The following is a 121896-nucleotide window of genomic DNA, read 5'->3' as shown; positions in this document are numbered from 1 at the left end:
TGTCTCGCTGTCTGTCTGTGCTCACACGTCTGTGTGTCAAGAGAGACGTTCTTATACATGCCCGAAATCACTCTCCCCCCCTTCTTCCCCTCCCACCATCAGCCCTTCCCCTCCAATTTCAGTCTCTTCTGGTGCTTGGAGAGTTAACCTCCGGTGACGCTGCTACCTCCACACACCGCCCACCTCCCTTGCTGGTTGAATCCTTTCCAGTACTGTAGAGGTTAACCTTCTCTCTCTCTCTCTCTCTCTCTCTCTCTCTCTCCTCCCTCCCTTCCTTTTTTCTCTTTGTGCCCCCTTCTCTTCCACCCCCCCCACTGTGGGTGCTCCATATTCCTCATCCCTTTTCCCCTCCCTCTGATGGGGAACAGCCAGAGGCTTCTGCCTCTCTCCACCAATTCCCTTCCCAGATCTTAGAAGGCAAACCTCTTCCTGGCCTCCCCCCACCCAGCCTCCCAGCCTCTCCCCCCTCTCTCCCCCACCCCTCTTCTCCACCTCTGCACCTCTCCCCGGCTGCCCATCTTGGAGGGAGGAAGGATTCTCGGGAGCCGCCTGCCCTCCTCTCCACCATCACACCCCTCCCCTTCCTTTTCCACATTCTGTCACTTCCCCCCCACTCACCGCAAGCCTCTCTCTCTCTCTTCCCCCCTCCTTCCCCTTCCTTCTCTCCTTTCACACACGCTGCCTTCCCTCCTTGCACACTCGCACAGCCTGCAACAGCCTTCTCCCCCCCCCCGCTCAAATGTCAGTTTCTGCACCCTCAGGGAGCACCAAAGGGTAGTTGGGGGGGGGGAACGCAAGGGCAACGGCACCCCTCCTCTGCATCAAGCCGAGGCTACCCACGAGCAATTGTAAGGGGGCGAGCAGTAACCCTGAACCCCGGAATATCTGATGTTCTACAGACCTTTCCCAGCTAGGTGCTTGAGTCAAGGAAGGAATGGACTGCCTGTGTATAGTCACTACCAAGGTAAGATTGCCACGTTTGGGGAGGAGGGGGTGGTGGTGGATTTGTGTCCGTGTGCCTCCTAACTGTGGGCAGTTTTGCCCACCTCTGCAAAGAGCGTGGGGTGGGGGGAAGAAAGCTGTACGGAGTGAGGTGTGTGTGCACGGAGGGTGGGGGGGCAGACAGAGAGAGATGCTGTTGCTGACTTGGGTGGAGTGAGACGGCTCGGCACGGCCAGGGGGCCGAGGTGGTCCATTGGTGATGCGTGAGGGGGGAGAGATGGGAGACCGCTGTCGCTAGAAGTGGGAGGAAGACTTCAGAAGCCACCCCCCCCCCATTTAGTGAACAGTTTCCATGGAGCTGGTGATTGCGTGGGTTAAGGCTGTTTAGGGTGATATGGGGGAGTTATGGGGCTGGCGGCGCTTTGGCTGGGGGTAGCATCCGTCCCTATAGATCTGGGGGAGCCGGAACTGTCCGGGGTGCTGGAGCACGGGAGCTGGCCCTGGTGCTGAAGCCCCGGCGCTGTCCGGGGTGCTGAAGGCAGATGCCGGAGGGTTTGCGTTCTGTAGAGCTTGCGGTGGCGGTCGATGTGTTCATGATGGTGCGGGAGCAGTGGGCACAGCACCACAAGGTGCAGGTTTCTGTGTGTGTGAATGTCACATTACAGAGATCCAGGGGTTCGTGGGACTGGGACTGAAAGGCACCCCCCACTCCTTCCTACTTGGCAATAGAGGGGTCCCTGCCACCGAGGTCTCAGGAGAAAGAAGCACACTCCATGATGAGGGGAAAGAAGGGCTGAGGACCCTTTGCATTTGACTGTTTTCCTAGCAAGCAGATCAAGTGCTCTGCTGAAGAAGGGAGAAGACTGGAGGGGGGGGCAGGGAGGGATGCTTTTGCACTGTGGTCTTGGTGAGGCGATGGCCAAGAAATCTTGGTGTTGATCCAAGTGCTATGGGGAGGTGGGTGGACCGTGCTAATAACCGGGGGGCGTTTGGTTGTGAAGATAGTGTATAGGCAGGGCTGAGGAGGGCTGCATGGTAGATTTGGGCCTTGGTGGACTTGCCAGGGTCTCTCTGGAGTTGGGTGGGGGCTGCTTCCTTCTGTCCAAGTGGCAAGGGTACCAGGAACAACAGGGAAGGAGGCCCTGCTTTTCTGCTGTAGGTCTCTTTGAAATGGGATAGCTCAGACTGCTGTCTGCATTCCCTACTGCCTCCCAAGGCCTCTTCCAGATGTTCTCTCCAGCTTTCCCCTGGCTTCCTTTTTGGGTGGGTGTCATGGAGATCTTCAGGCCTCATTTGGGGCCTGGTTGGATAGGGTAGTGTTGGACTGGACTCTTCTTCCACCACCACGGCCATGCAGGTGCCCTTTCTCTTGGGCACTGTGCTAAGAAGCCCTCCCGTAGGCGCCTAGCAATGGCAAGTGAGTGATTCAGTGGGGTGAATGGGAGAGGGATCAGGGGCCTGTCTGCGCCAAGATGGGTGGGAGAAAGAGGTTGATTTTGAACACCCCAGGGACAGCCAGGAGATGGGGCATCTGCCGAGAGGCCCCCTGCTCATTTCTAGGTGTTCAGCTGTTCACAAACTTTCATTACTTCCAAGGACAGGAGATGAGAGAAGCAAAGAGCATCACCCAGGGCAAGTGTGGAATGCAGGGGCTTAGAGAAAGCAGGGTGAGAAATTGTCTCCTTTTTAAAAAAACAAAAAGAAAATCTCTGCATTTGGTTGCTGTCTGCTCCATGGAAACCTAGAGCAATTCCACATCCCATCGGGCCTTTGGAAACAGAATGATTCAATCCTGATTAATCAGGGTGAGGCGAATGCTTAATTATGAAAGAAGGCGAGGGGGAGGGAGTGCGTGTGGGTTTCCAGGGGTGCCCAGCGAACAGGTGTTTGCTTCAGACTGGGCAGGCTTAAATGGTAGCTGTTCTGTGGGGTTCTTGGGAGAAGAAGGGGGGGTTGGGAGCACATCACAGAGGTGTGTGTGTGGGGAGAAAGGGAGCCAGAAATAGCACAGAAAGGAGCCATTCCGTTCCGCCCGTCAAACACACGCAGTGCGTGCTAAATACCACACTCAAACTGTACATGAATGCTGATTTCAGTGGGGTGGGGGTTGCCTTGTGTGCCTGGTAGGAACTGGTGGTAGAAACTGCAGTGGTTGTCAGCTTCCAATTGGTTGGAGAATTGGGGGGGGTGTTAGAGAGGTCTAAATGGGAGTGTCGGGTGAGGAATAGGTTTTCCCCCATAGACTCTTGCTTGGAGAGAGTCAAGTAGCAGGGTATGGAACTGAATTGGTACAGTACAAATTGAGAGGGGGGTAGAATGGGGTGGAGGAGTTTGAATTTTGCTGTGAAACATTAGATGATGTGTAAATTGTTACAGGACTTTGTGCAAGGGGGAGTTTGCTATTGGGGACTGTGTTTCAGTTGGGGTGGCTTTCCAAACTGATGGGGGGGGGAGTCAGCAGGGTCAGGATTTGGCAGAGGCCTGAGGTGCCCCACATTTAATTTGGCAGAGGCCTGAGGTGCCCCACATGTGCCTACAATCCCTGTTAGGTGAGAATGGAATGCATTTTTAAAAAAGTATATTTGAGGTGGAGTCGAGAGAGAGAGCAAGAGCGGTGTGCATTAGGACTTGTGCTATGAGCACTAATTAATTTGGGGATGCCGAAGCACGGCTTGCGGCTCAGCAGCAGACCCTTCGTGGAAGGAAGTCGTTGGCAGGGGGCTGCCGTCCACTGCAGAGAGCCTCCCCCCTTTCCATAAATTGCCCAAACCCGTTAATAATGGATGTGGGCTGCGAATGATTGATCGGAGGCCTTTTCCTGCAGCGAATCCGCCTTGGCTTTTACCGGATCTTCTCAGGACTGGCCTTGAATTGGTTGCTGGATGGGTTGGGGGGGGGGATAGAGGAAGGTTCCCCATGAGGTTTATTGAATGGCTGTTGGCTTCCTTCTTTCCTGAGATCCAGGCCAAGGAGGTGACCGCAAGGCTACCTCTTTGGTACCCGCTTGTCATCAGGTACCTGAAAGATCTTGGCTCTTCTGGAGAGCAAAAATCCTTCCTTCAGCATTTAGCACAGAGAACTGTCTCCAGCGAGGGGCACGTGGAGGGCCAGAGAGGACTCTGGGGGCGTTTTCATTCATAGATTTTTGGTCCATGGTGTTGAGGTGTGAAGAGCAGGTGATGTGGGTGGGATTGGGGGTGGTTCCTCCTGGAAGGTGCTTCCTGCTCTCAGTTCAGGATGCATTCAGAGCAGCATCTGGATATATTTTTTCTGGTCATTGAGTCTGTTAGAGGGAAAGGGAAAGTTCTTTAGTGGCCAGAGTGGATTTTTGCCAGTGTGCCCCGAAGCCTGGAGATGGCAGTTTGGAAAAATCTAGACCGTGTATTTTATTTTTGATGAGCTTCTGTATTGCTTTATAATTTTGATAGATTTCCCCCAAAAGTGGTTTGTGGCCAAGTTAACAATAATTGTTAAACCATTAAGGCAAACAAATCACAATGCAAGTATAATAGGAAGGCCGTACAATGCATATCTAGGGGATCAGGGACACAAAATATTTTGAAACCTAAGAGCTGAGGTGGAGGAGATTGTGTTGAGCCTGTGAACAGGCCTTATATATCCTGGCAGTGTGGCCTGGCAGGGGCTGCCCAAGATCTCCGGAAGAGAGAGGTTTTCCCCATCACTTGCTGCCTGAGAGATCCTTGAATGACAGGTGCCAGGAATTATACCTGGGCCTTCTGCCACTGAACCAGGGTCCATGTCTCCCCACAAAACCATACCAAGCCGCCCGACACCGAGTTAGCCCGTCCATCTCAGTCTGGCCTACTCTGGCTGTCAGCCGTTCTTCAAGGTCACAGCAAGAGAAGGGTGGGGTCTTTCCCAGCACTTGGGACTGTTTTAGTGGAGGCTGCCCTCGGGACCCTCTGGTGCCAAGCAAGTGTCCTGCTACTGAGCCAGGCCTTGTCTGTCTCCCTCAGGCTTGTCCCTTGAGGTTGGCAGTGGCTCTCTAGGGTCTCCCACAGGGAGGGGTCTGCATTGCTGTCTTCTGCTATCCGGGATCCTCTAAGTGGAGACCACCGCTGTTGAGCCAGAGTTCTGCCTGCCAAGACTGTGCTCTGCCGCTGAACTGCAGTCCCTCCCTGACTAGGCCTGACGCTCCAGGTGCCCGTGGCTACAGGTGGCCTGGATTTCCCCCTCTCTCTTGAAAGCTTATCGTGGTTAGGTGGCTTTCTTGGGCCAGGTGAAACAGTTACGGTGTGGGGGGGAATGGTCCCCACAGTCCACTTTGTTTTCTCCAGGGCTCTGAATGTAATGCACCCAAAGGGGCTCACCTCTGCTGCCTGAGGGAGGGGGCCTCGAACTGACATGGCTGCTTCAGAGGCGGTCACTAGAGTGTTTTTAGAGGTGCATTTTGAACCTTTTTTTTCTGGAGCAACATAGGAAACGGTTGCCAGGTATTGTGTGTGTACAGGTAGGAATGGTGTGTTTACTTTTAAATCCTCACAGTGGGTCAGTATTTTCAGTAGTACAGCTAAGGACTCAAAAGACATTTTCCGCAGTTGGGGAGGAGGGTGTCTCCCCAAAAGATTCTGGGCGGTAATTTCTACATAGACCTCTAGAGGCTTCTTCTGAGAAAGCCGACAGAGGCATAGCAATTTCCAGAGAGGCTCTAGAAGACCCAGGCCGGCTCTAGATATTCTGGTACCCGAGGCAGAAAATCCCAAACTCCCCTTGTCTTCCGCTTTTGAAGATGGGACACAATCCACCGGGAAACGTAGGGGAGGGGCCGTGGCTCAGTGGTAGAGTAGCTGCTTGGCATGCAGAAGGTCCCAGGTTCAATCCCCGGCATCTCCAGTTAAAGGGACTAGGCAAGTAGGTCATGTGAAAGACCTCTTCCTGAGACCCTGGAGAGCTGCTCCCGGTCTGAGTAGACAAGACTGATGTTGATGGACCAAGGCATCAGTATAATGCAGCTTCATGTGTTCATGTGATATTCACCTCTGTGAACCCTACTGAAATGTAGAGAGCTGCACACCTGTAAGGCAATGAGGGTATGTTGCAGTTTTGGAGTTTGGGACCAATATAGAAGAAGGATGACTCTCCCCCCCCACCACCACCACCACCACCATGCTGCCCACAGGCATGTATTCCTTGAAAGAGCTGGCAGTCCTTTTGTAGCAGTGGGAGGGGGGAGGCTGACATCTGGTTGGTGGGCGTCACTTCCGTGTGTGTGTGTGTGTGTGCATGTGAGTGTGTGCGCGTGTGGGACACGCCTGTGTGGCTCCTGCCATTGATAAGCCGGGATGGGAATGAGTCATCGGTGGTGGTAATGGTGGTGGCATGGTGTGTGTGTGAGAGAGAAACTAAATATAGGAGAGACATTGTGAACCAGGAAAATGCTTCCGTGATGCTGTGAGCAAACGGGGGTTGGCCTTTGGCTGCCCCCACACAATGGGTGGGTGGCCGGGAAATGTGTTAGACCCAAGAGTGGCTGGGGGGGAGGGCTTTTTGTGAGGTTGGGAGGGGTAGAGGGGAGGCTACAACAAACATTACCTGAAGAAGAAGAAGAAGAGCTGGTTTTTATATGCTGACTTTCTCTACCACTTAAGGGAGACTCAAACCGGCTTACAATCACCTTCCCTTCCCCTCCCCACAACAGACACCCTGTGAGGTTGGTGGGGCTGAGAGAGCTCTAAGAGAGCTGGCCAAGGTCACCCAGCTGGCTTCGTGTGCAGGAGTGGGGAAACAAATCCAGTTCACCAGATTTGCCTCCGCAGCTCATGTGGAGGAGTGGGGAATCAAACCCAGTTCTCCAGAGCAGAGTCCACTGCTCCAACCACCACTCTTAACCCCTACACCATGCTGGCTGGGGGCATTTCCTTGGAGGCTGGGGTTCTGGCTCATTTTTTGATCCCAGGCACATCATTTTAGACCATAGCACCATTCTTTATTTGTTTGCTTCATTATACCAAGACTTTCTCCCTAATGGTGACCCAAGATGCGCTCCTCTCCTCTGTTTATCATCATAGACTCATAGAGTTGGAAGGGACCACCAGGGTCATCTAGTCCAACCCCTGCACAATGCAGGAAATTCCAAACTACCTCCCCCCCACACCACCAGTGACCCCTACTCCATGCCCAGAAGATGGCCAAGATGCCCTCTCTCTCATGATCTGCCTAAGTTCATAGAATCAGCATTGCTGACAGATGGCCATCTAGCCTCTGCTTAAAAACCTCCAGGGAAGGAGAGCTCACCACCTCCCGAAAAAGCCTGTTCCACTGGGGAACCACACTAACTGTTAGAAAATCCTTCCTAATGTCTAGATGGAACACTCTGTGGTAGTTTATGCTGAGCGTGTTTGACCTGCCCAAGGTCACCCAGCGAGCTTCCATGTCAGAGTGGGGATTCGAACCTGGGTCTCCCAGATCCTAGTTTGACACCCGAGCCACTGCGCCACACTGTTTGGCCTGCACCCTGCACCTGGGAAGCCAACCCCACAGGTATGGAAGCATACAAGTAATTAGGTTTGCATTTATTGGATTTATTTATATTCTTTGTTGGAAACTTCTGTGGCCTGCTTTTCCTGTTGGGTCCCAAAGCTGGGTTGCCGCAAGACCTTACCATGTAGAACATATAACACAATATTTAAAATAGCAGACCAATTCAAACCAAAGCTACCCCGTGGAAACGTCAAACCAGCAATCTCCAATGCACTGAAATATTAACCGGTATTATAAGCTTTTTACTAAGAGCAACTCCGACATTCAGTGGCAGGGGGAAAAATCTTTTAAAAGGCCTCCAAATTAAAAGGCTATCTTCCACAGCTGTGGAACAGCTGGGGGGGGAGAGAACTGAGCCCACACAGCCCTCCCTGAGGAGCACGTTCCAGGGAACATAGATAATGGCCCTCCTCTCTATCCGAGCTCTGTGCCAAGAAAAAACTGGACCCGTATAGATTATAGGAAGCAAACAAATCTATACTCTCTTCACTGCGTAATATTATTTTGCTTTAGCTAGTGCATGGGGAAGGGGGAGTAGAGGGTTTCGGAGTGTGTGGAAGCTCCCAGCATTCAGTTATAAATGCACCCTTCCCATTTCCCCAGCGTGCACTGGCTCCCCATTCCCAGACTCTGCTTGTGCCCTTTTGAGCCACTCTGGGCTCCAGAGGACTAGCAGCTTGGCTTCCAGAAAGTCCTGAGAAACTGCCCTTGGGTGGGGTGTTGAATGAGCCTGCAGCTCTTCTCCCATCTTCCTCAAAGGAATGAAGGGGGTCTTCACCCTCTTCCTCTGCCCCCTGACCCTCGCATTAAACCCTGTGAGGCAGGTCAGGTTGAAAGTGACTGGCCCAAGGTCACCCAGTTATCTTAATGGAGAGTAGGGATTTGAACCCGCATCTCCGCAGTCCTAAGCCATCAGTATAACTGCTACACTATGCTCAGAATATTATGAAAAATAGCTTGCAAAATTGTAAAAATACAAACTGCAGTTTAAAAAAAAATTAACACTAAAAGCAAACTGTGACCAGTGATTTCTCTCTACTTTTCTGCTTTCCCCCTTCTTTACAATATATTTTAATGTGTAACATTTACACACTAAAACAGTTAGATTTGAGTCCGTATCACCTTAGAGACCAATGAAATTTTCAGGATATCTGGCGAAGGTAACTTTGACTCTTGAAAGCTCTTGCTGCCAACCAAGACAGCTGCCTTCTGAGACACATGAACATAGCAGGCAAATAGTTCCAGTGTGCTTTTATTATCGTGTCTGAAGGCATCTGGAGTCCAGGAGGCCTGCTGATGAGAAAAGCCAAAGCCAGCCGGAAGGGAGAGACCCCAATCCACAGGTAGCGGAAGATCACCCCAGGAATGATGCCCAGGGCATCTCCAGTTACCATTGCCTCAGTTCTACCTGTCTCTGCTCAACACCCCGCTGCCGATCAGCGTAGACCAGCAGTCTTCATTCCTTCCAGACCTAGGGCCTACTGAGCTACAATCCTAGGACATCACAGTCATGTGTCAGGAAGAAGGGGCTCCAGAGTTATGGCCCACAGGGATGTCAAAGCTGTAGTCGGGGGCAGTGCAGAGAGAAGCCAGAGGGCCCCACAGTCCAGCAGCAGTTGAAAACCCCTGGGGCAGGCACATAGATCAGTGGCCTGGCTCTCTGGCTCAGGTGGCTTCATATACTTGGGAGAGGCTGCGGCTCAATGGTGGGGTGCCTGCTTTGCATGCCGAAGGTTCAGACCCTCCCTGGCAGCACTTCCAGTTACAGGTTTTGGGGTACCAAGGGGAGAACTCTTCTGTGCCAGAGGCCTCACATTCAGGGAGCCCAGGGAAGGTACAACCCAGCTGTTGTGGGTCATGGCAGGGTTCTTTAGTGGTGCTTGCGTGGTTGGTGGATTGTATAATTATGAACATGTGCTTAAAAACGTAAGTCTGGGGACCACATTGGCTCCAGAAGATATATACAGCGTGGTGTAAAGGTTTATGTTGGACTAGGATCTGGGAAACTCAGGTTCACATCTGTACTCTGCCCCGGAAGCTTGCTGGGTGACCTTGAGCTAGTCACATATTCTCAGCCTAACCTACCCCACAGGGTTGTTGTGAGGATAAAATGGAGGAGAGAATGATGAAAGGCCCTTGGGTCACCACTGGGAAGAAAGGTGGGGAGTAAATAATGTAAATAAATACATCTGCTCATTGAGATGACACACGTGATTGGCTCCAGCCCCAGAGGTTGGATCCCAAGGATTCATTACACTAATTTGGGCGCCTCCCCCTGCATCAAGGGAAGGAGTTGCCCTCACCTGGTCTGTGGGACCCAGCTCAAGGGCTAAGACGTGGCTTTTCTTAGACTGACACAGGTCCAGAGAGGGCAATGCTTTGAGTGGTTCAGGCATCTTTGCTCCATTTTATGTGCTTCGGAGCGCAAGTTTTGGCGTTGCTCAGATCTCCTCTTCAGCCAGTTGCCTGTTAGTTTTATGCAGCAGCCACTGTCTGAGCTGAAGGGGGTCATTTGATCATCTCCGCGGGCTTGGGTGGCAAGCTTTTGAGGAACAAGAATGAGCAGGGGGCTTCCAATGTTGCTGGACACCACCTGGGCTAAGAAGTGTGGTTTTTACGTTGCCGGGGTTCCAGTCCCCCACACCCAAAAAAGGAACGCCCCAAATTAAGTCTGATATGAAATAGTCCAAGGTTCTCTACTTGGAATTAAAATATGCAAACATAGCAAATAGGTGCACCTTTAGAGGGCCGAATAATTCATTTTTGTTGCAGTCGTCAGCCGTTCAAAGAATGTGGGATTTGCCTGGAGAGGGAGTGGTGGGGCAGAAATACGGGTCTGTGTCCGGGACTGGAGTGGGAAGGGTTGTTGGGGTGGGGGAGACAGTGTGCTCCCTGGGCTCCAAGCCCCAAACAAACATTTTCTTTCCAATCTAATGGACACACTTTGTGTGCCTGACCGCTTCTGTGCCGGGCTCAAATCAACAGGCAGAGCTTTGCAGGGACGGGAGCACTTCACCTGTTGGGCTTGTTGTTCAGCAACTCGGGCTAGGTCCCCCGCAACTCAGACAAAAGGTGTCGGGCTCTTCAGGATGGGACCCCCTTCCTGCTCCACTTGGATGCCTGTACTTGGATTCCCAGAAGTATGCCCTTCCTTACTCCCCACAGGCACATGACAATTCTTGGTTCTGAAGTCACAGAGGAAAACACTCTTCACATGTTCAGAGAAAAGTACAGGGGATCTATGGTCTCTGTGAAGAACATTTCTGATAGGGTAGGCATGTTGGTCTGCAGCGGAAGAGCTGGATTCAAGTCCAGGGGCACCTCAGATTTTCAGGGTACGAGCTTTCGAGGGTCAAAGCTCCCTTGGTCAGGTACCTCTCTGGTCTCTGTGGCAGCCGCAGGGCATGGGGGACGGCCGTGGGCTCTACTCAGGCTGTGTGGCTTTGCTGCCCCTGCAGGGCAGAGAGGGGGTACCTTCCTGGTGGGGGTGGGTCCCTCAGGGAAATGAGAGATTTGCCCAGGTGCCATCCCTTGGTGTGGCTGGCATCGCAGTAGCCGTCTCCTCTCCAGCCCATGCCACCTTTATTGGTGCCCTCAGGGCCTGGCGGTAAGCCCGTCTCTCCAGTAGCCTCATTCCTTCTTATGCAGTGCCCAAGGTGGTAAAACCGTGGCCTCTTTCTGCCTACAAGGGACTCAATCCAAAAGTCTCCCTATACTAAGCCTTGCAGACCTCCTCTTGTGGAACCCTTATGGAAAGGCAAATCCACCACAGTGGGCTCCCCCCACCCCACCCTCGGCTTTGGTGTGCAGAAAGAAGAAGAAGAGATGGTTTTTATATGCCAAGTTTCTCTACCACTTAAGGAAGAATCAAACCAGCTTACAATCACCTTCCCTTCCCCTCCCCACAACAGACACCCTGTGAGGTAGGTGGGGCTGAGAGAACTGTGACTAGCCCAAGGTCACCCATCTGGCTTCATGTGGAGGAGTGGGGAAACCAGCCCGGTTCACCAGATTAGCCTCCACCGCTCATGTGGAGGAGGAGTAGGGAATCAAACCCAGTTCTCCAGATCAGACTCCACTGCTCCAAACCACCACTCTTAACCATGACACCACGCTGGCTCCTCAAAGAGCTTACCTCAAAGACTTCAGGCTGAAGTGGGATTGGGGCCCCTTGCCAAAGTCCCTCCCAGAGGTCTCCAGGGTCTGCTTTCCCCACCGGTTTGTCCATCTTCCTGCCCCCCACCCCATCTTCCTCCTTTCTTCCTCCTCAACAACCCCCCATTCTCTCTCCCCTCAGTCCTCAAGCACCGTGTCCCCGCTGAACCCCACGCCGCCTCCACCTCCCCATCAATCTCTGCTGCCATCTGGATGCCATGGCAACCAGGAGTAACAAGAGTGCAAATGTGTGTGTGTGGGGGGGGGGAGATTATTTCAGCACCAGACCCCTCTGTTCCACTCTGTAGTCCTTTCAGCCCCACTGTTCCTTCCTCCAGAGCCCCACACCAGGTGTGTGGGGGTGGGCCCTTGCCATCCGGTGGTGCTGAGCTCGGGACCGAAGTCCTGCCAGGCCTCACGCCTTGGTGTCAGCTTCTTCACAGGCAAAGGATCCATCTTGGGTAGGGTTGCCAAGTCCCTCTTCACCTCCGGCAGGAGGTTTTTGGGGCAGAGCCTGAGGAGGGCAGGGTTTGGGGAGGGGCTACGATGCCATAGAGTCCAATGGCCAAAGCGGCCATTTCTTCCAGGTGAACTGATCTCTATCAGCTGGAGGTCAGTTGCAATAGCAGGAGATTTCCAGCTAGTGCCTGGAGGTTGGCAACCCTAGTCGGAATTCAACACCTTGAATGGCAAGGTTCACTCTTTGGAAAAGTTTCTAGTCCCTGTGCGTCACAGAAAAAGTTGCAGGCGTCTCCATGTCTTCACTGTGCTTTGGAACTCTTGAGTTTGGGGAGGGGGTGTAAGTTTGATCACACTGTATGCTAATCCTGCCCAGTGGCTTCTGGGATGTTTCAGCCTTGTCTAACTGTGCTGGCGGGGTAGTGGAGGCCCCGGAGGACCGAGTCTGCCACGGGCTGTGCCTCTACCTGGCATGGCTGCATCCCCTCCCTCTGGCCGAGTGCCATGCAAAGCTCCTCTCTGCTTGCCCCCGAGCCCCACGCTGGCTTCTCAGTGAGCGCTTCCGGGGGTGAAGGAGAAGACGATGGACTCTCAAAGATCATGCTTTGCCTCAGGGCTGCAATCTTAAACTGCAGTTATTATTTTGGGAGATCCTTTTGTGACCGTTCCCTGTAGCAATAAACCAGTGGAGGGGGTTATTTTTACACCTGCCAGTAGGGGATAGTCTGTCTCCTGTTAGTGATCTTAATCTAAATTAATGGAATAACTGGCGCTTCAAGGAAGTGTTTGACATTATCTGGTTATCCTTACACAACAACCCAGTGAGGTAGGATATTATATATTGCAGATGGGTGAGAGGAGGCTTAGGTTGAGAGAGCATCTTTCCCAAGTAACTCATAGCAAAGTTGAGGGCTTCCAGGTACGCAGATGAATCTTCAGTTACATTTATCCAATTATCCTTTAAAAGTGAGATAATCGGCTCCATAGTAAGTGGGCAAAAACGCATGGTCGCTTTATCATCCTTTAATCCCTGTTTTAGCCAGGATCAAACACACATTAGGCGAAACGCATGCGTTCAATCCTGGCTGAATCCTGGCTGAAACAGGGATTAAAGGAGGATAAAGCGACCATGCATTTTCTCCCAGTGTTTGTGTTTGTAAAAATACAGACCTGTTTGCAGTAGGGTTGCCAACCTCCAGGTACTAGCTGGGGATCTCCTGCTATTACGACTGATCTCCAGCCGATAGAGATCAGTTGCCCTGGAGAAAATGGCCGCTTTGGCAATTGGATTCTATGGCATTGAAGTCCCTCCCCAAACCCCCCCTCCTCAGGCTCTGCCCCCAAAACCTCCCACCGATAGCAAAGAGGGACCTGGCCACCCTAGTTTGCAGGGTCTGCTCAACCATACAGGCCATCCAAGTGCAGCGTTTAAATGTATTTATTTATTTTACATATTGCATTTATCAACTGCCTTTCTTATTGAGACTCAAGGCAGATTACAATATTATAAGAGTGTTTGGACGCTACAGTGGGTACAAAATGCTGTAGCCAGAATGCTGAACGGCACAAGAACTCCGGCTATGTCAAAATCAGCCCCTTTGTCTTGGGCAGAAAAAAGTCTGCTCTCTACGTCCACTCTACCCCTCGGCCTGTGCCCCCCTTGGGTTGCCAACCCCAGGTTGGGGGATCCCTGGAGATTTGGGGGTGGAGCCTGGGGAAGGCAGGGTCTGGGAGGGAAGGGACCCTAGCAGGGTGTAATGCCATACCGTCCACCCTCCAAACCAGCCATTTTCTCCAGGGGAGTGTGGAGATCAGTTGTAATTCCAGGACATCTCCTGGCCATTCCTGGCCATCTGAGCCCCTCTGACCCAACTGCCTGCAGCCCTGTGGCCTCCGCAAGTGGCAAACTCTCTGGGGCCCCTGAACCCCAAAAGCCCCCGTAGCTCCTGGGAAGTAATGACATTCAATTTCCCCTGATGGCATCTGTCCTTTGGCCTTAAATGGAGCTTGGAAACCCCTCCAGGCAGGGGGCCAGGCCTGATGCCTCTTCATCCCTGTGTGGGAGGGACTGTGGCTCAGTTTGTAGAGTGTCTGCTTGGCATGCAGAAGCTCCCAAGTTCAATCCCCGGTATCTCCAGTTAAAGGGAACAGGCAAGTAGGGGATGTGAAAGACCCCTGCCTGAGACCCTGGAGAGCCACTGCCGGTCTGAGTAGACAATACTGACTTGGATGGACCGAGGGTCTGATTCAGTATAAGTATAAGGCAGCTTCATGTGTTCATGTGACCCTTCTGCTCAGAGCTCTTGCCAGTTAAAGAAGTCCTGGTCAGTCAATGGAATGACTTTATCTATGAATAGAGTGGAATCGATTTCAGCCTGCCCAGGAATAAAACCAAACCATCCTTCTGTTGGGGTGGGTGGAGATACTTGTTCCTTATTTTCTAAATGATGTGCATATGTATGGCTGCAGGCACCATTATGGAGGGGGGTTTGCCTCCGTTAGAAGGGCACCAACCTGTCATCCACAGCAGGCTATTTCCTGAAAGTTCTGCATTAAAGATCTCCTGCCTGATCAGTTGCAGAGGAGCACCTAAGTCGATCGGAAGGGTTTTAAAAAAAAGATCTAATAAATCCTGAGGCTTTGTGGCTCACTTAGGGTTGCCAACTCTGAGTTGGGAAATTCCTGGAGATTTGGGGGTGAAGTGTGGGGAAGAGGGGTTGGGAAGGAGGGACCTCAATGGGGTATAATGCTGTGGAGTCCACCGTCCAAAGCAGCCATTTTCTCGGGGGGAATTGATCTCTGTAGTCTGGAGATCAGTTATACTTTCAGGAGATCGCCAGGCCCTGCCTGGAGGTTGGCAAGCCTACTCAGCACCCCTTTCTAGATTCGGTAGCCTGTGCCTCACAGGTGTGTTCCCTGCCTGTAGTCAAGGGCTGAAAGAGCAAATGACATTTACAAAGTTAATGAAGCTGAAAGATAAAGAAAATTCAATCTAATGTTTACCTTTAGATGGCAAAATCTCTTGGGACAGGGTCTTCTGCTGCCCTCCGTCACGGCTTGGGCACTTTAATGGCGCCTTTGCTAAATAATAATAGTAATCTATCACACAAAAGAACACCGATCTTGGTTTTAATTTTCATACGCTATTTCCATGCAGATGTTTTGCTGCACTTCCTTACAGTTTTCAGGAGAATCCATGTAATGTCCTCTATTTGCCCTACTTCCATGTTTTCCCCAATTTACTGTGATCTTTCCCAAACCTGGTTTGGGATGATCTTTATGGGTAGATCACAGATCAAAGCACCTTTTGACACTGTGTGGATGGGAGCGTGTGACTTTTTGCTGGTTTTGCCCACATTGACACCATATTCCTTGCCTTAGCATGTGCAGTGGCCATTTTTACCACATACACCCCAGAGGAATTATTTTCATGTTTTTTGGGGGGAGGGGGGAGTATCAGGAATTGTTAGATCACTTCAGCATTGTGGCAATCTATTGCCACAATCTCCTGTTTCCTAGCTTTTATTTTTAAGTGTTTCTAGTCCTTTTTTGGTTAAGGTTGCCAACCTCCAGGTAGTAGCTGGAGATTTCCTGCTATTATAACTGATCTCCAGCCGATAGAGATCAGTTCACCTGGAGAAAATGGCCGCTTTGGCAATTGGACTCTATGGCATTGAAGTCCCTCCCCTTCCTAAACCCTGCCCTCCTCAGGCTCCACCCCCAAAACCTCCTGCCGGTGGCGAAGAGGGACCTGGCAACCCTATTTGTTGTGGAGTTATAAGGAGAAAGGTGGAGGTTACTAATTTCCCCTTCTATCTCCACAATGAGAAATACAGTGAGGAGCTGACTGGGCTTTTCATGTCTCTTGACAATGAGGTTCCTCTGAAAGCCCCAAGAGATGAACCACCATGCAACTCTATGTGCAATTGCTCATGTAAAAGATGTTGCTTATTTGTGGTTTCTGAAATGCGTAGTGCAGCTGACTTCCAGGGATCCCCTAGGGTTTGTTTGTTTGTTTGTTTTATTTATAATATCAAAATACATAAAACCTCAGTCCTCAACAGGAAGGTCATTCATGGCATAGGAGCATAAGAGCATCCTTGTTCCCAACTGACTCTTCCTTCCTTGTGCAGCTGCAGGGGAGGTGTGGGTGTCCTTGATTCTCACAGGGTGAGTTCTGAGGGGGCTGGACTCCTGATGCGTCCTGGGAACGTGCCCCCTTGTTTAAAACCCTCCCAAAAGGCTCTGCTCAGAGTTCCATCTTGAGGGGAACAAGTCTGGCACCTGGCCAGAGCAGAGCTTTATCAGTGGTGGCCCCAGCATCGCAGAATCCCGCCTATCTCTCATGCTTGCTATGTTTTAGAGGCCACTGAAAACACAGGTGTCTGTGGGTGGTGCTTTATTTATCAACAGGTTTTTGTGGTTGGGGATTCTGCCACTGAAAGGCAGGCAATGGATTTGTGGTAGATGGGAGGGGCTGTGGCTCAGTGGTAGAGCCTCTGCTTGGCATTCAGAAGGTCCCAGGTTCAATCCCCAGTGTCTCCAGTTAAGGGGCTAGGCAAGTAGGTGATGTGAAAGACTCCTGCCTGAGACCTTGGGGAACCATGAAGAGGGGCTGTGGCTCAGCAGTAGAGCATCTGCTTGGCATGCAGAAGGTCCCAGGTTCAATCCTCCAGCATCTCTAGTTAAAGGGACCAGGCAAGTAGGTGAGGTGAAAGACCTCTGCCTGAGACCCTGGAGAGCTGCTGCTGGTCTTAGACAATACTGACTTTGATGGACCGAGGGTCTGATTGAGTATAAGGCAGCTTCATTGTGTGTGTGTGTATATATATATTATGTCCTTTTTGATTTGATTAGTTTTTGAATGTGTTTTTTGTCTGATTTCCTTGTGAATAACTTTGGGAACTAGCAAATGAAAGGGGGTATCAAAATGTTGCATACTGAGGTGTTTTCCTGAAACAATTATGTTTGTGTGTGTGTGTGTGTCGTTTTAAACATGCAAATTATATTTTGGGATTTGATTCCCTTAAAACCTATCTTTTAAATTCACCTCTTTAGACATCCTTTTTAAATTCGTGGTGACAACTTCAACAATAACCTGTGCCTTTTTTATTTCTTAAATGACAGCCCAGCGAAAATTATCTCTTTGAGAATTTACATGTTAATGAATAGGAAATGCCAGTATAAGAGTTTGGGGAAGCAGACAACACCAGTCTCACAAACACCCTAATGAACTTTTAATGCCAAATTCGTTACTGTCAGAGAGAAAGACAAGAGCGTGTGCCTCTGGCATGTTCAACATCTGGGGTGTTTGGTGAACAGGTGTCTTGAGAGAGGGGATCCTCTCGCAAGTGTTTTCCAGAGCTGTGCTTCTCCTTCTAAATGAGACCTTCAGGTAGGGTTGCCAACCTCCAGGTGGGACCTGGAGACCTCTCAGAATTACAACTGGTCTCCAAGTGATAGAGAACACTTCCCCTGAAGAAAATGGCTACTTTGGAGGCTGGACTCTAGGGCATTATACCTTGCTAAGGTCCCTCTCGGCTCTGCTAGGGTTGCCAACTCTGGGTTGGGAAATTCCTGGAGATTTGGGGGTACAGTGCCTTAGAGTCCATCCTCCAAAGGGTAACATCTCTCTGTCATCGGGAGGTCAGTTGTAATTCTGGGAAATCTCCAGCCAGCATCTGGAGGCTGACAACTCTACAACCCCCCAGGCTCCATCCCTCAGATCCCCATGAGTTGGCAACCCTAATGCTCATGCAGGCTCAAAAGCACCTGCCGTCCCCCTGGCCTGGCCTCAGTGGACAGAACTCCAATGGAGCACAAGGGCTCTGTTCTCGGCTATCCTGGCTAATTCTACGGGCAGGCTTTTGGCAAGTCCACTGGTGAGTCACACTTGCATCTACAGACAAGTTACGTTCTTGTGAGATCTTGATTTTTGTGCTGCTTTAACATTTTGATAAGAGCCACGTGGCACAGAGTGGTCAGCTGCAGTACTGCAGTCACAGCTCTGCTCACGACCTGAGTTTGATCCCGACGGAAGTCAGTTTCATGTAGTTGGCTCAAGGTTCATCCTTCCAAGGTTGGTAAAATGAGTACCCAGCTTGCTGGGGGTAAAGACGACTGGGGAAGGCAATGGCAAACCACCCCTTAAACTGCCTAGTAAATGACATGTTGTGACATGACTCCATGGGCCAGTAATGACCCGGTGCTTTTTTAACGTTTTGATGCCAAACTTCCTGCGTTGTCCTGTTGTAACCATTTTCTCCAAACTGTCCTTATTCTTGGGACCAATGTGCATGGGAGTCAAGCTGCCTTAGTACTCTACTACATGATTCCAGACCTTTTGTATGCAATTGTCATCTTTGTTCCTGAAGCTATAATAGAAATGTATGTGTTTATACAGTCCAAAGACTCCAAAATCCATGATTCAGGGCAATTATAAATTATAAGGTTGATGGAAGGGAAGTACAAGCAAAACCAGTTTAAAGCTGAAATAGGCAGGAAGATCTTGCAGGGAAGAGCCAGTTCTCAGGGCTGGGGAAATGCAGCAGATAAAGGAAATGTTCCATACATGCTTGCTTACTCGCAATGCAAATATGCTCCCATGTGGGCCTTCTTCACTTCAAAGGATCACCTTCCACGCCTCTGCCTCATCTTGTTCATGCGATGCATTCAATGCAGAGGTTTGAAAGAGTCTTTTTGGAAATTAATTGCCAGCTGCCTTAAGTTTTCGCCCATCCAGAGAAACATGGCTTTGTGATGGTGCTTCCTAATCCTTTCTTTATATGCCCAGGTGCGCTGAGTCTCGCAACACTCAGTGGTTAGATTGGGAAAGACAGAATAGAATTGTCACCCTTCTGTGTCCGTTGGGGCGTGTGTGTTAAGTGTCGATAAGTTGCTTCTGACTTAATGAGAACCCTATGAATGAATAACCTCCAAGACATCCTATTGTTAACAGCCCTACTTAGGTCTTGCAAACTAAGGCTGTGGCTTCCTTGATGGAGTAAGCGTGGTTTAGTGGTTAAGAGTGATGGACTCTAATCTGGAGAACCGGGTTCGATTCCTCACTCCTCCACATGCAGCCTGCTGGATGACTTTGAGCCAGTCACAGCTCTCTCCGAACTCTCTCAGCCCCACCTACCTCACAAGCTGTCTGCTGTGGGTAGAGGAAGGAAATGCAATTGTAAGTCGCTTTGAGATTCCTTAAGGAAGAGAAAAGTGGGGCCTTCTTCCTCTTTCTCTTTTCCTGCTGCCTTCAACTTTTCCTAGCATTATTATCTTTTCCAGTGACTCATGTCTTCTCATAATGTGACCAAAATACGACAACCTCAGTTTAGTCATTTTAGCTTCTAGGGTAGGGGTTAAAATTAAATCAAAAGAGTTTCCATCTAGACATTAGGAACAATTTTCTAACAGAGCGGTTCTTCAGTGGAACAGGCTTCCTCAGGAGGTGGTGAGCGCTCCTTCCCTGGAGGTTTTTAAGCAGAGGCTAGATGGCCATCTGTCAGCAATGCTGATTCTATTACCTTAGGCAGTTCAGGAGAGGGAGGGCACCTTGGCCATCTTCTAGGCATGAAGTAGAGGTCTCTGGAGGTGTGTGGGGGAGGTAGTTGTGAATTTCCTGCATTGTGCAGGGGGTTGGACTAGATGACCCTGGTGGTCCCTTCCAACTCTATGATTCTATGATTCCTCAACCTTTTTAAGCCTGCAAGCACATTTGGAATTCTGACACGGCATAGTGGGTGTGGCAGCAAAATGGCTGCCACAAAATAGCTGCTGCAGGAGGTGGAGCCGGCCACAAAACGAGGGCCGCAGGTTCACTTTAGTCACACCATGCAGATCTTTGTGCTGTGGCGGCAGCTGCTGCCAAAGCAACATTTTCTCCTGAAATTCTCTTGTCTGGGGCATGTTCTGGGCTAAATTTAAAGCCAGACTTCTCTCTAGATGCCTTGGAATGTTTTGAAGTAAACAAGTACCTCTGAGCATGTGTAGAGCATCACCCTTCTCCACTGAGCTACTGCAGTCCCTCTGGCATCCAGAGGAGGCGGTCTCTAAGCTTGTTTGTGCTCCAGCAGAAATTAACCATGATAGGAACAGATCCTTTACTTTCTCAGCTGGGTAACACAGCCATTCTGGTGCTGGATTCAGTTTTCAGACTTGCGAGTCAAATTCTGATCTCCCTGTTGTGTGCAAATGCTGCTGCTGTTCCTATGAAACAGTTCCTTTCAGTCTCAAACTGGTCCTGCTTGTGTTTGGGGGACAAAATAGTGGTGGCAGACAGTGAGATTCTGTTAAGTTGAAGTTGGGTTTCTGTCTGCAGATGGCTGTGGTCAAGTAGTTCCGTGTTAGTCCGTTGCAGCCAAAAAAACCCACAATGTCTTGTGATCCCTTAAAGGCTACTGAACTTTCCGTGGCAGAAGGATGATGTGAGTCCGTTTGCATTGGATATCTTTAAGGTGCCACAGGAGTCCTGGAGAAAATGACCGCTTTGGCAATTGGACTCTATGGCATTGAAGTCCCTCCCCAAACCCCGCCCTCCTCAGGCTCTGCCCTAAAAACCTCCTGCCGGTAGTAAAGAGGGACCTCGCCACCCTACTCCCCTTTGGTCCCAGGTTTGGCTGGGTTCATTCATTCATTCATTTGAAACATGTATTTGTTGTCTTTCTTTCTCACAGAGCTCTAGGCGGCTTACAACAGAGGTAAAATGCATAAAGTAAAATACATTAAAAACATAAAAGCCAACATTTAAAATCACACTTCAGGGCTACTAGTAAAATTAATCAAATGCAGTCCTAAATAAAACCATCTTTGATTGCCTGCTAAAGATTGAAAGGGAGGGGGTAGGTGCATCTCCCTGGGGGGTTGTTTTGATACCTACACTGATTTAGGCCTCACTCTGTGTGTGTGTGTGTGTGTGTGTGTGTGTGTGTGTGGCTTGAAGCCTGTTTCAAAACCGTAGAGAACCATGCTAATCCATTGCTCTAAAAACAAGAATCTTGTGGCACTTCAACAACTTGCCCATTTATTGTGGAGTCTGGCCAGACGCCGGAGGGGATGAGCTTACAGCATTATAAATAATGGGCTGGACCTGTGCAAAACTGCATGGTGGAGTGGTTAGAGTCTTGGACTAGGATCTGGGAGTACCAGGTTAGAATCCCCACTCTGCTGCGAAAGCGTACTGGGTGACCTTTGGCCAGTCACACACTCTCAGCCTAGCCTACCTTACAGGGTTATGGTGAGGATAAAATGGAGGAGCGGAGAATGATGTAAACCGCTTTGGGTCCCCATTGCATAGAAAGGTGGGGTACAAATGAAGCAAATGAATTCTACTAGAGCTCTTGCACAAGAGGAAATACAAGAAAAAGATGTCCGCTAAGACAGACATACCACGTTTCTACTTGCATTTCTGTTTGTGCAAACAATTTCTGGGCACTGTAGTGTCTAGGACATGGGAGCTCTGGTTGTTGCACAGGAACTTTGTGGAAGCAGACCGGTGCTAAGTCTGTTTATGTTTCTGATTGCGCATGGCTGGATCCAAGCAAGAGTTTGGCACTGATATTTTTTAAATGTTTGTAAAATATGAATTTCTGCATTTGATGGATGGAACTAGATTCCTTATACAGCATAAACCAAAAAATCTACAATCTCGTGACCTTAAATAGCATGACAATAATTTTGGAAATATAGTCAAAAGATTTTTATTGGCTGTTATTGCAATATAAGCCACCAGTTCAAATATGTGATTTTAAAATAAAATAAAATACAAAAGTCAACATTTTTATTCCAGGGGATCCTGGAGCAAAAAAGCATTGGTGAGTGTATAAAACTTGCCTTCTGATTGGTGGAGTGAAGGGGGCATTCTTCTGTAACATGTGAATTCATGACTGTGTGTGTGTGTTTGGAGCTGTGACACTCAGGAAAACTTGCTTGATTCGAGTCCAGGAGCATCTTAGAGACCAACAAGATGCACCTCGTTTTTTTTTTGTCCATACATGCTTGGGTTTTTTCCTTCCTTTTCAGTGTATTTCACATAATGTATATGTATATAATAAAAGAAAGATTTGTTTTATATCTATTTTATGTTGTTATAACATAAAAGTGGCATCATTTTAATTAATTTAATTCTAGCATATTAAAAAATGTTATTCTTCTATTATATTTGTAAGCTGTAGTTATTTATATAAGTCAGTAGAAAATAGTCCTGTCTAACTTAAACTGAACAAAGCAGGTGATTTTTCGTATCTAAAACAGGGTGGTATAAAAAAAACAACATGTGACCACGAAAATAAGATCATAACTGAAATGGACTTAGAAGGAAGAGATATTATAATGGCTCTTAAAATTTGAGGAGACAAAGAGATTCTAAAACGTATAAATATGAGAAATAGGCGGAGCTTGTTAGAGGAAAGTTTCATTTTGTGGCCTTTTGGCTAACATCTTTCCTCTCACTATTTTTTGCTGCAAAAAATAATTAAAAATCTCTTGCTTTCAATCCTGAGGTTAGGTTTCTTTTTATTCAAAATTTAAATCTGTTTAAAAAAATAAATATTTTTATTTCCAACATCTATATTATAAGTGTTTTCTTTTTTTGGTTGAACTGTTTTACTTCTGGGTTTTTATACATGTATACTGAAGTTTTCTAACTTGTGTTTGGAGAAATTTGTTTGCTTTTCTCTCCCCCCCCCCCCTTTTGGTTTTTGCCTGTTGTACCCTTCTTTCCGGTGTTGTTGTGAGAGGCTACACATCTGTGTGAGGCTACACATCTGTGTGAGGCAAAAATTGTCTTGTCTCTGTGATTAGGTGGTGGATCTGGCTGTGAGCTGGCACACTTTTGATACAGCTGGGCGGTTATCTCTTGCCCAGTGGAGTTCCTTATGCCACAGATCCACCTCTTGGCATTAATCCTCTGTTAGTGGTACAAATCAGTACAAATCAGTTCTCATGTTACATTTGTGGCGGAGATGGTGATAATGACGTCCCCCTCATAAAATCTTGTGGTTTCTGGTTATATTTTTAACATCTTGGTGGTTTCTGAGCTCGCTGCTAAAAAATTCTTATGGCCCTGCGAGGACTGTCAACAGAGACAGGTGTTTTCTAGGAGAGAGACAGCTGGTTTGTGTAGACAGTCACCATGTGGTCTTGCCTGAACCACGTCAGGTGCACGGTTGGGGTGGGGTCAGTTGGGAGCCTCCTGATCTGAAATTGCAGGGGACAACTTTTGATAGGGCAGCTTGACAAGGAAAAACCTTCTGCAGGCCGCAGCTTGGAAAACTTTGAGACAATTGGAAAATCACACTCTGCCCCTGCCCTTAGTGGCCTCTTTTATTTTTGAAGCCTGCAACTTTTGTGAACTCACTGGCAAGGTTCTGATAAGGTCCAGACCAGTTCAGAGTTTGAATAGAGCTGGACCCCTTCAGTCCCAGAACCTATTTCCTGGTGCATAGTCCAGTCCTAGGACATGTGAAATAATTGCAAAGAGTGCCCCCCTGTAAAGCCTAATCCAGGATCAGAAATTCAGCTCTTGTTCCAATGGCATTGTCAGTTTCAGAACAGAATTTCTTGTAGGAAAGTCAACTTTACATTTGCACAGAACACTTAAGAACATAAGAAAAGCCCTGCTGGATCAGACCAAGGCCCATCAAGTCCAGCAGTCTGTTCACACAGTGGCCAACCAGATGCCTCTTCTTTGGGCAATTCTCTGTACTGCATCAAACTTGTTCTTCTTTGGAGGGGGGGGCTCATTGTGTGTGCGTGTGTGTGTGTGTTTTATTTCAGTAATGATGATGTATTTCAGCACCTGACCTCTGGAGCATTTCTAAACTCTGGAATTATAAACAATGTGAAAATTCCTTTTGAAACAAATTGGAACCTTTGGCAGGATGCAGAGCTGTGGGCCAGTAGCATATTTTTTAGATATGTGGCGTGTCACTTGGGTACAAACTCTGCTGTCCAACCAAACCAGTCCACTGAGGCTCAGAAAAGTGCTGCTTCAGCCCAGGATTCCAGGGCTGACACTTTTGTGTGCTGCAATAGGAACAAACCAACCCAAAAGAGTTTGGTGGCACCTTAAAAACTAACAACTATCAGCACACCATTTTAAGCAACACAGATAAAGGGTAGAATTAGGGGTGACGTTGGCCAGAGAGCAGGGCAGCAAAACTGCTCCTGATAACCCTGCAAGAAGAGAGAATATCTCTCTTTAGGATAGTTCCCAAGGGCAGCCGTGTTAGTCTGCAGTAGAACAGCTCCATTCGAGTCCAGGAGCACTTTAGAGACATTGGTTTTTGGGGCAAGAGTTTTGGGGGCAAGAGTTTTTGAGAGTCAAAGCTTTGTACCTGAAGAAGGGAGCGTGGTGGACTCTCGAAAAGTTAATACCCCCCAAAAATCTTGTCAGTCTCTAAGGTGCTCCTGGACTCGAATCAATATGTATCCTTTTGCCTTCATATCCTGTGTGTGTGTATACTTGTCCGGTCCATCCTTTGCAGCAAAACAGAGGAAGTCTTCCTTTGGCACCTTCAAGATTTAAGGTGGCTGACACTTTTGTGCGCCCAGTTCCTCCTGGGCTGACTGGCAGGCTACCTGGGGTGCCACATCACAGATGGGGGGGGCTCCTTTCCCTCCCTCCCTCCCTCCCTCTCTCCTCAGGCTCTCAAATGCAGCTGCTTCTGGGGTGGGACCACAACTCTGCAGCTTCATAAGGAGCACAGAGACTTGATGAGCGAGATGCAGGAAAGGGCCCCTGGAAACCCACCCACCCCCTGCCGCCCTGTTCTCCCTTCGCCCCTACCACCCCCTTGGCTTCTCTCTCTTTTAAAAAATCTCCCCTCCCTCCAACCTTTGGCCCCCAATGTTTTTTAAATAGCAAACCCTTTCTCTTTATTTTTTAAACTGCATGCCACCCCCCAGCCCTGCTCCATGCAGGAGCCTGTCGCCATGACAACCCCAGAGCCCTAGTGGCTTGGTTGCTAAGCAACCAAGAGACAGCAAGGCCAGGATGGATGGAGGAAATGCATCAATGCGGATGGAGGAGGGAGAACAAGGGTGGATCCCACCCCCTTTGTGTGGGGAGGGGAGACGGCAGGGGGTATTCCTGGTCACCCTGCAATCTGCTTTTAAGGCCTCTTTGGGTGGGGTATGAAAATGGCTTTTCCAGGACTGAGGGAGAGGTGGAGGGGGAAAGTCCCCCTTGGGGCTGAAAGAGGGGAGGGGCCATGGCTCAGTGGCAGAGCATCTGTGTAACATGCAGAAGGTCCCAGGTTCAATCCCCAGCAGCATCTCCAGTTAAGGATCAGGCAGTAGACAATGGGAAAGACTCTTTCTGCCTGAGACCCAGGAGAGCTGCTGCCAGCCTGAGTAGGCAATACTGACTGTGATGGACCAAGATCCTGATTCAGTACAAGGCAGCTTCACAAGTGTTCAAACAGGAGATGTGTATTTTGGCTCTTCATAGAGAAGCATTGTTGGCATGGATGGGGAGGGCGGACCCTTGAAAATGGTGGCGGGGAGGCTCTGGTTCTTGTAGGAAAGAAAGTGAGGTTGGGGAGGCAGGTAGCCCAGGTAAGAGAGAAACCTTCCCTGGGCCATCGGTTTTCCTGAACTTATGATTCTCTCTGGTATCAGAGGAGCAGGCCTATTATAGTAGGTGCTGTGGAATACAGGCAGGACGGTGCTGCTGCAGTCGTCTTGCTTGTGGGCTTCCTGGAGGCCCCTGGTTGGCCACTGTATAAACAGACTGCTGGACTTGCTGGACTTTGGTCTGATCCAGCATGGCCTTTCTTATGTTCCCCTCATAAATGAACACATAAACATCTGTGCACATGTTGCAGAGACACAAGCACTGGCTTATAACCCCCTGGCTTTCTCTGCCTCTGTCAAACACAGGACACACAGATATTTCTTTGGGCAGGTAATCCAAAGATGTCATGGGAGGTTATAATATTCATTCATTCATTCATTCGAAATATTTATTAGCCACCTTTCTCCCTTGTGAAACTCAAGGTGGCTTACAATGTTGAGCAGCTCTACTTCCTGCTACTTGAACACATGAAGACATGAAGCTGCCTTATACTTGGTCCATCAAAGTCAGTATTGTCTACTCAGACCGGCAGCGGCTCTCCAGGGTCTCTGGCAGAGGTCTTTAACTTCACCTCCTCGCCTGGTCCCTTTAACTGAAGATGCCGGGGATTGAACCTGGGAACTTCTGCATGCCAAGCAGAGGCTCTGCCACTGAGCCACGACCCCTCACACATTTCTCCCCTCACACAATGAAGCCTTGTGAGGTCGGTCGGTACTTGAGTACCTGGAGGGTGGGGTAGAGTAGAGCCGGAGGCTGGGGGAAGGTGGCTGGCGCAACACCACCTCATGAGTTGAAGAAGAGATGGTTTTTATATGCAGACTTTCTCTACCACTTAAGGGAGACTCAAACCAACTTACAATCACCTTTCCTTCCCCTCCCCACGACAGACACCCTGGGAGGTAGGTGGGGCTGAGAGAGCTGTAACTATCCAACTGGCTTCATGTGGAGGAGCAGGAAACAAATCCAGTTCACCAGATTAGCCTCCGCCGCTCATGTGGAGGAGTGGGGAATCAAACCCAGTTCTCCAGAGCAGACTCCACTGCTCCAAACCACTGATGTTAACCACTACACCACGCTGGATAGAATAGTTTACATAAAATAATCCTGAAGGAGGAAGACTGTTCTCCTTTATTAAGTGGCCAATAATGTGCCCTGAATAATTAAGAAGAAGAAGAGTTGGTTTTTATATCCGGGGAAGGCCTCAGCCTCTAGGCCCTGTGGTTGGACCTCCAGAGGAACTGATTGGCCACTGAGTGAGAAGACTGGATGCTGGACTAGACGGGCCACTGGTCTGATCCAGCAGGGCTGTTCTGCTGTTCTCCTGACACCCCCGCCCCTTGTGGCATTGCTGGCCTGTGGCTGGTGTGGGCTGGCTGAAGTTCCCGCTGCCTGGATGGTGGTGCAGGGCTGGCTGGGCCTGGACCAGCCAAGGACCTCTGTGGCTGCTGCCTCCTGCTCCCGGAGGGGCCGGCGGCAACGGATTGTCCTGAGCCCGTGATGAGCACAGGCCAGGCCTGAGCAGAACCTCTGGCTCCCATGGCTCTCCTGTGCCAGGGGAGCCACGCCGCTCACCTTGCTTCTGATGGTGCACCTGGTGGGCCAAATGGGCCTCTTCGGGGGCTATGGGATGTGCTGGCCTCGAGGAGCGGTTTCCTCCTGTGAGAGATGTTGGGGGGGGGGGTTGTTCTGTGGTCAGAGGAAAGCCCGGAACGAAGGTATGCACATGTCCTAGACTCATGCTTGTTATGTACACTCTGCAGTGTGACACCCACCCACGCGTGCACCGAGGCCTTTTTCTTCCTTGCACACTGGCGCATGAGGCTTTCCGCTTGGCTGTTGCATCAGGGTTGTGCGGCGTCGGCGCCTCTATGCGCATGTGTTCTCTTGCGCTCCCTTTCCGCGAGGGAGCGTTCCCACGAGCGTGTTGGTCACGCCGCGACTGCAACACCCAGGGAGAACTTCCCGATGGCGAAGGGGTCGCGGCGCACCGGGGCCGGAGGCAGCCCCGCCTGCTTGGCCAGCGGAGGCGCGCCGGTCGGCACGGAGCTGCAGCCCGCCCGCCCGCCCGCCGAGCCCCCTCCGGCCCAGGGCGCCGCACCGCTGCGGCGGGTTCCGCCCCCCCTCTCCCCCATGCGCTTCCCACACTGTTCCAGCCATACAAACTTCTGCATCGGAGGCGTGTTTCGCCCCCCCCCCCGAACAGGCGAACCATCCGCAAAGTCTGTGCGCGCAAGAGCATCGCCCCCCCCCCCCCGCCGCACCGGGCACCCAGAGCCGTGCGCCCCACAGCCGCTGCGGGAGCGAACCCCCGCGGGCACGGGCTTTGGAGAGGCGCCCTCTCCCACCCAGGGGTCCCCCGCCCCGCAGGCGCCTCTCCCGCCGCCGCCTCCTCCCCAAAGCACTGCAACGCCCCCCCCGTCCTTCCCCGGGTGCCCCCCCCGTGTCCTCCGCCCCCCACCCCGCTTCTCCTCTTGCATCAAGCGGGAGGCGCCGCTGCGGAGGAGCCCCTGCGCGCCAACGCCGCCGCGTCCCGGCTCGGCTGGCCGGCCCCGCAGCCCCGCGCCTGGCGCGCACCCACCCCGCAGCCCGCCCGCCCGCCCGCCGCAGCGCGCCCGCCGCAGCCGTCCCGCCCGCCTCTCCCCTCCCGCCGTCGCCCTTTCACGTCCCCGCCGTCTGGTCGTGACGGGCGAGCCCCCCCTCCAGCCGCCCCCCCGCCTCCGCCCCCCACCCCCCCATGAAGACGAAGAACAGGCTCTCGTCCATGTGTCTCTGCGTGGTAGGTGTCGCCTCTTCTATCTTTCTCCCCATCCCCCCGCAAGCCCAGCCCCCCCCCCGCGGCAGCGACCACCCCTTTCTGCCACCCCTCTCTCCCCCGCAGCAACAGGTCCGGGGAGGGGAGGGCCCCGGGGGACACACACAGGTGTCACTCTGGGTGATCTGTTGGGAGAGACTCCCCCCACCCCCATACATCACCTCTGGGCCTCAACGTGGAAAAGGTGTGTGCGTGGATGTATGTGTGCTGGGGAGGGTCGCTGAATGCTCCACCGTCCCCCAATATTCAAAGCATCTTGTATAGGGCATCTGGTACCAGGCATATTTAAGCATAAAGATATATCTCCCAATATCTATGTTTTAAATTGTGTTGGCTTATTATTGTCAATAAATAATAACAACATGGTATGCTAATTCAGGAGGAATCCCAACCCCCCCTTCCTTTCCTGGACAGGCCAACGCCAAAGACTGCCTTTCTGAGCTCACCCCTCCCCAAAGGTTCCACCCCCACCCAGCAATTCCTGCTGCCAGAATCCAGGGCCCCTGATCTCCCCGGGCCCATTGGCACAACCACACCTCATGCCATGGTTCTGTGTCTGTCCCCGTAGGAAGGCTGGCATCCAGGAACCACCCCCCCCCAGACAGGAAGTGGTGGTGTCATCCTCAGCAAAATGTGGTCTGCACCCCCACATCCCACATATGCCCATTCCCAAGAAATGTTCTTTCACATTTCTCCTTCTCCAATTGAGTCAGTTCTACCCCCCAACTCAGTTTTCCCGCCCAAGTTGTTGAAAGCCCCCCAGTTCAGAGGTACTGTTCTACCTCCCAGTTCTAAACATCCTCACGGCCAGCAGGATTGACTTCCTGTCCCCCCCGAGGACACCCCCCAAACAAGACTCCTCTTTCTTATAATAAAATCAGAGACCTTGAGAACATCAAGAATCACCTTCAACTCCTCCCCCCCCACACACAAATTCCTGTGCCAAAGCCACCCCAAAAACCCGTAACTGACCCCTGGGACGGGATGTGCCTCGGTTTCCCTGCTGCTATCAAACTGGTGGCTCCCCACCCCCCAAAGGACTGGCCTTGCAGCTTGAAATTTGGAAACTGCTGTGGCTTGCGGGGTCGTGCCAGTGAAACCAGGCAAGTCTTGCTGTTTGTGGAATGTGTTGCGCCGAGAAGCATCAGTGTGCTCTCCATTTGATCAGTTAGCTCTGGTGGCCTCAGAGTGGCAATGAATGGCTAGGAACTTTGGCAGGGCGGGGTGAAGGTGGCATTTTTCTTATCCCTCTCCTTCACCCTCCGACTGAACCCTCTTGCATGCTGCCGTTCGCTACTCTGGTTTGTAAGGTCTGAGCAGGCGATGCCACCCAGTAGGGCTGCCCGACCTCCAGATGGGGCTTGGAGATGTCCCGCAATCTAGTCTCCAGATGACATTGAGGAGAAAAGGGCTGCTTTGGAGGGTGGAGGTCTGTCCCCTCCCCAGGCTCCACCCCAAAATCTCCAGGAATTTTCCAGCCCAGAGTTGGCAACCCTTCTGCCCAGGTGCCTGCCCCCCCACACACACACACATCCCTGGCACAGGGCTGGGCATAGAGGCTCTCAGACAGATGAAAGAGTGCCGCTTCTCTTCCGTCTGCCATGTTTGCAAAGTTGTTGATAGGAAAATCTGACCTCAACTTCTGTTGCAAGATCCTCCCCTTGTTCAGCAAATCCTTTTTTTGTTTCTTTTTTAATGTTTTCATTTCTTATTACTGAACAGGAAATTAAGAGTCTTCTGAGGCTTCTGTATATTATCTGAACTTTCTCCAGATGAATGATAAATTTATGTTTCTGGCTGAAACAAAAAAAAATTCGAATGGCCATGTACTCATTGCATGTACTCATCATATAAATGGATGTGGGAAGCAGAAGGGGGGTCTGTACTTTTTAAAAAAGCTTTTCAACTTCTGTTTGTGAGAAAGACGGATTATTGAACATGTTTGCGCAGCAGTGATTTCATCGGAAGTACAACCAGGTCCATATTGTGAGATGGCTTCTTTTTTTTTTTCTTCTTCTTTTTTTAAGGCAGGAGTTGTGGTCAGTTTGTTTGGCATGTCCAGGCTCAGAATCGAAGTGAGGTAGTTGCTTCAGGAAGCAGTGTTTTTGGTACCCAAAGAGGAAGGAGAAACATTTGGTCTTTCAGAGAGTTCACCTCCACTAGTCTCCCCCGCACCCCAGCGTACTACCTTCATTTTCAAATCTGTCAAGGTTTGCCTCTGATTCTGGGTTGTTTCCCTTCCATGCAGATTAAACTCTGTTTTCTGTTCTCAGGTTAATCCCAAATCCACTCCCAAGGACAATTGAGCTTAAGTAGACTCTTTTGCAGAGAGGGGGAGATGAAACCAACCCAGTTTACTCCCCCCCCCATCATTCTGCCCCGACCAATCACATTTGGCTCACCTCAGGTCAAGGAGGCAAGCAGAGAGGATGCAGCCCTTAAATGCTGCCCTGTAGACTTGCAGCGTCTGTGTCTGGGAGTATACTTCATAATGGCTTGGCCCGAGGCCTAGTGGTTAGAGGTGTTCCAAGGTGTTTATATGTAATCTGTTGGTGTGCCTAGGGTTGCCAACCTACAGGTAGGATCCGGAGATCCCCTGGAATTACAACTGATCTCCAGGCCACAGTGGTCAGTTCCCTTTGAGAAAATGGCTGCTTTGGCCATTGGAGTCTATAGCGTTATACCCTGCCCTCCTCAGGCTCCACCCCCACATGAACACATGGGCCATTTCTGCATGGGAGGTTTTGCCTTGAATTTGCCACTCTCTAAATGCACATTTTCCCCATCCGAATTCTTAAAACTCCAAAATAAGCCCCCATTCAGAGTTCTGAGAATTCAGATGGGGGAAATGTGCATTTAGAGAGCAGCAAATCCAAGGCAAAACCTCCCATGCAGAAATGGCCATGAACACACATGAAGCTGCCTTCTACTGAATCAGACCTTTGGTCCATCAAAGTTAGTCTTGTCTACTCAGACCGGCAGCTGCTCTCCGGGGTCTCAGGCAGAGGTCTTTCACGTCACCTACTCGCCTATTCCCTTTAACCGGAGATGCCACTGGGGATTGAACCTGGGACCTTCTGCATGCCAAGCAGATGCTCTCCCACTGAGCCACTGCCCTCCCCAAATAATATTGAACGCACAAAGCTGCCTTCTACTGAATCAGACCCTTGGTTCATCAAAGTCAGTATTGTCTACTCAGACCGGCGGTGGCTCTCCAGGGTCTCAGGCAGGGGTCTTTCACATTGCCTACTTGCCTGGATCCTTTAAATGGAGATGCTGCCGGGGACCGAACCTGGGACCTTCTGCATACCAAGCAGATGCTCTACCACTGAGCCACGGCCCCTCCCCAATATCTCCAGGAATTTTCCATCACAGAGTTGGCAACCCTAGACTCTTTATGCAAGTCATTCAACAACACTTGACAGCGAGCAGCGGATGTGTGAACGAACCTCCTCAAGATGTATTACCTCCGAAGTGAGGTGAGGTGACTTGAATGTTCTGAGGCACCACATTCGCTCGCCCCCATGCTGGTCGCTGAAGAGAAGCACCGCCCCACTTCGGCTCTCTGCTTGGTGCAGACGACTGTACCATGTCAGCTGTCTGCAACTGTTACGCCGTTGGTCTCTGCGCATGTGCACCTCAGGGTGTAAAGGTTGTTCTTTGGTGGTGCCGCGGCACCTGGGACTCACGGCTGTGTGGTTCCTTGTGACAGGAACGTGGCCTGCTGCTGCGGCACTGTGTTTTGCAGGTGTGTCGCTGCGTGGGGGGATCCAGCTGCATCTCTGGGGCCCGTTCCGCTGGAGGAGGGGGGTGTTGCTGCCTCTCCTCTCCATGGGGGGGGGGGAGAATTGCTGATTAACATCAGGGATTAATGAGCTCAGATTAGCCCACGCAGACCAGGCCTGGCGGACATGGTTGTGGGAAGGAAGGACGCGGTGAGGAGGAGAGAAGTTTGCTGACTCATCTCTTCCCTTCGATGATTGATTTTTTTTGGGGGGGGAGTCTCAGGGGGAAAGGCAGCCTTCTGGTTCAAACACACCGTCCCGCTAATCCCATAGTTGGGGGGTGTCTATCCTTTAATGAGCAAAAGGCACTCTGCACATGTTCAGGCTCTTTTCTCTCCAGCAGGTTCAAAGGAGATAAAAAGCTCCCAAAATAAAATGGGGAACCGATGCTCGAGTAGCAAGAGGGAGATTGTGGCCCTTGAAATCAAGTGGAGCTGGGGTGTCCCTTCCCTGCCCCCCTTACTTAAGAATCTATTTTGGCCCTCAGTTGTGGAATCTAAGAGGCAGTTTTATTATGTTCTTTTTAGTCCGCCTTTCTCACAGGGACTCAAGGCAGATCATACAGACTGTGTACAAGCAACAAAATGGGACATTCAAGAAACAATGCAGTAGGATTTTGATTGTAGAAGTCTGGGGCCAGCCAGAATTCTAAAAGATAGAAACTGAAGTGTAGCATAAGTATTAATATGACATATTGGTGGTAGTAGAAAGTGCTGTCAAGTCAAATCTTATTTATGGCAACCCCTGGTGGGGTTTTTAAGGCCAGAGATTATCACACACACAAAACGCCTTTGCAAAAAAAAAGAAGTAAGATGTGTTATCTGCTCTGACTGGTACCAGAAAGAAGTGTAGAGTTTGCATTACATCGGTGTCCAGTAGAGGGTGCAGTACACCCAGGAATAATTGCCTCCCCCCCCCCACCATATTTACAGGCTGACCCCTTAGCATAGCGCCCTCTGGGGTACAGCATAGTTATGTACCTTGGAAGGGCAAACTGACCTGGAAGTGTGAACATTTGTGTACCTCTCAGGAATCCTGCCGATAGGTTTGCAAGGAGTTTTTCTCTTGCATGCAAAAGCCATTTATGGGGGGAGGAGGGTATAGCTAATTGTTGTGCCCTCCCCTCTCATGATCTGCCTAAGTTCACAGAATCAGCATAGCTGACAGATGGCCATCTAGCCTCTGCTTAAGAGCCTCCAAAGAAAGAGAGCCCACCACCTCCCGAGGAAGCCTGTTCCGCAACCGCTCTTAACGGTTAGAAAGTTCTTCTTAACATTTAGCCGGAAACTCTTTTGATTTAATTTCAACCCGTTGGCTCTGGTCTGACCTTGGACAACAGAAAACAACTCGGCACCATCCTCTATAGGACAGCCCTTCAAGTGACATACCCGATTTGGAAGGGAATTGTCTTTATTTTTATTTTTTTATTTATAGCCTGCCTTTCTCACTGAGACTAAAGACAGGTTGCAGATATGAAAAATAAAGTCAAACAATGGGCAGGACGAGGACCAAAGAGTCGGCAGGCAAAGAAGGCAAATGATAAAAAGCTGTCTAAGGCCACAAGCCAAACAGTCTAAGGTTTGACGTGCCCTGCTGAAGAGAGGGTCTCAAAGAAGGTTGCTTTGAACTGTAGTAAAAGGGAGCAGCAGGAGAATGCAAGTCATCTTGTTTGGGGGCTTCCTAGAGGCACCTGGTTGGCCACTGTGTGTGAACAGACTGCTGGACTTGATGGGCCTCCTGGGTCTGACCCAGCAGGGCCTTTCTTATGTTCTTATAGATATTGGTCCTGATGCATACCTATTATCTCCAGTATTTGGGGAGCATGCCTATCATATTAGGTGCTGTGGAACACGGGTAGGATAATGTGCTGCAGTCATCTTGTTTGGGGGCTTCCTAGAGGCACCTGCTTGGCCACTGTGTGAACAGACAGTTGGACTTGATGGGCCTGGGTCTGATCCAGCAGGGCCTTTCTTATGTTCTTATGAATACTAGTCATGATGCATAGCTATTCTCTCCAGGATCAGAGGAGCATGCCGAATATATGAGGTGCTGTGGAACACGGGCAGCATAATGCTGCTGCAGTCGTCTTGTTTGTGGGCTTCCTTGAGGCACCTGGTTGGCCACTGTGTGAACAGACTGCTGGGCCTTGGTCTGCTCCAGCAGGGCTTTCCTTATGTTATGTTCTTATGATGTGTGGAGGAGACATTTCAACAGACTACAGAACTATCCCTTATAGAAGCAACCTCATAGACTAACATAATTATACCAGTGTTTTTACCCCTGAACATTTCTGTTTTTCACTTTTTGTGTAATGATAGATCCTGAGCGTAACGTCTAACCCCAGATAAACACTTTACTCTGCTCTGGTTAGACCTCAGCTAGAGTACTGTGTACAGTTTTGGGCACCGCAGTTTAAGAAAGATATAGAGAAGCTGGATCGTGTCCAGAGGAGGGCAACAAAGATGGTGAGGGGTCTGGAGACCAAGTCCTATAAGGAAAGGTTGAAGGAGCTGGGTATGTTTAGCCTGAAGAGGAGAAGACTGAGAGGGGATATGATAACCATCTTCAAGTACTTGAAGAGCTGTCATATTGAGGATGGTGCCAAATTGTTTTCTGTTGCCCCAGTAGGTTGGACCAGAACCAACAGGTTGAAACTAAATCAAAAGAGTTTTCGTCTAGACATTAGGAAGAATTTTCTAACAGTTAGAGTGGTTCCTCAGTGGAACAGACTTCCTCGAGAGGTGGGAAGTGCTCCTTCCCTGGAGGTTTTTAAGAAGAGGCTATATGGCCATCTGTCAGCAGTGCTGATTCTATGACCTTAGGCAGTTCATGGGAGGGAGGGCATCTTGGCCATCTTCTGGGCATGTAGTAGAAGTCACTGGGGGTGTGGGGGGGAGGTAGTTGTGAAATTCCTGCATTGTGCCGGGTATTGGACTAGATGACCCTGGTGGTCCCTTCCAACTCTATGATTCTAAATGGGGTGCGGGGACATCATGTCTGCCCTTGGCTTTCACCCAGCCGGAGTGGAGTTCTGGGGCTTTTCCTTCCCTCGCTCCCTCCCCATTTTCACTCTGTGTCTCTGCTTTGGCATCTGCTCTGGTAATCCTATTGTGGCCACAAACATTCCTGATTAAACTGCCAAGGCGTTGTCTACAAGGTTTTATCTGCAGGCAAAGCCAGCTGGCTAGGGCAGGGGCATGTTCTTGCACATTGGGAAGGAGCAAAGGGAGGGGGGAAATGAATGTTTCATGTGCTTCTTGTTAGGAAATCTTTCAAAATTTCTTTCCCACCTCCGAGCATCACTGAATTTGCAAAGTAGTACCCACAATAAAATTAATGGTCAGACAAAGAACCCACAAGACAATTTGCATCCATCAATCCATTGTCAATGCTGTTCAAAATGGTCAGCTATCTGCAAGCTGCCAAGGTCTTCCCTTGGTAAAATGGTCTTGGTAAAAGGTCTTCCCTTGGTAAAATGCTCCATGTGGAGGGGGCCACTGGTAAGAAGGCCCCACAACTAGTAACCCTCTCAATAAGCCCTCATCCCAAAAATCGTTCAAGCAGGCATGGCTGCTGGGTGCAGAGCTTCTTTGGGTATTGTTACAATCTTCCCTCTCTGAAGAAAAAAAAAATCCAGTATATTGAGGGTCTGACTGTCACCCTCCGCCAACTACACTAGACTAGGTTGCAGTCTGTGTTTTATGCCCCTTGCCACCCTGACGCCCTCCCAAGTTCAGCGTGGCGGTCTTGTGGAACTTCATATTGGGCTGATTCCCAACACACCTGCCAGGCGGGCCAGGAGGAGTCCCGTAGCTGAGGACAGCTACTGAAAAACGTGCAACCCAAGTGGGAGGGCCCGCGTGGCAGATGGCAAGCCGAGGGGGCTCTTGTATCTCTTGTGGAATGGGTTAGAGGGAAGGGGCATGGTTAACAATCTGACTGGATGCTCCTCGGGGCAGAGACTTGCTACCTGCGTTGTGCGGCAAAGCACAACCTGTCCATCACTGGGATGGATGTTGGCTCTGCAGTGGGGGACAGGAAGGCTGCCTTGGGGGCATCTACAGAGGGGAGATAGAGGGTGAGTTGGGAATGGAGATGGCATAGAACTGGGGGGACAGAATTTGTGAGGCACGCCGCTCGAGGCCCTGGGCCGGGTGAATTTCTGTCCCACTGACTCCCGATGCACAGGGCGTGTCTTGGATCCCCACCACTTCTCCACAAACTAGCGCCAGGTTCATACTTTTACCCTAAGTGTCAAACTCAATTGTTACGAGGGCTGGATATGACATAAATGCCATTTATGCCATTTGGCATAAATGCCATTTGGTCAGGCCCAGATCCTAGTCTAACCCTGTCACTGCTACACCATGCGGGCTCTCACAACAACCCTGTGAGGTAGATTAAGTGTCTGAGGGAGTACGATTGGCCCAGGGTTGCTCAGCGAAGTTAATGGCAAAGTGAAGATTTGAACCCGGCTCTCCAGACACACTGTACTGCCTCACAGGGCTCTCCTGCATGTGTGAACTAGGCCTGAATGAATGCAGGGGAGTACAAAGGGAGACTTGAGAGGGGTTTGTGCCAGGGGAGTGGGGAGAATCTGGGAACAGCGGAGCCCAGCCACCTCAGGCCAAGGAGTCCAGGGCCTCATTTCCTACACGAGGCTTTCTGGAGATCCACAAGCAAAAGGGGGAAGACTATTTTAACAAGTAAAATATTTTATATACGTGTGTGTGAACATGATGGGTGTGCATAAGGGTGGAATCTGTGGCTTGTTCTGAGTATTAATGGAAGGGGTGGCCACCTTTTTAGGGATTGGGCAGGTTGTCAGCCGATGTTCCTAGAGCGAAGCATGCTGGACCAGGATGAGGGGTGCTAGAAGAAAGTGTTAAGTCTAGGCAGGGAGATGCTCTGAATCTCTTGCAACTGCTCTGCAAGAAGCCGCACTCCAGGGGCTGCTTCTGGGGATCCAGTTCCCCTCTGAAGGTCAGCCCTGCCAGTACACAAAAGATACTGCAAAATACATCAAGCACCTTCAAGACCTCATTTGTGGTTGCCCCTGACATGGTGGCCTCGATGGTACAAAGGATGATAAGGGGAGGGGCAGTGGCATCTTAGGCAGGGCACCTTGGCCATCTTCTGGGCATGGAGTAGAGGTCGCTGGGGGTGCGGGTGGGGGGAGGTAGTTTGGAATTTCCCTTAGTTTCTTGAAAAAAATGCAACTGACAATTAACTTTAAGATAAGTACCACAACAGTGCTATGGAATATAATTAATTCTAACATCTTATAACAAGTTTTGCGCTTTTATTTTTTCTACAAGACATCTGTTTTTGAAAACTGGTTTGCAACGGGGGGCACGAGTCGTTAGCCTTGCCCAGGGCGCAAAAAGGACGGCCCCGGCCCTGCTCCGGCCTCCCTCTGCCCTGTGTGAAAGGGTGCTTCCCTGGTCTCTCCGACCCCCCCCCCGTTTCTACGAGGGGAGGGGGCTTCCGCCCCTTTCCTCTGCGCACGTCGCCCAAGGACTCTGCCAACAGGTAGCTGAACAAAGCCTCCCCGTCCAGAGGCGGTGTACCCCGGCAGGGCGCGCGGCCCTCTCGGAAGCGCCGGGCTGTCCCACGCAGGCTGGACGGAGCCTGGGCGCGCAGGGGACGCGGCCCCCGCGGGGAGGGAGGGAGGAGGGAGGGAGGCCGGCCCGGGCGGGGCGAGGCGGGGCGGGCGGAGGCAGGGAGGGAGGGAGCAAAGGCGGGCGGGCAGGTGCGGGGCCCATGGCGGGCCGGCGGGGCGAGGGCGATGGGCCTGAACGGCGTCTCGCCGCCCTTCCGCAAGCTGGGCTGCTTCTCGCCCGTGCTGTGCCAGTGCAAGGTCACCTGCAGCAACCGCACCCTCTCGCTCGTCTTCGGCTGCAAGGTAGGCGGGCGGGCGGGCGGAGGCGCGGGGCGGACCCCGGCCCGGCCTAGCCGCCGGTGCGGAGCCAGCCGGCCGCCCGCCCGGGCTGGCGTCGCCTGGCCCCTCCGGGGCGGAGGGCGCGGGATGCCGGCGCGCGCTCCGGGGCTGGAGCCCCGGAGCGCGCGCCGGCATCCCGCGCCCTCCGCCCCGGAGGGGCCAGGCGACGCCAGCCCGGGCGGGGCTTGGGCAGGACCCGGGCGGGGGTCGCGCCGGGCAGCCCCCCTCCCGAGCCGCCCTGATCTTCTCCAGGGGGGGCTGCGCTCTGGAGACGCGGTTGCGATGCCCGCCGCTCTGCAGGCTGCTCCTGGGGGAAGCGGAGCCCTGGAAAGGGCCCTGGGGCGCTCCGTGCGCGCGCGGGGGTGTGTGTGTGTGTGTGTGCCTGCCTGGGCTTGCCAACTCCAGGTTGGGAATTTCCTGGAGATTTGGGGGTTTAGGGAGGGGCTTCAGCGGGGCCGGTTGCCCCAGCGTGCGCTCTCCAGAGCAGCCTGTTTCTCCAGCGGGGCTGATCTCCGTCCCGGAGAGCAGTCGTCGTGCCGGGAGGATTCCAGGCCCCAGGTGGAGGTTGGCTGCTCTTGGGGCCCTTCCCCTTGGCACCCCACCTCGAGCTCGGAGCCTGGGCGCACCGGATGGGTTCCCTACCCTGGACTTGGAGTGGTGTTGCCTATGGAGGGGGAATCTTTAGTTTTGCGGCCAGCAAGGAGCTTGGGTGTGCGCCTGGTGTGTGGGGGGGTGGGGGATCTCTGAGCTGACTTTAATCTTCCCTAGGCTGGTTCTTGTCCTTGCAAAATCCTGGCGAGTTTGTGAACCTGGGATTAGGCGCTGTAATCTGCTGACACGGAGCGAAGGAGGGGCGCGATCCGGCACCCACGACAAGCCAGGGAGGGAGGGAGGCTGGAAGTGACCGAGGGATGGGGAGCCTGCAGCCAGGCCGCTCCCCGGCATCCCATCCCTGCCGCTAAACCTCTGTTCTGAGTCTGAACCCTATGCATGCGCGCACACACACACGCAGCCCCAGCCTGCCCCCCACCGCCCTGGCTTTCCTTCCCTTTTAAGCTTCCTTATCAAAGCTGGAGAGAGAAGATCAAAGAAGGGAGCCCGGAGGCGGAGTCCCCAAGTGTGGAAGAACATGGGGGCGGGGGCGGCTGGCAGGCAGCAGATGGGAGAGCCCAGGTAGAAGTGGGGGGATTTTCTGGGGATTTGGGGGGGGGAGGCTCCTTTGGTAAACCTCTTCTACAGCTGCTGGAGAGAGGGAATTACAGGAGCCGGGAGTGGAAATGTGGGGGGGGGGGGCTTCCTCCTTACGCTGAGGTGACCCAGGGAGAAGGGAGGCCTCCAGTTTCTTCCCCCGCGGTGGGCACTGGCACTTTCCGGGGTTCCAGGCAAGGCGGGGCCACCCCCAAGGCCGGCTCCTGCAGGTGACAGGCCGAGCGGGAAAAGCCCTCTCTGCCCTGCTGCTGCTGCCCCTCCAGAGGAACTGGTTGGCTGTTGTGTGAGACGGGATGCTAGACTGGGTGGACCCTCACCGGTCTGGTCTGGTCTGGTCCAGTAGGGCTCTTCTGGTGCTCTGATCAGGGGAAGGCCTCTGCCTCTCTGCCCTCTTGTTGGACCTCTAGAGGAAGTGGTTGGCCACTGTGTGGAACAGGATGCTGGACTGGATGGGCCCTCACTGGTCTGATCCAGCAGGCTCTTCTGATGCTCTAATAGTGTCATTCGGTCTAGTATATAGGTGCTAGGTGAAAATTAGTGCTCCGTGACAAATTTCTCTCCTGAAAAGTGCTCCGTGACTCAAAAAGTTTGGGAACCGCTGGCCTAGGCTGATCCTGCATTGACCAGGGGTTGGACTAAATGGCCTCTATGGACACTTCCAACTCTTTGATTCTACGTGATGAGCAAATGCTGGTTTGCCCTGAGACTCAGCTGGTGCACAGTGAAGTGTGAACATTTCCTGAACTGGAAGAAACTGCTGTTTGTTTGGCGAGTGTAGGGACTTTAACAAATTGTGGTTTGTTCCTTGCCTCAAACATAGTGTTTTAACCAAGACACATGAAGCTGCTTTATCCTGAGTCAGACCCTCGGTCCATCAAGGTCAGTCTTGTCAACTCAGCCCTGCAGCAGCTCTCCAGGGTTTCAGGCTGAGGTCCTTCCCATCACCTACTGCTGGTCCTTTTAACTGCAGATGGCAGGGATTGAACCCGGGACATTGAACACATGAAGCTGCCATATACTGAATCAGACCCATGGTCCATCGCAGTATTGTCTACTCAGACCAGCAGCGGCTCTCCAGGGTCTCAGGTAGCGGTCTTTCACATCACCTACTTGCCTGGTCCTTTTAACTGGTGATGCCAGGGATTGAACCTGGGACTTCCTGCGTGCCAAGAAGATGCTCTAAAAACTGAGCCACGGCCCTTCCCAAATTCTGCATGCCAAGCAGATGCTCCTCCCCTGAGCTATGCCCCTCCCAAGAGTGGAGTGCCAGAATTCAGACGTGGCAGGAAAGCCTCATTTTCTTTAAATCTTGGGAAGTCTTCAGCCTGAGTGCCAGGAAGAGAGGGAGAGAGTTTGAGAATCAACCTGGCTTCATCTTGTTGCAGATAAACTGGGCTTGGTTTGTGGTGTCAGCGGGGTCTTCCAAGAGGGCCCCGTTTTAGTTCTGCTGCGTGTCTCTCGGAGGGACGCAGACATTATGGGATGGTTCTGTGTGTGCCATAGCCAAACACATTTTGCATGGAGCAGATGCCTTTGGGCCAATGGTTCTGTCTGCCTCCTCACTTCAGAATATCTGTGTTCTCCAAAGCATCGAATGGGGTTGGCCTGCTCCAGCCAGTGAGGCCCCTGGCCTTGGGCAGGGCTGGTTCAAGGTGTCTTGTGCCCTCCAGCAAGGTATGCCCCCTGGCCCCTCTTGTGTGACTGCTTGTCAGGTCTGAGCCAACACCACAGGGGGCATGACCCAACCAGTGGCAACGAAACAGGCTTCCTCGGGAGGTGGTGAGCTCTCCTATTTTGGAGGTTTTTAAGCAGAGGCTAGATGGCCATCTGTCAGCAATGCTGATTCTATGACCTTAGGCAGTTCATGACAGGGGAGGGGCATCTTGGCCATCTTCTGGGCATGGAGTAAGGGTCACTGGGGGTGTGGAGGGGGAGGTAGTTGTTAATTTCCTGCATTGTGCAGGGGGATGAACTCGATGACCCTGGTGGTCCCTTCCAACTCTGTGATTCTGTGAAAGGTGCAGCTGATGGGCAGGGATGAACCCAGGCATTGCTACTCAGAGCTCCCCCCCCCCGGCTTTGGGGTCTGTTTGTGGGCAGATCGCGTTGGCTTCTGGCACTATGGTGTAGTGGTCTGACAGTAGCCGGGGGGTGGTGGTTAGGGGGTGTGACTTGCAGGGCCCCTTCCTGGGGCTCCGCTGCTGCTTCCCTGCTGACAGAGTGTCAAAGGCAGGGGCCGCAACAGGCACCTTTGTGGGGAGTGGGGGCGGGCGGTGATTTTGCATCCTGTTTCTCGATGCACGTTCAGGTACCACTGGTATTGGGCAGCGCTTCTTTTGTGTTTCTGGCGCTGCTCCTTGGAGGCCCTGGGCGGCCTGGGCTGGCCTGATCTTGTCAGATTTTGGAAGCTAAGCAGAGTCAGCCTTGGTTAGTACTTGGATTCTCCTCTGCCTAAGGGCCACTTCTTGCGAGATTTGGTATGCAGGACTTTAAAATAAATGTCAAAGAAGAAGAGTTGGTTTTTTATACCTGCTTTTCTCCACCTCAAAGTGGCTTACGTTCGCCTCCAACCCCCCCCCCCCCTCCACAACAGACACCTTGTGAGGAAGGTGAGGCAGAGAGAGTTTGGGGTGAACTGTGACTGGCTCAAGATCACCCAGCAGGCTTTGTGTGGAGAAGTGGGGAATCGAATCTGATTCTCCAGATTAGAGCCCGCCGCTCTTAATCACTACACCACGCTTTAAAGAAAGATGTAGACAAGCTGGAACATGTCCAGAGGAGGGCAACAAAGGAAGGCAACAAAGATGGTGAGGGGTCTGGAGACCAAGTCCTATGAGAAAAGGTTGAAGGAGCCAAGCAGATGCTCTACCACTGAGCCACAGTCCCTCCCCATGGCTCTCCAAGGTCTCCGGCAGGGGTCTTTCACATCACCTACTGCCTGGTCCCTTTAACTGGAGATCCCGGGGATTGAACCTGGGGCCCTCTGCATGCCAAGCAGATGCTCCACCACTGAGCTACAGCCCCTCAGTAGAAGGCAGCTTCATGTGTTCACATGAATGTGCAGACGTACAACAGACGCTCCGGAACCACTTCACCAGAAGTCTCGCACACTGTATGGCTTTGTGGGAACACAGCCTCCATAAGATTCAGCGATCCTGGGATCCTTTGGAGAGGAAAAAGGTCAGGTTTTGGTGATTCTTGGGGAGGTGTTTACGTGTGCTCTTTGTGGAGAAGGAAGAAGGCTTTTGTGTGTGTGTGTCGGCCTGACGGGCACGTATTTCTGCTGGCGTTGGCTTCCTATGGCAGGTTTGAAATAAAATATTTCTGTGCTCAGCATTTCTCAGTCCTGGATGTTGTGTGCCCTGTCGAATCTGCTGTTCCATCTCTTGTGTGTGCGTTTTCCTTCCCTCCAGTACAGCGTCTGCATTCTACTAGAGGACCATCCTGTTCCCACGAGCACACTTTTATAGGGTGAACCACGGGCCTGTTTCTTGCTTGGTTTTTGTTTTGTTTTTTTGTAAGTAAACGTGATTGCAGCCTAACTCTGGAGAGGGGCCTCCTGGTACGTGCAGAGATTCTGGCTGTACACGAAACCGTTTCTACTTGGCAGAAAAAACTCGGACTTTTAAGGACGGGCAGGGGAGGGCCATCTGATGTCACCCTCTCATGCATCTGGCAATTGCTCAGGGCCTGCGGTGGGAGTGCTTAGGCGTTCCAGGGATATTCTGTCTAAACCATGGGCCACGGGGGCGCCCACCAAGTATTTTTAGGAAGTGGATGGGGCCAGGTGGGGCTCTTGCCCTGTAGGGCTTCTAATTCACTGTGCAGATTAAAGTAACTTTTCAGCAACAACAGCCACTATAGTGTTGGTTTTATTCTCTGGCCATTTTTGCATGGTCAATTTTGATGCGCACTCAAAGCTCCTTTTAAAAATGCGACTTTAAAAATGCCTATTCATGGTCCCAATGTAAAAGGAGAAATTCCCCCCCCCCCGGTCGCCTGCTCCTTTGTTCCTGTTTGCATAGCCATTAACATGTGCATAGCTAACGTGCCTCTGTTGTTTTGCATAGTTCCTTGAGGGGGATTCTTCCAAGCAAACACCAAAGGTCGCGTTAAATGGGCTCTTTACTAATGCGAAGCAGGTATGTGCCAGCTTCGCAGTCACTTCCGGAATGGTTCAGTGTGCAAAATTTAAAAAAATATGCAGGGCAATTCAGCCTGGAACGCGCTGCTAATTACCATGCAAAAATGGCCTCTATCTGAGTCTTCTTTCCCAGTGTATTTTTAAAATTTCCTCTTCTCATCCTTTGCACTTGGGCGTCCTCTGTATGTGTGGTCGCTATTTCATGGTCGCTCCCATGTCGCTATTTCATGGCTGTGCCCACTGCCATGAATTCAAAAAGTGCCCACAAGTTCAAAAAGGTTGGGGACCCCCTGGTCTATACAGCCCCTGAAGGGCCACCATGGAAGGTAGGGAAGACAGAGCACAAAAATATTGACCAAATAAAATAGAATAAACCTGAACCTTGGGCAGCAGTGTTTAAATAGTGTAGGCCTTTGAGTTCCGTAGAGCTCTTCAGCCTTTACCAAGAGGTCAGGGTGTTTTAAGGCATACAAATGCGAATGCCAAGATTGAGCCTTGTCAGAATAAGCAAGCTTCTGAGTTCCCCAGATGTCTTCATCTGGCTGGATTTTTCAATACAAAATTGTGGGGGGGGGGGTCAGAGCATGATGGAAGGAGCCCCTAGTCTACAATTTGTCGAGGTTTAAAATGCAATAAAGGATGTGTTGCAGACAATTAACAGCCAGTTTTATTAGGAGTTCTGGTGAGGGGAATCATAGAGTTGGAAGGGACCACCAGGGAACTAGGAGAGAGACATGGCTCAGTGGAAGGTCCTCTGCTTGGCATGCAGAAGGCCCCTGGTTCAATCCCTGGCATCTCCAGTTAAAAAGGACCAGGCGGTAGGTAATGGGAAAGACCTCTGCCTGAGACCCATGACAGCCGCTGCCAGACTGAGTGGGCAATACTGCCCTTGATGGGACCAATGGTCTGATTCAGTAGACAACAGATTTGTGGCTTCCTAGAGGCACCTGGTTGGCCACTGTGTGCTGGACTTGATGGGCCTGGGTCTGATCCAGCAGGGCCTTTCTTATGTTCTTAGATTTGTGTGTGTTCTCCAATTGTGTGGTTGGGTCTAATAAAAAAAATGTGTAGCTGTTGGACTGGGCATTTTGCTGCTGTGTGACACAACTACCTTCCATCTTTGTCAGTTGTTTTGGTGAACGTGGCTGCTTCCTTTAAAGAAGCACTTCTGTTGTCAGGAAACCATGTTTCCCCCAGGAGCTGGACTCCAATGCTGGGAAAGTGTGGTTCTCCCTTCCTCCTAGGCTGTCTAGTAGGGTCTGGATTGTGCTTGCGGCTACTACTTTTTGGCCTGCACAGCTTCCCCTCCCCCCTTCCATATCAGGTTTTGTAGATTATTTCCTGAACCTCGGAGTGAGAGCAAATTCATATATGGATATTCATTGCTTGGCATCTTGTTAGGGCCGAAATAATCCCACAAGGTGCTCTGTGCATGGTCAGAGTGCCTTACTCTTTTCCATGTCCCTGCACATATTCTGAGCATTAAGGTCGCACCCTCCGTGGCCCCAAACAGAACAGTTTCTTACAGGCGCAGCCCACCCCTTGAGTTGAGGACTGCCAAGTAATCTGCTTTTGAGCGGATGTGAATCAGCCCTTGCTTGGGGGTGGGGTTTGCGAGGCCTCAGCCAGGGGAGACAGCCGGCTGCCTGCTGGTTTCCCCTGAGGAATGGGCATCCTTCGGTCTTCCCCCCCTCCAGCCCTGCACTTCCCTTCCCCCCCCCCCACGCCAATCTCTTTTTTTCCAGGCAATGGTGCGTTTTAAAATCCCCCTGCTCCCCATGTTCTTCAAGGCTTCGGTGGCTCCTTGACTCTAGAGGGCTCAGCTTGGAAACAGCCACTGTAATTATTTTCTTTATCCTTTGGGCTTGTTGGGGGGCGGAATACCCAAGGAACGCGGCTGAGCAGAGAGGCGCTCTTAACAAACACCCACACGCACCCCTCCTGTGCCCTTCTTGCATGGTGCACGGATTTCATCTTCAGTAACAAAAATGTCTAGGTGAGATCCAGAAGGAAGCCGTTTCTTTGAACTGAGCCCACAGTAGGAAGGGTCCTGTTCATGTCCTGGTTCTGACACCTCCGAAGCCTCTGTGCCTGGACCACTCGAGGGCTTCACTTGGGAGCGGCAGACCGCCTGTGTCTGGAGGTGATCCCCCCCATCAGGGAAGGAGAGACTGGCACCTGAATCGAACCTGGGCATCCCAGATGTTAATCCAACACTTTAACCCAGGGGTGGGAAACCTTTTTTCCGCCAAGGGCCATTTGGATATTCATAACATCATTCACGGGCCATACAAAATTATCAACTTAAAAATTAGCCGACCAAGCCCCAAGCAGGCAGCTGCCCCAGATGACTCCCCCCCCTGCACGGGCAAGCAGGCAGGCATCCAACCGGGGGCGCACTCGCCTACCTGGTAGCACAGGATGGTCTATTGCACCAGCCGGGCATAGCTGTCCAGCCTCATGCTGGAGTTGCTCCTGCTCCGCATGGTCGGGGCCGGATTCTACAGCCGGCTCCTGCTACCTCCGCCTGCAGGGGTGAAATGAGGACACACTGGCTAAAAACTCCCCCCCCCGCACGCATTCTGGCCCTGCCCCCTTTAACCCCTCCATTGTCGCCACTTCCGCCCCCAGCACTCTTGTAGTACAGAGGGAATACATTTCTCCACGGCCCGGGTGGGAAAGGGTTAACACAGTTCTTAAGTGGTCCTAGCTGCTCCATAGCTAACCACTCTTCTGCAAAAGGGGAGAAAGGTTCCTTTTCTAGGCAAAACAAACTCACATCCACCTTGAATAGAGGCTATTCCTGTCCGCAGGAGGGGGCGGATTGCCAGTCTGAGCTAGAGATCTGCCAGGACCCACGAAGGGCCAGACTAAATGATTTCGTGGGCCTTAAGTGGCCCCTGGGCCTGACGTTCCCCACCTTTTTTTAACCACTACGCCATGCTGTCGTGGCTAGTACTGCCTAGGTTTTAGGGAAGGAGCACCTTCTGTTTGGGAGCAGTTTCTCCTCTCCCCCACCCTCATTGTGCAGAAAAATATCTTGGAGGTGCTTTTTTTTAGCCTTGCAGAAAGTGAAAGGATTTCTTTGCTCTGATTCAGGCCCACCCACTCACGCCTGACCCTGCTCTGCTCTTTGGGGTCTCAGGCAGTACCAGGGGCCTGAGATTTTTTGAAGGGAAGATACTGGGACCTGAATCCAGGACCGTCTGCCTGCAAAGCCAGAGCTCTGACGGTATGTTTGGGGTGTGCTTTTGATACCCTTGACCAAGCGTCTGAAGCTGCAGGGCAAGGTCCCTGCCCCAGAGGAGCTGACAGCACGAATTGGCCGGGGGGGGGGGAGCAAGAAGACCTGTCCAGGGTGCCCCCTTGCCATCCCCAAATGGATCACCCCCCTCCTCTGATGGGGCGGAGGCAGGGCGAGGCACAGGAGTCCAGGGATGAACCCATGGGATGTTAAAACGGCCCTTGCGAGGGAGGGGCGCCTTCTGCACGCTGAAATGGGTTTCAGAGCTGTCCATCCATCCTGGCTTCCCCCCAAAAAATCCTGGGAATTGTAGTAGAGAGCAGGGGCCCCAGCCTTTTCGAGTCTGGGTACTTTGGGGATTCTGAGAAAGGGTGTCAGGTGCAGCTACACAGTAGTCTGCAGGCAGCCGTGAGCACGGACCAGAACCAACGGGTTGAAATTAAATTGAAAGAGTTTCCATCTAGACAATAGGAAGAACTTTCTAACAGACATTAGGAAGAACTTTCTAACAGACATTAGGAAGAACTTTCTAACAGTCAGAGCGGTTCCTCAGTGGAACAGGCTTCCTTGGGAGGTGGTGAGCTCTCCTTCCCTGGAGGTTTTTAAGCAGAGGCTAGATGGCCATCTGTCAGCAAGGCTTATTCTATATCCTTAGGCAGATCACGAGAGGGAGGGGCATCTTGGCCATCTTCTGGGCATGGAGTAGGGGTCACTGGGGGTGTGGGGGGGAGGTAGTTGTGAATTCCCTGCCTTGTGCAGGGGGTTGGACTAGATGACCCTGGTGGTCCCTTCCAACTCTATGATTCTATGAATACTTCATGAGCAGACAAGGGAAGGACACAGGCTTGTGGGAGGGAGAGAAGGAGGGCGTGAGTTTCTGGGCTGGCAGAGAAGGGGAGGGGGCGCTAGGAACTCTCTGCCCAAGGCCACCCAAAACCTATAACCGGCCCTGCCCCTGTGCCACTTGGGTTGGGTGTGCTGTGCCCCATGGGGGGTGCTTCTGCCTAAGGGGGGCAGCTGCAGAGCAAAGCAGCAAAGGTCTCAGATTAGGGTTGCCAGGTCCCTCCTTGCAACTGGTGGGAGGTTTTTTTGGGTAGAGCCTGAGGAGGGCGAGGTTTGGGGAGGGGCTTCAATGCCATAGATTCCGATTGCCAAAGCGGCCATTTTCTCCAAGTGAACTGATCTTTATCAGCTGGAGATCAGTTGTAATAGCAGGAGATCTCCATCTACTACCTGGAGGTTGCCAACCCTATCTCAGATCCAAACTGGAAGCAATCAGGACCAAGACCATGGCAGGATTGGTCCCAGGGTACCAGAGCAAGGGGGCACTTAAATCATTCCGATTTTTAAGTAGGGCATGTGTGGGGGGAGGTAGTTGTGAATTTCCTGCTTTGTGCTGGGGGTTGGACTAGATGACCCTGGAAGTGCCTTCCAACTCTGTGGTTCTATTATTCTCCCAGCCCTGGCCATGTGTGATGAGGCAGGTTGGCAGTGGGGTGCCCCTTTCCCTTTCCCACCCCTACCACCTCCCTGGCAGGCAGACATTCAACAACAGGCCAGCCCCGATTGTCCGTTAAATTTTTCTGCCTGCCCTGCAGTGGAGCCAGGCCAGGAAGAGCCGGATGAGAAGCCAGAGACGAGGAGAGCTCTTTGCTAAGGATTCTGGGAGGGAGGCCCAGGCCAGAACAAGCGAACTGGCCTTGGTTGCAAGCTCAGAAGGCGAGGTCTTGGTGCGAATCCTGCCGGGCTGTGGCGGAGGGCCCCGCAGGGCCTCCCGAGAAGCACCCTGCTTCCACGGCGTCGGCCGTCGAGGGGTGCCATGGCGCTGACGCTCTGCCTCTTCCCTTTCAGAAATATCGTTACCAAGATGAAGACAGCCCCCCGCTGGAGCACAGCCCCGCCCACCTCCCCAACCAGGTAAAGGCCCCTGAGCTGGTCCACGTGGCGGAGAAGAACCTGTCCCAGATCGAGAGTGTCCACGGCTACGTGTCCCACTCGCACATCTCCCCCATGAAGGTAGGAAGGGGGGCGGGGGCGCCCCAGCCAGGAGAGGGGACGCCGCCCAGCGCCGCCGCCGCCACTGCGGGCACACCTGGCCCCGCCCACCCCTGCCACACTCGCCCTCCACCACACCCACACCCACTCGCGGCCTGCATTGGAGCCTGCGTGCAGCGCAAAGTCCCTGTGCTGCTTGTGTGTGTCTCTTCACATGTTGGTGTGCGCAAGGTGCGGATTGCGTGTCGGCATGCTTGGCTATCCTTGGGTGTGAAATGTGGATCTGGGTGATGGTGTGATCAATGGAGAACGTCTCTGGAGGTGCAGGAGTGTGCAGATAGGTTGAAGAGGAGGGGCTGTGGCTCTGTGGGAGAGCATCTTCTTGGCATGCGGAAGGTTCAGTCCCCGGCAGCATCTCCAGTTAAAGGACCAGGTATTTGGTGATGAGCAAGCCCTCTCTGCCTGAGACCCTGGAGAGCTGCTGCCAGTCTGAGTAGACAATACTGGCCTGGATGGACTGCGGGTCTGATTTCGTATACAACTGCTTCCTGTGTTCCTGCGAAGCTAGCAGCATCCTCTGGTATGTGGCTCCCGCTTAGGAGTGCAGGGTTATTATTTGTGCATGCCTCAGTGTTTGTATATAGATGATGGCTGCCAGCTTGGAGGGCTTTAAGAGGGGAATGGACATATTCATGGAGGAGAGGGGTATTCATGGTTATTAGTTAGTATGGATACTGGTCATGCTGCATACCTATTCTCTCTAGTATCAGAGGAGCATGCCTATTATTTTGGGTGCGGTGGAACACAGACAGGATGGTGCTGCTGCACTCGTCTTGTTTGTGGCTTCCTAAAGGCACCTGGTTGGCCACTGTGTGAACAGACTGCTGGACTTGATGGGCCTTGGCCTGATCCAGCAGGGCCATTCTTATGTTCTTATGTGTATATATGTGCGTGTGTGTAGCACATCTGTGTGTACTTCTTATTACAATGCAATGAATGAGTCAGCTCAAGGTAGTCATCTCTGCTAGCGTATTTGCGTTTCGTGCTGTGAGTGTGCTGAGGGTGCGCGCGGGCATGTGTGTGCTGAGGACGTGCTCCTCCAGGAAGCTGCAGCCAACTTCCTAGCACAGTGATTCCTACAGTGCTTGTGTTCATCATACATCATGTTGTCATATGTGCACAGTAACACATTTTGCAGATTCGGATCTAAAAGGGCTTTCGGAGAGCAACGCAGGTGTTGGGGCAGGTGGAGTGATAGCCACAGGCGTAGATGGCTTTAGAAAGACAGGGTCTGTCGGTGGCTACTAGCTATGGGGGGCTAAAGGGAACCTCCATATTCAGAAGCAGTCAATCTCTGAATCTCAGTGCCAGGAGACAACATCAGGGAAGGCCTCAGCCTCCGTGTCCTGTTTCGGACCTCTAGAGGAACTGGTTGGCCGCTGTGTGAGACGGGATGCTGGACTAGATGGACCCTCACTGGTCTGATCCAGCAGGGCTGTTCGGATGTTCTTGAGTCTGGTTGATGTCTGCTTTGCTATCTCTGTGAGAGGAACTCTTGCATCCGGAAATGTGCAGCTGTGGCATTTAAAATGTGTGCGGCATCCGTGGGCACAGAATTGTTTCAGTATCAGGGGTGGTGTCTTTGGGCACCTCTGTATTCTTGGCATGTAGAAGTACATGGTTTTTGTGCATCTCGGTATTTGGTGATGTGTGTGTTACCGTTTGCATTAATGGTTTATTTGCACGTTCCTTGGCTTGTAATGGCTGCGTTTGGGCCCCTCAATTGGAATACTTCGTTTTGAGAGACTTTGTAATGGGCTTCACATGAGCGCTCCTTTGTTAGATTGGCCATCATAGCTGTGACATGTCAAAGCATTCACATGAGCAGCTCACCCTTATGAGGATCTGCACATTATTGGATCCGCACATTATTGTAATCAGTCAGGAAAATCTGGGAGGTGTGTGATATCTTCAGGTGGCTGAAACCCGTCTTAGGGGCATTGCCGTTTCCGATCATGGGCTCTGCCATTCTCCTGAACACACACTCTGAAAAGGTGTGACTTTAAATTCAACCAAAATATGGGGAAAGATTCCATAGGGGTTGATACAGGAAAGAAAAAGGAGTCTTCTGCTTGTGGCGAAAGGTTTTGTGGACCGATTACACGGATTCTAGAAACTTTATGTCCCAATAAAATCTATTCATCTTTATGATGTAGTGAGATTCTCTTTCTTCCTTTAAAAAAAAAAGAAAGAATAGGAGATGTTAATCCGATTTCAGATCACTATGAGCAGAAAATAAGGGACTAGAAGCATGTATTTTTTAGAAAAAATAACAGTAGAAGATCAGGATTTCCACAGTCTTACAGATGGGCCGTACATAGTGAGAAGCTGGAATTCTGTGTGTTCTGTGGAAGTAGGAAATGTCTGGTTTTGTGCTGAGCAGGGATGTGTATATGTGGTAGCTCTTTTCAGCACACTTCGCATGCGCGTACTATATGTGTACATATCTCTCCGACTTCTTTGTCATCAGACTGTCCTGTTGCATCTGTCACGTTTAAGCCCCACTCGCACACAAACACTCCAGGCCGTCCACCACACGTAGCCTCCGCTCTCTACCCTTCCGAGAGGTATTTATGCTCAGGCGGGGTGGGGTGGGGTGGGGTGGTACAGCCACATGAAAAAGGTGCATTTTGGACTGAATTTTTTTGTACGGGTGGTGGAATAATTTTGTGGGTTGTGGATATGGGGGGGGAGTCACAGTTTGAAGGGGGACCCACAAATAAGATGCATATTGAAGATCACTAAGTCTTCATAGGACTTTGGGAGAAGTGAGTAAAGAATGGGAGGGGGACCCCTCCCCCTGCAGAAAACTCTTTCAAAGGAGTAGAGAATAAAACTGCTGCTATCATACTGCCCTTGTACAAATGTATGGTGAGACCGCACTTGGAATACTGTGTACAGTTCTGGTCACCACACTTAAAAGACGATATTGCAGAGCTTGAGAAGATGCAGAAAAGAGCAACCAAACTGATCAGGGGGCTAGAGCAACTGCCCTATGAGGACCGGTTAAAATGCTTAGGAGAGAGCGGACAGGGAGAAGCTTTTCTCCCTCTCTCATAATACTAGAACGCGGGGTCGTCTGCTGAAGCTGGAGGGTGAGAGATTCAAAACAGATAAAAGGAAGTATTTCTTAACACAACACATAGTTAAATGGTGGAACTCCCTGCCCCAGGATGTGGTGATGGTTCCCAACTTGGAAGCCTTGAAGAGGGGAGTGGACATGTTCATGGAGGAGAGGGTTATCCGTGGCCACTAGTTAAAATGGATACTAGTCACGATGCAGACCTATTCTCGCCAGGATCAGAGGGGCATGCCTATTATATGAGGTGCTGTGGAACACAGGCAGGATAAGTGCTCCTGCCGTTGTCTTGCTTGTGGGTTTCCTAGAGGCACCTGGTTGACCTCTGTGTGAACAGACTGCTGGACTTGGTGGGACTTGGTCTCATCCAGCATGGCCTTTCTTATGTTCTTAAAGTGTGGGGGAGATTCTGATTCATGTTTTTGATGGGAAAAACAGCTCTGGGGGAGGGCAAGGATCCTCGCTTGGATGAGTTGATCCTGTGTTGTGTCCCCGGCACAGGCATGTTCAGAGAGTCAGCATGCGTAACAGATCTCGGATCGATAATTCAGTCCTGTGAAATAGCACAGGATTATTGTCTGCTGTGAAACATCTGAAGGCATTTGATGGAGCAGAGGGCAAATGTTTGAAAGGGGTGGGATAACTGGATTTGCCAAAATATTTTCCAAAATATTGGTGAAGTTGGGGGCGAGGGTGCCTCAGCCATTCTGTTGTGCTTGAAAGACCCCAGCTAGCGGGGACTTTGATGCGTCTCCGAGGCAGGGCAGCATTGACGTTGAGGAAATGGGGTGGCAACCACTCAGCTTTTGACCACAATTTTATAGGGTGCTGAACTTCAGGCCAGTTTGGTCAGCCAGGGAGAGCTACTTATGCAGACGGAGGAGACGTCTGTGTGTCTGTGGGGTCCATCTCCCGTCACCACCGGCCCCGATCGGTCACCGTGTCTTTGGGACTTAGGTAGATCTGCCACCAGGCAGTCTGGGTCTCATTGGCATGTTGGGGGTGGTGGTGGTTTGCTCTTCTAGCTAGCACAAATTGCAAATTATGTCTTCCCTTATATAACAGACATCTGCCTCAGGAAGACACCTACTTTGCTCTGTGGTATTGTATACATGTGTTTCCATTGGGTTGATCCTTTCCTATGAGGAAAAGTTGAAGGAGCTGGGTATGTTTAGCCTGAAGAGGAGAAGACTGAGAGGGGATATGATAACCATCTTCAAGGGGAGAAGGGCTGTCATATAGCGGATGGTGCCGAGTTGTTTTCTGTTGCCCCAGAAGGTCGGACCAGAACCAATGGGTTGAGATCTGATCACTAAGAGCCAGCACGGGTTTCTCAAGAATAAATCATGTCAGACTAATCTTACCTCCTTTTTTGAGAAAGTTACTACCTTGCTGGATCAGAGGAATGCTGTAGACATAGTTTATCTAGATTTCAGTAAGGCTTTTGATAAGGTTCCACAAAGTATTCTAATTGACAAATTGGGAAAATGTGGGTTAGATCCTATTATTGTTAGATGAATCTGCCACTGGTTGACAGATCGTACCCAAAGAGTGCTAGTTAATGGTTCCTCGTCCACTTGGAGAGAAGAGACTAGTGGAGTGCCTCAGGGATCTGTGCTGGGCCCTGTGTTGTTCAACATCTTTATAAATGATTTGGATGAAGGAATAGAGGGGATGCTTATTAAATTTGCAGATGATACTAAATTGGGAGGGGTAGCAAATACGGTACAAGACAGAGCCAAGATGCAGGATGATCTTGACAGGCTGGAGAAGTGGGCTAGAACTAATAAAATGCACTTCAACAAAGACAAATGTAAAGTTCTGCATTTAGGTAGGAAAAATCAAATGCATAATTATAGGATGGGGGAGACTTGTTTGAGCAGTAGTGTGTGTGAAAAGGATCTTGGGGTCTTAGTAGACCAAACACTAAACATGAGTTAGCAGTGTGATGTGGTAACTAAAAAGGCAAATGCGGTCTTGGGCTGCATCAACAGAAGTATAGTGTCCAGATCACACGAAGTGATGGTATCGCTTTACTCCGCTCTGGTTAGACCTCAACTAGAGTACTGTGTTCAGTTTTGGACACCACAATTTAAGAAAGATGTAGACAAGCTGGAACGTGTCCAGAGGAGGGCAACAAAGATGGTGAGGGGTCTGGAGACCAAGTCCTATGAGGAAAGGTTGAAGGAGCTGGGTATGTTTAGCCTGAAGAGGAGAAGACTGAGAGGGGACATGATAACCATGTTAAAGTACTTGAAGGGCTGTCATAGAGAGGAGGGTGTCGAGTTGTTTTCTGTTGCCCAAGAAGGTCGGACCAGAACCACCGGGTTGAAATTAAATCAAAAGAGTTTCCGTCTAGACATTAGGAAGAATTTTCTAACTGTTAGAGCGGTTCCTCAGTGGAACGGGCTTCCTCAGGAGGTGGTAAGCTCTCCTTCCCTGGTGGTTTTAAAGAAGGAGCTAGATGGCCATCTGTCAGCAATGCTGATTCTGTGACCTTAGGCAGATGATGAGAGGGAGGGCATCTTGGGCATCTTCTGATCACTAGGGGTGTGGGGGGGGGGAGGTAGTTGTGAATTTCCTGCATTGTGCAGGGGGTTGGACTTGATGGCCCTGGTGGTCCCTTCCGATTCTATGATTCTATGAAATTAAATCAAAAGAGTTTCTGTCTAGACATTAAGAAGAACTTCCTGACAGAGCGGTTCCTTGGTGGAACAGGCTTCCTCGGGAGGAGGTGAGCTCTCTTTCCCTGGAAGTTTTTAAGCAGAGGCTAGATGGCCATCTGTCAGCAATGCTGATTCTGTGACCTTAGGCAGATGATGAGAGGGAGGGCACCTTGGCCATCTTCTGGTCACTAGGGGTGTGGGGTGGGGGGAGGTAGTTGTGAATTTCCTGCATTGTGCAGGGGGTTGGACTAGATGACCCTGGTGGTCCCTTCCAACTCTATGATTCTATGATCAATCAGGGAAATACTGGCAAGAGCTAACCCACTTAAAATATTTAAACAGTTAACAATTTTTTTAAAAAAAATATTAAAATACAAAACAATCACAAAGCAAAAACTACACACCACAAATGACATTCACACAATGTCATAAATCAGGAGTCCACAACATAGTGCCCGCCAGTGCCTTTCCTGGTGCCCAACAAGTGTTTGTAGAAAGTGGTGGGGCCAGGGCGAGCTCGTGCCCAGTTGGGCTTCTAATTACCCATTTGAGATTGGCTGTGCAGATTAAAATAACATTTCGGTGTCAGTTGCCCTGTGGTGCTGGTTTTAGTCTGCCTCCCCTTTCCCAGTGTATTTTTAAAATTTCCTCTTCTCATCCCTTGCACTTGGGCCTTCTCTGTGTGTGTGGTTGGCACTGCCTCCCACGTGGCCATTTTAGGGTTGCGCCCACCCACCCTGTGTCAGAATTCAAAAGATGCCCACAGGTTCAAAAAGGTGGGGGACCCCTGTACTAAATGAACCAATATCCAGATTAAAACATGTTTGCAGGAAGTTAACGAAAGAAGGCACTCTCAACCCTCCCCATACCTTTTCTTCTCCAGCCAATTCCAACTGGCGTGATGTAATGGTTTGGAGCAGTGGAGTCTAATCGTGGTAACCAGGTTTGATTCCCCACTCCTCCACATGAGCTGCAAACTGCAATCTGGTGAACCGGGCGGGTTTCCCCACTCCTCCACAGGAAGCCTTCTGGGTGACCTTGGGCTAGTCACAGTTCTCTTAGAGCTCTCTCAGCCCCACCTACCTCACAGGGTGTCTGTTGTGGGGAGAGGAAGTTGATTGTAAGCCAGTTTGATTCTCCTTAAAAGATAAAATAGGCATATAGAAACCAATTCTTCTTCTTCAAGCTTCAAGGGGAGATTATAACATGAGATTGCTGAATTTGAGTTCATTTACAAATTCAGAACATCAGACCCCACCAGGGCTGAATAGGGACAAAGGATTCTTATCTCATTACAGATGCTAATTTTCTACCCCAACCATTTCTCCCCTGCTCTAATCAATCTGGCTGCATTCTGCCTGGTCCCCCTGCATCCTGACTCCCTTCTTTGCAACACCCCCCACCTTCTGACTGGGATATAAGGACTCAGGGATCTCCATTCCTACTTGTATCTGGCAAATGGAGCTTTTACTGTCAAAAGCTGATACCCCAAAAATCTGGTTGGGGTGTAAGGTGCTCCTGGACTTCAATCTAGCTGTTCTACTGCAGACCAACAATGCTCACCCTCTGAAATGATCGACAAGAGTGTTTCCAGTTGTGTCTTATTATTGACCTGTAGAATTTCCTCAGCAATTTTACTTCCTCAGCAAGTTTACTTGCCCCTTTCAGGCATTCCCAGATGCCTGATAAATAACACTGACTCCAATACTTGGCTACAGATATTCTGGCAGATTCCAGACCCATTTAAAATACAATTATCAGTCAGCCCTAAAGTCTGTTCGGTGGTTCAAATACAATTTTATTGCATGTGAATTGCTTTATCGAAGGATTTAATAGCGCAAGGCAATCTTGTTGCAAACCTGTCCTCTGCGGGACCCTTTCAGCTGCTGTGGTGCCATGGAATATTCACAAAAATTCAAGCTTGTCAGCGGAAAAGATTGGAAATAGATTGCTGAGCATAGTGCGAATTCTTTGAGGGAAAAGGAAAGGTCAGTTTGGGAGGGGGACAGCTTGATGGCAGGAAAGAGAGAGCCTGGTCAATGGGATCTACAGTTACATTTAGGCCAAAGGAATCTAATGCACAGGTATAGGATGAAGGATGTCAGGCCTGGCAGTAGCACATGGGGAAAGGATCCTGGGATTGCACCTGACCGCAAGTTGGACATGAGTCAGCAGGGTGATGTGGCCACAGAAAAGACAGATGTGATTTTAGGCTGAATGAATAGAACCTGGGAACCTGGACACCTGAGTTCCCAGCCCAAAGGGACCTGTGGCTTAGTGGCAGAGCATCTGCTTGGCATGTGGAAGGTCCCAGGTTCAATCCCTGATGTCTCCAGTTTAAAAAGGACCAGGCAGTAGGTGATGTGAAAGAGTTCTGTCTGCCTGAGACCCTGGAGAGCCCCTGCCAGTCTGAGTAGACAATAGTGACCTTGATGGACCAAGGGTCTGATTCAGTAGAAGGCAGCTTCATGTGTTCAAACTTTGCCACCTTTTCTGAGACAGATGATATTCCCCGAATGCTCAGCACCTCATGGGTTGAAACTTAAATGCACCTGTTTTTTGCCCTAGGACTGCAAATGTTTTGGTTGCTTTCGTTTGCAGGGAGCCTTTCTTCTTGGGTTGAGCTGGGGGGGGGGCATGTTGCCTAGTGGGCACAGATATTACTGTGCTTGCCTGACCCAACCTCCCCTTTCTTCCTGGGACTTCCATCCTCCTTCTAATCCCATCAGAAAGGTGACCTCAAAGGTCTGCCCTGGCAGAAACGTTCTGTTTACAATCCAATTAACCTGAACGCCACAGCAGGGACTGAAAGGAAGGAAGGAAGTTGGACAGGGAACTGGTTGCAGAACCGCACTCAAAGAGTGGTTGTCAATGGCATTTCATCTGAATGGAGGGAGGTGTCCAGTGGGGTGCCACAGGGCTCGGTTCTGGGTCCGGTACTTTTCCAATATTTTTATGAACTGGATGAGGGTGTGGAGGGACTACTCAGTAAATTTGCAGATGACACCAAATTGGGAGGCGCAGCAAACACACCAGACGATAGAGATAGAGTTCAGTGAGATCTGAACACATTGGAAAAGTGGGCAGATGTGAACAAGATGCAGTTCAACAAGGATAAGTGCTGAGTTCTGCACCTGGGTAACAGAAATGAGGGACATGCATACTGGATGGGGGATACACTTCTGGGTAACAGTGTGTGTGTGAACAAGATCTTGGGGTTCGGGTGGACCGTAAGTTAAATATGAGCAGTCAGTGTGATGCAGCGACAAAAAAAGCTAATACAATCTTAGGTTGCGACTCAGAGGCATAACATCCAAATCTCAAGGTGTCATAGTCCCACTGCACACTGCATTGGTCAGGCCACACCTGGAATATTGTGTGCCGTTCTGGAAGCCTCCCTTCAAAAAGGATGAGGACAGAATCGAGCGGGTGCAGAGGAGAGCGACGAGGATGATCAGGGGTCTGGAGAACAAGCCATATGAGGAAAGGCTGAGGGATTCGGGAATGTTCAGTCTGGAGAAGAGGAGGTTGAGGGGGGACACGATTGCTCTCTTGAAGTATTTGAAGGGCTGTCATTTAGAGGAGGGCAGGGAGCTGTTCCTGTTGGTGGCAGAGGACAGGACTCGCAATAATAAGTTTAAATTGCAGGTGGAAAGGTACCGGCTGGCTATTAGGAAAAAAAATTCACAGAGTTGTTTAACGGTGGAATCAGCTTCCTAGGGAGGTGGTGAGCTCCCCCTCACTGGCAGTCTTTAAGCAGAGGCTGGACAAGCACTTGTCAGGGATGCTCTAGGCTGATCCTGCATTGAGCAGGGGGTTGGACTAGATGGCCTCTGTGGCCTCTTTCAACTCTATGATTCTATGAAGGAAGGATGGTGTGTGAACAACTTGTGGGTGGGGGTTCTGCTGTCTTGCAGAGGAGCAAGGGCATGCATGATTAGGAGAGGGTCTGTGGCTCAGTGGTAGAGCATCTACTTGGCATACAGAAGGTCCCAGGTTCATGCAGGCATGCAGAAGTTCTCGGCATCTCCAGTTAAAGGGACTAGGCAAGTAGGTGATGTGAAAGACCTCTGCCTGAGACCCTGGAGAGCTGCTGCTGGTCTGAGTAGACAATACTGACTTTGATGGTCCAAGAGCCTGATTATATGGCAGCTTCATGTGTTCACGTGTTCATGATTTAGAGGCGCCTCTGCACTTTGGTGGGTGGCTTGTGGCCATGTCAGTTTCTGCTCTCACAAGTTTGGGGGGGGAACCTGTTCTGGTTTTGCAAACCTCACTGTGGCAAATCGATCTCCCACATCTGTTTTCTTGAGCTGCCCCTTGCTTCCTGCAAAGGCCACGTCCCCAGTAAGTAGGGAGTTCCTTCTGTCTTCACGGGCCTCTCCTTTCCCATCCCAGTCCTCGCCTAGGGGTTGGTGTTCCTGATTTCCACCCCCTCCCCAGGCCCCTGTGCCCACTTTAAGGGCACCCCCCAAAAGCTTTGCTGCAGTATACGTGCGCCACCTTGCGGCTGCTCGGAACGCTTGCAGCCCTCGGTTGAATTCCCTGCCCAGGAGCCAGGAGTTCTGCCCCCCCCCTCCGCTGGCACCCAGAAAAAGGGGCCGGCCCGCCAGAGTCCCTCTCCCTGCCACAGACAAGCAAAGCCTCTTACCCACGTCCTTATTACACACACACACCCCGCAAAGAACCCAGGAGTCTTAGTACCCATTTTTAAAGCGGGCTCCCTCCGGTCTTCCCCAGAGACTCCAGAGGTCCTGGGTGGCATCCCGACAAGCCCCCCCCCCGCCCTTCACACCCTCCTTTCCAGAGAACCCCGGAGTCCTGGCTCCCAGAACTCTCCCAATGCCTCCCTTTTGTTTCCAGAGACCCCCCTCCCCAACACACGCCTACACACCCCAGTCCTGGCTCTCCCCCTGCCTCAGCTCCTCACCCCAAGAATCCTGGCATCCCCTCCCTGACCCTCCTCCCTCTGCTGGAAGGCCTGGTGCCTCCCCCCCTTGCCAATTTCCCTGGAATCTGGGGGCTCAGGGAGGGATGGAGGGGACCCTTAGCTTCCCCCCCCCGCCTCGCAAGCCCAATGCGAGGGGGGGTTGTCCTTGGCAGGGCCAGCAGTGTATTGGGGGGGGGCATTGCGGAAGAGAGCAGGGAGCCCGGGCTGCCAGTGGGGGGAGGGAGAGCCAAGGAGCTGGTCCCTGTCTTTGCAGAGGAAAGAGATGTTCCTCCCCCCCACACACACACACGCAGGACCAAATTTTCCCCATCCGGGTTTGCAAACAACAAGGGTGCCCCCCCCCTCCCCAGGCTGGAAGAAGCCGCTGTGTAGTCCCCCTCCCACATCTCCTTTGCTGGGCTGGATCCGGACCCTGGTCCATCGGTCCCGTGTGAAGCTGGGGGGTGGGGGGGAGGCAGCGGCAGCAAAGGGGGGAGGGAAAGCGCCCTCCCTTGCTGGAAATTTCCCATTCCACCTGTTCCCCCCTCCCTCTCTCCCTCCCTCTCTCCCTCCCTCTCTTTTTTATTGCATTCTTTCTGGCCCATCGAGCCCAGAAATGGTCCGGCTTCCCCGCGCCCCTCTTTCTCCTTCCTCTCCCTCCACCTGACGGCTCCGGGATGGAGGCCAGGGGGGCGCCGGCTGCGGAGGAGGAGGGCTAGCTGCCCCCGGCTTCGACTCTGGACCCCCCCCCCAGCCCTGCTCCATCCTGGGCGTCCCTGGGCCGGCAGAGAGGAGAGAGGCTGGAGAGAGGGGGGGGGGACCCCCAGCTCAGCTGCAAGTCTCCCTGAACCCGCGCGCCGTTTCCAGGGCCTGAGGATTTTACCTGGGGGGGGGGGTGAGAGCCCTCCTGCGCACCTTCGTCGCCCCCGGGGATCATGTTCGTGTCGGTGTGGTACGCCAAGAAAATGGGACGGCGCTTCATTAGCAACGTGCGCAAGGCGAAGAAGCAAAGGAACCTGCTCACAGTACGGGCCCCCTCCCTCTGGTGTGGGGGGAGGCAGCGGGGGGCTTCGGGGGCTGGAGAAGGACTCCTAACCTTGTTTTCATGGGAGGGGGGTACAGGGGAGGAACGATCCGCCCACCCTCTGTAGATTCAAGGGCTGGACAGTGATATGCAGAAAAAGAGGGTCTGTTGGTGTGGGGAGGGCAGCTGGGCGTTTGTTGGGGGGGGGACCCGGTTGCTTGGGGGGGAGGGGGGAATCCAGGGGCTAGGGGGCCAGATGGGGCCAGAGGGGACTTCAGAGATGAGCAGAGGGAGGTATTGGTAAGAGCCCGGACTCCTGGGTTCTCTGGAGGGCTTGGGGTGTGTCAGTGGGAATGGCGGGGGGGGGGCACAAGGGTGGAGACAGTCTGGATGCACTAGGGTAGCTGAGTTGAAAGCGGGTGGGTGGGAGGCAGCCCGGACTCCTGGGTTCTTCAGAGGAGGGGGCAGGGGTGGCATCCAAGATGCGGGCAGGCCTTTGGGAGGTTTGTGGGGGTAAACAAACCGGCTTGGATGATGGCAGTTCTGGGAGGGGGGAGATGAAGTCAGCCCATGGGGTCCCCGGCCCTGACCCCAGCCCTGGGTTGTGACCCATAGAAGTTACATCTGGGATATTTTCCCAGCCCCCACCCCCAGGCAAAATAAAGCTTTACAAAGGGATGGGAGGAAGAGTATCCCTGCCTTTGGGGCAAGAAAGGAGCCAGGTTGGGGGCACTGGCAGAGCCATGGGGCAGGATGTGTGGGGAGGTCTGGATCAAGGAATGGGGACCGGGGTTGGGTTCTGAGCGGATGAAGACTCTTAAGAATCACCCAGAGCTGTAATGGCGGGGGGCTTGGTTGGAGGAGCTCACTGGGGGGGGGGGCAATCATACCTGGGACTATGGTATGGGGGGAGCAGAAGCCCTGGGGTTCCCAATGGTGCTGTAGGTCACCAAAGGGCTAGAATATGGGGAGTGGGACTGGGGTCATCTACTCTCAGTGGGTGATGAATCTGTGCATGGAGCCCAAGCTGTTGCTGGAGGTGGGGTTTTGGAGATGGGGGGGCTAGAAGTGAGGACCTGAGATAATAAGGAGGGCTGAGTATTGGGGGGGGGGTTGTGCCCCAGATGGGGTTCTGGGAACTGGGAAGTCTGTACGGCAGGCTGTTTTTGGGGGTGGGGGGCATTTGCCAGGCATCTCGGTGGGTCCAAATCACGGCCGCCTTCTTCTCCCGCCCGGATTTCCTTGCCATATATGAATGGAGCGGTCTGTGTGTTGGGGGGGGGGAGAGTGGTTGGGGGGGGGGTTAGTGCGTCAGCTTCGGAGCCAGATGGCGTCAATGTTTATACTGTACATTTCCCTGAGTTATGAATGGAGCAGAGGGGGCCTCAGTGAGTCGGGTTCTGAAATAGTATTTTTTTTAAAAGGTTTTTTTTTTCAGGCATCGGCTGTTAAGGTGTTGCAGGTATTGGACCAATGAAACAGAGCAAGGGTTGGGGCGCTGTGGGGCTGCCTGCTTGCCCCCCACCCACCCCAAAGTGCTCTGTGGGTCTGCAGTGCCCAGGCATCCCTCATCTCCCTCCCCACCAATTTGGGGTGTTCATGAGTGGCTGGCCCAGCCCCCCCCCCCAGACTGCCAGTGGGACAGCAGTGGCCAGGCCCAGGGGGGGGGGGCGCTGGTCTCTTCCAGATCCCTCCTTGCTTGGCTCTGGATCCCAGAGAAGTTGGAAGGCCCAGAATTCGCATTGGCAGCTCTTGCCTACTGGCGGGGGCGTGGCAGCCACCTTTGTAGCTGCCACAGCTGGTGCTCCCCCATCCACATCCTCCACCACCCATCCTTCAAGGAGCCCCTTTGCCTGCTAGCCCTGACTCCCCCAGCCTCCCTGCAGTTGTTGCAAATGTACGTATGTATTTATTTACATAATTTATTCCCTCCTTTCTCCCTGATGGGGACCCAAAGCGATTTACATTGTTCTCCTGCCCTCCATTTTATCCTCACAACAACCCTGTGCGTTAGGCTAGGCTGAGAGCGTGTGACTGGCCCAAGGTCACCCAGCAGTCTTCCACGGAAGAGGCAGGATTCAAACTCAGGTCTCCCAGATCCTAGTCCGAGGCCATAACCACTACGCCACCCTGACTCTCGTGAGTCGGGGCTAAATCAGTGCCAAGGTTCCCCTGGGCAGCCTAGCCAGGGAAGCATCATCTTCCGTTGGTATGGGACCCCCTTGCCTGGGGTCAGCCCCCTTGTGGCTTCAGGCAAGCTCCTTTCCTGGGTCTCATGACCCCCCTGCCTGCCCCTCCCCCCCGCGTCCTGAAGTGCTTGTGTGAATGGCCTCCTCTGGTCCAGTGCGCAGAAACCTCTGCCCCAAGCAGAAGAACCTCAAGGCGCCTTTTGTGGGTGCTTAGACCTGGGGGAGAAGCTGCCCCCCCTAACTTCCAGCGTTAGTTTCCGACCTGGGGGGTTCGTCAGCTTCTCTCCTCCATTCTTGCCAAATGGACAATCTGGACAAGCCCTTCGGATGAAATGCTCCACCGTCCCTCAAACCCTGCATGTAGAAAGATAGCATATCAAGGGCAAGGGTCCCAAAACCAGTCGTCTTCGGGACACAGGAATAGACCACCCAGACCAGGGTTGACAGCAGGCCTCAGGCACCACTGCCGCAGAGCTGGGCTTGCCAACTCCGGGTTGGGAAATTCCTGGAGTTTTGGGGGTGGGGCCTGGGGAGGGGAGGGTTTGGAGAGGGGAGGGACCTCAGCAGAGTATAATGCCATGGATTTCACCCTCCAAGCCAGCTGTTTTCTCCAGGGGGGGCTGATCCTGTAGTCTGGAGCTTGGTTGTAATTCCAGATCTCGGGGCCCTGCCCGCAGGTTGGCAACCTGACACTGAGCTGAATGTGGCTACTTGTTCTGGGGCTGAAAAGTGACTGTTCTTCAGGGGGGAGCAGCCGGATGCCTTGCAGGGCAGGCTTTTTTTTTTTTAAAGAATTTATTAATGAAATGGAACTGGTCGTGTCTTTGAAACAGAACACGGCAGCCTCATTAGCAGCTGTAAATAATTCATGCCAGCCCTCTGCCGGAGCCCGGGGGATTGACTGCCTCCCCCCCCCCAGCCTCCGCCCCCGCCCCCGCTGTTCTCATCGGTGGAGGAAAGTGGGTTGCAGGTGGGAAGCCTTTGAAGAATCCGTCTCCCAGGCGATGGGGAGAGCTTCTCTGGGGCCTTGAAGGCAGTGGCGGGGAGGGGGGCAGGCACGCTGGCCCCCTCCCTGACCTTGGCTTTGGGAGAAGTGATGTAAGGCGGAATCTGGGCCTCAGCTCAGGCTCCCAAGCTCCCTTTCTCTTGCTTTTTTCATTTTCTGCTCCAACGTCAAGGCCTAGCAGGTGACCATGGAATAGTTCCCCTGAGCATGTGCAGGGTGCATTTGCTGCTTTAACGGGCATCGTGCATGGCTGAGGCTTAGGAGGAATCCTTCTGGACTTCCTTCAGCTCTTCCCCTGGCCCTTCGTTTTGGAAATTGAACACTGAAGTGAAAAACTGTGGGTGATGGTATAATGGCCGATGATCTGAAACGCTGGCGTGCTGGGGCAGCCTTACCCTGATTCTTCCCTGGTTACAGGAGGGGGTTCCTCCCACTCCTCCCCGCTCAGTATTAGCCAGAGTCTCAACAACAATCTCCTTTATTGGCATAAAATCGAAACATGGGGTGTTTGCATAGTAACATAGAATTATTGCAGTTGAGCATTTCTGACAAGGATAAAGCATAATAAATAAAAGGATGGCGGAATTAATAAAAGCCCTCTACTTAACTTGCTGACGAACGTTCATAGTAAGTCTCAGAAATTGTGCTACTTTCTCCAATGTGAGTGATTATTCAGCAAAAAAAGAGCATTAAGACAATCAGGAAAGTTTGACTTTTTTTGTCAAAATAGGGCCTAAAAATTTGCTGCGAATTTCTACATAAAATCTACAGTGGGATAAGACATGTACGATTGATTCAGTGCAATTGTTACTGCAGGGGCAAAGTCTCTCTGATAGGGGGATTTTACGAAATCTTCCTTCCAAAATCGCAGATGGCATGACATTGAATCTGGCCAGGGAGAGGGCTCTGCGTTGCTGAGGGTCGTAAAGGTGGTACAAAGACGATGTAGGCTCATATATATTAAAGCGAATCCCTAGACTTAACGGAAAGCAAGTCCTGTTAGCAGCACTATTAAGATTTTGAAATCCAATCTCTAATAGTCTGCGTTTTATTGTTTGAAATGCTTCTGTATCCGAGAGCAATGGAAGACCAATGGATTGGATTTTGCTGTCAATGTGAGCTGACCAATTAGAGGTGTGTGATCCCATCAGACAAGATAACATATGATAGACAAGAGAAGAGGGATCAGCCTTGAAATGTAGGCGTAGCCAGAATTTAACCGTAATAAGCCAGAGTCTCAAGAAAACACTTCACCTTACCTAGAAAGGTAGCACCTCAGGGGAAAGCGTGCTCCCTGACTTGCTTGTTCTCTGTGCACCGGGGGGTTGTTTTTTGTGGGGGTAGCATTCAGCCTTGTCAGCCACCAGTTGTAATTTGAAGTGGTATAGCCTAGACCCCAGTGGACCACCATAGCCATAATGCATGAGAGGACCCCTGGGCCCACGCATAGTTGTGTGCTAGCAATGCACACAAGTGTATTGTGTGCCTGTTGCTTAGTGTGGGCCTTTTGTGTTTGCGTCTTGGGGGCTTTTCCAGTGTTTGTTGTACAGTAGAGGGCGCAGGGGTGCATGGTGTGGTTTCTTGTGATGTGATTTGCGCAGTCTTGGAAGGTTACCTGTGCCGTTGTGTGTGTTTGTGTGTTCCAGTCCTCACGACGGCTGTCTGTTTATGTAATTGTGTGCCTGCCGTGTTGTGAACATCAGATGTGTTGCATTGGCTGTGGCAGCGGGTGTTGTGCTGCCGCAGAGAACGTAGTTTTTGGTGTGTGTGTTGTGATGTCTGGCAATGCAGCAGCTCTGCTTTGCAGTCAGTACTTGGGGGTGTGGTGTTTGTGTTGTATGGCCTGGTGAGGTTGTTGTGGTTGTGTCCTGCGGGGTGTTCCTTGTTGGACGATGTGGGCGTCTGTGTTTGAGCGCATGCTGTGTGAACCAGGAAATATGTGGGCTTCCTGCGTGTGTAGGTTGTGCATGTGGGCATGTGTAGATGTGGGCTTGCCTCATCCTGCATTCACACATTCACACACAGGCCTGGGTACACCCTTTCCCCCAGTTCAGCATCAACAGTGCCCTGATATCCGAGCAGTACATCCGGCATCTTTGTGGCTATTCTGCCCCTAGAAAAGCTTAGATTCAGAGGTTTGCGTACGATGCACGGATGACCCTCATTTGCATATACGTGTTTGTTATGCACAATTCTGTTTATGCTAATTATGGGGAGGAGCCATGCATGATTTTGCATGATCCAATTCAGCTCCTTTTCTTTGCTTCTGAGATTTCAGCAGGCATTTGCAATGTGTTTGAAGCCTTACCTTAGGGACTAGAAGCTTGCTTCTTTTTCCTAATTAGATTTATATGATTCCTCGCTTGTGGCACATGAGTACAGCATATGTTTGTTCCTGGAAGATCCCCCTGTTGAACAAAGTGGAGGTTATCTGGACTTGGTCCGCAAATAACAAGCGCATAACACATAGCTGGCTGCAGAGCCATGCATACACATGTGGGATGCATGCGCTCTTCTGTCTGCCGAACATGCGCGTCTCCCTGCAGCCCATCCCTGGCTTCCTCAGTGCAGTCTCTCTCGCAGGCGCACAGAGGCAGCACGGAGGCCTTGAGACAAACACACACAGAGAGCATTTGACGCGGCACACGGAGACATGTGCCTCCCGAGCTTCCACAGACTTTCTCCCACACAGTCCCCTCTGCCTCCCCCTCCCACCCACTCGCAGCTGCCAACCTGGCAGAGCCCAGAGCATGGCAGTCTCTCTTCCCCCTCCCTGCTCCTGAAACGCCACGGGCCCCAGAAGAGCCCTGCCCCCCCCCATCTGCCATAACCTATGTGGGAGTCCTGTCTTCCCAGAGGGACTCCGGCATCCTGTACCCCTTTGTGCTTGCCCACTGCAATCTTCTCCAGGTGCTTGGCTTCAACCCCCAACCCCATCCACTTCCCCATAGAAGCTTCTCTTCTCTCAGAGATGGGCAAAGACCATGGGGGGGGGGCTTACTGGCAGCCTCCCCCTTCATTAGGCCTCCCTCCCCCCTCACAGAAATTCTTCTGCCTCTGTTTAAAATGGATGTCTCGTCTCTGGGAACTGTGGGGTCTTCTCAAGATGGGGGGGGGGAGATAGATTTGAGTGGTGGGGGGAGTTGAGAGTCTGGGATCCTGGCTTCTTCAGGAAGGGGGTGTCCAGGACAGCTGGGTTCCTTGGCCAGAGTGAGGTTGTGGGGAGGGGCTGCGGGCCAGAATCCCGTCCCACTCTTGGACAGACCCTGTTGGAAGAGCTCCTCCATTGCTTGGGGGTAGGGGGTCAAGGCCAGAGAGGTACATTAAGTATGCGCATTTCCCAGAGTTCCTTGCTTCCAGTTTGCCTGAGTGCTGTAGTCATAAAAATTTGAAAAGGCAAAGATTAAAATGTACCAGGGAAGCCCGGTGCCAAGGAAGCATGGCGGAATGGCCCGGCGGGCAGCCAGAGAGCTGAGCCAGCGGTGTGTGTGTGGGGTCCATCCTCAGCAAAGGAGCCGGACCTCGGGATGGGCAGGCGAGGTTGGGCCCCCTGCAGGTACCCCTCTTCCCCCCTGCCTGCCCTGGTTGAAATATTGACATGCTCGGAGTATTAATCTTTCAGGCTTGTGGAGCAGATGGAAACCCAGGGGAGAAGCAACATAAAAATAAAACATGGCGGGGAGGGCTGTGTGCAGAAGCCTTGATGCATTTCCCGTTTCCAAATGATGTCCTGCAAGGAAAGTTTGGGACCCAGGAGAGCCCCACCCCCCTTGCCTTCCGGAAGCGTTAATTCAGAAGTGCAAAATATTCATTTTAGCATTTTTTTTCTTAAAAAGACAAAGTCAGCTTCCAGATCTTATTGAGGGGTGGGGCATACAAATTTGCAATAGCTAATATGTTTCCTCTTTCCCACATAACATTTCTGCCCCATATAATGCTGCCCTGTTTTTTTTTTTTTTTGGGTGGAGGGCTTCAGTGTAAGCTCCTTGACTGATAATGCCCTCATCTTCCAAATGGAGCAGGATGAAGAACCAAGTCACTTTGGAATTGCCGAGTGGGATGACAGACAGACGGCCCATGTCTGTGACACATTTGGGAGGAGAGGGCATTGTAATTTTCTTAAAGCAGGTTCCTAGGGAGGAGGGTTTATAGGGATCCCTTTTAACAACATAATCTATTCAGAACCCTCTGGGATAAAGTGTGGGGTGAATTCAAACTAAACAGTAATAATTAGGGTTGCCAGGTCCCTCTTTGCCACCGGCGGGAGATTTTGGGAGCGGAGCCTGGGGAGGGCGGGGTTTGGGGAGGGGCTTCAATGCCATAGAGTCCACTTGCCCAAGCGGCCCTTTTCTCCCGGTGAACTGATCTCTATCAGCTGGAGATCAGTTGTAATAGCAGAAGATCTTCAGCTAATACCTGGAGGTTGGCAACCCTAGTAATAATAGTCAATTATTCAAAGCCGTTGGAGTTCACTTCTAGAGAGAAGCTAATCAGCTGCACTTCAGTGGAGTGGAGTCAGAGATTTACTCAAACCTTTAGCTTTGCAGGCCAAACTGGAGTTTGCATTCCTGTGAAGGTTGAAGGCCCTGCGCCCCCCCTGACTCCCGATCCTCTTCAAAGTCCCCCACCCCTTCTTTCCTGTGTACCCTCCTGGTTGTGAGGGATGTGGGCAGAGTTGACATGGGAAGCCACTGGTGCACCCAGAGCATCTTGAACCATGGCAATACCCAGGTTGCCACGGTAACCTTCTCCCCCGGAGGCACCGATGCTGTTTCCATGGCATTGCTGTGGTTACCGTTGTCGGGTGGATGGTGGAGGTGGGGGAATAATTCTTCCGGGGAAAAAAGAAAAAAAGGGGGGGACAGGTTGGCTGCCACTTGGACATGAAATTGTATTTTAACACCCCTGAAGAGGAGGCATAAATATCCTACTGGGGAGCAAGAGGGTGTGCGTTTTTATTTATTTCATTTTTGCTAATCTCCTTCCAAAAGCACAGTGCCCCTACGGTTGCAATATGGGATGGCAGTTTGCAAAGGCTGGGTTCCCCTCATTGCCAGTATTAAAGGTAAAGGTCCCCTGTGCAAGCACCGGGTCATTCCTGGCCCCTGGGGTGACATCACTTCCTGACGTTTACTAGGCAGACTATGGGGTGGTTTGCTATTGCCTTCCCCAGTCATCTTCCCTTTACCCCCAGCAAGCTGGGTCCTCATTTGACCGACCACGGAAGGATGGAAGGCTGAGTCGACCTTGAGCCGGCTACCTGAAACCGACTTCCGTCGGGATCGAACTCAGGTCATGAGCAGAGCTTTTGACTGCACTGCTGCAGCTGACCACTCTGCGCCACGGGGTTCCTCATTGCCAGTATTGGGTGACCTTAATTTCACCCCGCTGATCTGTCCTTGTGTGTGTGTGTGTGTGTGTGTGTGTGTGTGTGAAGTGCCATCAAGTCGCAGCCGACGCATGGTGACCCCTTTTGGGGGGTTTTCATGGCAAGAGACTAACGGGTGGTTTGCCAGTGCCTTCCTCTGCACAGCAACCCTGGTCTTCCTTGGTGGTCTCCCATCCAAATACTAACCAGGGCCGACCCTGCTTAGCTTCTGAGATCTGACGAGATCAGGCTCTGTCCTTACTCATCCCATAATCCGCATCTGTGGCCCTCTTTTCCTGCTCTGTCCATGCGTTCCGAGGAGGTAGACAGGAGAGAATAGCGGTAGGGAGGAGATTCATTTCTAAACCTGTGTTTCTAATCTGGTGTCGTTTTCCGTATCAGTACCCGAGGGAATTAACTTGGCCTTCTGGGGGTTTCTGCACATGGGTTTGTATACTTTTGGGGGGTGGGTTTGCTCCGCCTCGGGTTTGCATCTTGCCGCAAGCAAAGGGACATGATCCTCCCTCTCCCAAACTCTCTTGCTACAAGCCATGCTGCCACTCATGGGAGCTGCTCAAGGCCACATTGGTGCATCCGAAGCATTTGAGCACCTTTTTGGAATTCACTTTTCTGGATGGGCCAGAATTTCTCGTGGGCCTTGAGGTTTAATGTGCACAGCTGATGTTAAACTTTCAGAGGTACAGCCCTCTTTTGGGTGTGTCCTGTGAGAGACAGTCGAGCATGCACAGAGGGCCGTGAAAGGGCACAACCATCCCCCTCGAGTGCCCAGTTTGCTTTGGCTTGCGAGGAAGATGGGCAAAAGTTATGTTGGCCTCTTTCTTACCTGCTGGGCCCGGCTCCACCTTGCGCCTCAAAATGCTGCTGCCTTGGAACTGGCTTGCCACATAAAATTGTCTCTCTCTCTTTCCCCCAGGCCAATTCCCCACCGGTGATAGTCAACACAGATACCTTAGAAGCACCAGCTTACGTGAGTGACTCGGAAATTCAGTCCCCACCATCCTATCCGTGTCCTTCGCTGTCTTTCCTTCCTCCAAAGGTCTGCTTTCTCCTGTACTTAGCCCAACATCTTACAAAACATTTTGCCCAACAGCACCGTTGTAATATTATGGTTGTTATTATTGTTGTTATGAATGATATTTCACCTTTCTGTGGCTCTTGCATTGCTCAAAGCCCTTTGCATACGCTGTTTTGTTGTAGCACCAGCCCTGCCAGGTAGGTACATCTGCATAATGCACCCCAGGATTGGAGATCGGAGAGGATGAGAGAGAGAAACTTGCCCCAGGCGGGTTTGTGGGGATTCTGGGGGTCTTCCTGATGTATAGCCCAGCCTCTTGGCAAAAGGAGCTGATTCCACTTCCTCCTCAACCCCTCTCCTCATTTTCCCCATCTGCAGACTCAGTCTGGGCCAGAGGAAAAGATGACAGACACTTCCAGCCACACACTTGCGTATTAAGAGAAGCCATCAGAGTTCACGTGCCAGTGATGCAGACCGCACTGGGAGGAATATTTCTAATCCCTAGCTACCCTGGCTGGTTATCTATTGTATTTGTATCCCACCCTCCTCCTTAGGTGCTCAAGGCAGTTTACCCAACTCCCTTCTCCCCTAGTCTGTCCTCACAATAGCCCTGCGAGGGAGGTGAGGCTGAGAGAGAATGACTGGCCCAAAGTCACCAGCCAGCTTCACTGGCGGAGTGTAGATTGGAAAGCCGATTTCTCTAGTCCTTATCTGCTGTGGTAGCCCATGACACCATTGTGGCCTTTCCCAGGTGGCAAACAGTAGCTGCTGCGGATTCCCTGTTCTTTCCAAACGTACCCGTTGAGTTTTCTGCATCATTCTCTAATGCCCCCTCCAAGTAGCATGCCTGATTCCTCCTTCCTGGGACCCTGCATTAACTCAGGGCCCCCACCCTACTTTCTCTTGCTTTAGGTCAATGGAACAGAAGGCGAAATGGAATATGAAGAGATCACACTAGAAAGGGTAATTCCTCTGGCCGGAATCGACCTTCTTGATGGTTGGGCGGGGCGTGAGTTTTAGCTACGGTACCAGTCCAGAAGGAGGGGAAGGGGCTTCTTGGCAGAGGTTCTAACCCTGGCTTGTGGGATTGGGGTGTGGCTCTCTCTTTCAGGGTAACTCCGGCTTGGGATTCAGCATCGCTGGGGGCACCGATAACCCCCATGTTGGGGATGACCCCAGCATCTTCATTACCAAGATCATCCCCGGCGGGGCAGCAGCACAAGACGGACGGCTCAGGTATTGCAGCCCTGGAGTTCTTTTGCCACCGCTGGAGGCGTCCAACTCAGTTTTCTCAGTCAGATTCAAATCTAGTAGCACCTTCGAGACCAGAAGATTTTCGGGCTGTGAGCTTTTGAGAGTCAAAAGTCCTTTAGCCAGAGATATGATATTGTCAGATAACAGATATCTGATGAAGGGAGTTTTGACTCTTGAAAACCTATACCCTGGAAATCTTGCTGGTCTCTAAGACACTCCTGGACTCGAGTCTGGCTGTTCCACTGCCGACTAACATGGCTCCCCTCTGAAACTGTTTTCTCAGCGTCTCTGTGAGCATAAAGCATTTCCCCCCTTCCCCCCAACATGCGGGTGTTCTGGAGCTTCCGCCGCGGACTGGCTTGGTCATTGCAATCTGTGCTAATCTTGTTGCGGAAGGAAGCTGCATGGCCTGGGGCTGAGTTGGCCTCCAGGCCTCTCTAGCTGCATCCTGCTTCCCCTGTCTTTCAAGCAGCAGGGCAGAGGGGTCAGTGGTTAGAGCCCTGCTCAACATGTAGAAGGGCCCCGGGCTCAGCATCTGGCTCCTCCATCTTAGGGAACAGGTTCTGGGAAAGACCTTTCTCTGTTTGAGACCCTGGCAAGTGCTGCCGGTCAGACTGGGCAGTGTTCATGGAATCATAGAGTTGGAAGGGACCACCAGGGTCATCTAGTCCAACCCTCTGCACAATGCAGGAAATTCACAACTACCTCCCCACCCCACCCCCAGCGACCCCTACTCCATGCCCAGAAGATGGCCAAGATGCCCGCCCTCTCATCATCTGCCTAAGGTCATAGAATCAGCATTGCTGACAGATGGCCATCTAGCCTCTGCTTAAACACCTCCAGGGAAGGAGAGCTCACCACCTCCCGAGGAAGCCTGTTCCACTGAGGAACCGCTCTGTTAGAAAGTTCTTCCTTATGTCTAGACGGAAACTCTTTTGATTTAGTTTCAACCCGGTGGTTCTGGTCCGACCTTCTGGGGCAACAGAAAACAACTCGGCACCCTCCTCTACATGACAGCCCTTCAAGTACTTGAAGATGGTTATCTTCAACGAGAAGGACCACCAGTCTGACTCAGCATGCAGCCCTTCCCAAAGGGGGACTGTGGGCAGGCTTGTTTCTGCATGCCACCCTGCTGTGCCTTGCCTTCGCTTTCCAGGCAAACGCAGCAGTCTGAACTGCAGATCTCTCTTGGCCTGGGGGTGGCAGTGAGCCTCTGACCAGCTGCCCGGAAGCAGGCAGGCCCGGCTCCAGCACACAGCAGAGGCATCGCAACATCAGCCCCTGCGGTTGGCAGGCAGTGAGGAACGCTCCAGTTGGTTGGAACACCTGTGCCTTGGCCTGGTTGATGAAGCAGTGCCATCTGCCACTAGGCTGGCATTGCCAAGTTTTGGGAGTGGAGCAGGTTGGAAATGAGTGCGCCCCTCCCAGCTCAGGAATATCGAGTGTTGGAAAACAGCTGTTGGGGGTGCCAAAAGGGTCAGTTTTTTTTACCTTTGGTGGTAAAGATATTCTGGTGGGACACATTCAAAATATTAGGAGATCTATTAATTTTAAAAGTTTCAAATGATACTAAATGTGCATTATTAGGTAAGGTCCCTAGAAGCTGGAAAGCAGATAAAGATATTGGTGAGGAATCAACTTGACACAGAGTTGGGAAAAAGATAAGCTCTCCAACTCTACTGGCTGATCCCGTAAAACCTGGTTCACTCTGTTAATGAATTAAGTACCCCAAAGGTCGAGAAAATATAAATAAAAGTAAAAATCCAAGGCCCAAGGTTATATACTGTAAAAATTATGTAAGTACAAAATATGTATACATTTATTGCATGATAAAATCTAATAACACATTTTGGGCATTGCAATAGCCTACCATACGCATATAACACAGTAAGACATAAAATAACACAATTATACTCTGACCATACGTGTTTCGGCCATACAGCCTTCTTCAGTGGTCTAAACCATCAACATTCCAGACCCAAAGATATACATATATAAAAAATCTTTATGACTATGTGTGCATTGTTATCTGAAAAAAAAGATACAGAAATACAAAATAAACAATTATACTGTATGCATCAAATATATTGAAAAGTTTTAGCAATTAAGACTTAACACTTAATGAATCAAATAACAGCAACGGAAGGAGAATGGCTCTTAGAAGGATGCCCTGGAAAAGTCCCCAGGGCCTTCCTACTAGAAAATGTTGGGGGTCAGGGAGAGGGTTCAGGGGCATGCAGGGCCCAAGAAGGACTTCAGAGAAAGCGAGGGGTGGCAGGGAGAAGAGTTGTGGGCACGGAGCCTCACCCTCTTCTGCATTCCCCCCTCCCCTCGCAGGGCAAGGTTGGGGAGGGGGAGGAGGGCAGGCAGCTGTTGGGGAGTTGGGGCAGGGGAAACGGGGAAATGGAGAGGGGTGGGCTTTGCCCCTCTGTGGTCTGCCCCAGCCGCAGCTCAGATTCTCTCCCCACCCTGCCCCTTGGACGGCTCCAGCATCTGCCCCCCACTAAAGATTCCCTCCCCCTCTCTGATCTGTTTGTGGTGCAGGGTTAATGATAGCATCCTTTTCGTGAATGATGTGGACGTGCGGGAGGTGACCCACAGCACAGCCGTTGAGGCGCTCAAGGAGGCCGGCTCGATCGTGCGCCTCTATGTCATGCGCCGGAAGCCTCTCGCTGAAAAAATGATGGAAATCAAGCTGATCAAAGGGCCGAAAGGTGAGTGCGCCTGGATCTGACCCTCCCCAAAATTTTAAAATCCCAATTCAGGACTGCTAGTAACCAAATGCAGTCCTAAATAAAACTGTCTTCAACTGCCTTCTGAAAATGGAAAGTCTCCAGACGCTGCAGCCACTTCCTTCTGCCGCTTGCCAGCCCTGCCGTCTGGTGGGTGACTCCCTGGCTTCTCCCTACATCTTCACAGGTCTGGGCTTCAGCATCGCAGGAGGGGTCGGAAACCAGCACATTCCTGGGGACAACAGCATCTATGTCACCAAAATCATCGAGGGTGGTGCGGCCCACAAGGACGGGCGTTTGCAGATAGGGGACAAGATTTTGGCGGTAAGGATGGGAGGGTGGCAGCTTGGCCTGGTGCTTCCTCTAGCAGGAGCAGGAGGGAGAGTGAGGGCGCCCAGCTTTGAAAACAGGGCTCTGTGGTTTGGCCAGCCCTGTTTGGTCACCGGCAAGCCAAGAGAAGGGGGGAACGTTTCTTGCTTTGGTGCTAGGTTTCTGTTTGCGTGGATTTTTTTTAAGCTGCAGAGCTAGATTCCTCCACCTGTAGGCTTCGCCTCTGCAGGAGTTGCTTCCTCTGTATGGCTCATACAAGAAACTGGGGACCCTTCCTATCTGGGTGTTCCCGTTTTGATTGATCACCCATATTTAAGCTCTGGGAGGAAATTATCTGGTGGCCCTGGCCCTTGCTCTTCTCCCCAGCAGAGCGCGAAAGTGACTCACATCATTCTCCTGCCCTCCACAATAACCCTATAAAGTAGGTCAGGCTCAGAGGGTGTGACTGGCCAAAGGTCACACCATGAGCTTCCATGGCGAGGATTCACTTATACTGAATCAGACCCTCGGTCCATCAAAGTCAGTATTGTCTTCTCAGACTGGCAACGGCTCTCCAGGGTCTCAGGCAGGGGTCTTTCACATCACCTACTTGCCTGGATCCTTTAAATGGAGATGCTGCCGGGGATTGAACCTGGGACCTTCTGCATGCCAAGCAGATGTTCTGCCACTGAGCTAGGTCTCCCAGATCTGGGTCTGACACTTCAACCACGATACCGCGCTGGCCCTCTCAACGTTAGGGCTTGGCTTACTCATTCGAATCATCTGTTGTGGACAGTTGTGGACAGCATCCCTTGCTTCTCCCTGCACTCTGTTTGTGCACATGGTGGTTTGGGCTGTGTAAGTTGGTCTGTGTAAGTTGGTCTGCATGGATTTTGCTTTACTGCAGGCCCAGGATGGTTGGGCCAGCGAGCTGTGCGACGGACTGTCCTCCCTCTCTCCCTCCCAGGTAAACAATGTGAGCTTGGAAGACGTGATGCATGAAGACGCCGTGGCGGCTCTGAAGAACACGTACGATGTGGTCTACTTGAAGGTTGCCAAGCCTATGAATGTCTACCTGAACGACTCTTACGCCCCGCCCGACATCACTTCCTGTGAGCCACTTCCCTTCCCATCCACTGGAAATGTCTGCTTTATTGCCCAGAACTCTTTGGGAGGGGTTCTCTGCGGGTGTGTGTGGGGGGGTGCAGTCTGGGGGCATAAATGAATTTAGTGATGGGGGCTCTCGAGGAGATGTTCCTGGCATGAGTGTTCCTGCAGAAACATTGGCTTGTGTTCTCCCGCTGTGCTCAGCCAAGATGGCAGCCCTTCCTCTGATGAAAGATGGAAGCCTCCCTTTGACTGAAGGCCCCTTGGGCCGGAGGAAGGGCTCCCAGGGTGGCCGAGGGGGGCTAAAATACAAGCAAGTCAATTCATGTTTCCTTCTTTATGTTTTTTAAAGCTTAAGATTCAAGTCCAGCAGCACCTTAGAGACCAACAAGACTTTTTTTTGCAATATGAGCTTCCGAGAGTCAACGTGCTCATACTCAAAAGAAATCTGGCGGGTCTCTAAGGCCCTCCTGGACAGCTGTTCTGTTGCAGACCATCGCGGCTACCCTTTGAAACTTTTTTTTACGACATTTGCAATGCACGGGTGCTGCAGATTTTAAACGTATGAGGAAAACGGTGCAGAATGCGTCTTGTTCATAGCAGCTGACCAGGATGGATGCAAATTTGCTAACTTGCCATCACTGAAAGCACTTTTTAAGATGTCATTTTACATTCAGGTTTTGGCAAGGGGCTCCACGTTCCAAGTCTGTTGTTTCGTTTCTGCCCCTGGGTTATTCTTCCAATTCTGCTTTTAATTTTTTTTCCCCCTGACAGCCTACTCTCAGCATCTGGACAATGAAATTGGCCACCAGAGTTACCTGGGCAGTGACTATCCACAAGCCATGACCCCCACCTCCCCACGGAGGTACTCTCCCATCCCTAAGGAGCTGATGGGAGAGGAGGATATACCCAGGTAAGCTCCACCCTCCCCAGGTCTTCATCCCTCTCCCTCCCTCGGGTGGTCCAGTCTCCTGAAATCCCATCTTACCTTTGCTCATCCCAGTGCTGAATACACAGCAGCATTTCACTTGAAGCTGCCTTATACTGAATCAGACCCTTGGTCCATCAAAGCCAGTATTGTCTACTCTGGCTGGCAGCGGCTCCCCAGGGTTTCCAGCTGAGGTCTTTCCCATCACCGGCCGCCTGGTCCTTAACTGGAGATGCTGTTGGGGGTTGGACCTGGGACCTTCTGTATGTCAAGCAGATTCTCTCCCACTATGCCACGGCCCCTCGCCTCATTTCTTTCCATTGCCCAGCTACCAGGCTCCATGTGTCTGCAATGCCAACCATTCCATATCTGGCTGTTCCTGACGGTGACGGAGTCTTAGGGGATTTTGGCCTCGTGGGTCCACTCCCAAATTTCCCTTCCTTGCCGAAAGTCTAGGCAATGTGTGGCGCTGGTGTCGTTTGCAGGCTGCTCCAACTCCCAACACATCAGGAGTCGGCACCCGACTTCCCTTCGACCTTTCTTTCTCCTTGCAGGGAACCCCGTCGCATTGTCATTCACCGAGGCTCAACAGGGCTGGGCTTCAACATTGTGGGGGGTGAGGACGGCGAGGGGATTTTCATCTCCTTCATCTTGGCCGGGGGACCCGCTGACCTCAGCGGGGAGCTCCGGAAAGGGGACCAGATCCTCTCGGTAAGCAAAGTCGTCAGGTGGCTGGTCTGCAAAAGGGCAGCAAGAGAAGGCCGGCTGGCCTGCCTGCCCCACGGCTCCTCCTGAGCCCCCTGGTGCATTTCCCTCCCCAGGTCAATGGTGTGGATCTCAGGAACGCTACGCACGAGCAGGCGGCCATTGCCCTGAAGAACGCGGGCCAGACCGTCACCATTATTGCTCAGTACAAACCAGACGGTGAGTCCCAGCCCTGGGGGAGGGACCCAGCGATGGGAGGGGAGAGGCTGTGTGTGTGTTGGGGGGAAGGCCTCAGAGGGGGCTGGGAGCTCAGTCCTGCCGAGTGTGGCTGGCTGCATCCTTCCAGGGGCCACGGAAGTGGAGAGGAGAGCCAGTGTGCTGTAGCATGTAGAGTGCTAGATAATGCCTGGGGAAAGATGCAGGTTCGAATCTCCACTTGCCATCAACCTCGCTGGGTGACCCTTCTTCCTTCCAGCCCAGTCTTCCCCACAGGGCTGTTGTGAGGATAAAATGGAGGAGGCGAGAAGAGTGTCCAGCCCCTTACTTGTAGCATAAAAATGGACTAAATAAATATGCGGCCTCATTCTAGCTTAAAAAGGTAAAGGTCCCCTGTGCAAGCACCAGGTCATTCCTGACCCATGGGGTGACGTGACATCCCGACGTTTCCTAGACAGACTTTGTTTACGGGGTGGTTTGCCAGTGCCTTCCCCAGTCATCTTCCCTTTACCCCCAGCAAGCTGGGTACTCATTTGACCCACCTCGGAAGGATGGGAGGCTGAGTCAACCTTGAGCCGGCTGCCTGAAATCAACTTCTGTTGGGATCGAACTCAGGTCATGAGCAGAGCTTGGACTGCAATACTCCAGCTTACCACTCTGCGCCATGGGGCTCGTTCATTCTAGCTTAGCTGGTGCAAAAATAAGGCCTGGCTTAAAGCTGCCATTTTCAAATCAGCAAATTCAACCCAGTCTGACATGAAAGCCAGTACGATGATTTAAAAAAACCCTAATGGAATGGTGACACCAACGGGAAAACCCACCTTGCGAGGCGGGCAAGATCTTTCAGCAGTTGAAAGCTTGCTGGAGTGGAGACGTCTTGACCTGAAAAATAGTTATAGCCCCTGGGATTCCAAAAATAACCCATTGGAAAGGGCCCCATTGTGTGTGGGGGAGACTGGCAGGAGGGTTGTGGAGAGGAAGAGTTTGGGGGGGTGGAAGTGTGGGGAAGGTCATGGAGATGGACCATTGGGGGAGGCACCTGGACAGATGTAGGTCTTGTGGGGAGGCCTGGGTAGTATTTGAAGAGAAATGCACTGGGGGGCGGGCACTAAATGGTGCTGACCTTCCTGTCCTGTGCCCCCCGCCACCAGAGTACAGCCGCTTTGAAGCCAAGATCCATGACCTCCGGGAGCAGCTAATGAACAGCAGTTTGGGCTCAGGGACGGCGTCACTGCGAAGCAACCCCAAAAGGGGGTTCTACATCCGGTGAGATTCCCCCCACCCACCCCTCCTCCTCCTCCTCCTCCTTGGCCTGCCTCTGCCCGCTCTTGAAGGCTCTGAGTCGAAACCTGCAGCCCTGAAAAGTAGACAGAAAACCTGGCCGTGGCCACAGCTGTTGACCGAACCCTCTTAGCTGAATGAGAGACTAGATGGCCATCTGTCAGCAATGCTGATTCTATGACCTTAGGCAGATCATGAGAGGGAGGGCACCTGGGCCATCTTTCTGGGCAAGGAGTAAGGGGTCACTGGGGGTGTGGGGGGGGGAGGTCGTTGTGAAATTCCTGCATTGTGCAGGGGGTTGGACTAGAGGACCCTGGTGGTCCCTTCCAACTATAAGATTCTATGATTCTATGAATTTTGGAAACCCAAAGTTTAGCTTCAAAAGGAAGGCTTTTATGGGGGAGGGAGAGATCACAAGGAGCTCTGAGGCTGGACTCTTGGGGTCACTGTCTCTCCCCCCCCTCCCCACAGGGCGCTCTTCGACTACGACAAGACCAAGGACTGCGGCTTCCTCAGCCAGGCCCTGAGCTTCCATTTTGGCGACGTCTTGCACGTGATCGACGCCTCGGATGAGGAGTGGTGGCAGGCGCGGCGTGTCCATCCGGACGGGGACAGCGACGAAATCGGCTTCATCCCCAGCAAGAGACGGTAACGGGAGGAAGGCCAGCGCGTGGTGTGGAGGGGGAAGGCAGCCTGTGTGCATCTCCTGCGGGGGCTGCGCACCTGTCCCTCTCTCACCATCCTGCGTCTTTTTTCAGGGTCGAACGACGAGAATGGACGCGGCTAAAAGCAAAGGTACCCTATGGTGTTTGCCCCGGCAGATGGAAAAAGCAGATCTGTGTGTGTTTGTGCATGCATATGTGCATTTGTGTTTGAACGAAAGAGTCATCATTCCCACACAAGGGGTCCCTGCTTGCATTCCGCTGTGCGCACAGGGTCGTCCTTCTTGAGCATGCATCTGTGGAGAACACGGAGCTATGTGCTCCGAGGAACAGGCCTGCTTCCTATGTTGGGATGGATGGGGTAGCCGTGGGATGGGTAAGAAGGCCAGGAAAGCCCCCCCAACCACCAGATTGAGGCAGCGCAGGGTCCCTTCTGCTGCGCCCTCCTCTGATGAGAGAGAACATTTTTGACTGAGAAAGACTTTCTCTGTTGGAGCAGCTTTTGGCAGAAGGGAGTCGTGGGATCCAGCCCCATATATCTGAAGTTCTGTACCAAGGAAAGCTGGATTCTGTGAGCGGCGTGTATTACGCAAATGAAGCCCACCTTTTTCTTTGCATGGATGTGTTTTGCTGCAACGCATCATGGGGAGAGACCAAGACCCAGGAAGTTCTCAACCCCAGCCCTGGCCAACGTCTCTTGGCACCCCTGACCTTTCCCTAGTTCTTCATGCCAGGCTCCTTGCCTCAAGCCCCCCCGTCTCCTTCCTATGCCTGTTCGTGTCCCTGTCCTTCCTCGCAGGGAGACCTTTATGGGCCTGGCTTGCTGACTGGCTCTTCTCTGTTTGCCTCTTTCCCGCCTCTGGTCTAGCTGCTGCCTCCTTGCTTTCTGTTCTTCATTCTTGCTTTCTTTCCCCTCCAGGATCGGGTGCCAGGATCGGGCTCTCAAGGTGCGTGTCTTTCCCCTCTACACTTGCCCTTTTGCGGGGGAGGTCTTCCCATATCTATCTCTTTCTTCCTGCCACTCTTGCAATCTCTGCTGCCCCCACGTCCTGCTTCCACATAGCTCCCCCCGGGTTGCCTGGCCATTCAGGAGAGAGAGGATGGGGTGGGGGCCCATGCCTTGAGATCATCCTGGACAGGAAGAGGGTGACTGTTCTGTTCTCCGCCCCCCACCCCCAGGTCGAGAAGATGCAGTCCTGAGCTACGAGACGGTCGTGCAAATGGAAGGTAAGGACACCCCCAGATCCTTTAATCCCTCCCCCCAAAAAACAGAGCTGGTACTGTCTGGTATTTAAGAGCAGTGGTTTGGAGCAGTGGACTCTGATCTAGAGAACCGGGTTTGATTCCCCACTCCTCCATATGAAGCCAGCTGGGTGACTTTGGGCTTGTCACAGTTCTCTCTGAACTCTCTCAGCCCCACCTACCTCACAAGGTACCTGTTGTGAGGGGGAAGGGAAAGTGATTGTAAGCTGGTTTGATTCTTCCTTAAGTGGTAGAGAAAGTCAGCATATAAAAAACCAACTCTTCTCCTTCAATGTAAGAAGAAAAATCATATAACCGGCTTTAGGCGATGGATCAGGACAAGTGAATCATGCAAGAGAGGGCGTGCTCAGTGGTCAATTTTTCTGCTTTTACCAAACAGAAAAACCTAAGAACCATAACAAAGCTTTGGTTTAGTGAGGAAGTGAAAGAGAAGTGATTAGCCAAAAAAAAAGTTGGTATAAAATCACCCACAATCACTCAATCGATGCAAATGCCTTTTGGGGTAGCTTTGGGCACCTGAACGCTCTGGCGCAGGAAAGGGCTGTGGTCCAGGTCGCCAGTTCAGATCTGGCCTCTGCCACAAACTTTGGAGCAGGCCGGAGGCAGGCCACACTATCTCAGCACCACCCTTTGGAGGGATGAGAATGCTGACCAACCTACCCCATAGGGCTGTTGTAAAGACTGACGAAGTGTGTGTAGGGCACTTTGAACACTGGAAGTGTCAATATGCATCAGCGGCAACAATATGGACAGGCCCAGACTCTCCTAGCCCTGCCAATTTTTTGGTAGGCCCATTTCTCCGCTTTAAAATTATTTGCCAGATTTAATTTTCAGAAATTTCTCAGTTGCGCCTTCTGCTCTTGTCTGGTGTCTAATCTGGTTTGTCCGCAAAGCAGTCCCTGAACCCTCATCTCTGACCATCCTCCTAGTTGGGTTTCCCCTGTGGAACGTGGGCTCCTCTCCCTGTGGTCCCCAGTCCCATCCTGTTCTCCCCTCTTACTTTAATATTAAGCGTCAGGGACAGTTCTGTGCAACTTGGAAGCTGGCCCTAATGGAGGTATTGTGTATGCCAGGACCTGGCGACCAGGCTCAGTGGTAGAGCATTTGCTTGGCATTCAGAAGGTCCCAGGTTCAGTCCCCTTTTCTGCCTGAGACCCTGGAGAGCCGCTGCCGGTCTGAGTAAACAAGACTGACTGATGGACTGAGGGTCTGATTCAGTATAAAGCAGCTTCGTTGTTTCTGCGTCCCGGTTTGGTACCATTTTCTGATAGCCGAGGGGAGGGGCTCACGTTGTGTCTCTGCTATGTCTCCTCAGTGCACTACGCCCGGCCCATCATTATCTTGGGCCCCACGAAGGACCGAGTGAACGACGACCTCCTCTCGGAGTTCCCGGACAAATTTGGCTCCTGTGTCCCACGTGAGTCTGATGTTGGGGGGGAGGGTTCCTTCCTGGGATAAATGTGGGGGGAGGGAATTTGTTACAGGGGGAGGCTTTAGGAGGGGGGTTGACTTTTACGATGGCTCCCCCTTCCCCCCGTAGACACCACGCGACCCAAACGGGAGTATGAGGTGGACGGCCGGGACTATCATTTTGTGGCCTCGCGGGAGAAGATGGAGAAGGACATCCAGAGCCACAAGTTCATCGAGGCCGGCCAGTACAACAGCCACCTGTACGGGACCAGCGTCCAGTCAGTGCGCGAGGTGGCTGAGCAGGTAATGGCGGAGAGAATACGCTCAGGGAGCCGGCAGAGGGAACGCGGAGAGGGTGGGGAAGAGCACAGAAGAGCCTTCTGGACCAGCCCATCCAGTCCAGCCTCCCTTCTCACATAGGGGCCAATCAGTTCTTCTGGAGGGCCAAAAACAGGGCAGAGAGGCCGAGGCCCTCTCCTGAGGTTGCCTCCTGGCACTAGGATTCTGAGGGTTGCATTAGGAGAAGGCCTCAGTCTCTCTACCCTGTTTTTGGACCTCCAGAGGAAGGAGTTGGCTGCCAGGGGCCTAAAGGATGCTGGTCTATATAAGAACATAAGGAAAGCCCTGCTGGATCAGACCAAGGCCCATCAAGCCCAGCAGTCTGTTCACACAGTGGCCAACCAGGTGCCTCCAGGAAGCCCCCAAACAAGACGACTGCATTATCCTGCCTGTGTTCCACAGCATGCTCCTCTGATCCTGGAGAGATCAAAGTCCTAGATCAGAGTCCTAGATAGACTTTCATTGGTCTGATCCAGCAGGGCTCTTCTGATGTCCTTATGATCTTAACAGACGCCCCCCCCCCCCCGCCGAATCGGGGACGATTCAGATCAAAGCATTGGGCAACTCGATCAGAAGAGAGGATTTCTGTATGGGATCGGAGAGCAGACAAATACTCCCTGCCTCCAGCATCTGGTTGGGATCTTGAGAGCAGGGCGCCATTGCTGGAATGCCAAACCCCACAAACAGGGCTGCTCCAAGGTCTTTTGTTGCCCTTTAGCTTCGTGCCACACTGCTGCCCACTGAGCCCAGGCTGTCTGCCAGCAGCACCAGTTGGGGGCGGGGCAATGCCCCCTGCTTGCTTCTGACCACGAGCCCCGCAGTGCTTATGTACCCCCCTTGCAAGGGTGGTGTGGGTAGAGGACCAGCCTTCCCTCAGGGCTGCCTCTCCCTTCCCCGCTTCCCGGAGTCCCTCAGTGGCAGGAGGTGGCTGACCAAAGGTTGCTCTAAGCAACCAAGTCCTATGAAGAAAGGTTGAAGGAGCTGGGTATGTTTAGCCTGAAGAGGAGAAGACTGAGAGGGGACATGAGAACCATCTTCAAGTACTTGAAGGGCTGTCCTAGAGAGGAGGGTGCCGAGTTGTTTTCTGTTGCCCCAGAAGGGTCGGACCAGAACCAACGGGTTGAAATTAAATCAAAAGAGTTTCCATCTAGACATTTTGAAGAACTCTCTAACGGTTAGAGCGGTTCTTCAGTAGAACAGGCTTCCTCAGGAGGTGGTAAGCGCTCCTTCCCTGGAGGTTTTTAAGCAGAGGCTAGGAGCCCCATGGCGCAGAGTGGTCAGCTGCAGTACTGCAGTCAAAAGCTCTGCTCACAAGGTGAGTTCGATCCCGACGGAAGTCGGTTTCAGGTAGCCGGCTCAAGGTCGACTCAGCCTTCCATCCTTCCATGGTTGGTCAAATGAGGACCCAGCTTGCTGGGGGTAAAGGGAAGATGACTGGGGAAGGCACTGGCAAACCACCCCATAAACAAAGTCTGCCTAGTAAACGTCGGGATGTGACGTCACCCCATGGGTTAGGAATGCCCCGGTGCTTGCACAGGAGACCTTTACCTTTAGATGGCCATAGGGTCGCCATGAGTCAGAAGCGACTTGACGGAACTTAACACACAGAGATGGCCATCTGTCAGCAATGCTGATTCTATGACCTTAAGCGGATCATGAGAGGGAGGGCACCTTGACCATCTTCTGGGCATGGAGTAGGGGTCGCTGGGGGTGTGAGGGGGAGATGGTTGTGAATTTCCTGCATTGTGCAGGGGGTTGGACTAGATGACCCTGTTGGTCCCTTCCAACTCTATGATTCTATGAACCTTCGTGGTCTCCAGGTACGTTCTTTCTATGGGGGGGATTTGAAAGTATGAAGAGAGGAATCTGGGTGTGTTTGCCGGGAGAAGGAAGGCAGTGACGGCACATCCCTGATGGGGGCAAAGAAGAAGCCGGGCGCTGCAGGTGGACTCTCCTCCTCAACTGCTTTCTGACCCCACCCCACAGGGCAAACACTGCATCTTGGACGTGTCAGCCAACGCCGTCCGGCGGCTTCAGGCAGCTCAGCTTCACCCCATTGCCATCTTCATCCGGCCCCGATCCCTTGAGAATGTTCTGTGAGTGGCTGGGATGCGGGAGGGCAGAATGTGCATGGGGGGGGCTGCTTATCCACCTGGAGCCCTGGATGTTCCGGCGGGGGAGGGTTTAGATGTGGTTGGAACATGCTAGGGTGAGATGGGGTGCCAATGAATGGAGGCGTGCACCAATTTAGCAACTTAAGGGGTGGGCAGCCTTGGGCGGCAGTGGGGGTATTCCCCCCTGCGAGGTATATTGCTGGATGTGGGAATGTCCTTCCAGAACTGTGGGGGGGGGGTGCAGGGAGAATACTTTGGGGGCTGCACAGACTGATCGTCACACACCCCCTCCACAGAGAAATAAACAAGCGGATAACGGAGGAGCAGGCGCGGAAGGCCTTTGACAGAGCTACGAAGCTGGAGCAGGAGTTCACAGAGTGCTTCTCAGGTGGGTCCGGCCCCCCCGCCCCGGCCTCCTCTGGCAACTCAAGCGTTACGCTTGCTCAGCACCCAAAGCTGAAGCAGCACCAAGGAAGAATTTTCTGTCTCTCCCCTTCGCTCTTTTACATTCTGCACCTCTGCATTTACACCGGACTAGAGCCAAATTCAGTGCAGAATTCAGGTCCTCCAAATCACAACCATTATTATTCCTTAAAACCAATGTTTCTAGGTCTAAGGGCCCATGTGATTCAGTGGCTAAAACGTCAGACTAGGATCTGCGAGAACCAGGTTTGATTCTCCACTCTGCTGTGGAAGCTTGCTGGGAGACCTTGGGCCAGTCACACACTCTCAGCCTAACCTACCTCACAGGGTTGTTGGGATGATAAAATGGAGGAGGGGAGAGCGATGTAGGCTGAGAGTTTGGGTCCCCAGTAGAAAGAAAGGCAGGATATAAAGAAAGTAAATAAAATAAATTAATAAAATAGGTCTTTAGGATCTGGCAGTGTTTAAAAGCACATGAGACTTTGGTGCCCAGTGGAGTCCCTTACGCTGCCCTCTAAGCAGCATTACATTTGCATAAATCATGCAAGTATCAGGGAGTTGATGCTGGAGTCGAGTCTAGGAGCAACTTAAGAGACCAACAAGGTTTTCAGGGTATGAGCTCCCTTCATCAGACACCAACAAAGAAAACTTTAACTCTCAAAAGATTCTATCCCAAAAAGCTTGACTCTCCAAAGCTTCCCCAAAAGTCTTGATTCTTGAAAGCTTATACCCCGAAAATCTTGACTCTCAAAACCTTTTACTCTCAAAAGCTTATACACCGAAAATCTTGATTCTCGAAAGCTTATACCCCGAAAATCTTGATTCTTGAAAGCTTATACCCTGAAAATCTTGACTCTCAAAACCTTTTACTCTCAAAAGCTTATACCCCGAAAATCTTGATTCTCGAAAGCTTATACCCTGAAAATCTTGATTCTCAAAAACGTATACCCTGAAAATCTTGATTCTCGAAAGCTTATACCCCGAAAATCTTGACTCTCAAAACCTTTTACTCTCAAAAGCTCATACCTCGAAAATCTTGATTCTTGTAACCTTTAACTCTGGAAAGCTTATACCCCAAAAATCTTGTTGGTTTCTAAGGTGCTCCTGCACTCAAATCTAGTTGTTCTTGTGCAAGTATGTTGAATTAGAATGAGTTGTGCTGACCGTATAGATAGTGAAGCCCCACCAAAAGGGCCACTGTCCCACCATCTTGCCTCTCTGGCCACCCTTTGAGCTGCCAGCCCCACTCCCAGCCTCCCTTCTCTTCTCTCCGCAGCCATTGTAGAAGGAGACAGCTTCGAGGAGATCTACCACAAGATCAAAAGAATCATAGAGGAGCTGTCCGGCCCTTACATCTGGATCCCTGCTCGCGAGAGACTTTAAAGAGCTACAAACTGATTTTTCCGGAAGGGATCGCGAAAAAGAAATGAACCACCGACTCGATGATAGAGCAGTCTCTGGAGAGAGGGGGCTGCCTCTGTCTCTTGCCACTGAACTTAGCTGTTTGGTTAATATTTTGGGGGTGGGTGGGGGTGTCTGGGGACGGGCTTCTTTCGTTTCTTCTTAATATTATTCTCTTTTTTTTCTTTTCTTTTCTTTTTCTTCTTGCGTGATCCAGCCGCCCCAACCTGGTCCCAGTTTCGAACACTCCCTTTTTAAAAAAATTCTGCAGCAGAGGGGAGGGGGGTCTCCATCCTCAACAGCGCTAGCGCATGCGTGCTGTAATTTCGGGGGCAGGTGGTGGCAGGAGGAGCAGCGGGGGGGCCTGTTTCTTCTATTCCGATGTCTTTTGTTTTATAAGGCAGTGAGGTGGACATATGCTGTGCAGATAATGAATCGGAGAAAGACCGAGAGTAAAGCTAGGGGTTGGGAAATACATAGAGATATATTTTTAATGAAACCTTTCTGCAGTCAGAAGCCACTTTACCTTCTATGGGGGGGCAACCAGAACCCCACTTTGCAGTGAATTATGACCGGGACAAAGTTTGGCAAGCAGCGATGGCCGCCTCTTTGACTTTGGTGAGATCCCCAAAGAAGCAAAAAGGGCCAGAGTGGGGTGCAATTTAAAAGGGACCTCAGCAGAGAGAGAAAATGTGAAACAAATCCTCTACACGTTTGCTTTTTAAAGCGCTAGGAGACACTTAGTCCCTTCCCTGGGAAGGAAAAAAAGTGTTTATTTCTCTCTCTGTTTTTGGCAGAGTTTGTGATTCAAACAAGCACAGATCTGGGACTGGGGGTTAGTCAGAAGATCTTGCTTGCAAGTAGAGCCCTGTTGACTTGGGGATACATAAGATATATATATATAATTATATTTTATTATTTATTATGATGATGATTCTTTTCCCGTTCAATTTCCTCTATTTTTTTTCTCTATTTTTTTTCTCTTCAGTGCATGAAGGTTATTTGTGGCTTCAAAACTTAAACAGAGAGGATGACAAACAGAAAAGAAATTTAACCATTTGCTGATCTAGCAATCTATATTTTTCTTTCCAGGAAAGGGAAAAAGGGAAAGGGAGGAGGGAGAGGAGAAAAAAAAGAGAGAAGATAAAAAAAGAGTTTTTTCAATGTCCTGTGACTATTTTTGGGGTCATATCAAGTATTTTGGTGCGGCTGTATGTGATGTATGAAAAAAAAAAAGAAATACCAAGGAGGAAAAGGGGGCGGGAAAATATATTTCGGAGGGACTGATTTACTTTCACGTTTGAAGACTTTAATTTCCAGATCTAATGGATTATTATTTTTTGTATATAAAGACGAAAAAAGGATGGACTCGGGGGCTGGAGACATTTTGCCCCCCACCGCCCCCACCACTGACGCTCCAGCCGTCCTGGCCCCCCGCAAGAGACACATTTCCCCACCACTTCAGCCAAATGGATTGGGGCAGGGAGGAATGCGCGGAAGAGAAAGATCAGTTGCATTTTCTAAAGAAGACATTTTGGTAGCTGCTGGGAACGAGAGACTTCCCTCTGGTGGATTGAGCTAAGAAACTCAACTCCCAGTTGGGACTGCATTCTCTACACCCGTCTTCCCCCCGCCCCACAACAACAACAACAACAAAAACAGACCAAGTTTCTAGTTTTCACCATCATAGGAGCAAAATGTTGGAGGAAGGAGTTTAAAATCTTAATATTTAGAAAGCAACATCTTGGCCTGGTCTCAGGTCTGAACCTGGATGTGGAAGGGTTTCCCTGGGGCCCCCCACATGTGACTCAGCTGCTCTTTAGAGAAGCATCCAGCCCAGTAGAGCTCCCCCATCAGGCAACATATATTTATTTATTTCCTTACATTTATATCCCGCCCTCGTTCCCGGCGAATCGGGCTCAGAGCGGGTTTAGAGAAGGAGGGAGAGATGCAGAAGGGTGCCCTTCCCCCTGCAAAACCCAGGCGATGTGCAGCTGATTTTGCTGGCCTCCCCTGGCCTCCACCATGCTTAGGTGGCAATTCATGTGCAGGCCAAGAGGTCTGTGGCAAAGGGGGAGACATTTTTGCCCTGGGCCTGTAAGGGGAGGGCACTGTGTCAAAGCCAGATGGGGCACTGATAGGATCACGTCTGCTTGGCCACAGCCAGGGGCCCTTCCGCAATCTGAGCAGGTGTCCAGGAGAAGGCAGAGCTTGAACTCCTGGGTTCTTTAGGAGGGACCAGAGGCCGGGGTCTCTTCTGCCTGGCCCCTCCCGAGGTTCTGCACTTGAGAGGTGCCTCCCGTTCTGCTGACTCGTCAAGGGCTTTTTCGTAACTGACAGAATCCTACCCCACCCCACCCCACCCAGTGTTTTGGCATGGATGAGGTGGTGGGTCAAACCCCCAAGGGCCCCGCTTCTCTCTGCCGAGGCATCAGAAGAACCAGGATGCGGTCAGAGGCTGTTTCTTGCCGGGGGCCACAAGAGGTTGGTTTGTTGGGGGTGGGTGGGTGCGGGGATGGGTGGGGAGATAAAAGAGAGTATTTTGCATAGAAATATTATCGCCTTCGGCAAAAGAATAATTAAAAACCAATGAAAACCCACTTGCTTGTCCGACTCTGTCCTTCTCTGGTAGGGTGGGGGTTGGAGACTGGGGAAGAAAGGCCAGAGGAGGGCAGGGGCCGGCACAGATTTCACCTTGGCTGTCTTCCCGGGAGCAGCTCCCTCGGGCTAGTCACAGCTCTCTCAGCCCCAACTACCTCACTGTTGAGGGGAGGGGAAGGGAAGGTGATTGTAAGCCAGTTTGATCCTTAAGTGGTAGAGAAAGTCGGCGTATAAAAACCAACTCTTCTTCTTGTGTCCAACCAACTTCTGTGATGCGCAGAGATTCTTTTTAGGAGATGTGATATGAAGTTGTTGCTGGTTGGATTTCGCAGTGTCTCCCTTTCCTCTTCATTTTATATATTTATATTGTCAACATTTAAAAGCGCGATCACATTTAATTTAGTTAGGAACAATAGGGAGCATTGCACTTGAAATAACGAGGGCCAGCCTTAAGTTCTGTTTGTGGAATGGAATTCTGGATCTCCTCCTTCCGCCTTGCACGTAACACTCCTAGGCGTCAAGGGCCACTCCGGCAGCAGCCAGGATCCCTGGATCCACAGCAATCCATTTGCCATTTTGATTTGTTTTTAAGTACCATGTGGCCTATGTTTTTAAATTAAAGTCAATTCCAGAATCCTCAACATGGCGTCCACCGACACCTTTCCTGGCACCCGCCAAGTGTTTTTGGAAAGTGGGTGGGGCTTTTGCCTAGCAAGGCTTCTGATTGACCGATGGAGATTTGATTGGCCATGCAGATTTTTAACGTCCCTTTGGTAGCAGCTGCCACCACAGCACAAGGATCGTCACTGTGATTGAAGGTCAGCTGCAGCAGCCATTTTGCGGCTGTGCCCATCACATGCAGGTTAGCTTCTGAGATTGGGCCAACCTGGCCCATGCAGGTCAGGGCAGAGACAAACAGATGGTTTGCCATCACCTGCCTCTGTGTAGCATCCCTGGACTTCCTTTGCAGTCTCCCATCCAAGCACTGACCAAGGCAAGCCCTGCTTAGCTTCCACGATCTGACGAGAGCGGGCTAGCCTGGGTCACCCACATGCTCTGCTGCCCACCAAATCAAGTCCCCGATTCAACATGTTTGCCATGGGCCCTGAGATGCTCTGGAGAAAGGTGGGTATACAAACGTTTTAAATAATGAAGCATCCGTCCAGTTTAGCTCCAAAGCCGGCTGGACCCTTGGTGTACCCTCTGGCAGGGCCAGCGCTGGCAGTAAGGGGGAGAGTTGTGTTCTCCCTGCGAGGCAGAGCAGACCTTGGTATAAACCTCCTTGCCGGTGGGCTAGAAACTGGGGAACCCAGGCAAAGATGCCTGGAGGACTTGTTATGGGTAACGGAGAGCCGGTTAGCAAACAAGATGCACCCTCCCCCAGGCCTGCACTGCTGGACATTGGTGCCACGATCCAGCCTGCAGCACTGCCCAGCTGGCTGCAATGCAGGGCAGGGCCAGGAGGTGGCTGGACCTGCCTGGCCACGAAGGCCGGGAGTCCTAATGAGGAGTGGGCACCCACCTGCATGCACCAACACCCCAAACTGCGGGGAGGGGGCCCACCATGTCCGTTCCATGGCACCTCTCAGGCAGCAGCTCTGGGGAAAGGGTGTTTTCTGCTGGCAGAGGAGACTGGTCAGGGCCAGGTGGACCACAGAGCCTGACTCTGCCTAGTGTTTCAGGCACACCCCTCTGTTGCATTTCAGGAGCTCTGGAGGGCTTCTGCGCACTGAGAGAGAGCCACACGGGCAGGTGGCCTTTCCGAAAGTCCAAGTTCACTGCTGTCTCAGCGGAGAGACATTTTGTGTGGTTTGGGGGTGTTTGTTTGAGGGTGGGACTGGAACCCGTTCAACTATAAGAGTCAGCTCAGGCGGAAACGGAGGAGGGACGCCAGGCATTTCTGTTTTTTTGGAAAGTTCTGAATGTGACTGTTCCCCGGAAAGAACGAGCCAGTGTTGACAGTGCAAAGATCACCCAGGGGTGATGGCGCTGGCGTAAAAGGACAGGAGAGTCGGCCGACGGAGGTTTGGAGCCCGGCGCTACAAGCAAGAGGTAACCTCCGCATTCTAAAGGGTCCCCACATTTCTGCTCCTCATGGCCTTGTGTTCCCACACATATGGAAATTGGGGGGAATCTCCTTGTGAAAGCCACAAGAGGTCAGCCATCTAGTCGTTGGCTTGGAACAACTTGAGGATGAAATGTCCGCCCATTCATCTGGCAGCAAGTCAGGAAGGGAATTGTTTGTTGATCAAATCTGGCTTTATTCCAGAGAAGGCACCATGTTGGTCTCTTCTAGCAAGCAAACAACAGAGAATCCAGTGGCGCCTTCAAAAGACTAAGCAATCTGTGAGCCTAGTTTGACAGGTGTTAGGGGGATAGGGTTGCCAACTCTGGGCTGGGAAATACCTGGAGATTTGGGGGTGGAGCCTGGGGAGGGTGAGGTTGGGGAAGGGGAGAGACCTCAACAGGGTATAATGCCATAGAGCACACCCTCCAAAGCAGCCATTTTCTCCAGGGGAACTGGTTTCTGCTGTCTGGAGACCAGTAGCAGTTCTGGGAGATCTCCAGGCCCCACCTGGAGGTTGGCAAGCCTAGGTTGCATGTGCGTAGGTACAAAGCTGCAGGAGAGGCCATTGGTCCAGTCCAGATAGAGTCTTACTGTGCTTTATGGTTACAGGAGTGGCACAAAGACAGGTGAACGGCCCCCTTCTCTTTTTTTTAAAGGCCTTTGTTCCCCAGGGTTTCTACGCGAAAATTCAGAAAAACACGCGCAGTGGATCAGGAGTCATGTTGCAGGAACATAATCTACTTTGCGGAAAGTACCTGGCTTTTTTTTTTCCAGAGAACAACAAAACATCCCAGCCCACATACACAAAAAAACCTTTTTTAAAAACAGCTTCTCTGAGCTTTTCAGGCTTAGGAAGGGCCAGCCATGGAAGACGTGCTAAGAAAGAACTACTTTTTTTCAGCAAGGAGGGGGCCAGGACAAGCATTTTGGAGTATGGGGGGCTAAATTAGGAAGAAGATTCTTGGTGGCAGACTAGGAGGCAGCCTGATCTGACCTCAAGAACACCATCCAGCGGGTGAGCATGTCTTCTGCGCAAGGCCTTTGCAGGAGCAGTTTTTCTTGTGCTGCTTCTGCTCATTTCAGCGGAGCTTGTGCAAGAGAACCTCCCCACTAGAAAGAATGCCAAGAGAGTGGAAAAGACCAGCCTAAAACCAATTGGAAGTCTGGCCACAATCCTCCCACCTTCTGAGCACATCCAGGCTAGACCACTATAACGTGTTTTACAGGGACTTGCCCTTGAAGACTATTCAGTAATTTCATTTGGTGTAGACAAGCTTGTAAAGTTGTTGACTGACTTGGCTTCTAAAGAGCAGATTCTGCTCATCTAAAAGGAATTACATTTAGATCCATTCAAATCGCTTTTTATTTCAGGCCCCAAATTGGCTGGGGTCGCTGAAGGGTCTTGTGTGAACTGCCAATTAATAGAAATCTGAAAGAGATGTTAAACGTAAACAACTGAAAGTAAAAAATTTCTAATGAAAAGGCAGCTGGAAAAGAGGCAGGCCCAACATGAGGTGGATCGACTCAATCAGGGAAGCCACGGCTTTCAGTCTGCAAGACCTGAGGAAGGCTGTTAATCATAGGATGTTTTGGAGGTCGTTAATTCATAGGGTCACCATAAGTCGGATATTTTTGTGTCTTGCGTATTTTTCTCCCTCTTTTACTTCAGTATGAGTTTTAAAAAGCCTTACCCCAATGCAAAAATGGATAGAGTGCTTAGGTGGTTTTCTACTATGGGTGCTTTTTCATTTGCAAAAGTAAGCGGTAATTGGGAACCGGCTGTACTTTGGCATGCCCCTCAACCCACTAAAGACGGGGCCTATTTGGTGGTGGTGCCTCAGCTACTTTTTTGGCCTTTGGTTTTGAGATTATAAGATGCATGAATGGTTGCTGATTTGGAGGGGGGTTTATAACTAATTTCATGCTTTTAACTCTTACCATAAGCCACAGGTCACTACTTTTCAGAACACAGCTAATTAGTTCGGTTCTGTCTTTTATTACCACCCACAGGCCGTTAAGCTGAGGGGAAAACCCCAACACTTTTTATTAATCACCTACATCAAATCTCAGCATCGTCTTAATATACATCATTCATCTTAATATATCTAATAATTTTAAGGGTTCAAATCCGAGTAAATTATACACAAGATTTTAACTCAGCCCGTGTTTTCATTGTGGAAAACAGAAACGCAGCCACAGATGCAGGAGTCTTCGATCTACTCCCGCCAGTAAGATTTTGAGTCTTCTGCTCAGACAAGTCTTTAAAGGGGGGAAAAACCAACCAGCACAGGTTCCAATAAATCCAAGCCTGATTTGGGGACAGCTAACTAGCATTCCAGATAAATACTAATTAAGTGGGAGAGGGATAGATGTTTTTTGGATTGTGCCTAATTAACTAACTAAATTAATCCTTCAGAAATCTTAATCAGACTCCTTGCACCTATTAGTGATGCTGAGGCCCTTCCAAGTCAGCTGTCTCTCCTCTGACTGGCAGCAGCTCTCCAGCTCTCCTGACACATCCCCTACTACCAGATCCTTTTAACTAGAGATGCCGGGGACTGAACTCTGGACCTTCTGTATGTCGAGCAGATGCTCTGCCACTGAGCCACGGCCTCTCTACTGGAGTACAGAGATGGTGTTTGGACCAGTAACCACCACTAACCACACCTGCCACTGACCACACCTGCAACTCCGGGTTGGGAAATTCCTGGAGATTTGGGGGTGGAGCCTGGGGAGGGACCATAATGCCATAGAGTCCATCCTCCAAAGCAGCCATTTTCTCCAGGAGAACTGATCTCTGCCGTATGGAGGCCAGTGGAAATTCTGGGAGATCTCCAGGCCCCACCTAGAGGTTGGCGTCGCTACCACAAACCCAAATGGTGTTCTCCAATTCCAGGTATTCTCCAGCCCCTTTCCGGACTCCGCACAGCAATGACGAAGGACTATCAGGACATAAACACAGTGGATGTTGAGGAGGAGAATGAAACATATATCCGAGCCGGTGGGTAGAGCTCATGGGGTTGTTAGAGAATGAAGTATGGATGGGGAACTTGTCTGGCATAGGGGACAAATTCCAAAATTACCTGAGCCTGCCCCCTTGTCCGCTGCTGACACTGGCCAGCCTTAAGGATGAAATGAACCAAGGGCATGGTACTGAGTTATGATTGGGACATTTCTCTGGGATGGGACATTTCTGGAGATTTTGGGGGTGGAGCCCAGGAAGGATGGTGTGGGACCCTAGGAAAGTATAATGGCCTACAGTCCACGCTCCAAAGCAGCCATTTGCTCTTCCCTCCATAGACGTTGGCCTACAAACACTCTGACAGTTTGGCTTACAGAAATCTGAAAACAAATCGAATTATCTCTGCTGAAAACAAAGCATGAGCTTTTAAGTGGTGTAGGACCACCTAGTCTGAAGCATACTGACCGTGATCGGCAGAAATACAGTCGCGTCAGCCGCAGCCCCAATCCATTTACCAACACAACTTCTGACCATTTCCTTACAGTACAGTCCTATTTTAAAAAAGGTAAAGATCCCCTGTGCAAGCACCGGATCATTCCTGACCCATGGGGTGACGTCACATCCCGACGTTTCCTAGACAGACTTTGTTTACGGGGTGGTTTGCCAGTGCCTTCCCCAGTCATCTTCCCTTTACCCCCAGCAAGCTGGGTACTCATTTGACCGACCTCGGAAGGATGGAAGGCTGAGTCAACCTGGAGCTGGCTCCCTGAAACCAACTTCCGTGGGGATTGAACTCAAGTCGTGAGCAGAGCTTGGACTGCAGTACTGCATCTTACCACTGTGCGCCACGGGGCTCTTACAGTCCTATTTACCTGTGCAAAAAAGCCCTCTTCAATAATTCTGTTTTGCATAGTTTGCAGAAGGCCAGGAGCATGGGACCCTTCCTAACCTTGTCAGTTACAGTTGTGTTACCTGAGCGCTTGGAATGTTTGTGAATATCCCATGAACACAACCAATCGGTGCCGGTGGCTTCTTCACAGACATTGGGACATACATGGACACACATGTGAAGCTGCCTTACACTGAGGCCTCCATCTCTGGGCTGTCTTAAGATGCTTGGCAGCAGCTCTCCAGGCTCTCAAGTGCAAGGTCTTTCCCCACACCGTCATTGCCAGGGGTTGTCCCAGGGGCCCTTTGCATGCAAAACTGAGCCAAAGCTCTTCCCAAAGCAACTAAATGTGGAGGACAGACAAGAGTGCCAGGCACGAGAGAACATGTCGGTGGTTGTCGCAGGCCAAGATGGAGGCCAGGGTGAGTTTCTTGATGATTGTACCCCTCTCTCCAGCCCCCACGACGTTCCCTGTGAGCCGGTCATGGACACACCAGCTCTGCCCCAGCCGACGTCTGGCTCTTATCCTGCTGGGGCTGGGGAGCGTGCTGGCCATCACGACCATTGTATTCAATGCCAACAGTGAGTAACTTGGTGGGGAGGGGTCGCAGAAGGGGGAGGGGTCAGCCTGCAGGTTGAAGACCGAAGGAGATGGCACACCCACAAGGCAGAGGAGGAAGGGTGCCAAGTAGGATTGCCAGGTACCTCTTAGTCACTGGCGGGAGTTGAGCCTGAGGAGGGCGGGGTTTGGGGAGAGGAGGGACTTCAATGCCAAGGAGTCCAATGGCGAAATCGTCCATTTTCTCCTGGGGATATGATCTGTTTCAGCTGGAGATCAGTTGTAATAGCAGGATGTCTCCAGCTAGTACCTGGAGGTGGGCAACTGTCTTATTAATGCCAGGGTGCCAAGCCACGTGCCAGGACCAAGCAGGATTGGCACACTCTCACCCCTCTGCTGCTCCCTCCACAGGTGGTACGCGGAGCTCTCAGCTGCAGGGGATAGAGGAGACGTTCTGGAAAGTCAATCACACCATCACCGTGGAGATGGCTGCCGCTCAAAGCAGAGGTAAGTGCCGGAGGCTGGAGCTAAAACTGGGAATCTGCCTCTTCTAAAGAAGCATGGTTGATTGTTATAATCTCAGACCTTTCAGAAGCGCCGCAGCATTTGAATGTGTCATCGACTTTGTCCACAGGTAACACAAGGCCTCCTTTGGCTATACTGCAGGCCGACACATTAGTTTCCAAGGAGAGGTAGAGAGCAATCAATTGCTGGCAACCCCCCTCCCCCAGGTTACACATACATGAGCACATTTATGTGTTTGTTTAGCACTGTACAAAATTATTCACAAAGTTACTTAGATAAGAACATAGGACAAGCCCTGCTGGATCAGACCAAGGCCCATCAAGTCCAGCAGTCTGTCCACACAATGGCCAACCAGGTGCCTCTAGGAAGCCCCCAAACAAGACAACTGCAGCAGCATTGTCCTGCCTGTGTTCCACAGCACCTCATAGAACAGGCCTGCTCCTCTGATCCTGGAGAGAATAGGTCTGCATCATGACTAGTATCCATTTTAACTAGTAGCCATGAATACCCCTGTCCTCCATGAACATGCCCACTCCCCTCTTAAAGCCTTCCAAGTTGGCAGCCATCATTCTCCACATCCTGGGGCAGGGAGTTCCACAATTTAACTATGCGTGGTGTGAAGAAATACTTCCTTTTATCAGTTTTGAATCTCTCCCCCTCCAGTTTCAGCAGGTGACCCCACGTTCTGGTATTATATGAGAGGGAGAAAAGCTTCTCCCTGTCCACTCTCTCCACACCATGCATAATTTTATAGACCTCTATCATGTCTCCCCTTAGCCACCTTCTTTCCAAGCTAAACAGCCCTGTTTTAACAGCTCCTCATTATTAGGGATAAATATAAATTATCAGGGACTGTGGTCTATACTACATATAATTGGCTGTGAATTGGATCCTACTGTGTAATTTTGCATCATTTAATGTGTCATGTTAATACTTATGCTTTGCTTCAGTTTTGCTTTAAACTCCTGGTTGGTCCTGCAACCCTGATCCTCTTGCATAGTTTATCAAATGTCACATCTGTCGGTTGTATTGACTGACCCTGTGTAATCCGCCTTGAGTCACAGTGAGAAAGGGGGGCTATGGATAACATAAACACAGGAACACATGTAACTGCCTTATACTGAATCGGGCCCTCGGTCCATCCAGGTCAGTCTTGTCTACTCAGACTGGCAGCGGCTCTCCAGGGTCTCAGGTAGAGGTCTTTCCCATCACCTACTGCCTGGTCCTTTTTAAACTGGAGGGTGCTGTGGGTTGAACCTGGGACCTTCCGTATGCCAAGCAGATGCTCTGCCACTGAGCCACAGCTGCAGCGCACTTTGCAGCCAAAGCAGAAAAAACAGGATGTGGACTTGAAGTTCTCCCAACACTGCCCTACAGAACTGTCTGTGCACCACAGAATGGCCTGCATTCGAAGAGTGCTGCTGTTTGGGGCAAGGAAACAAATAAAGGAATAATGGGAGATTAATAATCAGTTGTGCCTGTTCAGAATATTAATTCGCACCAGGCGGCTTCTTGAGTTTGAGACCTGCTTGCAGTGTAGGGTTTGGGGAGGGGAGGGAGCTCAACGGGGCATCATGCCATACAGTCCCCTTTCCAGAGCAGCCATTTTCTCCAGGGGAAGTGATCTCTGTCGTCTGGAGATCAGTTGCAGGAGGCTGGCAATTAGGGTTGCCAACCTCCAGGTGATGGCTGGAGATCTCCTGCTATTATGACTGGTATCCAGCCGACAGAGATCAGTTCCCCTGGAGAAAATGGCCACTTTGGCCATTAAACTCTATGGCACTGAAGTCCCTCCCCACCCGCCCTCCTCAGGCTCTGCCCAGAAAAACTCCTGCCGATTGCAAAGAGGGAGCTGGCAAGCCTACTAGCAACCCAGTTGTTGCAATGGGAGACCCCCATGGGCTTGTGGGGTGGGAAAGGAGGAACCATGCTTGGAGAAAGGCCTGCTTGACTTTTCCTCTTCCAGCCCTTGTTTCTGTTTCAGGGCCACACCGTGGATTCATTCAATTCTCCCCACCCACCCCCCGAATAGGTGCAGCAGTAGCATCTGTGGGAACTGCACGATTTGGGGAGGAGTCGGGGTCTTTGGGCTTGATGTCCCCTAACCCTCTTTTGCACATTGCAGAAAAAGACACGATGTTGAAAACAGCCCAACTTCTGGGCTCCGTGGCAAAGATGACTGAGGAGACGGAGGCAGGTGGGTCGGCCCCTTTTGCTCAGAACGCGCCTCCTGCCGAGAAGGGGCAGCCGTGTTGCTGAGCATGCAAATGCCACGTGCAGATGAGCGCAAGAGTTGCCTCGCTGCATGGAGAATTTGCACAGTTCCTGCCTCTCGTGTGATGGGGCCTGTCATGAGCATGTGTTGAGTAGTGAGTGCGCACCCATGTGCGAATGAACGGAAGGGAGCAACTTCGGTTGGAATGTAAAGGGTGACTGGAGAGCATTATCTGTTCACAAAAGCAGCCTCCCATCTGTGTGTGAACTAAATGTGTGTGTGTGTGCGGTGTGTGTATGGAACTAATTCAGCTATTTTTTTCTGGCTCAGATTCATCTGCAAAATGCAACTTTTATTTATTTATTTCATTTATACCCCACCTTTCTCCCTAATGAGAACCCAAGGTGGCTTCCATAATTCTCCTCAAAAGCAAGACCATTAGAGAACTGTGCAAATTTTTAACAACGTTGCTTTGCCACCACGGCAGAAGGATCTTCACTGCGTGGCTGAAGGTCAGCTGTGGCAGCCATTTTGTGGCTTTGCCTACCATGCTGCGTCAGAAGGTTGGGGACCCCTGCTGTAGACCCAGACCCTTCACATGAATTGGGCAGCTAGCTCTTATTATTGTGGCTATTATAACCCAATTGTCGCTGTGTGTTCCGCTTGGCGGAGTAGGAGGAAAGAGGAGCCGGCAGTCTAAAATCTGACACAAGAAAACGGGTGGAGGTGGAAATAAATATGGGGGTGGGGTGGAAAACATGGGCTCATTTGTTACCTGAACGGGTCAACAAGACAAATAAGGTTTTCCTAATTCAAACCTCCTCCGACCCTTTAAGGTACTCTTAGGCTTTTGGCTTTAATATGTCCATTTGCAACAAGAGATGGATTGACTCAATAAAGGAAGCCACAGCCTTCAGTTTGCAAGATCTGAGCAAGGCTGTCAAAGATAGGACATTTTGGAGGACTTTCATTCATAGGGTCGCCATGAGTCGGAAGCGACTTGACGGCACTTAACACACACACGTCCATTTGACCAATAAATGCTTCATGTTATTGTCACAACAAAATTGAAAAAATGTGTGAGGGTTGCCGGCTCTGGGTTGGAAAACTCCTGGAGATTTTGGGGGGGGTGGAGCCTGGGGAGGGCGTGGTCTGGGGAGAGGAGGGACCTCAGCAGGGTATAATGCCATAGAGCCCACCTTCCAAGGAAGCCATTTTCTCCAGGAAAACTGGTTTCTTAGTCTGGAGACCAGTAGTAATTCCGGGAGGTCTTCAGCTACCAACCAGAGGTTGACATCCCTAGTCGAACTCTGCCTTGAGAGGATCGCCTGCATTTCACTAGAGGAAGCAGGCACTCTTCGGAAGGAGCATGGTCTTGTTAGAGAGCCAACGTGGTGTAGTGGTTAGATCATTAGGCTAGAATCTGGGAGACCCAGGTTCAAATGCCGTCTCTGCCATGGAAGCTTGCTGGGGGACCTTGGGCCAGTCACACGCTCTCAGCCTAGGGTTGTGAACCTCCATGTAGTAGCTAGAGATCTCCTGCTATTACAACTGATCTCCAGCTGACAGAGATCTGTTCACCTGGAGAAAATGGCCACTTTGGCATTTGGACTCTATGGCATTGAAGTCCCTCCCCTCCCCAAACCCTGCCCTCCTCAGGCTCTGCCTCAAAAACCTCCCACTGGTGGTGGACCTGGCAACCCTATCTCAGCCTGACCTACCTCACAGGGTTGTTGTGAGGGTAAAATGGAGGAGAGGAGAATTATGGAAGCTGCTCTGGGTCCCCACTGGGGAGAAAGCCCGGGTATAAATGGACTAAATAAATAAAGATGAAGAGTACTCCTGGGGTGCTGCTTATCCCCAGCGGGGGCCTGTGAACGGGAGGGTGGAAGATCCTGGGTTCCTGGCAGGCGAGTGTCAGATTCAGCCGCCCTCTCCTCTGACCGCCTCTCCCTCCCTTCCCCCTCCCGCAGCCCGGAAGCGGCTCCTGGCCCAGTTAGCCGGCTTGAGGGGCAGCATCAGGACCGTCCACTGCAACCTGGAGGATTTCCAGCAACGGCGAACAGGTCAGGAGCCGCGCAGGTGGAGGAAGAGGAGCCAGCTCCAAGGCCCGCTGCCAGTGCTGCTCCAAAGGGCTGGGGGAAGGTCAGCCTGCCTTCTGGCTCCAGCCTGGCCTGGGATGGTTCTCCAGGCCCCGGCGTGTGGCCATCTGGACACCAGCCTTGCCCTGTGGGGCTGGAGCAAACTCCCTCTGGTTTAGCAGTCTGTCCTCCGACGGGGCTGGCCAAAGGCCCCGGGACAGCTTGCGAGGGAAGCATCCGTCTCTCTCCAGCTCTTTGGAGTCAAAAGTAGCCATTGGAGTGACTTTCATTCCCCCGTTGAGTTCCATAGGTTAATTGGGCACTGTGGGCAGAAGTGCTGCCTTTGTCTGCCTGGTGCCTTCTGGCCACCTAATTCCGCTAGGTGTGACCCCCAAGTTCTAGAGCTCCCCAGGCCACCTCTACTGGGAAATATCCGAGGGGTGTTAATTCCTGCTTGGGAAATACCTGGAGATTTGGGGTGCAACCTGGGGAGTGTGGGGTTTGGGGAGGGGAGCAGGGTATCACGCCACAAAGTCCACCCTCCAAAGCAGCCATTTTCGCCAGGGGAGCTGATTTATGTTGTGTGGAGATCTATTGTCGTTCCTGGAGATCTTCGGGGGGGGGGCTCACCTGGAGGTTGGCAACCTTACACTTCCTTGAGAAAAGGAGGTGGCCCCTGCCAGGCTTCTCCCCTATGCCCTAAGCTGGCCCCCTGCATTGCGTAGTGGGCTTCCAGCCCCTACCTGAGGGCTAGAATTACTGCCAGCGACTGTGTATTTCAGCTGATGCCGTCTGGCCCTATTCTCCCCCCGCAGGCACCCAGGTTTGCTGCCCCCCCGGCTGGGCTTCCTTCCGGACAAACTGCTACTGGAACTCCAGGGCAGGGAAGTCCTGGGATGATGCCAAGAAGGACTGCGAAGATAAAGATTCTCACCTGGTGATCATCAACTCCTATGAGGAGCAAGTAAGTGGCGGGGGGGGGCAGTTCTGCTGGCTCCCCCCACCCTCCATCCCATGCCTGGCAGCAGGGAGGGATGCTGGGAGGAGAGCCAGCCGGGACCTTTGAGAGCCGGTGTGCTCTAGCGGCTAGAGTGCTGAGCTAGGATTTGGGAGACCCAGGTTTGAATCTCCACTCTGCCGTGGAAGCTTACAGAGTGACCTTGGGCTGGTCCCATGCCGTCAGCCTTGCCTACCTCCCTGGGTTGTTGTGAGGGTAAAACAGAGGAGAGGAGAACGACGTAATCCCCTTTGGGGTCCCACGGTGGAGACAGGTGGGATATAAATAAATAAAACCCTTTCTCTCCTAGCTGTTCGTAGCCCAGCGGGTGAGGCCGTGGTTCACGTGGATCGGCTTGACCGACGCCAGTGGGAGCTGGAAATGGGTCGATGGGACGCCATACACGGTCCGCCAACAGTGAGTTCCCAGCTGGTCAGTCCTCCCTCCCACAAGACATTCCCAAGGCTTTGGCCATCGAGTGAACGTCCTAGCCCGGTCAGTTCCTCACTGCTGTGTAGCTGTGTTCTACTGACCATGCGTGAATGTTTTACTCTAGAGTAGCCACCTCTCACACCACTCTAGGGGCCTTTTTTCGAAAGATGGCAACATTTGGGAGGATATCTGGGCAGTGTCAGCCTCTACGCACCCCTCCTTACCGATCCACAAGCAACAGCTCCCATTCCGCCAGAGAGTTGGTTTGGTTTTGGGGTGTGTTTTTTATATGTCGACTTTCTCTGCCACTGAAGAGAGAATCAAACCGGCTTACAATCACTTCCCTTCCCCACAACAGACACCCTGTGAGGTAGGTGGGGCTGAGAGAGCTCTAGCTGTGACTAGCCCAAAGTCACCCAGCTGGCTTCACGTGTAGGAGTGGGGAAAACAACCCAGTTCACCAGATTAAAGTCCACCGCTCCAAACCACCACCCTTAATCACTATACCACGCTGGCTCCCTAGAAAATCAGAGTTCGCCCAGGCTTGATTTTGTGACCTCTGTTTAATTTTACCCCGCTGAACTGTGCCAAAGTTCAGCCCTGCAGTGTGAGAAGGAATGGTGCAGTGACTCTGAGCATGTGCTGAGTGGCATTCCCTTATTGGTGAGCAACCACAGCCAGCCTGGGACTAGAGGGCCAGCAAGAGTCTTGAATCGGAGCACCCGGGTAGCCCTGGTACCCCCTTCTCAGCAGGGCCCGCGTTCTAAGAAGCCCCACACATTCTGAGCGTCGCCAGCAGCGGCTTCACCTCCTTCCATCCTTCTTTGCTGTTTCAGGGACTGGCGTGAAGAACAGCCGGACAACTGGTACGGCCACGGCCTCGGCGGCGGGGAGGACTGCGCCCACTTCCATGACGACGGGCGCTGGAACGACGACCACTGCTCCCGCGAGTACGGCTGGGTTTGCGAGATGGAGGCGGGCAGTTAAGCAGTGGCGCAGCCTAAGGAGAGCCCTGCTGGAACTGACCCACGAGGGCCCGGCATCCCGTCTCACACGGCGGTCAACCGGTTGCCCTGGAGGGCCAACAACAGGGCCCAGAGACCTTGGACTCTCCAGCCTTCCGTCACAGGCCAAGGGCTCCAGCCCCTGAATCCTCTTGCCCTCCCCCATTTCCCCTTCCCAGAGAGGAAAGTTCTGTTGACCCTCAGCCCGACAGGATCCTGAACACCAACCCCTTTGGCGCGATCCAAGGAGGGATCTTCTCCTTCCCTGCAATTTTGTCTAGACTGCATTCAAGACCAGCTCTCTGGCCAGCTAATTCAAATGGGGTATACTTGCAGGGCTGGATCACGCCAATCCTAAAAAGGCTGCACTTTCCTCCTGGAGGGGCACCGGCATTAACAGAATGGGCCCCTGGGATCTAGACCCCCATCTGCTTCCTTGGTTCCAGTGCCTGCCCCCACTCCTTTCCCTCTTTGGCTTCCTCGTTGCTGGATTCCTGGATTCCCACAGCCTCATCTTTCCTCAACTCCACTCCTTCTGCTCCCCCCACCTCTTTCTTCTCTCCCCCCACCCCATTCCTTTTCCTCAGTCCTTCTGTCCCACCTGCTCTCCCTCTAGGCCTGCCCACCCCCTCCTCTCTCTTGCTGTCCCTTCTTAATGCCAGTGGCTTCAAATCTGTGCACAGAGGTCTCCGAGCCAGATTGAATTTTAGCTTCTTTTATGAAAGCTGCACTGTTTGTCAACATTCTGTCGCAGGCATTTTCCCCTACGCAGCAAGACTGCCTGTGCCCATTGTGCTACCGAGAGGAGCTCTCAAGTAGATTTCCCCTTATACCAGGTCACACAGAATTATAGAGTTGAAAGGAGCCATACAGGCCATCTAGTCCCACCCCCTGCTTAATGCAGGATCAGACTAGAGCATACGTGGGGTATGATATTCCCAGAAAGGCCATGCAAAGCAGGTGTGGGAAACCAGGAAGGTGGCTTTTGTATGCGCTGGGCTCTCGGGCAGTTTCTGGCTGATGCTACATTATGTTTGATCTAGTTGCACAGTTCTTGGAAATCAACAAATACAGCCCTGTAATCCATAAAGCAGAAATTACGTTCTCAGAATAAATTATACGCACATTTATTTGAGCTCAGGGATTTGTCTTTTCGAAGACCAGGGGAGGGGCATTTGGGACCCAGGAGGGTAAAAAGAAGCCAGAGGGGGAGGTTGGGGGCAGGACCACCTATTCTCTGCAACTCGTTTTTCATGTGAGGAGGGAAGGTAGGGTTGCCAGGTCCCTCTTTGCCACCAGCAGGAGGTTTCTGGGGCAGAGCCTGAGGAGGATGAGGTTTGGGGAGGGGAGGGACTTCAATGCCATAGAGTCCAATTGCCAAAGCGGCAATTTTCTCCAGGTGAACTGATCTCTGTCGGCTGGAGATCAGTTGTAATAGCAGGAGATCCCCAGCTAGTACCTGGCAACCCTCAGGGAAGGGCCAGGACTGCATTCTCTGCTTTTCATTATTGTATTTGCTGGAAAAGTGTGTCCCTGTGCACGTACAGAATTTCACCCGTTTCTCAGCGATTAATCAGGGCTGAGTTGGAGCTTCTGGAGCAGCCTCCCAAGCCCAGGGCCGGATGCGTTCCTCAGAAGAGTGAAGCCCTCGGGCGGAGGTGGCAAATTAGATCTGATGACGGGTCTTTTCCTAGGCCAGCCCTCCCCTCCCCCCCCCCCCCGCCCCATGTGGTTCTCACTGGGTGATTCGGAGAGGTCCAGCCAGTGTGGCAGGTTAGCCGAAGCCTGGCGGAGCCCTCCCCCGCCCTTGTCTCAGCTGAGCTGTTGGCATTCCAGGCAGGGAGGAGCAAAGGGGGGGTGCTGCAGAGGCACTTCTGCGGGGGGGGGGGTCAGCCCTGTCCTCAGCCCACCTTTGGGGCTGGACTTTTTTGGCAAATGTCCAGACTCTTACAGAAAACCAAAGTAGTTTATGAACAATATAAAAGCGACTACAGCAGCTCCTCCCATCAAAACAACTAGGAAGGCAGCATAGCTGACATTCTAATACTCAAGTGTGGGCCGATCTGTTGATAATCCACAGATGGGGCCAACACTGATGAGAAACTTCTGCAAATTTGGAGGACTTCCCAGGTTTGCATACAAATTGGAAAAAGTTTTTTAAAAACCCATTTTTTTTAAATCCCCCCAAACCAAAAGTGTTTGTCTGCAAACGACACATCTCCCTCCTCCAGGCAGCAGAGCAGGATGACGCTGGGGGCAGAGTGCCGGCGGGCCCAGCAGTGGAGGCCAGGAGCCTGTGGCAGCGGAGACAGCGAGGGGCAGAGGGAGCTGCGGCCAGCCCGGCCACCAAGGCCAAGAGCCAACAGCAAGGGGGCGGGGAGAAGGATCCTAAGAGGGGGAGAGGGATTCCCCCTGCGAGTATCACGGGTCCCCACTTATGTGTGAGTGTGTTGGGCTAGGACCTGGAGACCTGGGTTCGAATCCCCCACTATGCCACGGAAGCTTGCTGAGTGACCTTGGGCCTCGAAGTGGCCGTCTTCACAGGAGCCAGTTTTTGGCACGCTGCGGATTCTGGAAAACCCGGCTGTGTTGCATCATCCTGACTGCATGCGCCAGTGAACCCCTGCACAGGTCAAGGAGTTTGTGGCCAGTCGCCACAAGTGCCGGTTGAGGGCGATGTGCGTGCCGCTGGAAACGTCTGCGTGTGGCTGTGGAGAATCTCACCCCCTTCCAGTTTGTTTTCTTTCCCTGCTGAGAAAGCGGTTGAGCAGAGGCGGCGGCTAAGCTGCTCCCGAGCGTCATGACGAAGCCGGGGACAGGAATGCAGCTTGGGGCGGAGGCCCTCCGGCAGCCTCCGGCGCCCCTTGTGCCATTTTGACTCTGATTTCAACCAGGCGCAATCAGGACAGGGAGAACGCTTGGCCTACAAAAACAGGCCGGAAGGATGACAGGGGAGGTGAAAGCGTGGGATGGAAAGACTCAACCATGACCTGGAATGAGAATCCGTGGGCTCCTCTTGCCTGTCTCCTCCAGCCACTGACGGCCCACTTGGAAGCTCCTCTTTGTGCCAATGAGGGCTAGAATCTTGACTTCAAAGCCTCACCAGCCAAAGGCCTCAGCATGTTGGACTTCCATTTGCATTTATTTATTTATTTCTTGCCCACTTCTCTCCCCAGTTGGGACTCAAAGCAGCTTTTAGATCATCATTCTCCCCCTCTCCATTTTCTCACAACAAAAGCCTTGCGAGGAAGGCCAGGCTGAAAGTTAGGGGCAGGCCCAAGGTCACCCAATGAGCTTCCATGGCAGAAGTGGGGATTCGAACCTGGGTCGTCCAGAGTCCTAGCCCACCTCTCTCTCCACTACACCACACTGGCTGTGACGCCACATCCCATAAATGCCTGGAATACATGCAGCCCCCCACCCCATAGGGGAGCCCTGTTCCTATTTCCTATTTTGGCTTTGGAGGGGGATTCCTTCTTAAAATTTTGTTCCTGTGAGATGCAAGTATGTCTCTTCCTTGGGAATCATCTCAGAGGGAAGAGTGGCCCTCGCTCCCAGCTGCCCCTCTAGAATTGTTAGCATGGGTGGGCTTCATCTCATCTCTGGACCACATTCCTCAGCATGGATGTGAGCATGAAGAAGAAGTTGGTTTTTCTATGCCGACTTTCTCTACCACTTAAGGGAGAATCAAACCGGCTTACAACAGCCTTCCCTTCCCCTCCCCACAACAGACAGCTCTAAGAGAGCTGTGACTAGCCCAAGGTCACCCAGCTGGCTTCACGTGGAGGAGCGGGGAAACAAATCCAGTTCACCAGATTAGCGTCCACCATTCATGTGGAGGAATGGGGAATCAAACCCAGTTCTCCTGATCAGACTCCTCTGCTCCAAACCTCCGCTCTTAACCACTAAACCACGCTGGCACCATACTGGCAGTCAATATCTTGGGCTTATCAATGGATGAATAGCTTGGCACTGTTGCTAGGAGCAATAATGTCTAGTTGGCAAACCGGCCCCTTATTTGGAATCTACAGGCCTAGCCATACTGATCCATGCTATCTTATCTTCCAGGCTGGACTACTATAATGTGCTTTAGGCGGGGCCTGCCTCCGAAGATGTCTCGAAAACGTCCGAGAAACAAAACTTATCTCTCTATTTTACGCCACCTCACAGACAATTCTTCCACATCACCTCATGAGCCACACCGAGTGTGGTGAGAGCCGGTGGGTGTAGTGGTTAAAAGTGTCACGCTAGGATCTGGGAGACCCAGGTTCAAATCCCCACTCTGCCATGGAAGCTCGCTCGGTAACCTTGGGCCAGTCACACTTGCAGCCTAGCCTCCCTCACAGGGTTGTTGTGAGGATAAAATGGAGGAGAGGAGAAGGACGTAAGATGCTTTGGGTCTCCACTGGGGAGAACAATGGGGTATAAATAAAGACAATAAATAAATAAATTCTGCATTGTCTTCACAGGTAAAGAAAAGGGGCAGTAGTTCCAGGAGAGGCGTCCTCCCGTTGTCAATGTGGTGAGGTCGAGGGTGTGGTCCTTGGTAACAGCAAAGGGTGTGGTGAGCGTGTGCCTCATTTCCCGGGAGGTAAATGCAGGTCAGACAAAAGGAAGTAATCTCTTCCTAACTGGTGGGATGCCCTCCCACAGGAATGGCCACTCATGCGGCTGGCATTAAAGGCAGATGTATGGAGCAGACTAGAGGCCCATCAATGGCTCTCAGCCAGCACCGCTAAATGGAACTTCCATGTTCAGAGGCAGTGTACCTGTGAAGACCAGCGCTGTGGGGAGCAAATGCAGGGACAGGGCCCTGCTCATAGGCCTTTTGGAGGGGGCACCTGGTGGGCCACAGTGTGAAAAGGCCAGCGTGGTATAGCGGTTAAGAGTTTGGGATTAGAAAACCCAGCTTTGAATCCCCACTCATGCCATGGACCTTGGGCCAGTGACACCGTCTCGGCCTCGCCTACCTCACAGGGTTGTTGTGAGGATAAAACGGAGGGGAGGAGGATGGTGTAAGCCACTTTAGGCCTCCATTGGAGAGAACCGCCGGGCACAAATGAACCAAATAAATCATAAAAATGGGGGGGGCCAGAATCCGACAGAACACAGCCAGCGACTTCTGCCCTGGGAGGCAACCAGGAGGGGTGCGCTAGTGCCTTGAGTGGGGGGGGGGGCTCCCTTGTAGACAAGGGGCCAGTAGGGGCGACCCCCAGAGGCCTGGACGGGAGAAGAGAGCGACTCCTGGGGGGAGGGCACTGCTGCCCACCCCTCGCCTTGCCAACCCCAGAGGGGCTATGTAAAAAAATAGTATTCAGCTCACACAAATTATGCGAAGATGACGAGAAGAAACAAATAGAAAAGTCATTGTACTTACCTTTAAAGGCCTTTCCAGGTTGAAACTGACCATCTGTATTGGTAGCTCTTTAGCTACACTTTATCTTTGTATACATTTTGTTGCATGTATCTCTATGATCGTTGGCTTCTTGCACTTGTAAACAATAACATCACACTTCTGCCTAATTTGTGTGAGCTGAATACTATTTTTTACATAGCTAGTCTACTTAGTATTGGGGGCTGCTTTTTGCTAACCCCGGGGGGGGCGGGGGGGCGGCTGCCCCCTCCCCGCGGCTTCCAGGCTGCCTGCGGAGTCCATTGGCCCCTCCGGCCGCTCTCCCGCCCCGGATCGCTCCGCAACCCTCCTTCGCCAGCTGCGCTGCACGGGGCCGAGCGGCGCTCTGTGCATGCTCTGCGGCGCGCTCGCTGCTCAGCGCTGCGTCACGGAGGCGGAGCCGCGGGACTGCTGGGGGGAGGGGTCTGTCGGTGGGGGCGGGGGCGGCAGAGGGGGCGGGGGAGTGGAGGAGGAGAAGCGCCGGACGCCCGGGTCCCTTCCGTCCTTCCTTCCGCGGGGCGTCGGGATGGCCAGCCCAGCCCAGCTCAGCCCAGCCGGGGCGGAGAGCCGAGCCCCTCCTGCCCGCCCCGCCCGGCGCGCCGGGATCCTCCCCTATAAAGAGGGGCCGGGGCCCAGCTCGGCGCCGCTTCGCTTCCTTGCCCTCCTTGCCGCGCGCCCGTCCAGGTAAGTCCGCCCCCCTGGGGAGAGACCCCCGCCCCGCACGGCCTGGGGGGCTTCCCCGCCTCCCTCCCCTCCCGCCTCGTTGCCGGCCTGCAAGAGCTGACCTGAAGCAAGCGCCCCCCGCCCCCCAACCGCGGCCCCGATCCGCCGCTGGGACTTCCCGAGAGCCAGGGCAGCCGGGCATTGCCCCTTTGCTGGGTCCGATGCCTCCCACACCACTTTCCCTGGCATCTCCAGCGGGGGGAGAGGGCTCTCTCCCCCCTCCCCCCCTCAGGGGATCTGGTCCAAACTGCGGGGTCTCTGCCCCCACCCCGGGTTTCCAGCAGGAAGGAGCCCCCTGGGTTCCATTGCCCTGTTTTTGTGGCAAGTGTGGTTGCCAACCTCCAGGTACTAGCTGGAGATCTCCTGCTATTGCAACTGATCTCCAGGCGACAGAGATCAGTTCCCCTGGAGAAAATGGCCACTTTGGCAATTGGACTCTGGCACTGAAGCCCCTCCCCTCCCCAAACCCCGCCCTCCTCAAGCTCCGCCCCCAAAACCTCCCGCTAGTGGCAAAGAGACCTGGAAACCCTAATGGCAAGCCAGGGGGTGAGACCAGAAGCTGGGTACTCCTTCCCTTCTCTGGCAATCTTCTAGGCGGAAGAATCCTTCCCAGTGATGCCGGACACCTGGGAGCCTCCGGCCAGGGCCAGCGGGCTGGTGACCTTGAACGTTGGCGGGAAATGCTACAGCACGACTTTTGAGACCCTGACACGCTTCCCAGACTCCATGCTGGCCGCCATGTTCCGCGGCCCCCGCCCGGCCCTTACCGACAGCCGTGGGAACTACTTCATAGACCGCGACGGCAAGGCCTTCCGCCACATCCTCAACTTCCTTCGCTTTGGCCGGCTGGATCTGCCAGAGGGGTATGCGGAACTCTCCCTGCTGCGCATGGAGGCGGATTTCTACCAGATCCGCCCGCTTCTGGAGGAACTGCGCCGTGTGGAAGCCGAACACCGCCGCCAGAGAGCCAATGCAGTGCTTCATGCCGATGTGGACTTCCGTGACCGGTTGCTGCACTTCAACGTGCGCCGCGGACCACAGAACTATGAACTCTGCACGTGCTCCCTTCAGATCTTTACAGCCAACATCTTCTGCACTGACCCGTATTTCCTTGCCGTGTTACGCAGACGCTTGGGCCAATGGGATTGCATCAATGGAGAGCTCGAACAAGGGCATTCTGGGAGGTGGGATGACCAAACCACGCAGGAAACAGAATCTCAGGGCTTCCTCAGCCGGTCAGGTGATTCAGACGCTACAGTGAGAGGATCTCGAAATGGTTTGAGTTGGGATGACGTCGTTGCCAACAGAGAATCTGGAGGTTGGAAAAGAGAAGGGGAAGACTTCAGGACAAATGGCAAATGGAGAATTTGCCTGTACAGTTCAGCTGATGAAGAAGAGGATATGGCTGAGGAGGCCCTGGACTGTTCTTTGGGGCTGTCCCCCACGGGGACCAAAGCACACCATCACCTCTGCCTGGAGTGGGCCCCCCGCCCGCCAGAGCTTCCAGCTGCAGAGTATGTGAAGCAGAAGTTGTGTCCGCTGCAGGTGGGTGGGAGGGAGATCCGAACTGCCAACGAATTCCTGGAAGAGGTGCTGAAGGCGGCTCTGGCGCAAGGCTTCCGTGTGGATTCGGTCTTTCCTGACCCAGCAGATATCCTCCATGCCCATTCCTTGCGATTCGTGCGGCACTGAATGTTTCAGCCGGCACCTGGGAGGAGCAGCTCCGTGCAGTGGTCAGCCCTGCCTCAATGGGAAATGAGATGGTAAGGATGGTGGGGGTAGTACGTGATGGAGCAGAGGGACCTTTGAGGCAGGTTCCTCAACAGCCCCAAATAGTTAGGGTCCTTTTCTGAACATGGGAATGGCATAGTCAGTGCCCAAAAGTAAGAGTTAGTTAAGAGGATCATGGCAAAGACAGGGAAGATTCCCATCTTGGATCAAGAAGAAGAAGAAGAGTTGGTTTTTATATTTCAACTTTCTCTACCACTTAAGGCAGAATCAAACTGGCTTACAATTGCCTTCCCTCCCGCTTCCCACAACAGACACCCTGTGAGGTAGGTGAAGCTGAGAGAGGTCTAAGAGAGTTGTGACTAGCCCAAGGTCACCCAGCTGGCTTCATGTGGAAGAGTGGGGAAAGCAACCCGATTCACCAGATTAGCCACTGCTCATGTGGAGGAGTGGGGAATCGAACTCGGCTCTCCAGATCAGAGTCCACCAAACCACCGCCCTTAACCACTACACCACATTGCGCTTGAAATATAGCCATTGATTTGTTCCCAATTGATGAATAATCCTGTCTGTGCTGTTTCTTATTGTATGGAGGAGTGGCAGAATTTTTTCCATTGACATAATCAAAACATGCAGTGATTATGCAGTAATGTAGGTTACGCTCAAGGCTGGGAAACTTATTTCTAAATCCTGGGTGCCAACATCAAAATGTTCAGGGCCTCTTGGAATTTCCATCTCAGCTACTTATGGGAGAAATTCAGGAAGAGAGGGAGGGAAGGGACCAAACCAGAGGCTATGGGTTGTGTTAAGAACATAAGAAAAGCCCTGCTGGGTCAGACCAAGTCCAGCAGTCTGTTCCCACAGTGGCCAACCAGGTGCCTCTAGGAAGCCCACAAACAAGGCGACCGCAGCAGCAGCATCCTACCTGTGTTGGCTTCCTACTCTGTTTTTAGTAGTCTCCTGTTTGTGACATTTTAACCCCATTTGGACCGCTGTTGTGGGGGAAAGAGAGTAAACGTGGGCAATGACAGAAGTAATATATTCCAGTTGGACTGCTTGGGAGCTTAATTTGGAAAACAAGAGGTGCTGGGGCCCAGACACACCTGGAGATCAGACCCCTGGAAGCCCTTCCTCCCAGACTGGTTTGGATAGCCACTTGGTATTCACTGATGAGGAGCACAAAACTTAGCACATGCACCGTGGTACCCTGTTATTATGACACATTCCCCAGAGTGTTCAGAAACAGGTTTCTGGGATTAGGCTCAGCGACAATGGGAGAGGTGCTGCTATGATTTGGGTGTCATCTGCCACGCAGCCCAACCGGGCCAACTCCCCTGAGACCTTGGGAAGGAGAGATGTCCCTCTTTCCCCTCCTGATTCTTGAACATGACCAAAGCAGGGTGGGTGGAAGTTCAGATTGGTTGGCAGTCCCTCGTTTTGGAAGAAGGTCTGGTCCTCTGGCCTAATGACTCCATGGGGCTGTGCGGTTCACCAGATGCTGATGCACCTCTGGGGCTTCAGTCGCTCCCTGGTATCAGCGGGACGGGAGATAACAGGTGTCTCCTTCCAGAGATCAGCCAGAAGCCATGCCAAAGGAGGCCGTGGCAGTGCCTTACCTGAGGTGGCCCCAGGGAGAAGGGATGGGGTGCTGAGGAAGCCGTGATGAGCAGGGGGTCCCTCTGGGAGCGGTCAGGGAGGCGGGGTCAATGGGCTGAGCCACCATCCGCTGCGTGGTCCCAGCTCAGGGATGGCCAAATGGGCTTAGGGCCCCCAGAAGGGAATCAAGGTCCGGTATCCACCGTTCTATACATCAGAAGAAAGGTCTGTGCTAGTGGGACATTATTTCACCTGTCAGTGTCAACCTCTGTCTTTGGTGGGGGGCTGTATGTAATGCCTTGATTTCCCCCCTTTGGAAGGGGACAGGCAAGGAGGATGAAAGTGTGTACAGCCCTGGGGGAGCGGAGCAGCCCCCGAAACCGATCCCATCCCAGGCCCAGCATAGAAGAATCCCTTTAGAACTGAGAGATTCCATGCACCTTCTGGCCTATTTTCCCAAGGCAGAGGGGTCATGTTTTTGGAGGGGGGTATGTTGAAGTATACGTGTGGCTTCGAGAGGGGCACAGGGGCTGGTCTTGCTCTAGGGGGTGGGTGGGGCGTGATGCGCTGGGCAGGGAAGGCCTCTATGTCCTTCTGGACAAACAAGGCTTTGTCAGGGGGGGAGTGTTCGCTGTCGGCCAGAATGCCAGCCTTTGTTCTGGGGCTTTGCTGCGCTCAGTGGCTGAGACCGTCTCCCACCCGGCTTCTTCTTCTCTTTCAGAACCAGCCTCCATCTCCTGGGCCTTTGCATTTGAGGGGCAGCGGCTGAGCTTCGTCTCTGGGTTCCTCCGCCGGCCCACCCTGGCTCCCACCAAGAACCTTGGCAATGAAGACCCCTGCCGCAGGGCGATGGAGCGGATTGTGTGGGGGTCCAGGCGCACCTGTGCAAGGGGCAGCGGTTTGGGGGCAGGGGAGAGCCAGAATACGGTTACCAAAGGGGCAGGCGTGCATCTGTGGGCACGTCCTTAAGGGCTGAAGTGGCAGTCCACCGACCCAAGGGCCGTTCTCTTGACTTCAGTAGGCCTGCTGGAGAGTCGTGATCCTGTAGGCAGTGTCAGTTGTGTTGGTCTGCAGTAGAAGAGCTGGATTCGTCCAGAAGCACCTTAGAGACCAACAAGATTTTTGGGGTGTGAGCTTTCGAGAGTCAAAGCTTCACATGAAGCTGCCTTATACTGAATCAGACCCCCCTTGGTCCATCAAAGTCAGTATTATCTACTCAGATCAGCGGTGGCTCTGCAGGGTCTCAGGCGGTGGTCTTTCACGTCACCTGCTTGCCTGGTCCCCTTAACTGGAGATGCCGGGGATTGAACGTGGGACCTTCTGCTTGCCAAGCAGACGCTCTACCACTGAGCCGCATCTCCTCCCTGTATCTGCCTCTCTGAAGCTCATCCCCTGAAAATCTCTTTGGTCTCTGAGGTGCTGCTGGAGGTCTTCTATCCCGTTGGCTGCATCCTTAAATGCTGGTTTAACCGTTTAAATTAAGTCTTCCTGAGCACTACAGTGCTGAAATATTGGGCAAGATCACAAAACATTTCTATGCTCTGTGCGCAACTGTCATTTTTAGGATTTCGTTCCCGGATGGGAAGGGAGAACTGACGGTTCCAAGCTGACTGGTGCTTTGCTTTTAGTCAAAGTCGGCTGCTGTTTTCCCGGCTCCCTTTTCCACGCGTCTAGGCGGGTGGGGACGTTGGCGGCTCTCCTTTGGAGGGGAGTGCCCCGTGGAGCTGGCGCTGCCTGTTTGCTTTCTCCTGCTCTTGACAGGCGCTCTGTGCCCTTAGCAACTGCAGGCAGCTTTGGCCCCACTAAATGCTTCGGTCTGTGAGGTTCCTGCAAACTCTGTTCATTGCAGTAGGCAGACATGGCTCCCCTTCTGGGGCATGGAGGCAGCAGTTCAACAGGTAGATTTCCCACATGTTGGAGGGAGGGGTGGTGGTTTTGGACATTGGAATGATGCAATTAAGAGCACCAGAACACAGCAAGGAAATAAAGATGGCCCCCAAGCAAGATTTCTGGGTACCACTTGATCTTGACCACTTGAGAACCAGCGTGGTATAGTGGTTAAGAGCGGTGGTTTGGAGCGATGGAGTCTGATCTGGTGAACCGGGTTTGATTCCCCACTCCACATAGCAGCGGAGGTTAATCTGGAGAACTGGTTTGGCTTCCCCACTCCTACCCATGAAGCCAGCTGGGTGACCTTGGGCAAGTTACAGTTCTTTTAAGAGCTCTCTCAGCCTCACCTACCTCACAGGCTATCTGTTGTGGGGAGGGGAAGGGAAGGTGATTGTAAGCTGGTTTGAGTCTCCCTTAAGTGGTAGAGAAAGTCGGCATATAAAAACCAACTCTTCTTCTTGCTGTAATTTTGCTGTTACATGTGTGCTTTGACCCAACAGTAACAAGTAAAACCAAAAAATGATGCTGGTCCATGGAGAAAGGGCTGCCTTCCTTCTGCAGTGGGAGGAGCCTGTTTAAAAAGGCCCCGCCCTGTGTGTGGCATCCCTGCCTTCAACCCACCTGAGAAGGGCACTGCTAGAGGTATTTCCTCTTACTCCCATGGGGTCAGAAGCAGGGAACTGGGTGTGTTTGGGAGGGCTAATTCTATGACATGATTTGCCACTGCCCTTACGAGGAGGGCCGAACAAGCCTGCAAGGGGAAGGGTGGTGCCTAATAAAATGTGTGTTTCTGCACATACTTTGCTTATTATGATGGGTTTGTTAAAGGGAGTGGAAGAAACCGTCTGCCTTGCTGTGTCTTGTGTAAGCTTAATGGAAAAGGGGGGATGTGGGGGGGCACGGAGATGTCATGACATGCCATCCTTCCACTGTGGGCGAGAAGTTTGTCAACACAACACAACCCAGTGAACATGCGTGGGTATGTGCATAAGATGCCCCAATCCATTCATGAATTTTCACTTATTGGTGGGCGGAAGCGGGTTATGAAACATTTTATATTCTCAGTAAACACCTCTCTTGTGTTGCCAAGGTTTCCCTTGGAAGTCATGCCCTATATAAAGGTAGGCTATTCAGATGCATTTCCTGTTTCTAGTTAGAATTGCCATGGGGGGTGTTACACAGCTCTGTTAGCCTCTGTGGCTTAAAACCTTCTTGCGCTCTCCTGGGAAACACCAAACTGAGTCCACTGAGTAACCAGATACCTCATTTCAGTCAGGGCCCGCTCAAGGTATTGTGTGGCCCAGGGTTTGCGCATTCTCTCCTCCGTGCATCAGCTGGTATGTGGCTGGTGGCACTGCGGGAAAGGAGGGGATTCTGATCCATTTCTTCTGCCACCAAGGGGTGGGAACCCCAGATCACTCAGATTTATTAATACGGCATATGCCAATAAAACAACCATCTGTAGATTTAAGATAAAAGCAATAAACACTTAACTGTATCAAAAATAGAACAATTCCTATCTTAAAATAAAACATTAATTGTAACTTTTAAGGTTTTTAAGCAGAGGCTAGATGGCCATCTGATTCTATGACCTTAGGCAGGTGATGAGAGGGAGGGCATCTTGGCCGTCTTCTGGGCAAGGAGTAGGGGTCACTGGGGGTGGGGGGGAGGTAGTTGTGAATTTCCTGCATTGTGCAGGGGGTTGCACTAAATGACCCTGGTGGTCCCTTCCAACTCCATGATTCTATTAACTTTGGAGCTATAAACTGTACTCAGCCTTGCAAGGCGGACTTTGATCGCAGTTGAACAAAATTTAGCTACCTGCTTTAACCTCTGAGAGTTCCCTTCCCATAAAAGGTTCTTAATTCTTTCCTCTTCTGATCTGACTGCAGCTTTACTAAGGAGGGGGGAAATCAGCTTATGGCCTTCCTCCCCATAGTAGGTACACCTGAACAAGACATGCCCTAGAGTCCCAATTTCTCCTGATTTGCACAGGCCCCTGTGCTGCGTTGACGCCCCTCTCGGTGGGCCACCCCAAGCAATAGGAGAGTCGGCCCTCGCTTCCGGTCTGGTAAATAGTCTCTTCTTGGGATCTACTTGCAGGTCTGCCTGCTGGCTAGCAGAGGGCGCTCCCCCTAGAACACAGAGGCATGACGTGGGCGCTCCCACAACCCACGCTCTCTCTTCACGCCCTGCTTGGAAACGCACATTGTGTGCATTTGTGTCTCTCGTATCCAAGGTTGTAGGGTCTATATGTGATGCTACTACATAGGGTTGCCAACTCCAGGTTGGGAAATTTCCGGAAGATTTGGGGGCAAAGCCTGGGGGAGGGTGGGGTTTGGAGTGAGGAGGGTATAATGCCCTAGAGCGTGCACCCGGGGAACCGATCTCGGTTGTCTGGAGATCAGTTCTAATTCCAGGGGATCACCAGGCCCCACCTGGAGGTTGGCAACCATAGTCAAGCTCCTATCAAAGCTAACGTTTCACAGGTGTTGGTCTGCAGTAGAAAGGATGGATTCAAGTCCAGGCGCACCGGAGAGACCAAACAGATTGGGGTGGGGGGTGAGCTTTCGTCAGGTCTTATTGGGCTCTGAGGCGCTGCTGGACTCGAATGTGGCAAAACGGATGTGTGACCCTCCTGGAAGGCGTGTTTGAGCCAGGGCGGCTGAACAGCGGAGACTCCGAGGCTTCTGCGGGGCACCCTGCCCGGTGCCCTGCGTGGGCTGGCTGTGTTTGCTGGGACGTGGTAGGAGGTGCCCTGTGCCCCTGCTCAGAGGCACGGTCTTCAGGGCGACCCTCCTGCCCTCGATGACTGTGGGCCTTGGCATTGGTACAGGATTCCCGGCCTAAGCTGGGGCTTGTGTGTGAGTCATGCCTGGCTTTGGAGGCTTCTGCCTGAGTGATCTACGGGCTGGCACATGCTTGCCTTGTTTATCACAATCACATGCTCCTCTTTCACTTACCAAAACAGACTGACCTTTGGCTGCAGTTAGCCCCTCCCTCCCTTCCTGTGGCCACTGTGGAAAGGGAGGGGCTTTGCTGTCCGAGGGCGGAGGAAGGGAGGGTGGAGACTGGTCAAATTCCAGAATTGGCTGAAAGGAGCGGCCGGCTGGCAGGCGGGCGAACTCCAAGCCCAGCCTCAGAGCCTGTGTGCGTTCTCAGGCCTTGAAAATGTGTGCAATAATACATGCTCCAGAGCATGCGCAGAGTGTGTTTCTTTTCTCAGTCTCCCCTCATTTGGAATTGGGAAGCGGGAAGCAAATAAGGGGGTTTAAGGTAGAGGGAGTAGTTCCTATCCTAGAGAGGTGGAAGTTCCCAGGTTCAGTCCCCAGCATCTCCACTTAAAGAATCTCCTGTGAAAACTGCTGGTATGATATTTTGGCTCCATTAATTAATAAATTAATTAAAATATTTCTGATCATGCTTTCCCTGCATCTCAGAGTGGCTCACAAAAAAATGTATAGCAACACAAATTTACATTAAAATGCTACAAAATGCTGGTTATGACCTTTAAAGCCCTTCGTGACCAGGAACCCACATATCCAAAGGACCCTCTCCTTCCTTCTGCCCTGTGTGCCAACTGTGGTTGTCAGGCAGCCATCTGTTGACTCTCCCCCCACTCAGGGTGGCCCGTCTGGCATTAACCAAAGACAGGGCCTTTTCCATCGTGGCTCCAGCTCTGTGGAACGGGCTCCCTGAAGAGATGAGCCCCCCCCCCTCCTCCTTGGAGATCTTCAGGAGGCACAGCAAGTCCTACCTGGTTTCCAGGGGTTTCAATGGCAGGCATCTTTTGAGTGGGGGGAGGGAGAGATCTGCGGTTTGTTGTTTTATTTTGGTTTTAATTGAACATAGAATCATAGAGTTGGAAGGGACCACCAGGGTCATCTAGTCCAACCCCCTGCACAATGCAGGAAATTCACAACCACCTCCCCCCGACACCCCCAGTGACCCCCCTACTCCATGCCCAGAAGAGGGCCACGATGCCCTCCCTCTCATCATCTGCCTAAGGTCATAGAATCAGCATTGCTGACAGCATTGACAAAAACCTGTTTTTGAAACTATTATTGTAAGCCACCTTGAACCATGAGGCAAGACATATAAATGTTTTAATAAATCAATCAATACAAACATAAAACCTGTAATTTTGGAGCTGACCGGAGCATGAACCCCCCCCCTTCCCAAGTTTCTAGCACATAAACATCCAGCAAGCAACTTGCATAGAACAGCAACAAAGCCGCTCTCCGAGAACACGGCCCAAGGACGCAGCAGGTGAGTTTCCGGGGGCCGCAGCTATGTTACCACTGCAGGGTAAGCTCCCGACTGATCCCTGATGATGGGGAGGATCTCCCCAGAAGATCTGAATGGACCACACAGGAAAAGCTGGGCCTTGGGCTGCCCTGGGTTGAGTGGTGTGGCTATTGGTGCTCAAAAGTTTGGGAGACAAGAGAGTGGCTCAGTGGTAGAGCATCTGCTTGGCATGCAGAAGGTCCCAGGTTCAATCCCCAGCATCTCCAGTTAAAGGGACTAGGCCAGTAGGTGATGTGAAAGACCTCTGCCTGAGACCCTAGAGAGCCGCTGCCGGTCTGAGCAGACAATACTGACTTTGATGGACCAAGGGTCTGATTCAGTAGAAGGCAGCTTCATGTGTTCATGCTGCAATTGCCAGGGCCCAGGTCTGAGGTCACCAAGCATCCCCTTTGGGAACTTGCCCTCTGAATGGAAGTAGGACCTCCAGTCCCCGGTGTCCTCTCTTTCCAATCCCAAGAGGCATACAGTCAAAAGCCACTAAGACATCCAGGAGAACCGGCCCACCCCCTGGCTCCCTCCCAGGGAAGGTCTTCTGTCCAAGTGCCTGTACCAGAAGGGGGCCCAAAAGGCTGCTAGGGTTGCCAACTTGGGCCAGAGCCCAAGAAGGGGGGGTTCAGTGGGGGAGTGATTCTATGGTTCCATTTCCTCCAGAGGAAACTGATCTCTATAACCTGGAGAACATACGAAAAGCCACACTGGGTCGATTTTCCCCCCAATATCAAAACCTTTAATGGCATAAAAGAAGCAGATTAAGGTAATACAGTACTTATCGAGTTCAGTATAATACAGTAGTAAAATTCATTGTAAACACCAAAGTAACACATACAATTGGCAAAGCTATTACTTGTCAATACAAAGATCCATAGTTAAAATTTTTGCCAAATATTCGGCGACTGCTTCAGTCGAGTTGGGGCACTTATCAGCTAATAAGAGTTGGGTAGTCCTCTTCGCTGGGCCAGGAAAATTCATAATAATTGGGTCTATGAAACGATTTCTTAGGCTAGAAAAAAAGGGGCAGAGCAGTAAAATATGAGTTATGGAATCAGGTTTGAGAAGACAGAAATTGCATAGTCTCTAAACGGGATATTATGGAATCTCCCGGAGAGAACTGCCGAGGAGAAGACATTCAGTCTGGCGAGCATAAAAGCCCACCGATGGAGGGGATTGGTGATGTTTTGAATGTAAGGAGCTCCTCCGGGGATATAGGTAAACAATCCGTGAAAACGGGGAACATGTCATATTGGAGCCTGCATTTATAATCTGTTCCTCAATGTCCCTAATTCTTTGCCGGATGGTAAAGAGAATTTGGGACTCACCACAAATTATTTAGAGAGTCTAAACTAATTCCTAAGGAATTAATTTTCAGCCAAATGTGCTGGTACCATAGGGAGACGTAGGGATCTCTTAGCATGTTGTATAATAAGGTGAATGGGTCAGATCGGAAGTGGATACGAAGCCACAGCTTAATGGTGGCAATCCAAGCTCTTGTGGACAGAAGATGAAGGCCAAGCTCTTTGCAAAGAGTGTAGAGATTAATCATATTGGGCAAACCCAATATTCATCGCAAAAAGAAGGTCAATGCTGTCAACATCCAAGGTGAGAGCTTGGATCCAAACGGGGACCCCAGAGAGTAATTGGTCTGACACTGGGTCAGACCAAGGCCCATCAAGTCCAGCAGTCTGTTCACACAGTGGCCAACCAGGTGCCTCCAGGAAGCCCACAAGCAAGACAACTGCGGCAGCACCATCCTGCCTCCATCCCAAAGCACCTAATATGATAGGCATGCTCCTCTGATTCTGGAGAGAATAGGTATGCATCATGACTAGTATCCATTTTAACTAGTAGTCATGAATAGACCTCTCCTCCATGAACATGTCCTCTCCCCTCTTAAAGGTCGATTGTAATTCTGGGAGATCTCCAGGCCCTACCTGGAGGCAATCAACCCTAGCCCAAGTGAAACGGGCTCAGGAAATCAGTGATGGGAGGGGATCCACCACGAGCAGCCCTGGCAACTTGGACTGCCCCTTTAAGAGCAAGACCCCAGGGCAGTGGGGCCACTTAGAACCCTGCGGCCAATGCAAAGGAGGCTCCAGAATGCTGCGGAGGCCACGCCCACGACTCCCCAGGTTCTGAAGAGCGGGCAGCCGCTCCATGGCCCCTGCAGTGGTTGCCACCCGTGGGACCCCCCCAGCCGTCACCCTCCTGCTTCTAATCCTGGCTGGCGGGTGCCTGGAGGCCGAGGGGTGCATCCCTTGCCGGCTGCACTTCAAGAACCTGAAGGGCCGCTTTGCCCTGCTCTGTGCGCAATACCGTGAACGTTATGGCCGGCAGAATTGTACCAGTTACCCCTGGGGAAGGAAATCCTTCCAAGGCTTTGCTCTAGGTAGACCGTTCAGGACGCCAGGGTTCGCTGGGAAGAAAATGGAGGCGGAGAAAAGGGTGGATCGGTTTCCTGGGTTTGACGATAATCAATAGAAAGACTGGGCTGGCCCAAGGGCATCTAAGGAGTTTCCTAGGGAAGCGAGGATTTGAACCCAGCTCTCCCCAGGGCAAAGCCCAACTCACCGTCCTCTTTGCCAGATTTGAATCCAGGGACATCTTCGAGACCAACAAGATTTTCGGGGTATAAACGTTCAAGAGTGAAAACTTGGTTTCTGACCAAGGGAGCTTCGACTCTCGAAAGCTCATCGACCTGAATGTCTGGTTGGTCTCTGGTGCTACTGGACACAAATCGGGCTCTTCTGCCGCAGGCCAACACGGCCTCTGGCCCTCCGGGAAGTCCTGTCTTCGCTGTCCTGGCTCACTTTGTTCCCCTCAATCTCTCTGTCCGCAGATGAGCTTTCCTTGGATCTGATTCTGGAAAAAACGCACCGAGTCTTTCGTGTTATTGGTGAGTCTCGGTTTGGGGTTCCAGCGATCGTAGCAGATGATTTGCTGGTTGAGAGGGTTCAAACAAGGGTGGGAGAGAAAAACGGGCATTTGTGCTGGTCCGGAAATGTACAGCGAGGTTGTTCTGTCCTGGTCAGAAATAAACCAAAGTCTGGAAGAATTCCCGAAGTTCTGGGACTGGCTTCTCGAGGTGAAGATGCCGGAGCAGAGCAGAGAAGGTGTGTGTCACAAGCTGCGCAAATATATTTGGGGCTCCTTTTGCTGTAGGGCTTGTTGGAATGTGAGACACGTTATTAAAGAGGAGGGGGGCTTCTGAGCATGTGCAGAGGGCCTTTCCCTCCTACACATGGAACCTCACTCATCTGGGATGGTGGGAGAGCCGGTGGATATCAAGGTGTGGTTGGTCCCGCCTCTCTCTCTGAAAGTTTGCCACAGGGAGGTCAAATGATAGAGGAATGATTCTCCATTTGGGGAAGGGGCAGGAATCGTTCTCCTGAAACTGTATTCAAGAAACCTTTGTCAATGGCCTGGGGGTCCCAGCTTCACAAAGGCCCTCCCCAAGCTTGCAATGGCGCACTGGTAAAGAATGTAAGCTGTGCCTGGTAATGGCTTTATTTTCTTCTCTTCCAGCTTTGTGCCCTCCAGCTTGCCGTAAGTCCTGGGGAAGGGGATGGGACCCCGGAACAGGCAAGAACCCCACCCTCCCTTTAGAGAGAGTGCCCCTTTCTCCCCGCACCCTCCCCTCTGCCCCAACTCCAAATACCTGTGGAAA

At 51.9% G+C, this 121896-nt stretch overlaps 3 protein-coding genes across 13 annotated transcripts; all 3 read left to right on the top strand.

Moving 5' to 3' along the window:
• Positions 1-850: 850 nt before the first annotated feature.
• On the top strand, positions 851-86291 carry DLG4 (discs large MAGUK scaffold protein 4). Of its 11 annotated transcripts, none has more exons than XM_056863513.1 (21): positions 851-964; positions 48620-48685; positions 70020-70073; positions 71034-71084; positions 71233-71357; positions 73920-74089; positions 74295-74431; positions 75384-75528; positions 76298-76436; positions 77006-77162; positions 77273-77375; positions 78524-78638; positions 79125-79301; positions 79412-79448; positions 80235-80262; positions 80495-80542; positions 81894-81995; positions 82119-82291; positions 84314-84423; positions 84738-84829; positions 86141-86291. In XM_056863513.1, the coding sequence occupies exons 1-21, from the start codon at positions 935-937 to the stop codon at positions 86245-86247; spliced, it is 2166 nt and encodes a 721-aa protein (XP_056719491.1). In that variant the 5' UTR covers positions 851-934; the 3' UTR covers positions 86248-86291. The 11 variants fall into 11 exon arrangements, with proteins under 11 accessions (XP_056719491.1, XP_056719487.1, XP_056719484.1 ...); XM_056863509.1 differs by having other exon boundaries at positions 70020-70142; XM_056863506.1 differs by having other exon boundaries at positions 48620-48784; positions 70020-70142.
• Positions 86292-93865: 7574 nt separating this feature from the next.
• On the top strand, positions 93866-102581 carry ASGR1 (asialoglycoprotein receptor 1). Its single transcript, XM_056863528.1, has 8 exons — positions 93866-93935; positions 95242-95367; positions 95756-95851; positions 97995-98066; positions 100058-100150; positions 100981-101129; positions 101473-101579; positions 102431-102581. Exons 1-8 carry the CDS (start codon positions 93866-93868, stop codon positions 102579-102581), a joined length of 864 nt encoding a protein of 287 aa, XP_056719506.1.
• Positions 102582-109359: 6778 nt separating this feature from the next.
• On the top strand, positions 109360-110411 carry KCTD11 (potassium channel tetramerization domain containing 11). The gene has a single exon (XM_056863523.1). It carries the CDS (start codon positions 109440-109442, stop codon positions 110403-110405), a length of 966 nt encoding a protein of 321 aa, XP_056719501.1. The 5' UTR covers positions 109360-109439; the 3' UTR covers positions 110406-110411.
• The last annotated feature ends 11485 nt before the right edge of the window (positions 110412-121896 follow it).

This window comes from Euleptes europaea, chromosome 18, assembly GCF_029931775.1.
Source record: "Euleptes europaea isolate rEulEur1 chromosome 18, rEulEur1.hap1, whole genome shotgun sequence".
Lineage (NCBI taxonomy): Eukaryota > Metazoa > Chordata > Lepidosauria > Squamata > Sphaerodactylidae > Euleptes > Euleptes europaea.
The sequence above is the reverse complement of the archived record's forward strand: the minus strand, read 5'-3'. Positions and strand labels throughout refer to the sequence as shown.

Excerpts from the sequence above, each read along its gene's own strand:
- DLG4 (XM_056863504.1), top strand. The coding sequence starts at position 38,019 with ATGGGCCTGAACGGCGTCTCGCCGCCCTTCCGCAAGCTGGGCTGCTTC. Across the intron at positions 70,143-71,033 it reads TGTCTTTCCTTCCTCCAAAG|GTCAATGGAACAGAAGGCGA; the intron begins GTCTGCTTTCTC and ends CTCTTGCTTTAG. Across the intron at positions 78,639-79,124 it reads AAAAGGGGGTTCTACATCCG|GGCGCTCTTCGACTACGACA; the intron begins GTGAGATTCCCC and ends CCCTCCCCACAG.
- ASGR1 (XM_056863528.1), top strand. The coding sequence starts at position 93,866 with ATGACGAAGGACTATCAGGACATAAACACAGTGGATGTTGAGGAGGAG. Across the intron at positions 93,936-95,241 it reads TGAAACATATATCCGAGCCG|CCCCCACGACGTTCCCTGTG; the intron begins GTGGGTAGAGCT and ends CCCTCTCTCCAG. Across the intron at positions 98,067-100,057 it reads GACTGAGGAGACGGAGGCAG|CCCGGAAGCGGCTCCTGGCC; the intron begins GTGGGTCGGCCC and ends CCCCTCCCGCAG.
- KCTD11 (XM_056863523.1), top strand. The coding sequence starts at position 109,440 with ATGCTGGCCGCCATGTTCCGCGGCCCCCGCCCGGCCCTTACCGACAGC.